The 144,179-nt window shown below is 33.1% G+C and overlaps 1 protein-coding gene and 1 pseudogene across 1 annotated transcript; both read right to left on the bottom strand.

Annotated features, from left to right (window-relative positions):
* Nucleotides 1-1,555: 1,555 nt before the first annotated feature.
* On the bottom strand, nucleotides 1,556-3,344 carry LOC101898135 (membrane-bound alkaline phosphatase-like; annotated as a pseudogene).
* A 24,997-nt stretch (nucleotides 3,345-28,341) lies between these two features.
* Nucleotides 28,342-120,365, bottom strand: LOC101898311 (protein sax-3). The gene is made up of 14 exons (XM_011293109.3): nucleotides 119,165-120,365; nucleotides 59,167-59,357; nucleotides 56,547-56,649; nucleotides 54,958-55,242; nucleotides 54,676-54,816; nucleotides 53,006-53,137; nucleotides 52,006-52,943; nucleotides 51,807-51,926; nucleotides 51,208-51,640; nucleotides 43,196-43,291; nucleotides 42,670-42,916; nucleotides 42,296-42,459; nucleotides 39,255-39,489; nucleotides 28,342-33,017 (listed from the first exon to the last, which is right to left on the bottom strand). The coding sequence occupies exons 1-14, from the start codon at nucleotides 119,520-119,522 to the stop codon at nucleotides 31,697-31,699; spliced, it is 4,764 nt and encodes a 1,587-aa protein (XP_011291411.1). The 5' UTR covers nucleotides 119,523-120,365; the 3' UTR covers nucleotides 28,342-31,696.
* Nucleotides 120,366-144,179: the final 23,814 nt, after the last annotated feature.

The following is a 144,179-nucleotide window of genomic DNA, read 5'->3' as shown; positions in this document are numbered from 1 at the left end:
AAAACATCATATTGGTGCTACAATTAAAGTTAGCTAATAAAGACTGATTGCTGGGCTTAACTTGTTTTTATTAAAGCAGGAACGTGTTAAATATTAATAGCATACATGTGAGTATCACGTTCTGCTGCAATGAGAATTGTTAGTATTTTTAGACAATCTTTTGTTTATTATATTTGTCATTATGAGCAGATATTTATTTGTTTAAAAACCTTAGTTATATCTTTGGCAAATACACACGTTTTTTAACAAATTGTAATATGGGAATATCATAAGATGGTGGAATATTCTTCTCTACATAATAGAAAGTGATTAAATCTAAAAAAAGCCACTGGAGTGGTTTCGACAATTCGCACCAAGTGAGTCTGAGTGGCAGAAAATAATAAAACCTCAAGAAAAATTAACTAATACAGTATTTTTCTAGGGTATTGTATGAACTGTTGAACGAGACGAAAGACTGAAATAGTTGAACATATCAACCTACTCAACAACGTTAGTATTTATTTACGCTTGCAAAAAATCGGTTAGTTTGCCGTTTTAAATAACCCCATCTTAACCTGAAAACAATTAACTAGAATTAAACTGAAGTTAGTAGTGGTTAAGTTACTCTGTCAAGATATTATTTCCAAGCTTCTAATCTCTTGCTATCAGGAATTTTGATAGTATAAAATACATTTTTCCATAAAAGTACCTAACCATCTTTCAAATATGTTCCTAGAAACTCGAATCTTGTGATAAGGCCGGGTTTTTCGAAATTCGTACTGAAAGGTTACGAAAAGTACTAAAATGTAATACTTTGTATTGGTCAAACGGAATGAGCTAGAATTCCGAAATTTAGAATGAGAGTCACTGCTGGAGTGCACGATGGATGAACTAAATGGATTTTGGAAATTCAAATTTTAGAGTTACGGAATGTTCTAAAATGCCATTAAGCTTCTAAAATGGTACTGTGGATGTTAAAGGATGGGATCCGATTTTATTATACATTTGTTTAACGAAACTACGAAGAGATATGTCTTATCCTAAACCTTAAATTTTATATTGAGGTCTCTTTTGAAATAGAGATATGAAGCTGGTTTTGAAAATGTTTACTTCAATTGTAAGAAAAGTACTAAATTTGGTATTGGGTAATGGAATAGAGCTGAAATCCTTAAGCTTTTAAGATAACTCTTGGTATCTGAGGTTGACATTTGGAGGAGGGTTAGAAGTAGAATTGAGAAATGGAACGGTTTTGAAAATGAGTACTAAAATTATAGGTATTTTCATATGCTTTCAAATGATATGTTATTTATAGAACCGGATAAAACCCGGATTTTTTATCCGGAACTTCGGGTTGAATAATTGGGTCACCAGGTATTACCCAAAATTAAAAATTACTTTGCCGTAATCAGCTTGAAAATCCCTATTAATTTGGGGATTATGTCCGCTACTTGCTTAGAATTATGGCCGATATTTTTGGGAATCCGTGGGGATTGTTGCACGGTACTCTCTCTCTTATATTTAGCCCTATTTTCTTTAGATATTGTGTTTCCAAGAATTAATTTTTTCCGCTCTATAATTTCAAAAATACTATATTTATTATAATTTCACGCTGTCCCGTTCTCATTACACATTGTTGGCCCATCTCCGATACAAGCTGCATAGGCCATCAGATGAGGGATTGTGTTCTGCTGCAATACACCGGTGAATAAATGATCAAAAGGACCCGAAGCAAAAATGCCAACATCTTCACCCGAATGATGACCCATACTGGATTTTATAAAACTGGGAAAAACGGTTTCTAAACATTAAAGAAAAAAAAAAATTTATCAATTTCCCAAATATACTCTCCAATAAATTTCTTACCAATATTACGAGGAATTTTTTCCAAGTCCACACGTTTACCATTGTCATCAACGTACTGCTGTGGTCCCAAGGGATACATAAGTGTGGAATACTTTAAACCATCAGATGCAACACCATTTGGATTCAAACCCACAATGTTTGATCCACGTCCTGGATAACCATTAATAGTTAGACCATGGCCATGATCGGAGGTAACTACAATTAGAGTATCTTGAGGGTCAGTCATGTCACGAGCCAACTATATGGCCTTTTCAAATTCCAAAGTCTCATCCAAAGAGATTTCTGCTTTATTTTCATGATGAGCAGTATCGATGTTGCCACCTTCGATGAATATGAAGTAGCCTTGTTCGTTGCGCTGCAACAACTTCAAAGCCGTTTCCGTCATTTCTGAGAGAGATGGTTGCTGAGTTTTATCAGCCATTGCATTATAGTTCATGTAGCTGGTACCAAATATGCCCATAATATGTGAAACCTTAGTTGTGTTGACACTCAAGAGCTGTGCTCGATTCGAGACAAACACTCCGCCAGGATGCAGGCCCTGCCATTTGGAAAGAAGATTTTTACCATCTTCACGTATTCCATAATTGCCGAAACAATCTTTTTGAGTTTTTGGTAGGAACTTTGCCATACCACCGCCCATCATAATGTTGAAATTACGACCAGGCTCATCATTAACAAGTTGTTGAGCCATATCCACACACGTTTTCGGATCTTGGCCATAGGATTTTACGTCTGTATCACTTTCGTATAAGCGATTGGCAACATGAGCAAAAGTACCAGCTGGACTGGCATGAGTCAATGTGGTTGTGGTAATGAAGCCAGTTGATTTGCCCGCATTTTGAGCCCAGGCAGCTATGGATGAGACATGATTAGCTGGATCCATACTGGCACTGCAGTTGTTATACTCCACATTGGCAGATACACCAATGGTCACAATATTGGCCTTGATACCACACAAATATGCAGTAGCGGTACAGGCTGAATCGGGAACTTGGGCATTGGCACAATATGTCTGGTTGGAAAAATATGAGAAAATGTATTATCCTGTCATAAACTCTCTTAAAAAATATACTTACTCTACTCAATGCCATGTGGGGAAATTTCTCAAAACTTAAGGCATCTTCTTCGCCGGTGTGATTTTGCCTCTGACCCTTAAGGATACGGGCAGCTGCAACCGTAGACAGTGACATGCCGTCACCAAGGAACATAATAATATTCTTAGCTTTGTTGACATTCAGTTTTTGCTTTTCCACAGTCCTCAAAAGTTCTTCCCGTGCCAGTTTACGCCAAAATTCTGGGTCCCTTTCTTCATCCAGAGTAGCCTTGTTCGCACCTAAAACATCCATTGTTGGTAGTTTTCGTGTTTCAGCAGTTTGGTCTGCTAAGAGTTGTGGGTCATGGAAACTGATGTCATCCACTATGCGACCCAAGGCCACTGTTAGGCTCAGACTTATAAAAATTAAACTTAAAGCGTATTTCTGCGACATATTTCCGCTTGATGTTGTGCCGCTTTCAGATTTAACTGATTTGTAAACTGCCAAAAGCTGGTATTTAAATGTACATTTTTGAACCAGTTGTGTGCGTTTGTGTGGTCATAAAAGATGAAGATAAATAGTTATCCACTTGGCCGATAAGAATTTGGCAGCGTTTCTGATAAAAAAAGAAATTTGAAAGAGTTTGAAGGTTTTTTTAATTTATAATGGTACCATAAATTTCATTGTTTATCGTGGACAAACAGGGTATGGGATAAAATCAGTTTTAGATTATAATCCCTGAAGGAAAATACAACACCATAATAAAATTTAAATACCCTACCTTCGATGTACTTTTAGAATCAAAATGGTGTAAGACATACTCTACTTATTTTGGGAATACTTAATGAAATACCACTGCCGCTCACCTGAATAGTATGGAATTTTGTTAAAAAATATAAGTTAGTTCCTTGTACTCTAACTGATAGTTTGAATGCAGCATAACTTACATTTTTTTAAGTAGATCATACTAGCTATCAAAATTTGGCTTTAGAGCAGTTATAATTTGCTTTAAAAAATAAGGCATATCCAATTCTAAATAAATTTCACTAAATTTGACGGCGACTTTTAATCTTTTATACCAAATAACATTGCAATAGAGTGCGTGATATCACTTCGAGAAGGATTATATTACAACAAATAGATATAGGAGCTGAGTTCCACAAAAGGGGAATGCACACCCCGATATTCACTCCATTTGGGCTGATTTTATCCATTATTTGCACAATAAACCTGAAATCGGATTAAGGATATATATGGGAGCTATATCCAAATCTTAGTCGTTCTCGATAAAATTTGGCTAAATTATTTCCAAGCTCTATAAGATAAGTAGTACCAAATATCATTGTTGTCGAATGCATATTACGAATTTGAAGGACTTAAACACCAAATCGGATGAAACATATATATGGGAGCTATAGCTTTATCTGAACCGATTTTCTCCAAATTTCTTCTAGACTGAATTCGGTCGGATGTACCAAAATTCAGGACTTTTTGACAGATATTGGCCATTTGGTGCACAATTAACCCGAAATAGGTTGAAGATATATATTAGAGCTATATGTAACTTTGAACCGATTGTCACTAATTTCAATAGGGTTTGTCCTTGAACAAAACAAATATTGTCCAGCTCGTCCTTCCGTCCATGTATTCTTGTGAACAAAATACAGGTCGCATTAAGTATCCGATTGAGATAAAATTTTGCAAACAATATTTGGTTGGCCCAAGGTCGAAGTTGGTGATAATTGGATTAGATTTAGATATAGCTCCCATATATCTTCCACCGATTTCGGGTCAATTGTACATCAAATGGCCAATACAGTGTAGAAGTAAGGACATGAAATTTATGTCCATATATACGTCTCATCCGATTTGGGATTTTAAGTCCCTCACGTGCGTAAAATGCACTCCAGTATTGATATTTGGTACCGGATATCAGATACTGCTCGAAAATACCTCTGCCAAATTTAATCAAGATCGGTTCAGAGTTAGTTATAGCTCCCATACATATCTCCAACCGATTTCGGGTTAATTGTGCACCAAATGGCCAATATCAGTCAAAAAGTACAGAATTTTCGTACAACCGACCGAATTCAGTCTAGACGCAGGTACATCACATTTGGAGAAAATCAGTTCAGATATAGCTATAGCTTCAGATAGAAACATATATATCATTCGCTTTGAATTTAAGTCCCTCACATTCGTAAAATGCACTCGACAACAATGATATATGGTACCAGATATTTTATAAAGCTCGGAAATAAATTTGCCAAATTTTATCGAGAACGGCTAAGATTTGGATGTAGCTCCCATATATATCCTTAATCCGATTTCATGTTTATTGTGCAAGTAATGGCTAATATCAGTCCAAATGGAGTGAGTATTTGTACGACATTTCCATTTTGTGGAGCTCGGCTCCGATGTAAATTTTTATACCCTCCCCCATTGGATGGAGGGTATATTTAGGTTGTCATTCCGTTTGTAACACCTCGAAATATAAATTTTAGACCCCATGAAGTATATATTATTGATCAGCATAATAACCATTTCAAATTTGGTACTTAAAGTTTGTAATGGATACTACAGCCAGTAAAAGAAAATTGTCTGTGCAGGTCCACATTTTGGTACCCCCATATAATGATACCACCTATATTCGGTATTTTGATGATTATAGCTACATTTTCCAACGGAATTGTCTGAAAATTCTCACAAGAGGTTCCTTGTGAGTACCTCATCCCTTAGAGAGACTTGTCTATAAGGTCTACGATATCGTATAGCCCCCTTATAAAGCTACACCCCAATATTTGGTATTTTGATGATTTTAGTCACATTTTCAATGGAATTATTTGAAATTGTATACAAGGAGTTCTTTATGAGCACTTTACTCCTTGGCAGAGAATTGTCTAAATAGGCCCATCGTATCATATCCCCCATATAACGGCACCTCCAGATATTCGGTATTTTGATGATTTTAGTAACACTTTTCAACGGAATTGTCAGAAAATTCACACAAGGAGTTCCTTGGGAGTACTTTATAACCTGAAGGGAGAATTATCCATATAGGCACTAAAGGAGTTCCTTGTGAGTGCGTAACCCTCTGAAAGAATATTGTCTATATATGTCCAGATATCGTATATCCCCCATATAACGGCACCTCCGGAATTGTTTCAAATCTCGTATATAAAGTTCGAAACAGTTACTACAGCCTATGACACAAACTACTTATTCAGGACCACGTCATCGTATAGCCCCCGTATAACGGTTTTCATTTGGGCGGTATTTTCGGACGGATTTTTTTTTAAAAATTTTCAAGTTTCTTCCAAATGGTGGAGGGTATAAAAAGTTTGGCCCGGCATTCGCAAAAATTATCAATAAAGAATCAGATCTTTGAATTTTCGCACTATTTTTTTAATATTAAAAGTAAATTCCAAATTTCAGGCTTTTTTCCTTTCTTCCCATCTAATGGTCAGATGTTATGCCTTTTGAAGGTGTTTGTTAGATTTTTCAACCAAACATAGTTCGACTGATATTTTCTCACGGGAACGGGTACATTAATTCCGGTCCCACCATGCCGGTATACCAAAACGAATATAAAGCCCAAACGAATATAACAGTTCTTACTATGTATTCAAGATTTATGTTTATAACTATGTATATATAAAAACTAAAGCATTCCAAAGGAATTGTCTTTCCTAATTTCACATTATATCTTTATCTTTTGAAAAGTTAACATATTTTATGTTAACCAAAGAAAGTAACGTTTATAAATTCCGCACATGTTGTTAAGTAAGTTTAAATAACTAAAATGTTTGCTTGCGTCTCTAATAAAATATTGGATTTAATTATTATACAACCACCTGCCAAATATGAGACACTTATAATTTAAAGTATTATATGCAATAAATTCATAAACAAGTTTCATTATTTGCACAAGAATTACAAGTAGGTAATTGATAACCCCAAAAATGGTAGATATAGAGATAATATTATTTTGGTCTCTGTAGAAGAGATTGCCTGCTTCCCAGTGAATAGTTTGATGACAATAAATGAAAAATGAAAAATCGTTTAATTACCGAATATCAGCAGGCACCGTTATATGGGATTCATACTACAATTTGGACCATTATGGATAGGGATACAAGGATTTTCTCTGTCAGCTGGGAGCGATATACAGTCAATTCAACCAAAAACCCCAACAACACCCTAATTCGTGTTAAATGAGGGTTATAAAAAATCGTGCACTTATATAAACAAATTCCGATCGACAGCTAGACTAAAATTCTATTGAATTATATTTATACCCTACAACTATGTGTTGGGGGTATTATAAGTTTGATTGGGCCAAAAATTATGTAACACCTCGAAATATTGATTTCCCACATAGGAAAGTATATATGGATCTTCCTATCTCGCTGAGCTGAGCCGATCTAGCTATGTATGTCCGTCCGTCTGTCTGTCTGTCCATTTGTAATCATTCTACAGGTCGCAATTATGGCCCGATCTTAACGAAATTTAGGCTAGGGTCAGAATAGAACCCTACTTCTTTCGGAGATGATCGCATGATGTTTAGGGGTTGAAATGGAACAAAAACTGAAAAATCCTGATTTTGCAGTTGCTCTACAGGTCGCAATTATAGACCAATCAAGTTATAGACCGAAAGTTAGCATGGGGCTAGGGCTTAGGGCTGAACAGAGGCTTTCCAATTTTGATGGTCATCGGGTAATATTTAGTGGGTTAAATAGGTCACAACATTTGTGTTAAATAAAAGTAAAATTTTCTATTAAACCGCGAATATTTTTAATCCCGGCGAAATCACAAATAGGCGAACAGGTCAAATCTGACCGCTACGTAGATGCCGATAGTAAATATATCGGTTATATATAGCGCAATATATACAATGTATATATACAAAGGAAGGGGATGTTAGCTAGAATGCTTATATCTCAAAAATGGCTGAACCGATTTTAACAAATTTTGACAATTCAGAATGCCCTCTTGGCATAAAAGTATAAATTATTATTTTTTCATTTTTTTATCGCATGCGATTTTTTCAATTTGACTTATAATATTTTGTAATATTTTTTTACTTTACAACACAGGTTGGGGATATTAAATGCATATTGCAATTATCGTCCGATCCTCACAAAAAGGGTAGGGTTAGGCTCAGAAGGGCTAGGCCTATTGTTTTCAAAGATGTCCGCAATATATTTAGGGGTTCAAATGGACCAACAACACAAAAGGCGAACTTCTAGTTTTTTATGCCGATTTCGTTGACGAATATAGCCAAATATCGTAGACAAGAAAATCATATCGATGAGTCTAAATTTGGAGATACAGATTGGCCTCCTGCTTTTGGAGATGATCGCAGAATATTAGGGGTTCACATGAACCAAAAACAGAGAAAAATGTCTGATCACACAATTGAAGCCATTCGACACGCCTGAGAAGAGCGTTAAGGAAGAAGAATTCTAGCATTTTGGATGACCATTGAATTATATTTAGCTGTAAAATGGACCACAACAACTAACAGCACGACGGAGTGCGTAAATATTGGGCAAATATCCCTGGTCAGAATGCTGAGGGTAATATCTGGGCTGTGCACCGCGAAATCTTCCAAAATGGATTTGGACATAAGGGGCTTCTAACATATTGTAGTGTTGTAGGGTATCACATGGTCGGCCCCGCAAACTGTAGCCTTTGCTTACTTGTTAAATATAAGACAGAAATTATTAAATATCAGGAAGTGTCGTTATGTAAAGAATATACGAACATGTGTACAGATATGACTACAACCACTAAGAAATGTAAGGGAGAATCTAATACCGATGCCTTTATATGGGCACTATACCGAAAATTGGCGTATATGACCGTCATTGTCAAGTTGAAGCCGTTTTTCAGAAACCATGATCAAAAACATCGGAAAAATCCATTGACCGTAATAGTTTTTGTCTTGTATTTCCCACATATTCACGTAATATATTTGTGAATATTTGGATAATTTTCAGGTGAATATTAAAAAATTAAATGATGTTTTTTATCCATATTTAAACACAACAACAATTTAATACTGAGCTATTATAAGTTATGACGAACTTACATAAACATTTTAACCGCATTTCTCTTATGAAGGCAGCTTCTTTTGTGATTCGCCCCGACTGTATGCCTACACTTGATGGATTATTTTCAATCAACTGGCCTTTTATATGTGACGATTTATCATTTATATTATTATTTGCCATGAGGCAAAAATCCAATTTCCAGAATTGATAGCAAGGTTATAGCAACAATAGGCCTTATTAAATGATGGTTATTTATAAAATAATGTTGTTGGTTGATACACATTACAAAGGATAACGTTTTTAATCATGCAATTATTTATCTAAATATAGAGAATATCAAGATTAACAATCAAAACAATGAAAGCGCTTTAATATTAAAGACGTGAAACATAAATCAACAGTGGTAGTGGGGACTAAGGGACATTTATTTATAAAAACAGCTCAAAATTAGAAAATGTTAAGAAAAACCCAAATAATTTACATTTTATTTTACAGTTTCCCTAAAGGGGACAAAGTTTAACAATTTGACGGCGAAAATTCTTCGTCATTGTTTCCTACAGCTATGGTCTAAAATATTACCTAATAAAGCTAATAAAATCATATGCATTTTATTCTGAGCTTTATTCTGGCGCTGATGAGCCCATGTAATTTTGTTAAAAATAACAAAATATTTGTAAACAAGTCCCCCTTACTCCATCGCGGATAAAAGGACGAACGATGGCAGAATCGAGACAGTCAGTGCAAGACAGATAAACAGTGAACATCGATCGACGGCAGGTGACTAAAGTAAAATTAATCTTCAACATCCTTCCTTTGAGTACTTATTCAGGTCTCTAAGTCCTGAATCCCCTTAGCATCCTTGCATATCTTTGGAGATCCTGCTTTAATACTTATTAAGGTCTCTCGCAGACGTAGCCTTATCCTTGTAGCTTAAACCTGAGAACTTACTAAAGTCACTTCCAATAATTGTAGATCTTGATTGAGTTCTTGTCGAAGTCTTTCACTACCTTAGATATTCATATCCTTGTATATTTGCAAGAGTACTTTTTAAGGTATAATGCAGCCGTAATCTCGCATATCCTTGTAGGTCAAGCTGGAGAGCTTATTAAGGTCCCTTACAGCAGTAGTTTAGTTTATACATGTATATGTTGCTTGATTTAGGTATTATAAAGGTCTCTCGCAAACATAGCTATGTTTATCCTTCTAGAATTGCAAGAGTACTTATAATGTTTTATAGGAGCCGCTGTTTTTCATATCCCTGTAGTATTAGGAATTGGATATCCTGTAGGAATTGGATAGCCTTGAACTTTCCCATAGATTCTGGTTAAGTATTTGTCAAAATCTCTCGCATAAATTGCATCAGGTCTTCTTGAATGAACCATCCCGAATACTGAGGACCAACCCCTGCTTCTCTGTTCCTTGTCACAAGTATTTATCTAGATCTCGAGTCGAAGAACCATTGCTAACTCCGGACCGAAGACTTGTGGGATAAGTTAAACTTAGTATAGAATGAGTACAATGTACAGGGTTGCCCATATTCGACGGACCCATGACTCTTTGGGCCCATTCCAATCGACGAGGCTTGTCCGCAGGCAACATTCTTTGCGTCAATTGAATTTTGTACGGGAACAAATGCAAATCAATGCGAATACTCCATTGTAAAGTGGACCGAGCCATGCCCAACTGCTGAGAACGGCGTTTTTGGGATGTTCTTGGGGACCTCTCAACACTGGCTCGTATGGCAGCGATATTCTCGGCCGATCGCCTTGGTCTACTTTTATATGGCCTGTTCGGATTAGAAAGAGCCTTACCAGTCGAAAATTGTTCGTATAAACGCTTAATGATGTTCTTAAAAGGCGCACTTCTCACATCTTTTGATGTTTTAGAAGCACGTTAAGTTTTCACAATTGACTTCTTCTGTTGAATGTAAATTTCAACTATTCCAGAGCGCTCGAGTGGCGGGTATTGGTTCATGGTAAAAATCTGTTTGGACTGACGCTTCAAACGCGGTATGTCATTAAGCGATGCGACATCTCTGTCAAAAGTTATGGTGTTGCCAGATGGGTCCGTCGAATGTGGGCAACCCTGTAAAACATATATTTATTGGAGCAATAGATATACCGGACCGAGTTTCACCAAATGGTGAAATTCGGTTTAATTTGATATAGTATAATAATATATAGTGAGCAATAACCGTAAAATCGGATGAAGATGTATATCGAAGCTATATAAAAATCTGAACAGATCTGAACAGATCCTCTGAAATTTGGCAGAGGTATTTTCGAGCGGTATCTATTGGCCGGTATCAAATATCATTGTTGTGGAATACATATATATTGGAGCTATATCTGAACTAATTTTCACCAAATTTGAAGTACTTCTTTCTAGGATGAATTTTGCCGGCATTGCCATAATTTCCTCCATTTGGGCTGACATTAGCCATTTGGTGACCCACAAAACTGATAAAGATATGTGTGGGAGCTATATCCAAAGCTCAACCGATCTTGGAAAAATGTTAGGCATTTATTTCTGTGGTATCTGATATCTGGTACCAAATACATTCTTGTGGAATGCATATTAGCATGTGAGGGACTTAAAGCCCCAAATCGGATGAAACATATGTATGGGAGCTATATCTAAATTTGAACCAATTTTCATCAATTTCAATAGGGTTCGTCCTTGGGCCAAAACAATTTTTTTTGGAAAATTTTATCTCAATCGGATAATAAATCCAACCTGCATTTTGTTCACAAAAATAACGGGACAGACGGATGGACGGACAAACGGACCGATGTACAGACCCACTGACATGTGTAAATCGACTCCGAAAGTGATTCTATGAAGATCCTCAAAAGTAAATATAGGTTTATCTCCCTTCCTTCCCATGTTAGAAACAAATGCACAAAGACATAATACCCTTAGCACTATGTGGTGTGGGGTATAAATACAATTGCTTAACTATTTTTCTTTAAGAAACTGAATGGAATAAAGACGAAAAATGCCAAAGAATGTTTTTTTAAAGGAAATACTTTTTATTACATTTCTTCATAGAAGAAAAAGCCAGCTTCAGATTAAAAGCCAGATTTGGAAGATTTACGTGGTTTCAATAATTCGTCATCCGAAACCCTAAAACTGTTAAATTTCTCTGGAGACCAGATACACTATCAAAATACATTCAACAACACAAGTTAACGGCACTGAGGCTTTTGCAGCCTCAGAGTACGTATATCTGAAAATCCAGTATTATTACTCAACGCTTTTTCTAATTCCTGCAATTGTATAGATCACATGTGGTTCCCAATATTAACGCATAAAATATTCTACATTACCTGAAACAAACAAGAGCCTCAATAATCGGGTCTATTCAAGGACCCTTTTCAAGAATTTTAAAGTCCCCATAAACACAAACCAATAATATTTTACTTATTTCTCAATGAAGAAAAGGTTTATTTATTTACATTACAAACTCATTAAGGAAGTCAGGAGAAAAAATCGTATTTATCAGTTACAAAGAATACTAGTTATGAAATCAAATTCACCGCAAATGAAAAATCACAACAAATCCGGTAAACATTTTTCTTTATGCCCTTTAGACTGCGACGGGCAAATGCCTAAGTCATCCTAGAATAGCATTCTATGACAATGTTCATTTCAATGAAATCATTGTAGTGAAGGCAAACACAATGATGACGATGACTTTTAAAGAGGGTGTTTATGGTTGAATTGTGTATAATTTTCATTTGATTCATATCCTTTGTAAACGAATTTTTTCTTTTCATTTCTTGATTCAATTCACTTCAAGTAGACGTAACAAAAGGAAACGGAAATATACCCCAAAAGAACACACCAGTTTTCGTGTTCGCGTGTGAGCGCTTGCCACCAAAAAGCTCCAGCACAAGTACATGTGCTTCTTGCTTTTTAAGAAGTCTCTCATTCTCCTAAAATAACTACAAAATTGTCTTTATACATTTCTTAAGGAAAGCTGAATGTATATGAGGGTGTGAACATTATCAGCACGTTAAGGAAATGAATGATTTCCTTCAAAGGGAAATAAGATGTAATAATGAATTACAAACAGTGTTAGCGTACAATGCACAGAGGGGGGGAATACGAGTATATTAATCAAAACCATCAAAGAGGGGAATCTGGTGATACGTTTTCCATCTCATCAGGGTGATCATAAATCTAAAAATATATCTATGATATATGTTGAATAATCATTTAAAACCCTAAATAGAAAGATTGATGTTTCTTCTACAAATATGATAACAGTTTGCTGCTGAACCACATACACAGGGTAAGGTAGACACGAAAATAATATAATATATGTTGTTTAGAGGTTGAATTGTTTTAAAAATCCGAATTTAAGGATTTATAAAAATCTTTATATGTTTCATTCCGAGGAAATTGAGAAGATCACTACTAAAAACAATTCGTATTATAGTTTTAATTGTTCACCCCTGCAGCATAAATTTTAATATATCTTCGATTAGATCGGCCGTAAAAATATTTTACTTGCAATTGTTTGGATAAAGGGACTAACAACTCTAATTTTACATAGAAGCCAACAAAACAATCATAAAACAAGTAAGCACAGGCTATAGTCGTGCGGGGCCGACCATGTGATACCCTACAACACTACAATATATTAGAAGACCCCTTATGTACAAATCCATTTTGGTAGATTTCGCTTTTGAAATTATATCACGGAGCACTGCTAACATATTACCCTTAGCATTTTGACCAGGAATATTTGCCCAATATTTACGCACTTCATCGTGCTGTTAGTCGTTGTGGTCCATTTTACAGCTAAATATAATCCAATGGTCAACCAAAAATGCTAGAATTCTTCCCTGTCCTTAACTCTCTTCTCAGGCGTGTTTATTGGCTTCAATTGTTTGATCAGAAAATTTGTCTATTTTTGGTTCATTTGAACCCCTAAATATTTAACGACCATCTCCAAAAGTAAGAGTCCTCTCTGTATTTCAAATTTAGACTCACCTATATGATTTGCTTGTCTAGGATATTTGGCTATATTCGTCAACGAAATCAGCATGAAAAAAAAAAAACAGAAGTTCGCATTATGGATATCGCCTGTAAGTAATGTTGGTATTTTGTTCACACAAAAATAGTGGTTCATTCCACCCGGCGTCCTAAATTCTAACTTCATGCAAGATTTCGTGTCCTTTGCTTTACATTTGTGATATAACGGATTATAACGGATGCAAAATCAGGAACATTTTTAGTTGTTGGTTCATTTCAACCTCTAAATATATTGCGAGCATCTTTGAAAACAATAGGCCTAGCCCTTCTGAGCCTTACCCTACCCTTGTGAAAATTTTCGTGAGGATCGGACGATATTTGCAATCCTTTTATAATAACCCCAACCTGTGTTGTAAGGTGAAAAAATATTAAAAAATATTATAAGTCAAATTGAAAAAATCGCATGCGATAAAAAATATGAAAAAAATAAAAAATGTCACAAAATACCACAAAATCTAAATTACCATCATTATTGGCATATTTTTCTGCGATTTTTTTAGATTTTATACTTTTATGTCAAGAGCGCATTCTGAATTGACAAAATTTGTCAAAATCGGTCCAGCCATTCTTGAGATATAAGTATTCTAACTAACATCCCCTTCCTTTGTACATACACATTGTATATATTTCGCTATATATAACCGATATATTTACTATCGGCATCTACGTAACGGTCAGAATTGACCTGTTCGTCTATTTGTGATTTCGCCGGGACTAAAAATATTCGTGGTTTAATGGAAAATTTGACTTTTCTATAACACAAATGTTATAGTCTATTTCACCCACTAAATATTACCCGATGACCATCAAAATTGGAAGGCTTCTGCCCATACCTAAGTTCTAGCCCCATGCTAATTTCCGCGTCGATTGGTCCATAATTGCGACTTGTAGAGTGATTACAAATTAACATGGACAGACGGACGGACGGACATACAAAGCTAGATCGACTCAGCTCAGCGAGATAGGAAGATCCATATATACTTTCCTATGTGGGAAACCAATATTTCGAGGTGTTACATAATTTTTGGCCCAATCAAACTTATAATACCCCCAAAACATAGTGTTGTAGGGTATAATCATTCCATATTTAAGTCTTACTGAACTTACCAGACTAATATTTTTCGTTTCCTTTTAAAGGCAAGAAAACAAAAAATATTTGCCTTGAAGTAAAAGAAAAATTCTGTCTAGCTGTCCATAAATTTGACAATAAAGGGACATAAAACCGATTTTCACCAAAATTTGAAGTACTTGTTTTTAGGATGAATTCAGTCGGAATTGCCAAGATTCAGTTCATTTGGGCACAATTAACCAAATATCGGTTAAAGATATATATTGGAGTTATATCCAAATCTCGATAAAATTTTGCAGAGATATTTTTGGGCTATATCTGATATTTGATACCAAATACCATTCTTATGGAGTTCATATTACGAATGTGAGGAACCAAAGCACCAAACCGGATCAAAAATATATATATTGGAGCTTTAGCTTTATCTGAAACGATTTTCAAATTTGATGTACTTGCTTTTAGACTGAATTCGTTCGGATGTGCCATAATTCAGGTCATTTGGACTGATATTGGCCATTGGCCGAAATCGGTTGAAGATATATATGGGAGCTATATCTAAATTTGAACCGATTCTCAGGGTTCATCCTTGGGCCAAACAAGTATTGTTTGGAAAAATTTATTTCTTCACAAGAATACATGGACAGACGGACGGACTGACATTCATAAATCGATTCAGAAAGTGATTCTATGAAAATCCTCAAAAGTAACAATGGGTCTATCTCGCTTCCTTATTCATGTTACAAACAAATGCACAAAGACATAATGCCCTTACCACTATGCCCTGTAGGTTATAAAAATATGAACATTTTGCGAAAAGAAGCCCAAAATGTTGAGGTCCTTATAGGTATGTTTAGGGCTATGTAAAGGGCATAAAGTTAGTTAGTCTTAAAAATCGGACCGTAATAATAAATACAGCCAATTTTCATATTAAATAAATTTACAGAATCGGTTACAGGAGGATTTGGTTTACCGAAGCTTGTATTCACAAACATTCATGGTTGCACTATGTAAGAATTTTCCAACTTGCCGCCTCTATAACTTTTGTTTTGCCAAAATAACACAATTTAATTAAGCTGCCCTAATTGATGGCGCATGTCGACTATTGCATACATAAACATCGCCAATGAACAGTCTACAGATTACTCCCGCCTCATTTTGATTTTTCGACAAATTTTATTCTCAGCGGACATTAAAATACGGTAAGAGTGCAAAAACGAAAAAAAATTATTTTCAAAATGTGTTAATTGTCGTTTATGTATCGGCGAGTACGAGGGAGGTTTAGGAAGCTGTTAATTATAGCGAATATTAACTTATTTTCTAATAATTTGCAACTACGCTCGTTTAAGTTATATATACAGAGTGAGATAAAAAAAAAAAAAAAAAAAAAACTGCAACAAAGTCCAACGCCATCATATTTACATTTCTTTTTAAATGTTATTGAATGAAAGAAAAAAAAAAATATCGGAAATAGCATCAACTTTTAGAATAAGTTTAGATTTGTTCGAATTGGACACCTTTGGCACGAATTATGGCCTTCAAACGGACAATGAAACCGTCATACGCTGCCCTAATGTTGCTCTGCGGTATTTTTGGTCCATTTCCGGCGAAGCGCTTGCTTGAGGTGGTCGAAACTTTGGTAGTTTTTAGTGCCAACCTTGCTTCCCAAAATACTCCACACACAATAGTCCAACGGATTGGTATCCGGAGATTTTGGTTGCCATTGTGCGCTGGAAATGAAGCGAGGAACCTCATTTTGTAACCATTATTGTGTGGCGCCTGTAAAGTTCGATGGTGCTGAGTCCTGTTGGAATGCCCAAAGTCTGCGGCCAAAATGTATGCGTGCCCAATGCTCATTTATTCTGATGCTACGCTCGATTAATACGAGCGGAGAGAGACCATCGGCTGGTATGGCGGCCCACACCATCACCATGGCCGGCGCTTGAATTCTGGTGGCCAACCGAAAGTGCACATTCGGGGAGAACCAAATTCGGTATTATAGATTTTAGATAAAAACATGAGGATTATTTTGGTTGAATATCAAACCCTTAAGCCCCTTTAAACGGGATTGTAGTAAATCAAAATATTCTACAAAATTATTTGTCATGAAATCCATTTTAAGTCCTTGAAGACATCAGAAGTCTAAGTCCTGCAAATCTTGTTCTATGAATACTCAATTTGGTGCTGACACAATTTCCGAGTGAACTGCCGTAGTTTCGGCCCACTTTATTTATTATTGAATAGTACAGGGTTGCCCATATTCGACGGACCCATCTGGCAACGCCATAACTTTTGACAGAGATGTCACATCGCTTAATGACATACCGCGTTTGAAGCGTCAGTCCAAGCAGATTTTTACCATGAACCAATACACGCCACCCGAGCGCTCTGAAATTTACATTCGACAGAAGAAGTCAATTGTGAAAACTCAACGTGTTTTTAAAACATTAAAAAATGTGAGAAGTGCGCCTTCTAAGAACACCATTAAGCGTTTATACGAAAAATTTTCGACTGGTAAGGCTCTTTCTAATCCGAAGAGGCCATATAAAAGTCGACCAAGGCGATCGGCCGAGAATATCGCTGCCGTACGAGCCAGTGTTGAGAGGTCCCAAAATCGCATTGATTTGCATTTGCATTGATTTGCATTTGTTCCCGTACAAAATTCAATTGACGCAAAGAATGTTGTCTGCGGACAAGCCTCGTCGATTGGAATGGGCCCAAAGAGTCATGGGTCCGTCGAATATGGGCAACCCTGTACTGTCGCGGTAATCCTTTTTTGCATATCAGTTGATTCAAGTTTACAAAAATCCCCTGGAGGGACTTCGAATAACCTTAGCCTTTTCCAATTAAAGTACGAAATATAACCAAAAATGGCTGCTTTAATTTTCAAAAATTGTTTACTTTATTTCCATACTGCACACTCGTTAGCCCTAATGCAGTGCAATACGTTACTTATACGCCACGTTGAAAAAAAATATTCGTACGTATAGCTATAACAAGAGAACAGTTAAATATTCATTTGTAAAACATTTCGTGTTCAAACAACCCTTTTCGCTGTACATTGCAATGTTCATGTCATGCCAGCCTTCGCCCCAAAACGGATAAACCACAATTTTCGCAAAAACAAATTTAAATTGTCCAACGAAGTACTTGGAACTCCACCACTACAAAAATATATTTCACATGTCAGTTGACATTGAGTAAAAAGAGCGGTAAGTTTGATTCAATATAAGATATTGGCTATTTATAGCTATTATGGCTATTATGCCAAATTATGATATTAAATTCAAAACACATGTAGCTGATATATTTATCTTTTACCTATAAATGGTCACAGTCGCATGGAAGTCAATACCTGGATTATATCTTGTCTCCATTTATATTTTCGATTTTATAATTTTGTTTTTCCATTTTTCGTTTGAAAATTATCTATAACAATGATTGCTTCAACGTTTACCCCATGTAGGGTACACACCATTTGTAGGCTCCATAGCATTTTGCTTTCACTTTGTTTTCGTAATATTCCTTTTTTCAATTTTCACATTAAGTCTCATTGTCCGTTGCAACTGGCCACAATTTGTACCAAAAGAAAAGTTATAATACTGCATTTTTTTTGGTATATAAAAAAATCGAGTTCAATTTTTATATTCACTCGTGCATACATGGTGCTCACGTATGTATGTATGTATGGGTATATGTGTAGATTTTCCGCAGCACTGAGTTAACGGAAATAGCGCATTCAAATTATATGTGCATTTATGTTTGAAAATGCGTAAGTGCTTGTGAACATAAGCTTCATTGTATTGCGATTTGTGAGTAGATATTCAAGTGGTGTTGATATAACCATATGTGAAAGGCAACCGGATCTGTGTTGGGTATTTTACGCACATGTTGTCCATGTGAGGAGGCAGTGGCGGTTGAAGAGCAATGTGATACCCTTGGGGTGAGTAATTTCAATTTAGTAAAATATCATAATCAAATAATGAATATATTACGTAAATTTGCAAAGCAGCATCCTTCCAGCCTACCAAACAGAAGTTCGTAATTTTAATTTGTCGCAATTATGTTCCGATCCTCTTTAAATTATGCATGTCGCAAAAAATGTAGGGGATAAATTCAAGCGTTTCCTTTAAAAAAAAGACGGGCGGGGCCGACTTTATGATACCCTACACCACTTTGCTAATTTAGTAGAGCTCCGCATAAAAATTAAAAGTTTTTATGGGAGAATTCAATCATACACGCTATGATTATAATTATAGTTTAAAGTTCAAAGGACTAAATATGCCGAAGCATTTGTATTGTCCACTTGGTGCAAAATTAATTTGAAATCCGATAAAGATATATATGGAAGCTATATCCAAATCTGAACCGATCTCGATAAAATTTGGCAAAGGTATTTCTGAGCTGTTTTTGATATATTTCCCCAAATATTGTTGTTACGGAGGGCATATTACGGCTGTGGGTAACAAATACAACACATCGGATGAACAGTATATATGGGAGCTATAGCAATATCTGAACCGATCTTCACCAAATTTGACATACTACCTTCTAGACTAAACTCGATCCTAGGTACCAAATTCCATCCCATTTGGGCAAATATTAGAAGTTTGGTGTACAATCAAAGGTAAATCGGACGAAGTAATATATGGGAGCTATATCCAAATCTGAACCGATTTCGATAAAATTTAGCAAAGGTATTTCTGAGCTGCATTTGATATATTTCCTCAAATATTGTTGTAACAGAGGGCATATTACGGCTGCGAAGGACAAAAATAACAAATCGGATGAACAATATATATGGGAGCTATAGCTATATCTCAACCGATTTCGATCGAATTTGGCATACTTATTTTCAGGCCTAATTTGGTTGTATGTGCAAAATTTCATACTATTCGGGCTAATATTACACGTTTGGTGCACAATAAAATGCAAATCGGACGAAGATATATATGGGAGGTATACCTAAATTTTGACCGATTATCTCCAATTTCAATAGGGTTCGTCCTTGGGCCAAACAAATGATTTGTGCAAAATTTTATCTGGATAGGGCAATAAATGCGAACTGTACTTTGTTTACAAGAATACATGGACAGACGGACGGACAGACGGACGGACGGACATGCATAAATCGACTCAGAATGTGATTCTATGCAGATTAAATAAAAGGTACTATGGGTCTATCTCGTTTCCTTTTGCCTGTTACAAACAAATGCACAAAGACATAATACCCTGACCACCATGTGGTATAGGGTATAATAATTCATCATAATAAAAATGTATCTGACAGTTACCGCAGTACCAAATTTCAGGATTTAAGTTATATTCATTCACTCAACGGCGAATTCTGAATCATTTCGTACTTTTCAAACAATCATAGTACTCATTCAGAAATCCACCTCCTCCTCTCAAAACTATGTACCAACAATGGCCTTCATATCAAATTTTAGAATTCCATCTCTCTATCCTAAGACCCAATCCCAAATTTATTACCATATTTTTCGTAGTGTTATACTAGGCATCTCGAAAACCACCTTCAGGGCACGCATATCCAAAACACCTCCTTCTCTCATTTACAGACAGACAGTGACATCCAAATTCCAAATTGTGTACTCTTCGATCAACTTTAATACACATTTTCAAAGCAATCTCCATATTTGAGCTCTTTAATTTCCCCCAGTATCAAATATAGTACTCATATCCAACTCCTTTTCTCAACCCCAGACACCAACAGTGGCATCCATATTAAATCTCAAGATTTTTGCTCTATTTCCACAAACAAAACCAAATTTAGTACTATTAGGTACTCTTCCTACAATCATAGTACACGTTTCCAAAATCACCTCCACATCTTAATTCAAGATACAAATAGAGACCTCAATATCAAATTTGCGGATTCAAGAACTATCCCTTCATCCAATACCACATTTAGTACCATTTAGTACTTTTCGTACAAATATAGGACCCATTTACAAACCACCGCCAAATCCCAAACACAGATACCATCAGTAATCTATAAAATCAGATTTCAAAGTTGTATTGCTATCTCTTCACTCAATAGAAAATATAATACAATTCAGTACTTTTCGTACAATTGTAGTACACATTTTCGAAACCAGCTCCTATTGTCCAGGTTGCACATAAACAGCGACCCTTATACCAAATTTCGGATTTCAAACACGTTCTGTCCACCGAGTACTCAATGGTACCAAATATAGTACAATTAAGTACTTTTCGAGCTTTTGCAGTACATATTTCCCAAAACCACATATTTATCAAAACCTACTACCAATACAAAATTTTCAAATTCTTGCATCATACGTTCCCTTTAAACCAACCTGTTTCAAATTGAGTACCACATAGTACAGTACACATTTCCAAAATCACCTTCATATATCAAATTTATTTTCCAACAATAATTCTTATTTTTCAAGTTTTAAGCTTTATCTGTTCGCAATACCAAATGGTACCATTTTAGAACGAATTCTCAATAACCCTTTAGTACATCTATTTCGCACTTCATCTGTGAATCCTATTCCAAATTTCAGCTACAGCGGTTCATCACAATTCCAATTTGTACCAAATTTAGTACCATTTAGTACAGATCGAATTATACGTTTGATTGGGCCAAAAATTATGTGACACCTCGAAGTAGTGGTTTCCCATATAGGAAATTATATATGGATTTTCCTATCTTGCCGAACTGAGTCGATCTAGCTATGTATGTCTGTCCGTCCGTCCATGTTAATTTGTAATCACTCTACAGGTCGCAATTATAGCCCGATCCTCACGAAATTGAAAATGGAGGTTGGGTTAAGACCAGAATAGAACCCTATTTCTTTTGGAGATGATCGGATAATATTTATTTCAACTAAAAATATACCTGATTTTGCAGCCGTTATAAAGGTCGTAAATAAAAACCAAAGGACACGAAATCTCTCTTGATGTTAGAGTTAGGACAGCGGATGGAATTGACCACTACTTTTTTGTGAAAAAATACAAACATTACTTACAGGTGATATCCGAAATACACAAAAGGCGAACTTCTGGTTTTTATACCCTACAACACTATGTGTTGGGGGTATTATAAGCTTGATTGGCCAAAAATTATGTAACACCTCGAAATATTGGTTTCCCACATAGGAAAGTATATATGGATTTTCCTATCTCGCCGAGATGAGTCGATCTAGCTATGTATGTCCGTCCGTCCGTCTGTCCATGTTAATTTGTAATCACTCTACAGGCCGCAATTATGGCCCGATCTTCAGAATAGAACCCTATTTCTTTTCGCAATTATAGACCAACCAAAGTGGAAGTTACCATGGGGCTAGAGCTTAGGGCTAGGCAGAAGTCTTCCAATTTTGATGGCCAACATTTGTGTTAAATAAAAGTCAAATTTTCCATTAAACCGCGAATATTTTTAATCCAGGCGAAATCACAAATAGACGAACAGGTCAATTCTGACCGTCACTTAGATGTCGATAGTAAATATATCGGTTATATATAGCGAAATATATACAATGTGTATATACAAAGGAAGAGGATGTTAGTTAGAATACTTATATCTCAAGAATGGCTGTACCGATTTTGACAAATTTTGTCATTCAGAATGCCCTCTTGAAATAAAAGTATAAAAAAAAAAAATACCAGCATTACTTACAGGCGATAACAGAAATACACAAAAGGCGAACTTTTGGCTTTTCTATGCTGATTTCGTTGATGAAAATAGCCAAATATCGTAGACAAGTAAATCATATAGATGAGTCTAAATTTATATATACAGAGGGACTTCTTGCTTTTGAAGATGATTGCAAAATATTTATGGGTTCAAGTTAATCAAAAACAGAAATGTTTTTCCGATCACACAATTGAAGCCAATTGACACGCCTGCGAAGAGAGTTGTGGACAGTGAAGAATTCTAGCATTTTGGATGACCATTGGATTATATTTAGCTGCAAAATGGACTACAACAACTAACAGCCCGATGGAGTGCATAAATGTTGGGCAAATGTCCCTAGTCAAAATCCTAATTTAAAAAGCGAAATCTTCCAATATGGATTTGGACATAAGGGGGCTTCTAACATATTGTAGCGTTGTAGGGTATAACATAGTCGGCCCCGCACGACTATAGCCCTAGCTTACTTGTTATTTATTCCATTTACTTCAAAAAATGTTTATAATTATTATAAAGAAATAACTAAACAAAAAATTAAGAAAAAACATAACAAAAATTAAATTCAGTTACATATGTATTTACATATAAGGAACTCCCCTTATTTCACGCATTTTGAAAATTTATACAGGTGACGATCTGTGCTGCCAGAAGTTGTAAAAATGGTAAACGACAGAAAAGATACTAAATCAGGCACTGCAAATGCCAAACAAAATAGTAGTCCACAATGTAGCTCGGACCGACGCAACTTGAAATTGCAAGGACGTAAATCGAATTTTCTGCTTTTTGAAAAGCGACGCAACTCGAAACGACGCAATTACAAATTTCCAAAACTGCCTACATATTCCAATTCTACACTCCGACAATAATATTATTTCCAATTTCAGGATACCAGCTCTTTTGGTTCACCCAAATCCAAATTTACCATATTTAGTCCATTTACATCACTTACATCATACAGACCAATAGAACACTTATTTTCAAACTCCCGAAATTTAAATTCAACCAAATTTAGTACCAGTTAGTACACATGATCATGAAATTAAGTAGCGTTTAGTACTATTCGTATACATACACTTCCAAAACTACCATCTTGAGATTAAAATATACAATTTTTATACCATCCACCATACTATAGAGAGTATATTAACTTTGTCATTCCGTTTGTAACTAATCAAAATACTCATGTCAGACCCAACAAAGTATATATATTCTTGATCAGCGTAAAATTCTAAGTCGAGTTAGCGATGTCTGTCTGTCTGTTGTAATCACGCTATCTTTCGAACGAATTGAGATAGAAGGCTAGAAATTTGCACACATGTTTATTTTTTCAGTAGGCAGGTTAAGTTCGTAAATGGGCCATGTAGGTCCACGTTTTCATATAGCCCCTATATAACGGTACCTCCCGATGTTCGGTATTTTTATGATTTTAGCGACATTATTTATCGGAATTGTTTCAAATTTGGTATTTGAAGTTCGTAGTGCATACTACAGCCTATGACAGAAAATTGTCTTTGCAGGTCCACGTCTTCGTATAGCCCCCCCTATAACAGTACCTCTCTATAATCGTAATGGGAACTGCAGTCAGTGACAGTAAATTGTCTATACAGGTCTAGGTCTTCGTATAGGCCCCGTACATCAGTACCACCCTATATTCGGTATTTTGACGATTTTAAGTACAATACCCACCGAAATTGTTTGAGTTGTCGTATTTGAAGTTCGTATTGGATGCTACAGCCTGTGACAGAGAATTGTCTATGCTGGTCCAGGTCTTCGCACAGCTCCGATATAACGGTGCCTCCCTATATACCATATTTTGATTATTTCAGCTTCTTCAAGTTTTGAATTTAAATATGGTAATGGCTCATGACAAAGAATGCCTATGTATGTCCACGTCGTATAGACCCTAAGACGACTATATTCGGTATTTTAAAAATTTTAACAGAATTTTTAAGGATTTTATTTTTTAAAAATTTCCAAATTTGTTCCAAATGGTGGATGGTTTTTAAAGTTCGGCCCGGCCAAACTTACTGCTTTTTAACTTGTTATATTTTCATTTCATTCCCTCTTTCCAAACTACGCCCATATTTCCACACATTGTGATTTATAACACGAGGTCATAACACATTGTGGCAGCCATGATTGGATTTTGCGTTTTGGGAATCATTTACTTTAATTCTTTGCTGAATTTAACATATTTGGCAATTGCATTATTACATTATTTGATTTTTATTTAACAAGTCGAAGAATTTGTTGACATAACAAATGTGAAATGGCTGCCACAACAGCAGCGGCAGCTTCAGCTGCTTCAGTTCAATGACAATTCAAGCAATTATCTCGTTACAATAAATAATGATGCACGTTTGTTGTCGGTCTGCTATAATGACATTTGATAAAGTATTGTTGTGATATATGCACTGGTTCGGTCATTCTTTATTGTTGAAATATTCGTAGTTTTTCGTGGAATTTAAAATGGACAATCAATGTCGAGGAGTGGACAATTAAAGTATGACTGCTACATACATATAAAACAATGAAATGACTGGCGAGAAGACTGAATAATGACTGAATTTTGAATTTAAAAAATACATTCACATTGTCCACATCACCTAAAAATACAAAATGAAGTAGTGTTCTTCTTTTTTAAGAAGAGAAAGAAATTAAATTATTAAGTTATGATTTGGTTTTGTGAACTATTAGCATTTTCTATGTCATATTTTCGGACAATGCATTTGGATCTAAGTTGTTAAAAGCGGAAAGTTTTTAAATCTATGTATATAAACATGGTGTAAAAAATATATAGTAACGCATCAATTGAGAACAATTGGTTTGATTTAGTTTAAATTCTCCATATGATCTTTGGGATTGCAGTGGGAGATTTTTACGAAAACCCTTTCAAAAAAGTCTCGAAATTGGAAAAGTTAAAGTAGTTTTCTTAATGACATTTTGTGTGGATTGCTCCAGAATGTCTAAATATCCGGTTCTCTTCTAATCTCGCACAACCCATTTTTTCAACAAAAACAAAAAGCTGTATATCGGCGCACTTCTTCTGGTATCTCCTGCACTAAGGGTTTTAAATAGAGAAAAAACAGAACGCTTATAAAACGCGAAATAAGCAACTCTCCTTAAAAAAAAAAAAAAAAAAAAAAAAAAAAAAATATATATATGTATATATATATATATATATATATATATATATATTTATATATATATATATATATATATATATATATATATATATATATATATATATATATATATATATATATATATATATATATATATATATATATATATATATATATATATATATATGCGGACAATAACCATAAAATCATATGAAGATAAAATTTGGCAGAGGTATTTTCGAGCTGTAGTTGATGTCCGGTATCAAATATCCTTGTTGTGGAGTGCATATTACGAATGTGAGGTACTTTAACTCCACATCGGATAAAAAATATATATGGAAGCTATAGCTATATCTGAACCGATTATCCCAAATTTGAAGTACTTGTTTCTAGGATAAATTTAGTCGGATGAGCCAAAATTCAGGTTATTATGACTGAAATTAACCATTTGGTGCACAACTAACCTGAAATCGGTTGAAGATATATATGTGGAGCTATATCAAAATTTGAACCGATCTTTAAAACGTTTTAGGAACTTATTTCCGACCTGTAACTGATATCTGGTACCATAGACCATAGTTGTGTAGTGCATAATACGCTTCGAGGCACAATTTCAAGTATGCGGTCTGTTGAATAATTTTGAATTTTGAACGGTTGTTAGATAATATTCACGATACGTCGGTGATTATTTCAGTACGTCTTATTATTTTAATGTGAAATGTTGTGAGCACTGTGACAGAAATTATTATTATAGCCTATATATTTTTTTATACCCTACATCACAAGGTGGTCAGGGTATTATGTCTTTGTGCATTTGTTTGTAACAGGCAAAAGGAAACGAGATAGACACATAGTTCCTTTTGATGATCTGCATAGAATCACTTTCTTAGTTGATTTATGCATGTCAGTCCGTCTGTCCGTCCATCCGTCGGTCTGTCCATGTATTCTTATGAACAAACTGCAGGTCGCATTTATTATCCGATTGAGATGAAATTTTCCAAACTACATTTGTTTATCCCAAGGACGAACCCTATTGAAATTGGAGATAATCGGTAAAAATTTAGATATAGCTCCCATATATATCTCCATCCGATTTGCCTCTTATTGTGCACCAAACGTGTAATATCAGCCTGAATAATATGGAATTTTGCACTTACAACCAAATTAGGTCTGAAAATAAGTATGCCAAATATGATCGAAATCGGTTCATATATAGCTATAGCTCCCATATATATTGTTCATCCAATTTTTTATTTTTGACCTCCGCAATAATTGGGGAAATATATCAAATGCAGCTTAGAAATACCTTTGCTAAATTTTATCGAGATCGGTTCAGATTTGGATATATCTTCATATATAACTTCGTCCGATTTACCTTTTATTGTGCACAAATAATATCTAATATTTGCCCAAATGGGATGGAATTTGGCACATACGACCGAATTGAGTCTAGAAGGTAGTATGCCAAATTTGGTGAAGATCGGTTCAAATATAGCTATAGCTCCCATATATACTGTTCATCCGATTTGTCATATTTGTTACCCACAGCCGTAATATGCACTCCGCAACAACGATATTCAGAGATATATATTAAATACAGCTCAGAAATACCTTTGCTAAATTTTATCGAGATCGGTTCAGATTTGGATATAGCTCCCAAATATAACTTCGTGCGATTTACATTTTATTGTGCACCAAACGTCTTATATTTTCCCAAATGGGATGGAATTTGGCACATACGGCCGAATTGAGTCTAGAAGGTAGTATGCCAAATTTGGTGAAGATCGGTTCAGATATAGCTCCCATATATATTGTTCAACCGATTTGTTGTATTTGCTACCCAAAGTCGTAATATGCACTCCGTAACAACGATATTCAGGGAAATATATCAAACACAGCTCAGAAATATCTTTGCCAAATTTTATCGAGATCGGTTCAGATTTGGATATAGCTCCCATATATATCTTTATCTGATTTCAAATTAATTTTGCACCAAATGGGCAATACAAGTCCGAATTTAAAAGATTCAAATGCTTCGGCATATTTAGTCCTTGAATTTTAAATTATAATTATAATCATAGGGTGTATGATTGAATTCTCCCATAAAAACTTTGATTTGTTATATGGAGCTCAACTAAATTAGCAAAGTGGTGGCAACTAAATTAGCAAAGTTGGCTCAGCCCGACTTTAAGACTTTCTTTACTGGTTTTGTTTTTTTTTTTTTGCAAAAGTCATGATTTGTGGTATTTTTAATGCGGGGAATTTATAGATTTCACCTCGAACCCGCAAAGAAAGTACTGGAAGAAAAGGAATCAAGAAACCTAACTTATAACAAATTGAGATTGTAAAACCGTACAATCACGTTTTGAATTTGTACATACATGGTAATCCTAAACAGTTTATCCGCCATTGCCCAGCTATTGGTTGCCTCAGAGCAGATTCAAGGACATACAACTTCTAAATAAAAACCCAAGTCCTAGGGAAATAAAAACACATTGCATTTTAATTTTTCATAAATATGGCATTTATTTTTTGTTCTCATATACTGTTGTTGTTGTTGTTCTGTTTATGTTTCTTTTTCACTAATGCTTCTTATCGTTAATCGATAATCACTTAAAAAAAGTCAGCTGCATTTGCTAAATGCCTGCAATTTAAGCAATTTATTTGCTAAACGCAAACAAATAGCATTAATAATTACAGCTTAAATAAACAACAATTCTATAAATTACGTTATGTTTGTTTATCAAATTCATGGTTTTTGTTTGTTGGTTTATTAAATTATAAGTAGTAATAATAATAAAAAAAAAAACTTAAATATAGGTTGTTTTTTTTTTTAATTTCAAACTATACGTTGGTATTTTAGATTCTAGTTTTTTATGATATATGATAATTTTGGGGAGAATTTGTTATTAATTTTATGTATGTATAAAATATTTTACAAAAGGTTTTGGAGCAATAAAAAATAAAAATTAATAATTAGTTTACAGGAAATGCTACAATACAAATTATTGTAAAATAAAGAACTGAAAAAATAAGGTGTGGTTTTTTTTTTGAGAGAGAGGGAGTTAAGTATATTTTATTTTTTTTTCTATTTTGTTATTGATTATTTTTTATGTTTATTGTTGCATTTTTTTGTCATATGTCATATATAATTTAATTATTTTTAAGATATTTTATTTTTCTTTTCTAAACTACTATTTACAAGGTTTGTTAGTTTTATATTTTATTGTTTGTTTAATGATAAAAATAAACCTATTAAGACATCACATTACTTAGATATATATTTGTGTTTCATTATTTATTTTTTTTAATTTAAGATATTCGTATTTCTTTAATTTGTAACTATTTTTTTGAGAGGTTGTGTTTTAAGTTTATTTTATTGTTGTATTATTATTTTTTTTTTGCATTACTTATATTAAGAACAAGAGAGTGTGTGCTTCTGTTTCAGGAACAATTAGTTGTATCTATAAATATTTTGTTTTAGTTAAATTACAAAAAACAAAAACATGGCAACTTTACTATTGTAGAAAATTGTTCTAAAAAATATTTGTGAAAAAAAATTAAATAAAAATATTAGAAAAAAGAGAACACATTAAATATAAGGCGAGTTGTTTGTTTCAAAGAATAGAAAAAAAGCATCGGTGGTATTTTTTATATGTGTGTTATTGATAATTTGGCAGTTGGAGCTTTGTTTTTTGTTAATTTTTTGCTTGGTTTTAAGGGAATATAATTAAAAAAAAATATTTTTTCATTTTTTTTATAAAAATATATGCATTTAGTCTTCCATGGAAGTATTTTGAGTTTGGTTTTAAGGTATTGAAGGAATATGCCTTATTTGGAAGAAAAAAAATAAATTGCCACAAATTGTATGAAGATTTCCAATAGCCCCCTAAGATTTTTTATTTCAATATTTCAATGTTGATTGTTAGGAAAATTCAAAAAGAAAAATATTTATTTTCATTTCCGGATAACATTTCATAATATGTCTCAGGGCCGAAAACTTTTTGGAAAGAAGAACAAATTTTACTTGAAAATTTTTAATATAAAAATAATTTTTGTCTCAGGTTCTATAGATTATAATTCTATACAAAAAAAAAAAAATATTAACAGTTTCTACGGTAATAATATAGACCGGTTCTGGGTATTTTTTCTATGGCAAAAATATTCATAGGGTTATTTTATCCAATAAAAAAATGTAACCAGAATTTGAAAAATTATAAATTTATCCTCAGGATTTTGAAAATTTGTTCCCTAGAAAAATTCATGAAGGAATCCAAGAATTTTTTCTAAAAAATCATTAGAGAATATTTATTCCCAGGGACTGCGAATTGTGTCTCTAGAAAAATTCACAAAACAATCCTCAGGTCCGTAGAATATGGGAATTGGGTCCCTAAAAAATTCATAAAGAAATCTAAAAATTTTTTCCTAAAAAAAATGTACCTCAGATCCGGAGGATACTATCCACAGAAGAACAAATAGTCATCGGAGATATTTTCTTAGAGAAAAAATTGACCTGAGATTCGGAGGATATTTTCTGAGAAGAAAAAATTGAAATTTTTTAAATTTATCGCCAGATTTTTGGAATTTGGTCCCTAAAAAAATTCATAGTAGACTCAGAAAATTTTTTCCAGAAAAAATTTACCTCACACACGTAAGAACAAATTGTCATCAGGTTCGGAATATTTATCTTTACAGGAAAAGTTATCGTCAGGATCTGGGGACAACTTTTTTTTAGGAAAAAGTTATAGTGTTATTTTTGAAGAAATAAAAAAATGAAACCGCATCACCTGAGGATTTCTTCAATGGAAAATAATTCTTCCTTAGGGTTTACGAATTTGGTGTCTATAGAAAAAGTCCTCAGAGTCCTCAAAGCATGAGGATTTCTTTTCTTGTTTTATAATCCCCAAAAAATGTTCTTCGTCTAAAAAGTGGTAACGCTCCGATTCTGAAACTACTTGTGATATGTACCGGCCCATTTTTTGCATTATTTCAAGTTTTGAACTTAAAAGGCTAAAACAAAATCTTTTAACAATTTTCTGGCAATTTACAATATATTACTAAAAATTACCAAGATCTTAAAGATATCTGGTCACTCATCTATTCAGGGATTCAAAGTCTAAACCAACAATTTTGTTGAAGTATCAACAACAATAATTGATCTATGAAATATCATAAAAAATACAAAAATAAAAAAAATGAGTTTGAATAACGTTTTGTTGGCCGAACTCACTGTGTGGCCAGGTAACATTAGGGTTTCCTGTCACCCACAAAATCTACCCAAATTCACTCAATTTTTTACCCAAAATATAAAAGGAAATTGGGAATTTGCAAGTTTTGGCTAAGTTAATATGACGTGTGCCCAGACATCTTTAGAAACCCGGTAAAAAAATAAATTTTTAAAATATTAAAAAAAAAACCAAAAAAAGTGTAACTCCAATTTTTTTAAATAAAAAAAATAATAATCAGTCTTTAAAATAAGAAAATTAAAAATTAAAATGCTCTTATGATTAGGTCCTTCCATAATCTGTCACGTCTTCTGCGTCACCATCATCATCTGTTCGTTTTCATTCAAAATTATCCAATGAACCCTTGTTGAAACGTTCACACCATTCCAATAACTCTTTCACTTCTCGAGCATAATAGTCTTCTTGATGTCTAGATGCTGCACCCGCACCACCACTAGCACTAGCACTGCCATTCAATGTCATTGGTTTGGAGTTAATGTTTGATGTTGCTGTTGCCCCAGCTGAAGGACCTAATAGTGGCAAAGTTGTAGTGGCCAAAGATGATGATGATGATGTCGTTGTTCTAATATTGTTTGTCGTTTGATCTTTGTGCTGTTGTCTTTCCAAAGGTCACACATTGTGCGCCTGACCACTACCGCTGCCCGATGCTGCACCACCACATGTGGAACTACCCGAATTGCTTAATAGACTACGTTCGCTGGCCATACTACTGCTGGGAGCATAAATCATTTCGGAATCACTACTTGGCTGTTGCTGATGTAAAGGATGCAAATGATGCATTTGTTGGCTGGCAGCATTTTGGGAGTCGCCAACGGTCATTTGGGCACCACGTTGATACTGGGAACCATTTGAACGTGTTGAGGAATTATGGGAACGCCAATTGTTGTATGGCCCATGATTGGCAGCGTCTCGTTCCTGACTTGCCGAGTGCAGGTGTTGTTGGTGCTGCTGCTGTTGTGTGGCGGGATGATGACTTGGTGTCAAAGATATTAGCTGTTGTTGTTGTTGCTGTTGCTTCTGTTGTTGTGGTGGATCATCTACCTTAACATACAAACGTTCCATATCGCTTTCATTATCCCCATCAGCTGTGTGATACAATGCCTGCTCTTCACCAGCTTCATCATCGTGTGACATTAGCATGGCCATGGGCGAGGGTGAGCCACCACAACCAGAATCAGCCATACCATTGTAGCAGAATGAGCCGGCATCCAAATCCATAAGATTTTTGGTTATCATATCCTGGGTATTGTAGTCAGGGTTGCCACCAACAATACAATTCTGATTGTTGTTCAGGGAATTCATTTTTATTTGTTGCTGCTTTTGGTGTTGAGTGGTGTCGGATAAATGCAGTTGATAGTTTTGTGGCTGGGTATTGATGACCTTGAATCTTTGGCTATGCTGTTGATTGGCGCTACGTCTTAGGGTACCCATATTGGAAAAGGCGACTGTGGTTTGTTGTGGCTGTTGGTGCTGTTGATTATTGGCCGTATCATAGGTATGGCAATTGCTTAGCTTGTTTTCGGTAATATGGATTTTCTCTTTGGGATAATAGTATTGGTCGGAATAGGCTGATCTATTGCTGGCCATTTGTGTGGGATATATTTCACTGGTTGTGGACATTTGTTGGTAGATATTGTTGGTGGTGGTGGGTTGTTGTTGCTGCTGCTGCTGTTGTTGATAGAGGGGATGCATGGGCCTTTGCTGGGAGCCGGTCATTTGTTGCTGTTGCATATTAAAAACTGGGCCTCCTGGTCGGGTTTGATAACGTGGTTGCTGCTGCTGTTGTTGCTGTTGCTGTACAATGGACGATGTGGCATATGGCGCTGGTGAAGAAGCATTTTTGCGTCCCACACTGTATTCACTGCCTGTTTTGCCAAAACTTGTTACCTCAGCATAATCAGTGGGTATATTGGAATACTCACCTACATATCTGCAATGTGAAAAACGGGAAAAAATATATATATGAAAATCGTAAAAACCATGAAATATTTATGTGAAGATATTTACAAAAAAATATTATTTTTTTGGGAAAATATATTTATTGGCAATTTGTGTGTGTGTGTTTTTTCTTTGGCTTTGCTGTGACAATTTATGACCGTTATGCTCGTTTATAAGCCGCTTATAGTTTTAGTTATTTGGGGCGAACAATTGTTGTGTGTGATTTTTTTTTTGTACTTTTGCCACAAAGAAGGGATTACTTTCTAAATAAAGGGGGGAGAGATGCTTTAGTTTGAGTTATTTCCATAAAAAAATTTAATTTGATTTTGTCTTAATTAAAGCTTTTATTATAATTGAGGATTATTCCAAAATTGAATTCTAAATAACGGTGAACAAAATAATCCTAATCTGATTAGAGGAGTTTTTTTTTTGGTTTTTTCGCAAAAGGGTTATGGTTGATTGGATGTGCGAAAACTGTGTTTAATGAAAAACAAGCCAAAAAGGACGTGTATGTAATTTAATTTTAAACGAAAGAGGAATACCAGGATAAAAATTTTAATATTTTACAACAAACCAAGTGAAAGAAGCAAATCGAAAATTTTGAAAATTTAATACAAATTCACAAAATTAAAGGGAAATAATTCTAATCTGATTAGCAAAGTCTTTTTCCAAAAGTGTTATGCTTGATAACACTGTACAACACAAAAAATAAGTTAAGTAAAATACAGCTCATTATGAAAGTAGAGCTAAAAATAAACAAGTAAGAAAGCTGTAAGTCCGACGGGACCGAACTTTTAATACCCAGACCATATGGAACGAATATGGTAACTAAAATAAAAAAATAAAATCAATTAAAAATTCCATAGGCTGTAGTATCCATTACGAAGTTTAAATGCTAAATTAGAAAAAATTCCGTCAATAATGTCGTTACATTTATCAAAATACTGAATATCGGAAGGTGCCGTTATATGGGAGCTATACGAAGGCGTTGACCTGCACAGACAATTTTCTGTCACAGGCTGTACTATATACCAACTTTGAAACATTTCCGGTGAATAATGTCACTGAAATCATCAAAATACCGAATATCGGAAGGTGCCGTTATATGGGAGCTATACGAAGGTGTTGACCTGCACAGACAATTTTCTGTCATAGGCTGCAGCATCCATTACGAAAATCACCAAAATACCGAAAAAAAAGAAGTACCATTGTATGAGGCTATACCAAAACGTGGACCTATATGGCCCATTTTCAATACAAAAAGTCCTGCAGACATAATATATATTTGAGAAAAATTTTATCAACCTACTTCGTTTCGTTCGGAAGCTAGAAGTGATTTCCACAGACGGATAGACGGACTGACATTGCTAAATCGACATAGAATTTTGTGCTGATCAAGAATATATATGCCTTGTGGGGTCTGAAATGTATATTTCGAGGTGTTACAAAGGGAATGACAAACCTTATATACCCTCCATACCATGGTGGAGGCTATAATAAATAATTTTCCCTAATTTTTGTTTTTGAAAAATTAAACATTTTTCTCAATATGATGCAAAAGCCAATTTGAGATCAAACCCCTTAAGGAGTTTCTGGTGCTTTGGTCAAACGTTTCCATGGGCTTTATATAGGTTTGAGTCTTTACAAACGGAAATTTGCAAATTAGATATTTTTAGTGATATTATTTTATAACACGGTGGGCGTATGATCACAATAAAAATAATCAATGCTCATACAAAATAATAGTATTTTTAAATGTCTTTAAATTTAAAATTAAATATTTTTAATATTTTATGTTAAGTTTTTCACAGCCTACCATAAACGCCATAGTTCACACTTCCATTCCATAAAGTGTATATTTTAATACAATTATTACACATCCCATTTTTTTTTTTGGTCATTCTCAAATAAGCTAGAAAAAACTCCCATTTTACAAATTTCCATTGTTGTATTTATGATATTTGTTACACTTTTAAATATTGTTATAACAATTTATTGTTGCCATTGTTGTTTTTCACATTGTTAGCATGAAATTTATGACTTAGGGGATTTAAAGTCCATTAGGTCTTCAATATACCAAAAAAAAAAAAAATCTATATATATATAAAATGTTACAAAACAATAGAGTTTTAAATAAACACAATTAAATGTGATTTCTTTTTTTTTTTTTTGTTTTTTGTCTTCCCTGGCATATGGAAAAAATTGTGCTGAAATCGTTTTAAATGACCAAAAAAAAAAAAATCCTACAACAAAATAACATTGATTTAATATTCAATAAGCTTTAAATGAAATTTATAACTGAATTTGTATTAATCAGTTAAATTGAAAGAGAGCAAAAAATAAATAATATTATTTTTTTTCATTGTTGTTGTGTTGTGTTGTTTAATAATCGTTCGTTTTTATGTGCAATTAAGTCCATCCAATATGTGCGCGGTGGTTTTTAATATAATTGTATATTCTCTATACAGGAAATCATTTAAAGCTGATGGTGCCGGCGTGAAAAACATTTTTTTTTTCGAACTTTTTCTCTTCCCTTTCTCCTGTCTATGGTATGTAGCCGGATATTATTTAAATATTTATGTTATTTTAATTAGTTATGAAGCCAGTATCAATGTATAAAAGGTATGTTTGTTGGGGTGTGTGTGCCAGGTATACAACAAATGTTTGTGGACAGGGATTTACTCATCCAGTGTCATTACAATAATCTTTGTGGAAAATAATTACTGAATTAAATGTAATATTTAGTAATTTAAAAACCAAAAAACGTTTAATGTCGGTTGGAGAAAGGGTGGAAATGCAGTAATGAAAAGTGATTCCGAATTTTAATTATTTTTCTAAAATTTAAAAATTATTTAAAACATATGAAATTGATAGGAGGCGTATGACAAATATTAATTAATAATTAATTAATTAAAAAATAAATAATTAATTAATAATAGCTGTTGCGTATAAGAAATTTGCCGGATGGCGATATATATTGAAGCTATATCCAAATCCAAACTTACTCTATAAAATTTCTCTCTCGATTCCTTCTCCATGTTACAAAATTGCACAAAGACATAATACCCTTACCACTATGTACGGTATGGTACAAAAATGTCTTCCAATTTTCCTCATTTTTAAATATATCTGCAATTTTCTATCCCTATTTACAACCTACTTTACATTCCCTCCCTCATTTGGTTATTTAATAACTTTTACACGTATTTCACTATTTACTTAAGTCAATAGGGAAAAATAGCACAAATTATACAGTAATTATTGCCATAAATGAATTGTACATAATAATAATCATAATTTCATTGCATTAATTAAAAACGTACATAATTATGATTGAAGTTTACCAGCAATAAATTCAATACATTTGCAAATAAAACGTTGCGCAAATAAAACTATGAAAATGTAAACCCGTAGACTAGATTTCGTTGTTGCAATAAAAATCCATTTTATGCCAATAAAAATAATACTAAAAATTGTAAATAAATTGAAAGTGAAAGGTTATTAGTGTATTAAGTGATGAAGTTTATGAAATGCAAATGATTGGAAAAATAAATAAAAATATTAAATTATAGATTGTGATGCATATTGAAATGGTTATAAAAAGAATCATACGCCGTGTGGGCCTTTAGATAATATTCATCATACGCAGTCGGGTCGGTAATAATAATAATAATAATAATAATAATAATAATAATAATAATAATAATAATAATAATAATAATAATAATAATAATAATAATATAATAATAATAATAATAATAATAATAATAATAATAATAATAATAATAATAATAATAATAATAATAATAATAATAATAATAATAATAATAATAATAATAATAATAATAATAATAATAATAATAATAATATAATAATAATAATAATAATAATAATAATAATAATAATAATAATAATAATAATAATAATAATAATAATAATAATAATAATAATATAATAATAATAATAATAATAATAATAATAATAATAATATAATAATAATAATAATAATAATAATAATAATAATAATAATAATAATAATAATAATAATAATAATAATAATAATAATAATAATAATAATAATAATAATAATAATAATAATAATAATAATAATAATAATAATAATAATAATAATAATAATAATAATAATAATAATAATAATAATAATATAATAATAATAATAATAATAATAATAATAATAATAATAATAATAATAATAATAATAATAATAATAATAATAATAATATAATAATAATAATAATAATAATAATAATAATAATAATAATAATAATAATAATAATAATAATAATATAATAATAATATAATAATAATAATAATAATAATAATAATAATAATAATAATAATAATAATAATAATAATAATAATAATAATAATAATAATAATAATAATAATAATAATAATAATAATATAATAATAATAATAATATAATAATAATAATAATAATAATAATAATAATAATAATAATAATAATAATAATAATAATAATAATAATAATAATAATAATAATAATAATAATAATAATAATAATAATAATAATAATAATAATAATAATAATAATAATAATAATAATAATAATAATAATAATAATAATAATAATAATAATAATAATAATAATAATAATAATAATAATAATAATAATAATAATAATAATAATAATAATAATAATAATAATAATAATAATAATAATAATAATAATAATAATAATAATAATAATAATAATAATAATAATAATAATAATAATAATAATAATAATAATAATAATATAATAATAATAATAATAATATAATAATAATAATAATAATAATAATAATAATATAATAATAATAATAATAATAATAATAATAATAATAATAATAATAATAATAATAATAATAATAATAATAATAATAATAATAATAATAATAATAATAATAATAATAATAATAATAATAATAATAATAATAATAATAATAATAATAATAATAATAATAATAATAATAATAATAATAATAATAATAATAATAATAATAATAATAATAATAATAATAATAATAATAATAATAATAATAATAATAATAATAATAATAATAATGATAATAATAATGATAATAATAATAATAGTTCCGTGAGCATTTCATTTCACATCTGGGACCGGTTTATCAAGGCGGGCAGATCGACCGACTTAATGGCTTTAGACTATTTCTGGTGAGGCATGTCTATACAGTGAGCCATCTTCAATTTACACATTGAAAGACAACATTGAAGCATTTCTTGGTGAAATATCCACGAAATGTAAGAAAGAGTGTGCCAAAAATTGGACTTAGCAGATAGACCATTTCGGGTGCAGCCGCGGTCAAACTTCGCATTAAGTTATCAAACATTTAATTATATGGACCATACTATCAATTCACATTAGGAGTTCATGTATGCATCTGGGTCGTATTTTTTTTCAACTTTCCTGCACCTCTTAAAAAATCACCTTTTACCACTAGAAATGTCTGCTATACATTTATATATAAATATTTACATTTATATATGTCCACAAGCTAATCAAAATAAATCCCTAATCAAATATTCTAAGCAAATTGAATTCGCCTTAAATCAACATAGAAACCAAAACATATATGTATCCAATATCATTTTGGTTTGGAAATTTCACAAACAAGCAAATCCTCCATTTGTTTGATTTTACAACAAACAAAATATTTTTATTTATTTCAATTTAATAAAAATGTTATCAATTCAATAATTTCCTAGGCAAAACTACAATAAAGCCGATATTGTAAAATATACAAAGTTTTATTGCTCTATTAGTTTTTTTTAAAGCAAATATGTCGGTTTTGTTTTTCTTCTTCATCAAGGACTCTGGCCGGGGAACATAAAAACAAATGTTTGTTTCTAATTAAACATTTAACGATTTTTAGCACTCTTTTGACAAAGAGTTAGAGAGAGAAAAAGAGATTAAATAAAACGTGAAGCAAGCTCACGAAAAAAAAAACTTTTCAAATGAAAACACTAAATGGAAATAAAAGCGAAAACTAACAAAATGCTTTGAATTTTTTAAAACTCTAATACAAACACAATTTGCCATATAAAAATACACAGCAGAATCACACAATTCTCAAACACACACACAGATATGTTGTATGTATATATTTTCCCCAAAAAAAAAAAAACATTAAACCTTTTGATGACTTTAACAAAATGCATAAAGCTCTATGGCCATACATACCGTTGCTGTCCACTGCCACTGCCGGCACCACGTTCATTGGTATTATTTGCTCCATTGGCTGCATTGTTGGTCAGACATACCGGTGCATAGTCATCAATTTGATCCTTTTGCATATCGAGTGTATCACCACTTGGCTGGGTGCGCCACACCATACCACCCGTGGAAGCATCCAACCAATAACCATTGCCATTACGTGATAAACTTGGCATTTTTAAAACATCATTGGCATGGGTACCTATAAAAATAAAAATGAGAGTCGAAAAAGAGAGAAGACAAAAACAATGGGGGTTATTTCAAAATCCACTAACAGATTGACAAAATTAAAAAGTTTTTTCCCTCCAAAAAAGAGGGGGAAAAAACAAACAAAAATAAATGTCTCATTTGGGGATTAAAGCCATATTGTCGAAATTTGTTGTTTTGTTTTAAAGCATTCAATGCGTTAGTTAACAAAAAATATCTCTACTAGTTTTCATTAAGCTTGTCTACTAAATGTCCTCTATGTTATGGTCATGTTAACTATTTAGTTAATTAACATGTCATGACAGCAAAACTGAAAAAAATGGGGGAAAACAGAAGCGCCAGCATCCAACCTACATTTGATAATAAAATTTCATTGCACTTGGAGACAAAAAACTATGTTTGAAAATTAAAACTTCAATTTATGTTCATTTAGGAGAGAGACAGAGATTAATTCACACAAAAAACCATGATGATGCTGAACGAAAATGAATGTAAAACAAGATGCAGGAAAATTGAAAATCAAATGGATAGGCATATTGTTTTAATGCCAGCAACTGGAAATTGTTGGTCTCCCAGAAAAAAAAATACCGGTGATTGGTTTGCCAGACAATATTAGTTGACATATAATAGCAAAGAGGAAAAAAAAATCCTGATTTGTTCCAGCAATTAAAACAGTGATTAAGAGAAATGACTTGAAAAAAAAAAAAACAAATGGAATGCAAAGAAAAAACGATGAAAACTTTTATAAATCATACGCCCAATGGGATACGATATTATCAATAAGTATACGCCTCGGTGTTTATGTTAAGTTTGAACTTAGATAATTTATAGTTTAACAAAAATAAGCCTATAATGAGAAAGGATGGCTACTTAAAACAGTATTGTGAATCAAACAAGTTTACCAAGCCTAAGGTAGAAAAAAAATCTGATGAAAATAATTTCAATACGACAAGTAATCAAATGCTACAGAAGGACGCGGCCGCCCTTGGGATACCCTACAACACAATAATTGAAATTAAGTTTTTGTAGATCAGAAACCCTATGGACTGGAATGAACAAACCCCTCAAGATATTGTGATACATAATTGAGCTTCTTAAATATTATTCTGAAAACAATAGGCTTTTATTTGCTATTCCTTAAGCTATTTTCCCCTTTAAACATTATCCGATGACATTCCAGACTGGTAGGGATTAGTCCTATCTTATACACTTACACCATGAAAATCTCAGGAAATTTTTATATTTTTCCATTTCAAAACTGACCCAAACTCCATGCAAAATTTCTTGAGGATCAAGCCATAATTATACCAAGACTCAATTTCATAAGGAACTCGAGCAGCTTTCCATAGAAAAATCGAGATGTATTGTATTCAGATCTATAAAAAAAATAATTCCAAGATAGTTCAAAATGCCTAACTGCAACAATTCCCCTTCTATAACTTGGCAGAATTGTGGAAAATAAAGAATGCTTCTATATAGGCTGGCAGACCAAATTTTGGGACTATATTCGACATTTTCTGCAGGAATTGGATTTGCAAATACCAAATGCGAATATAAATTTTATCGGTAGAAAAATGTGGCTTGAAACGTGACCAATGTTGGCAGATTGGCTACTATCTGAAAAATACGTTAGGGCTTGAAGGAGGGATTTAACCCTGCAATAACACAACTCAGCCAATTCTCTTAAGAATGCGGGATAAATACGTATTGATTGATATTTGACTCATAGAAGGGCCGAAAAGGGTAGAGCCCGTTTACAGGAGCTATACAAAAATTTTGACTCATTTAAGAGCGATTTTGATTTTGGTTGAGCGACATTCGAACCCTCCCCTTAAGTGGGAATTGCCGCATGAAAGCTATAATAATAACCAGAAGATGGGGGAAAACAGTATTAAATAAATGGAATTATTTTTTATGTTTTATTTAAATAAATCATACGCAGCATTGTCACATTGCAATATATAATTCATAAAATTTGCGGACAATGCTGCGAATGATTTATTTAAATAAAAAAGGGAGACAAATTTAATTTCCAATAATTGAATAAAGAAAGTTCATATTTTCTGGCAATCAATATGACCTCCACTATAAGACGGTTTATATGAGTTTTTTATTTTGTCCAGAATTCCTCAAAATAACAATAGACCACCAAGAACATACATAGTGGTTGGAGGAAACATATAACGTTTGACTTCAGTTCGTAAAACTTGAAAATGAGCAAATCTGATCTAAAATATTATCGGATATATTCTGAAACCGTGTACTTTAGGGAATTTCAAAACCCCATTTAAAAATAGCTAGTTATCTATGCTTTATTTAATTTCCAGGAAGCCTTAAATTAACATAGCTGAAATCTCCGGTCTCCCTCGTTTAAAAACATTTAAAGCAACTACATAAAAAGTTACAATAAATGCAACTGAGTATTTAAAATTTCCAGAAAAGTTTTATTTTACACCTGACTGTCTGCTTAACAATTGCATTCAAGTGGTTTGGTTAAGTCCTTTTTTTTGCCTTCATTTCACCAGCTTTTAAACACCACGAAAAGTCAGTCAGCATTTAATGGCAACAAAAACGACAACAATGAAATCCACTTCTTAACTCATCTACCCAACGGTAAGGCTTGTGAAAAATTGTAAAATAATGCTGAGTTAACACAACATCATACTTCAATACAAAACTGGCCGAAAATGACTTTCAGACACTCATCCCCAAAGAGAAAATAATTGTTTTTTTTTTTTTTCATAAAAAAATTTTTATGAAACTTTAAAAGGGTTTTAAAACGTAGTCTATTTTTCACTTACCTCGTATGGTATTTAAGGCAGATTGTTTCATCATCATGTGTTTACGCTTGACAAAGACCATGGCGCCAAAGGATAACATCATTATGGCCAATATGGCACCCAATAATATAATAAACCATGGTTGAGTTAATACATCATCGACATGATCTTGATTTATGGGATATCTAAAAAATGGAGGAAAGAGAGAAAAAGCACACACATTTACATAGGATACAAAATTATGCAAGGAGAATAGAAGAAAGGTCATACATCATATTTATGAATTTTTGCATAAATAATGGCTCCATACACCATTTTTTGTGGAATCTATTTAAATACTTTACCCAACAAAAAAACATATATTAGATGATGATATAAAAACTTTGCCAACTTACCGTTGATTTATGAAAGGATCTAATCTCTTGGTAATGGGATCCAATCTCAATGTTGCCGGCGAACAATAGGGACCAATGCCAGCATTATTCCCAGCTGCCACACTTACGGTATACATGACACCTTCGGTTAAATTGGCCAACACCAGTGTGGGTGAGGCAGCATCAATTGTGACATTTGTTAGAATACGTGAGAAATTATGGGCCGTATCAATGCCACGCACAACAATGTGATAGTACAACAATACGCCTAATGAGGTGCCAACAAGAAAATTATATATGTGTGAAAAGAAAAAGAGAGATGAAAAAAAAAAAACGGAAAATATATTAAATAACAATGGCATTTAAAAAGAGATTAGCTATGGAAGGGATCTCTGGAAAAAAAGGACCAACAGCAAATGCTTTGTTGCCGTTCAAGCAAAACATGGTAGCATCAGGTTTGTGTTGGGTCCTTTTATTCTCACCCGTCATTGTTAACACACACACACACACACATGTATTACTATGTGTTGGGCGTAGTGTTACTTACCATGTTGAGCCTTAAGATTTGGTTGTTTCCATTTCAAGAATACAGCCGATGAATTCAACAATATGGCTTCCATGCCAAATGGTGCTTCATTGGGTACTGTGAGAAGAAAAAAAAAAAACAGAATAGGAATGAAAAAAATGCATAATGAGAAGAAAATTATTTTGAAGGCAAATGAGAAATATGTTAGGGGAAAATTCTGGCATGGAATTATTATTATGAAATTATGGTAATTGAATTAAAATTATATTAGAATGGGAATACAAAGAAAAGGAAAATGAAACTATTCCCTAAAATAAGTATACTTTAGCCATTAAAGGAAATCCAAGAGCCGGGCGCGGCGAAGTATATGATACCATATCCCGTTATGCATATTTGGCAGAGGAAACTAAAATATGGGAGGTATTTCCAACTGTAATCGATATCTGCCAAATTTGATCGATTTCTGCCAAATATCTCACGTACCCCTGGATCTGAGTTTCACCAAATAAAAAATTGGTTGAATGTGCAAAAATCCATCCAATTTGGGTTGATATTACATATTTTATGCATGATAAACGTGAAATTCGATAAAGATATATAGGAGCTATAGCTAAATCTGAACCAATCTCGATAAAATTTGGAAGATGCATTTCTGAAGCATCTGGAACCAAATATCATTATTGTAGACTTTATATTACGAAAATGAGAGACTTAAACATCAAATCAAATTAAATATACGTATGGGGGCTATAGCTATATCAGAACCGATTTTCACCAAATTTGTCGTACATGCTTCTAGGCTCAATTTGGTCACATGTGCCTAATTCCATCCTATTTAAGCAAATATAATACATTTGGTGCACAATAAAAAACTTAATATTGGCCGACCAATTTCAAAGAGGTTCGTCTTTGATTTTTATTTCATTTTTAAACTGAAAAACGAATCTTCTAAACAAAAACGCCTTTAAGAGAACTATTAACTAATTTCATGGCGCAATTACATGTTTTGTTGCATACTTTTAGGCTAGAACTGTAATTGAATGCCTAGCGTTTAGGTTTTTATGAATATCTTTATTCCTAGTGATCCATTGTATATATTTCCATATATCCCAGAATAAACACAGACATCTCTGTCGATCCTATCCAATATCCTTTGACAAAATCAATAAAAATTATTGAAGGACCAGTGAAATTCGTACAAACTCAAGGGAATTTTTCCCATCCTTATGATACTACGGCTCACGCAGCCCGGAACATATTTCTTAAGCCTTTAAGATCCTTGCAAGTAATACGCCAAACTGTCTTAATGAGAGAGATTCTTCTAGATTCAATTCAAATTCCACCCTAGTGAAACATAAAAAAATTCATAATTCTCCTAATTTTTTTAAATATCTGGATACTTTGAAAGTTTAATTAAATTTTTAAAATAAAATACGACTATTCCAAAAAATCACCTTTTGCAGAACAATTAACAAAGTCCATGTCACAAAGTCAAGGTAATCCGAAATGCAAGCAAAATTCACATTTTCGTTGCATACTTTTAGGCTACAACTTCAATTTAATGCCTAGCGTTTAGGTATTCCATGAATATCTTTATTCCAAATGATCCATTGTATATTTTGCACCGTATCCCTGCATAAAAAAATAAATCTCTGCCAAGGATATTTCTTGTTTTTGTTGTTGCAAAAACCATACAAATATAAACAACAATTATTATTGTAGGCACAATTGTCACCTGTCTGTCTGTCTGTCTGTCCGTCTGTCTTTTGGAGCATTTCAAATGAGTTGCCTTCATCCATGAAATGTTTTTATTATTCCAGAGATGTGTTGTTGAACAATATGAAGACAACATCAACAACATCATCATCCCGAGTGAAACCAAACTGAAGCCTAAGGGTAATGACAAACGGAAATGCAACCACAAAAATTGTTTACATTTGCAAAAATCACATATCAGAAGCCGGAGAATTTTAAGTGTGTGCCTGTATGTGTGGGGAAAGGGCCCACTTTAACTGCAGGCATGCAATTGCAATGTTTGTTTTCTTAGGAATGTTGGATGGAAAATCCGACCCTTTCCCTTACCTTCATTATGTATTATCCCATGCAGTCATGTAGGAATGGGATTTTCCCCTCTTCCATTACCATTTTATTGTGTTTTCTTTTTCTTTAGGTCTTAGATTTCCCCCATTTTTTCCTGTTTACACGTAACATTTACTGTCAACTGTTGTTACGTGCTGCAATTTGTATGCAATTTAAATAGAAACAAAAACCAGCAAATCCTTTTCTTAGTCCATTTTTCTGCATCATGGCCTAGGCGTGTGTGTTTTGCTGGCTTTTTGTTGAAATGAGTTTTTTTGTGTTGCACGTAAGAATAAATGTCCTTCTGTGATTGTGTCTCTCTCTTGTTGTGACAATGGTGCTTTAGCACGTTGCAGCTTAATGCAAAAGTGAGACAAGGTAATTGCAAATCAACTTAAGCAAAAGAGTCCGTGCATGTTGAGGAATTACAAAACGAAAAAAATGCATGAATGAAGGATTGGAATGTGTGGTTTTTATAGGAGTTTAAAGGGAATGAAATTTTGTTGAGGATGGATTTTCTTTTAATAAATGGAGGCATGATCTTTAAATTGATTGTTGATTTAAAGTTAGAAGTATCTAAATTAAAAACAAATCTATTAGAGAAATCTTCATGATCGAAAAATTTCAAAAAACCTTGTGTATATTGACGATTGTAGTAAAGAATTTTTTATAAAAATGTCCTTGGAAATTTTGGATGGGACTCAATTAACCCAGGGTTATATTTTAGCGTTTATATGAGAAAATCATTTATATGACGATATTTATAAAAAAATCATTAGAAAAAATTCATGATCGAGAATTTTTTAAGGGCCCTAATGTGGTTATAAATTTCTCATAAAGATTTCTTTGGAAATTTCGAATGGGTCTCTTTTAAACCAGTCCAAATTATGGCTTTTAAAACTTAAAATAACAAAATACTTTAAAATTTCAATCAAATATCAAATAGTTATGAAATACAAAGATTTGTTATGCTGGGGGTCCATACAAATACAAATTTTCGAAAAATTTAACAAATTCTCAGTCCCAAAAACCCCTTATTTTCACCTGATTTACCATATCTTCCTTTACAATTCTCAAAATTATACCAGAGCTCTACAAATGCTCAAGAATAAGTTATGAAGAAAACAACCCACAGCTAACAAAGCAATCAAAATAAAACGTCGCAGCCAAAGAATGACAACAAACACAACAATCAAAACATCACAATATACTCGAGTAGCAGGATAGAAAAACAAGTGCAAACGGAGCTCACTCGGAAAACACAACACCAATAACACCAAGGTACAAGTATTATTTTCAAACGACTCCTTCTACACTCATGTGGGTGCTCGCCGTTGAATGTGTGTATTTTACATATGTATTTATGTGTGTGTGTGTGCATCATCCTTACAAATCCAAGCCATTTTCCACTTGCCTTGCAAAAATAAACCTAAATGGAAATGTAAAGAGTAATGTAAAGAGCATTTTCACAAATGCAGCCACCTTTAAATAAAAAAGTATCGCACGCACACCCAAACATAAAGGCAGTCGTGGAAGAAAAGGGAAAACTCCTTCCCTTTATTGTACCCAGTAAACAATTTTTTCCGACTGCTCTGATTTTAGATTTTTTTCCGAAATTTCTGACGTTTTTTTCAGAAATTTCTGATAGAAATTGGTCCGATTTTCTAAACGTTTTTTTTTAGAATTTCTGCACATTTTCCTGTGTTTTTAAGCGAAAAAAACTCGAAAAATGTACAAACGGAGAGAGTAGATTGTCTATTGCTCTGGCATATTCTCTCCCACATGTAAACGGATGGTGGTGGTTTGACACATTCTCTCCCATAGTAGTTGTTGTTGTGATCATTCATTTCAAGATCTCAACAACAACAAAGCGCAAAGCAAAAATGCTATTTGTTATTGTGAACTGTTAGATTTTCCGTTGTAAAAATGTGCGTTTTGTTGTTGTTGTGAATCAGCCTCTTTCTCTTTCATTCCCAAAAAAATATGATGGAAAATTTTATTCCGAATTTTTTTTCGAATTCTGACTGATTTCTTTTAGAAAATCTGAATATTCCGCCGAATTTCCAGACGAATTCTGCCCGATTTCTTTCAGAAATTCGGAGTTGTCCTCCGAATCTTTTCCGAAAATCTAATTTTTTCTCCTATTTTTTCAAGAATTTTCACCGAATTCGTCCAGAAAATCTAATATTTCTTCAGATTTTTTTCAGAAAATCTTTCCGAATTCGGTGACCACGTCCATACAACTTTCGTACCGAAATCGGAAGGAATTCGGAATCAGAATCGGACATTTTTTCAGAGATTCTGACAGAAATCGGACCGAATTCGGCAAAAATTGTTTACTGGGTAGTTAGACAAAAATTACACACACACATACACAACCACTGGCTTCAGCCGAAGCAAAACCGTAATCAGGGATGGAAAGTTGTTATAGAAGACTTGAAACAAATTATTTAAGTGTCATCTATTGGCTAGTGTGAACATTTCATCCAGGCATTTGGAAAGTGGTACGTGTCTTTGCTAGAGTGAGAATTGCCAATTTCATTGATCGCATTTTTAATTGACCTTGCTGAATGGTCGCATACCGCGTTGCCAAACAAACAAAACATTTTTATGGCTAGGGTTGGCATTACGTTGGATGCGATTGCGGCAATATACATTAGGCAACGCAACGCTTAAGGAACTTATTTTAAACGAATAATATGAAATGTCATCTATGACATTGGCAGCACTGAATAAAGCAAGGACATTCTGTTTGCTATGTTCGTATCTTAGATTGGTGTGCAATGACAGTTTCGAATGGATTTTTATATGAAGATCAAATAGTAACTGAAATGCTTTATTGCTAATAGTTGGCGCCCTATATATCGCAGAAAAAGTCTCTAAATGGGGCATAACTCTACACATATTTTCCTTGGTCTAGAACGAAAATATTTAGTCTATATTCTTGCTTAACTAAGTTAAATCAATAAATATTTTCGAATTGTTAAATTTGGCGCTAAATCAAAATGTTTAACGAATAGCATTAACCAGCATCAACACTGATTTTATATTTAGTTGCCAACCTATAATTTTTACAAGGGCTTGTCTATGTAGGACTCCTGTTTTTATGTTACAATCGACAGAATAAGACTTGAATCTACTTGAAACTTGAGATCTATAACATGGAGACTTGTACTGATTTTTTTGGTATAGACAAGGAAATAAAAGGACTCGAACCAAAATTACTTAATGTTAAAGTATTAAAATTTTATTTAAATTTATTTAAATTTGAACAAATATAGGAGTTTTTCAAAGCCAAAACTTTTTTGAGTTTTTACTCTTTCCCAAAATTATTATTTTAACTTGTTGGCGCCCAACTGCTCAGGCTTCCATTGAAAATACAACTCAAATGTGTAGTGAATTTTAAAGTGCAAATATTAAGACCTTATTTTTAAAACCTTTAAGACCTCTTTTATAACTCTAAACTATCCATCTCTGCCTCTGAACGTCTATTGGGCGCCACACATTAAAACCCAACCCTGCATTACATTTATAAAGTTTTCCATCACAACAGTTAAAGTGTTATTGTAAAGTAGAAAAAGAAGAAAAAACAACAGCAAGTGCATGGTGGCCTTATTGTCAACTTTGGTACTCATCAGCTCATTAATGATGTTCTCTGATGCTAAGCCAGTGAAGTGGAGAGAGAGAGAACAAATTCTGATGTTGATGATGAGTTTTGCCATCATAAAACTTGGCATACATCAGCATTTTCTTGTTGTAACATCAACATAGTTGATGGAAGAAAAGCTTATAAATAAACAAATGAAAATGATGTTGTTGTTGTCGCTGTTGTCTACCCAGCAAATTTTTCCCCCATTAGAAGCAAAGACTTGTGGAAATTATAACAGAGAAAGAGGTAAATGAAATTTGTATCTTTTTCAACAATTCTGTTGGCCTGATATTTTTCCATACAGACACACACACACATGTATGTAAATGTGCAAAGAAAAGCTTACACATACATACATGCGTGTGGTGTACATGTAATATATGCAGACAGACACACCATCTATTTGAGTAGGTCTTTTTATGTTTTATTTCTTTGTTTTGTTTCTGCTGCTATCTTTGGCGGCTGTGCTTAAGTGCGTATTTGTTTATGCTTTATTTATTCTGTAAATGCATGGGGATGGTCGCCCCAAATGTTGTTCACATGTGTGCGAGTGTGTGCGTTCGTGTTTTGGCTGCCTGTCAAAAGGAGTTCAAGTGAGTCTGGGAAACGGAAACCATGCGGATGCAACTTTTTTCTTTTTCTCTCCCCATAAATAAAAGCGGAAGTTTTTGTGGTTATTTAAAGTAATCAGTCTATGATTGTTTAAATAAAAAAACAAACGGCAAAAGTTCAACTCATCATTGGATTTGCTTGCGTTTCTTGAGATAGGCAAATAGAAAAAAAGTTTTTTTCTTTTTTCCTGTCTTGCAACTTCATCGCCCTTTTCTATTTCTTTGTTTGTGTAAAAGTTGCTGTTTTCTTTTTTATCAGAAACGCATTAAAAAGTTTTTCTGTCATTTTTTTATCTAAATGTCAAAGAGGGGTGTTTTTTCAATGAATGTCTTTGGCTAAATAAGGGTTAATTAAGTGGGTGCTTTGGAAAATTCTTGAGATTTCCTAATAAGGTATTTTGAGTGGAGGGAAATGGATTTAAATAAACTCTAAACAATGAAAATGTCATGAGAGATTTTGAAATAAATAATTCCCCTTTAATTTGATTACGAATTGTATTTTACGTTGGGCGCCACTGGTTTAAATAAATCAGTTTTTTTGAAGAAATTTAAATATATGTAAAAAATTTTGTGCAAATGTCATTCAAGGACGAAAAACAATGACTTTCACGCTGGGCGCCATTATTTATATTCAAAATTATTTTCTGTAAAAAGTTTTTTTTTTTTATTTTTGAAGTGCTTTCAATCAAATATTGCAATGCTTTTATTTACTTCAAAAAATTTATTTTTGAATGGTGGGCCCATAACAAATATTACCAATTATTTTCAGCTACATATCTCTTAGATATCGATTTAAATCTCATTGTTTATTTTTTTCATTATATTGTGATTACTAACTCCACTTCGGAATTCCTTAAAATTTTTCCCCTCCAGCTAAATGAAGGGTTTGTAGAGTTCATCAAATATTTACTTTTTGTTAAACTAGCAACAACAGCATCAGCTGTTTTCCCTTCTAAAAGTATTGTATAATTTTCCGATTAAATATTTATTGATGCGGAAAAAGGGCAAAGGATTCTGCCACATATCATGCGTAAGAAAAACTTTGCAAAGTTTTTTTTTTCTGTTTTCATTCATATTGAATTAGTTAGAAGGGCAGTCAGCCATCTGCCAAAAAAGGGTTAATTTTCTATTTCAAGGGTAGGGGAGAGGTAAGGGCTAATAATGGTTTCAGACATTATCTAAAGTTTGGCAAATTATTAACACAAAACTTGTAAAGTGTGTTTCATAATTTTTTAGGGAAAGTTTTCTTAAAGACTTAAGAAAGTGAGGAAATATAAAAAAATTAAGTGGGAACATGCTTAATAATAAGCCTTGGTGTTTTTGTTTAAAAACATCGATTGGGGCTGATTTTGGTTGGTCAGTTAAAATAGCTTCAGTCGACTCATGAAACACAGACATTATATAAATAATTTTCCTCCACCTTCACCATAAATTAGATCTGTTCCAACTCCCCCACAGTGTGGGCAATATTAAATTTTTGGTTTAAAAATTCTTGGCACAAAAATTCTTTTTTTTTTGGTACCTTCCCTCTGACAAAATATAAATTTGATTTATTCCTTTCTCCCACCCCCTCTCCGCCAAAAAATAATTCCACAATAAATGTAAAATTGCACAGCAAAAATAAAAAAGAAAACATGCCAGTTTTTCCAACATACATACACACATGTAAAAATAATAATCATCATTCGACTTACCATCTTCCAAAGTTCGGGCGACACGTGAATTCGATGGTTTACCCTCGACCGACTTATAAAAGGGTACAATGAAAAATTCATATAACGTATATTGCAATAGACCGGTCATGGTACATGAGGAGGCGCCACCACCATTCAATATGGTCAACATGCGATATGTTGTACTGCCAACATAGGCTGCAGCCGATTGGATGACGCTCGATGGTGTTGTGGAGGCCACCACATAAGCTGTACCGTCACGTCTGGCAATATTTGGTTTTGATGCCGAAATCAATGCCGATGAAGAGGCTGATGTTGAATGGGAACGACTGCTGCTACTGCTACTACGTGCGGCAGCTACTAATGGATTTGTGTTGGCTGTGGAACCGGCTGAAGTATCCAAAAGTTGACGTGCGTAAATATAGAAACCTTCAACATATTTGCCATTGATGATCTGTGAGGAAAACAGAGAGAGAAAACAATAAGGAAATGAAGTTTTTAGCATTAAGATATTACTTTTACAACAACAAAAACACAAAACAACAAAACTTTGTTTAATTTCCGCTGGAAATAAACAAAAGAAGAGAGAAAATCTTTACAAGTTTTTCCAAATCACTAACCTGCCAAGATAATTTCATGCTGGTCGAATCCACAACACTGGCATTGATAAGTTCTATAACATCACCGGATAAGAGACTGGCACGAGCTTCACTCAAATCCAAACCGCTATTGAAGTATTTCTAAAACACACACACACGAAGAAACAAAAGAAATTAATAAAGAAATCTTATTTCTTGTTATTGACAAAATCAAACTTACCGTTCCCACCACAATTGCCTCCGACATGGGTGAGGGCAATGATAGGCCATGCGAATTTTCCGCTCTTATCAAAAAGAAATAATTAATGCCTGGCAGCAAACCCACTTGGGTATAGGTTGTATTCTGTACACGACTGGCCACTTGTGTCCAGCCATCCGTTTCATTTTTGGCAAACATTTCCACAACATAACCGACCAGGCTGGAGGCACCCACTTTATTGCTACGTGTCCATGACAAACTAATTGAGTCTTCAGTTTTGTCTACCACTTGAGGTTTGCCAGGTGGTCCAGGATGAGCCGACAGCTCAGGTGCCCGAAAGAATTTGATATTGGGATTTGTGGGTGAATCCAAACGCAGATAACCACTCCACGATGATTTGCCATTACGATTGCTGGCCACACAAGTGTAGAGGCCTTCATCCTCATTCTTCATTAGGTCAACAATGGTTAGAGAACCGGAATCGGACATATTGCGTCTCTCATGATCCATAACATCAATGGGTATACCATTCAAATACCATTGAACTTGAGGTATGGGTGAGCCCAAAGTGCGACAAGGTAGGGTAACAATTGATTTGACGGGTAGTGTCTGATTCACAGGACCCTGTTCAATGACGGGTGGTGGTAAATCGAATTGGGTGTCGACAGTGACAACGGTACGGCTGCTAACACTACCCACAGCATTCAGAGCATTGCACACGACCACTTTGCCACTATCCTCACGGGCAAAACGAAAGATCGACAAAACCGAACGACCCTCGGGTGTCACCGTAACTTCCAAACGGGTATCCTTGTAGCCGGGGAATAGCAGAGAACTATTACCTTCAATGGACCAATAGACAGTGGGTTTGGGATAACCCGTGGCCTGACATTCGAAGATAACCTCATCGCCGACTTCGACCAATTGATTTTTGGGTCTAATCGAGAATTTAGGGGGAGCTGTAAAAAAATTAAAAATATTAATAATTTGTTGGAAATTATTATTTTTTAAGTTAACTTACCGTGCACAATAAGGGTACCAGTGGCTGTTATCGAACCTACAGCATTATCGGCCTCACAGGTATATTCACCCATATCTTCCAATGTAATGTCGTCCAATTTCAAGCTTCGATCTTCCAAGACCGTGACACGACCTAGATATTAAAAAAGGAAAAATGAAAAAAAAATTATAAATTTTTCCATAGCGAAAGTGAGTGTGGGAAAACTACAGAGATTCATGATGGGCGCCATCTGAAGCTTAAAGAGGATTTCAATGCCAAAACAAATTTAAATTAAATAAACACGTCCCGAGTGTTTTTAAAAATTAAAAATAGTGTCTTAAGAATGATATTAGGCGCCATTTTATGTCAATTTTCATATGATGTAGAGTTTAAATATAAAACTGTCATTGAAAGCATTTTATCTTTGGTTTGAGTGCTAAAGCAAATAGACTCTAGTAGGTGTTTTAAAACTCTAAATTTCATATTTGCCCCACATCGGGCGCCATTTAATGTTGGTGTTTATATGTTATGTTATTAGTAAAACTGCCATTCGTTATTCAATTTACATTGGTAATTCAACTCAGCTGCCCAATGTTGGGCGCCATATTTATGTTACATTAACTTGAAGAAAGCCCACATTGAATAAATGAATGTGAACAACCTACAACTTTGCCAAAACAAACTTAAATGCATATTTGTCTAAATTCTTCTACATATTGTCATAATTTCTACCTCCTCAAAACCACAGCACAATTAGCCTAGCTTAATTAATTTGATTACCATTAACCTAAGCGCAACCAATATTGCAATGAGAAGGAAAACCACATTCTAAATATTATTCGTCATATGTCTAACGAAACATACTCCCGGGTAAACATTTCAAATGAAAAATACCAAAGGAAAACCACATATTTTGGCAAATGCCAAAACATTCACCCACATAGACACACAACATAACACACATACATTTTATATGGCATTTTATGGTCCACATACTCATTAACTCCCCACCACTGTATTGTAGCATGCTTTCTCTTGCAATGGGTTGGACCAAATTCAGTTTTGCAACAAAACCCCAAAAAGTAATTTTCATTTAGAAAATCAAACTAAACTAACAAACTTCTCAAATTGAAGCGAAAAACACATAAACTGAAGAGCTAAAATAACATGACATCTGAATTTTTTGGAAAACTAAGAACTCCCCCACCCTCCCACACACTAATGAAAACAGAAACAAGCTTCCCAGTTTGGGGCTGAATTGCAGGTATCATAGATGACCGCTTACTGTGTTATGTGGTTTCCGGCTAATTGACAATCAGAGAAGGGTTAAACAAACAAAGAGCGACCACAATCGTTTAGTAACAAATGAGTGGGGGTGAAGTGAGTGTGTTGGATGGGGAAGGGGAACATAAAAATTATTGTAGCGGTAGAAATGTCAACAAACAAACAGACAAACAAGGAAACCTCTGTGAACAAAATAAAAATCAACATAAAACCAAATGCTGGCGTTTTAAAAGGACAAACGACAATTTATCCTGTACAACTGAGATAAACAGCTTTTACCCCAATGCGAACATACACACGACTGCATTACATTCACAACGCACACACACACAGGTAGCAAAAGGAAATCCGTTGTTTGCTCTAGAGTAGTTTATCCACAAACACAGGTTTTCATATCACAAACTTACGTAAAGGCATATTTCCACCCGAGGCTGTGCGACGCCACAGGACATCCGGCAATGGATCACCACCAATGCGGCACTGGAATATAACCGATGTACCCACAACAGCTGTTTGGTTTTGGGGGCCGCGTATTAAAAATGGTCGAGCTAAATGGCGGAGAGAGAGAGAAAGAAAGAAAAATAAATGAAACAATTGTAATGAATTAAATTTGAAAAATTATCGTGTTTACAACAGGTGCTAAAACTTGAAGAAGCACACAAAAGGAAATGAAATGAACAACAACTTACTGTGTACTTTAAGAAAAGCTGTACTTGACTCCCTGGTACCCACAACATTTTTCACAACACACTGATAACGACCATCATCGGACTGCCGTACATCTTGTATGGCCAGATTGCCACCATCAACAATGCGTATACGTTTATTGCCACTTAGATTGAGAGTTTGTCCATTTTTACGCCAGGATACTTGGGGTTCGGGCGAACCACGCGGTGGGCCACATTCCATGAGGGCAACTTCACCCTGAGCCACACGGGTGTTTTGAGGTTCCAAGCGGAATTCGTCACGTAAGACTGAAAGGAAAGAAAGAGAAAATTTGGGGAAGTTAATTTCAGAGTAAATGTGAAAAATATATAATAATGTCTTAGGATTTACGTTGGGCGCCATTTTGTAATGTATGGAAAAACTAATATTTCTTTATCTATATTTAAATTCTACATTAGTTGAGGCATATTTAGAAACTAGGCCAATTTTTAGCTTGGAGGCCAAATTTTAGCTGGTCGTTCAAAACCAGTTTGGGTAAAATTATCAGTATTCCATAAAAGAGATATATAGTGGCTTAGTGTCAACTATTTTTAATGATTTTGAAAGAAGGCTTCTAAGAATTCATAAAAATCAAATATTTTTAAAAAAAATAGTGGCATTTTCATCTAAATTTAAAAATTGATTTGTGACTTTAACAATCGTTATCTGAATGTTAAATTGCTTAGTTTTTACGCTGGGCGCCTCATACTTCAGATAATTTTTTTCGAGTTAATAACCTTCTCTGTTAATTCATTCCTCTAGATATTAAAGCGCAGAGCACACATTTTTGATTATACTTTGGGCGCCACTCATGTCTTAAAACGTATATTTGTTAAGGATTAACTTCTTTCAATTTTACGTTGGGCGCCAGGTTCTTAAGAGATTTTTTGGTTTTTATACATCTCCGGAAAAATGGATAATTGTTATCAAACCTATAGATAAATTGTAACTTGTTAACAATTATGTATTCGAGCTCCTTCGTCGGGCGCCACCGACGGGGTTTAAAGGTTTATAAAATGACACATCTGTGTCATAACGTTTTGTCATCAAAAAGTATATTGATGACTCAATGATTACATTCGATTTAAGCTTTAGCCCCACTTTGGGCGCCAATTGAAATTTTTCTGGAAATATACGCAACTTACAAGCCTTGTTGCTAAATTTAGTAATATATTATATTTCGAGAAGTTAAAACGGCTTCATTATTAGAATATTTATTATTCGCCATTTTGGGCGCCAATGTAATTACGCAATTATGAATTCTACAAAAATTAATATATGAGTATTTTTCTCGTCGGTTTTCATTGCCCAATTTTAATGAAATGTTAAATGTTTTACAAATGAAAACATAATAAATCAATAGTGCCACGTTGGGCGCCAGTTACTATTTCTGTTTTTTTTTTTTTTTTATCAATTTAAATTACAAATTTGGTTTTGGAGATTCAATATTAATATTATATTTCATAGAGAAGAAACGGTTTTCCAATTTAAAATGTATCAACATCCCCCCCTTGGGCGCCATTTCTTTTTAATTAAATAATATTATTCAATAAATCTTTTCAATAATACTTACATGCAACCTGTAGCGTAGCATTACGTGATCTCGCCACACCAAATTCATTTTTGGCCTGACACCAATATGTCCCAGCATCACTTTCACGTCTCGAGTGTATAACCTAAAATAAAATAAGAAAAAAAAAACAAATTTTATTGTGAATTTTGGAGTGGTAAAATTTGATTAATATCTATGCAATAAGGAAAATTATTTCAGGAATTTCGTTTCAAAATAAAAATTACAATTTCGTTAACAATAAAACCCCTTTGATGTGCTACGCAGATAGATGGGCACGTGTTGATGTTTAAAATCTTATCACAAAATACAAATCTTTTTGAAATGTTGTTACAAATTGGCCAGAACAGCAGAAAGCTAGCCAACCGGACTACAATGGAGAGAATTTTTAATTAAATTTTATAATGAAATGAAAAGGAAGTAAGGTGGGAGGCAGGACAAATTTCAATATAATGGAAAGAAGAAAGATGATGGGTAAGGAGAAACAGATATGTGGGAATATTGTCCAAGTTAATTTAATTATTTAAATTTTGAATTGATTTTAATAGAAAAATTTGGAATGAAACATTAGAGTGTAAAAAAATGGTGAGAGAGTTTCAAATATATTAAAAATTGAGATCTATAAAAATAAATATGGAAGTGTTGCAATATTTTGGCCCTCATTGAAAGGAAACTGTATTTTATAATAATTCAAATGTTTTATTAATTTCAAAGGAAATTTACAATGAAACATTAGGGTGCATTATTCTCGTAAAAGAGTCCCAAATATATCCAAAATTAAGGTATGTGAAAACATGTTAGCAATTTTGTGACATTTTGAATCTGATTCAACAAAATACAAAATAATTGATCTACATCATCGTGACTTTTAAATACTAAAAAAACTCGATTTTATATTTTTAATTTTGCACATGTGTTACGGAAACGGAAATTCAAATTCATTGCAAATCATTCAAAGGACATTATTGACAAAAAACAAACGACTTCAAAACCCTGTCTTTTTTCATATACAAAAAAACCTATTCAAAATATGTATGAATGTTCATATCCGCATGTTTGTCTGTTTGTAAAAAAAAGTTCATCAGTCATGTGTTAATAATTTGTGGCCAACATACTTTGCGTTTGTCCGTTTGTATTCAGATGTTTGTGTGCCCTGATGTCTCTCGCCACGTTGTTTTATTATTGAAAAATATGTTTATAAATATAAACGCCATATAATTGCAATTTACATATTTTATATGAAATGTGTGCAATGTTTTTTGTGTTGTCGTTGGCGGCCCTAATGAAACAGCATGGCAAAAACATCTGTTAAATATGAGTATTTACGAAATGTTCTTTTCATTTCATTTGAATGCTAGTTTGTTGAGAGCAGCCGCGCCATTTGTTGTGTGGCCGTAATGGTTTTTTTTCTCGCACCGACCATACCCCTTTTGAAATGCGCGGCTTTATTGAAATTCATTCATTTCTTTGAAATTGTAAAACAATGATGAACAAATAGTTTGCTAATTGATATTTAATTTAATGGACATTTAGTGCAAATTGCCAGTGTGGTAAACTTGGGGGGCGAGGGGAACAAGTTTGCCTGAATGTGAATATTTATAAAGTTTGTGGCACGCGACAATTATTAAAAAATATTTAACAAATACAAAACATTACATAGAATAGTTTGTGGCTATATTTTTCGGGGGAGGTGTGTTGTACCTTTCAGCCCAAGGAAGAAATTTGGTTTGAAACATAAAAAATTTTCAGTGTGATTTCACGAACGGCCTAGTTTAATTAAACTATTCAGTGAATCGAAAATGTGTAAAATTAGGATTACAAGAACTATATATTAAAAGATTATTACAGGTTCGATTATACATGATGTTAGAACCATATGTAAAGTACATTTTTCACACTCCCCAGAATTTTTTAATCTTAAGGAAGTTTCTTATAGGACGCTATGCAAGTATCGCTATGAATAAATAAAATACAACTGTAAGATATGGCGTTAGTTTAAGTTTGAAAATTGTTAAATGCTCCCCAAAGTATGCAATGAAAATATAAAATATGAAAATTTCACTTAACATATGACTTTTACATAATGTACAGGGTGAGATAAGAAAACTGCAACCAACTTTAGACTGCTGTCATTTCTTAGCTACTCATCCGACAGCTGTTAAAATTATTCCAGCAACAGCTCATTATATTGTTTACAAGGTACAGAAGCATTTTGGTGAGAATTTTCCAGAAAATAAGTTATTTGTGATTTGGCTAGAAAACCATAAGTGACTATCGTTAGAGCACTCCAGCATTTAAATGTGAATAAATCATTTGTGTCTCGTACCATCGTTCGTCGCAACATAAGCAGAATTGGTTCGAAAAGTAAAGAAGCGACTTGATCGAAATCCGCGTAGCAGTGGCCTAAAAATGGCTCGTAAGCTGAACATATCGCAATATTCCATTCGGCAAATATTGAAAAACGAGCTCGGGGTAAAGCCATTGAAATTCCAAAAAGTGCAAGAACTTACACCGCACAAGAACAAAAATAGACCCAAAAGAGCTAAAGAGTTGCTTTGCTGCGCCGAAAGTGGTGAATAATATTCTTAGTCTAAAATCAAATTCCTTTTTCTACAAATCTTACCTTTAGAAAAAACAAATCCCCCGCTGGCATAACAATGCGATGAGAGCCGGAGTCCGTTTTCAATTCATTGCCATCCTTGAACCATTGTATCGATGGTGTTGGGGTGCCCTCGGCTTTGCAATTAAATGTAAATGGATCATTTTTTGGTACCACCATATCCTTGGGATGTTCAATAATGCGGGGATTTTGAGCTAAAAATAGAAAAAAATGAAGAAAAATTAATTATAATTTAAATATGGAAGAAGTAGGACAAAGAATTTGCTATGGTTTTTGGTAAGGAAACAATTTTTCAATTTTTTTCTCATGAGATATGATTCTGCTTTTGTTAAACATTAAAGTCACCCGCCCTCGGTAATCAAAGAATACCGCCATGGGATTTACAAAGATCATACAAGACAGCAGCATGGGAAGGTAGCTAAACAATGCTTGGAGAGAGAAAAAGAGAGTATGGCAAGGAAACAATGAAAATTGTAACAATGTTATTGTCATTATAAACATTTCACGCTATGACCGTATTGTGTCATAGCCTAGCAGCACAACCTGGTCATCATGATAATAGGAAAATAATATTGTATTGGAAGAGGCAAAACCATCATCACAGGAATTTTTCCCCGTATTCTGGTCTATTGTCTTGCCATGGCATGTCCTTTGCCTTATGGCTTCTTTTAAATCAGAGGTGGAGCAAAAAGCATATGCCTCGATTTTTCTCCTCTCAATATTGTGAACCTATCTATTCATTGTTATGGGTTCCTTCTTTCTTTTTTTCTATTAAATGAATGAAAATTATTGGATTACTTTTTGATATTTATGATAATTTGTTTTTATTTTATAGCAGGCCACAGGTTGGTTGCTTGACGACTAAAAAAAAGTTAGCAGACTATGCTAAACACAGTATCCATGCTCTGCCTCCTTGACTTGTTTCGACTGTTTTTTTGTACATCACTTATCGCTAACTACGTTTGGAAAAAATGAAGGTTCAATTGTGTTTAATCACCGTAAAAGTGATGTTAATGAATCTGTACAAAAAGATAAATTCTCATTGGAGGGATTTTGTTCAGATGCTGAGGTTCCTACCTTTTGGTCTGAGATTAAGGTTGGGGTGGGGGAAACAATTGGTGGTTTTCTGATATGTAGCATTTTCAACGTAATGATAGTGGGGGGGGGGGGAAATAAACACCTGGCTTTTACCATAATCTCCAATCAATTGGCGATTCTTTTTCGCCTTAAAATTAAGTTTAAAATTTATTTTTTTTTCACCTCAGGACATTATTTTCCTTTGGCTTAAAAATTGTAATTACAGCAGGATATTTATTTATTTTGAACATTTTCTCTACATTCGTTCTCGTGTTGTAGAAGCTAACCATTAAGGGACATTTTGTTCATTTAGCTTGGCATTGTCCTTTCTCAAGTCGTTAACGCCATTATTACCTCTTTCGCCTCCATGGCTGCAAAATGGTGTTTGCTTTTGCATTAGTTCTTTTTTAGCGGAAATTAAATTTCTGTTGAAGAGCAAAATTTATTGAAAACGGATAAATGAAGCCATCAATTGCACTGGCATTGGGCAAAAATAAAGGAGAGATAGAGATTCTCTGTTTAATTTATGGGTCGAAAAACCAAAAGTATAAAAGGAGGAAGATGTATAGATTCTCTTCTCTGTGGGTTGAGAATAGGAAAAATTTAATTAAGGAAGGAGGGAGTGAAAAAAACTATTGTAGCAATTTACTAAGTTTCTTGGTAGGACTCGATTTAAACCCCAGCAAAGAAAGGTCAAATTTTGGACCGGGGCCAACTGTATGATAGACCTATACCACTATAAGAGCTACAGATAACAAAAAAAAAAACGTTTTACTGGGAATTTATGTGAAGTAGATCTACCAACTATGAACCTATTTTGAATGCGTGTTATGGCTTTAGAGCAGCTATAATTTGGAATCCGAAAGAATTAATATCCAACTCTGAAGCGATTTCCACCCAATTTGACGGAGGCATTTGTACTTCTCGTACCAAATAACATTTCCGTAGAGTAAAGCCATATTTGACACTAGGCTGAATTGGATCGCATGTGAAAAAATCTACTCAATTTCGACAGTTATTTATCATTTCGTGCATAATATACCTGAAATCGGATAAAGATATTTTTAAAAGCTATATTCAAATATGAACCCATATCGATAAAATTTTTATGAGATTTATCGGATATCTTGTACCAATTATCATTATTGTAGAGGGCACATTGTGGAGTGTGGCGAATGTGAGGGATTTGAAAACAAATCGGTGTGCATCTGAACCGATTTTCACCAAATTTGAAATACTTGTTTTTAGGCCAAATTCTGTCATATGCATCAAAATCAACTCCATTTGGGGCCGATGCAATTTGACAGAGGTACTTATGAGCTTTGTCAGATATCTGGTATCAAATAGCATTGTTGTGGAGTGACTACTAGGAATGTGAGGGATCTAGATAAAATATCAGATATAGGGAATATAGTTTTATCTGAACCGATTTTCCCTTAATCTTACACACTTCTAGGCTTGATTCGATCGTATGTGCCAAAATCCACTCCTTTTGGACTAATATTAAAACTGTGGAGCACAATAAACGTGATTTTGGATAAGGATGTATATGGGAGTTAGATCTAAATCTGAATCGATCTCGATAAAATTTGGCAAATTGAAATATTTTGCCGAATATCCTTTCTATGCTGGAGCGATATTCAAATTTAAAACCCTTGGTTCTGAATTCGGTCGGATTTGCGAAATTGATCCCATTTAGAGGAATATTACACATATGGCGCCCAATCAAATTTAAATGGAATATGGGATTTTAATGGAATATGAATATATATTTGGTAGTCATATCTTTCACCAATTTCAATAGGATTCGTCGTTGTATCAATCGAGAGATTTGTGGGAAATTTCATCTCAGTTGGACCTGTAGATTGCTTTCAATAATACATGGATAGACAGATAGGTGGACATTCATAAATCTACTCAGAATGAGATTCTATGAAAATCGTCAAAAATGTGGCTTAGGGTATATAGGGGTGCACAATTATTAAGGACGAAATAGTAATTTCAATTTTTTATAAAAAACATACGGTTACTATTCAGGTGTTGGTGTTCTTTAATTGGTTTCAAGTTTAAGAACAACAAACCATGATACTGTTACCCTGAAATAAAAAACAATTGCCTTTCATAATTTTTTTTAATTTTTATTAGAAGTAATAATTGAAAATGATTTAGCGATTTACATCAATTTTTAATTTTTTTAATCTAAATAATCTCCATAACTTATTATCCCCTCAATTTAGGTCACCGAAAACCGTTTCCAATATTTCTCAATTCCCCTAAAAACTCTCTTGACAATCAAGGTCAAAATAATAAAAATTTCAATCACTTAAACCACAAAGAGAACAAGAATAACTTCTCGCTTTGCATTTTTCTAGCAAGCCGTTCCATAAAACCTCTCAACGGCTTTAAGATGATTTTGCTGCCCCACAACAACAAAAAACACTTCAACCATTAAAGGGAAACCAGAACAAGAACAACACATTTAAGTACATTTCATTTTTCGTTTTAAATATTTTAACAATCCCATAAATTTCACATTAGAATTATGTGCAAAAGTTTTGTTCGTGCCAAGAGAAACAAGCCATAACTACAATGCCAGGCCATTTGTTACAATAGAAACAACTTTGCATATTGGCCCTATGGCTGATTAGAAATTTACGTACACACACACACAGACTAAGAAAAAAGAAGACCAGGTCAGCAATTGGCCATAAGCGGAAAACTAAATAGTTTTCTACAATTCTAGTTCACAGCACAAGAACAAAAAAAAAGAGACAGGCAGGAAATAAAAACACAAAGATAAAACAAAAAAGAAAATAAGGTAACAAAAACAACAACAACAAATCGTATACTAAATAATCAACACAAAAACTAGAACAGAAAGATGCAAGGTAATGGAGGTCCATACATGAACGAGATCTGCGGAAAAAATTCAAAACTTCCCAAAATTTATTTTCCCTTAAATAAAGCTCTTAAAAATAATACAAATCACCATATATATATATATAAATGTATGTTAACAAGACATTGACTAGATGTATACAAAATATTGAAAAACACATAGAAAAGAATTGGGAAATTTAAGAAAACCACTTTATATTTCTGCCTTCAAGCATTGTGTAATTAACAAATAAATGCGATGAAAAGTGTTGTTAAATTTTCCAATGTTGTTGCTTAAAGAGTCTCAAGTGTTAAACAAATTGACATACAATTGACAGGCGGAAGTGTTTCGCAGAGTTGCGAGGGTGTGGGAAAAAGTGGGGAATTAAAAAAAAAAACAGAATGTGTTTGTGGGTGGTAATTGGGATGGGAAAAACTGAGTAAATTTATAATTAAAAAAAAAAACAAACATTAAATGAAAGCAAAAAAATAAAATATAAATTAATAAAAATAATTTAATTTTATAAAAAATTAATATAGAAAATTTGCAATTTACTTTTAATGACTGCCTAGGTCTGGGGTATCCCCCATTGGCCTACTCATATTATCCTACATTACAGAGAGTAATGTTTCTCAAAACGAAAGTCACAGCTTGGCAATTTTAAATTTCTTTTGACCACCACAAACAAACCGCCTCCTTCAAACCCATCCCATTGTCCCAAAACTCTTTTACCAAAGCAAACAAACTGCAATGTTTTACAGGTCTCATCTAGGGATATTGATCTTTTCTAAATGTCAACCGTACTAGGTAGTAGTGTTGTGTCAAAACACAAAACATTTCATTGTTTCACATCATTATGCCGAACATAAATCATCATCTACATACCTAACAACAACACCAACAACAGCATCAACATTTCATCGTGTATGCCAGCCTAACAATGTTTGAAAATCAACTCCCACAAATCTTAGCGCATTGTATGCATGACCAGAAGTAACATGGAAATACCTCTTTTTTCTTTGTCTGTTTGTTGTCCTTCTTTAGAATGTAGTTTTCATCGACATGTTCATCTTTCTCTCATTTTGTGACAACAACAGCAAAAAGTGTAGAAAAACCTGACACAACATTCATTTCAGAGTTAATATCTCTTGCTGCCGTCATTGTCGTCATCACCATCATCATCATCGTCGTCGGCATACAATGTTGCACATGCAAAAACGATTTCCTTTTGATGCTTAGGTATTGGCGGCATTCGATACCTTACTCTCTCTCTCGCTTCCCCCACCATAACAATGGGAAAACAATGAATTTGCACTTGTGTAGGCAATTCAGTTCTTTGGCATTGTTTGTTTTGTTTGCTTTCTTTGGCGAGTCAAGACAACAACCTCAATAGCCACCTCATGTATTCACCAACAGCATCAGTATTTTTGCTTAGTTGCCGTCAACAACATTATTGCATGCAACAAACAAACTGTCAACAAAGCCAGCAAGCAACCTCAACAGAGGAACTACCAAAAACACACCATCAGTCAGCCACTAGTCTTGTAAGTTGTCTGTCTATGCTATGCCATAATAGTGTTCTATGCAAAAATTGTAATGATATATCATCAGCGTTGTCATCATAGTTTTGTTAAAGATGCGCACACACACACACACACGAAATGTCAATTTAATTTAAAGTGAAGAGTACCAAAATGATGAAGGAGTTTGAGGCTATAATTGTATTAAAGGAAAGGAATTTGGATTAGATTAATAATTGCCTACGCTCAAGTGCACATATTTTGGTATAGAGGAAAATAAGGTAGTCGGAATAGATTTAAAACAAATAGAATATAAATAAAAATAACTATATTATAAAATAAAAATAGACAAAAACAATTCCATACTTTGGGTATGAGTTATTCATATTTTATATAAACAATAATTTAGATTTAAACAATAACTCTTTTATAAAGTAAAAAAGACAAAAACAGTTGCATACTTTAAGGATAAGTTCAGAAGTTTGCGGAATTCGTTTAATACAAGAAATAATCAAATTGCAGTAGAGTTAAGCTTTCACAAAGTTCCATTTCGAAACTATATAAGATGGATTGCACACTTTTAGGAGTGAGTTTTGGTATATTTAAAAATTGTATAGTCCTAGGTTTCTCAAATAAAAGGACTGAGTTTTATAACAAAATGAGGCGGAATTTGATGTAAATACAAAATAACGAAATCACAATAGGTTTATATTTTTACAAAAACCCCATTTTGGTACTAGAAAAAATTAATGGCATACCTTTAGGAGTTAATTTTGATATGTGTAAAAACGCTTTTCCGTTTCCCAAAAACAGGAATATTACAATAAATTACTTAATAATTGAAATTTTAATATAATTTAATATTTTTTCAATTTTTTATTATTTTTCATATTTATTTATATATTTTTTGTTATTTGTTATATTAATTTTAGGGCTTCTCTCGAAAATAAGATATTTTATGCTTCCATCTTATTGCTTCGGTAGTTATTAAATTTCATTAAGTTTTTCCATAAAATAATAACATCACAAAAAAAGCTTCACACAATCCTATTACACAACCAAAAGTCTTATTATAAGTCATGTTGCAAGTTAGTTGCTCTTCCCAACCAACTAATGTGATATAGGTTGCACAAAAATTGTTAAATAAATATTTAATGGTACATGAACTGAGAGAAATTATTTTGAGAGAAAATTGAAAAGATAGAACTGAACTCATTTTGAGAGAGAGAGAGAGCTGAAAAGTTGAAAATCTATTCAAAATGTTCGTGGAAAATAAATTCAAAAAATAATTATCAACACTTTCAAATACAATTTATCTGCCATGAAGATGTTATAACATTAGAGCATATCTTTAGGGATTTTAAATTTTGTGGATTTTAAATGTTTGAATGTCAATACTTAAAAGTTGAAAATGTAATAAAAATTTTTCATAAATTTTTGACCAGTGTATTAGTATTATTAGTAAATTTAGTCGTAGTTCAAAATTATGAAGAATATTAAAAGTTTTTCCTTCATTTAGAGAAGTTGTCTTAAAAAATCAGAACACACTTTTACAAAATAAAAATTGGATAAAAATTTTTTTCCACACATTTTCGGCCAGTGTATTAGTCTTTTTAGTGAATTTAGTTGTATTTCAATATTATTAAGAGAGTTAAAAGGCTTTATTATTTACAGAGATTGTCTTAAAAAAATAGAGAATACTTTTAGGCAACGTTTAAATCATAGTTTGTGAAATGTTCTTTTTCCAAAAAAAGACTAAAGCTTGAATTTACCTAAATTCAATTGGCCCTGATATTTTATTTGAATTATAAGTTTATTTTCTAAAGACCAAAGATTTAAAACTTCAAAGCATACATTTGGAATGGTATTATTATTAAAATTAAGTTTTAATCGACCAAAGGGTTGGACCTTAAACGGTTTCCAAAATATGATAGTGTTGCAGGGTAGCACGTGGTCGGCCCAGCACGACTATAGCATTTGCATGCTTGTTGATTTTATGTTTTTAGGCTAAAGTCCTTTGATTCTTTTAAAATTTTTCAACAAATTAAACTTCCCGAGCCATAAAATTCTACATTTTTCGATCCCAAAATGTTTCTTTCCAGTGTATAACTATTCTTGGTAATTTCTCTCCATTTTTCGAAAGTAAAACCACAAAACTGTAAAGTACAGAAAATACAATCACGCACCGAATTTCGTTGTTCTGTTTTTTTTTTTTTTTTCTTCAGCTGCTAAAGATTTTCCTTCTTCTTTGCGTTTGCCTTCTTGGTTTCGAGTGCATTACAAGAGTTCCTTTCATTTTGCTGCTACACACTACTAATTTGGAACTCGCAAAAATTACACCAACATGGTATTCAACAATGAAGATAATTAGACAGACATTATAACTAGTAGTCAGTCGTATATTTGTGAACGTAAACTACTTTATTTTTGCGGTTTCGTGGTGTGTCTGTAGATATTTGGGGCTTGTTGTTGCTGGTTGCAACAATGTATTCTAAGATGCCAAGCCGCATAGAAAATGGCAAAGCCGACAACTTAATGAACTTTTTGAGGTAGTGAAAGAAAGACTTAATGCTGGTAGCGGTAAGTGAAGGAGTATTATGAAGTTTGAAAAGGTTTCGAATTTAATTTTAATAAGTATATTTTATTAGAATTTTTTTATTTTATCTATTTGATAACACTTTCATATTTTAAAATATATGTAACCTAAAAGTATGCTTTAGATTTTATAAGACACAATTTCGTCGTAAAATTTATTTAAAACAGACATTTAAAAAATTACTATCAAGTATTTGGTATTAATAAATATATCCCTGACAGTAATAAAGAATTTCATTTCATTTATTTTTTTAAAAAAAAATTGAAGTTTGTAAAAAATTAATTTCCATGAAAAATTATAGTACACTTCTAGTAAAGTAAAATATAATTACATGAATGTTCAGACGAAATTCAAATCTAACAAAGGTATTTATGTCTTAAGCATTATAATCCTAATTGTATATCGTTGGGATTTATTTTTATTTTACAGGCATACTTTAAGGAAAATTTTCGAAAAATTTAAGTTAATAAAGAATAAATAATTTCCAAAAAATATGGCATACTTTTAAGAAAGTAAAGTCCTAATTAAATTTATATTTGTACCTTATGTGCAATTTTTCTAATTTTATATTTCATGGATTTAATTTACACCTAAATGTATGCTTTAAAATTTAATTCGATTAGTGTACAGTTTAAAATAAACTATTCCCCAATCACTTAAATGGCTTTAAATCTATTTTTCAAATATTTTGCTTTAAATACTTTCAATTTATTTACATTTCAATCTCAATTCAATGGAGTTGTGCGCTTTCAATTTTCTCTATCATGATTTTTTCCCAGCCATAGAAGTCTTCACCAGTGTTTGTTTGCTAAATACTTGTCATGAATTTTAATCAAGTTTATCACTGAAAAATCGTTTCGTTTTTTACACAGTTTACCACTATACATTTTGCAAATGAATTACTAAGCTCTGACAAAGTAAAATCGAGACAAGAGATAAAACAGCCAAAGCCAAAACGAAATAAATGTATGCATGGTGGTTTTGTCATATTCAATAATCCAGAAAGAAACAAAAAAATACGAAACGAAAAACAAAGGTAGAATTATCATTAAATCTAAGAAAACAGATACGGTGGCATAAGATGTCATAGAACACCCGGCTTTATGCAAAGCAAAAAAAATCAGTGATTGTAAAAAATGATAAACTATTAAAAAAAAGAGTCCGAATGAATGTTTTGCCGGTCTGTACATAACAGCTGTGACTAGAGTATTGATGGTTTTTTAGAGATATTGAATTCGTATATGTATTTTATTTGAGTAAGTTTAAAATGTGAACATCAAAAGCATGAGCAGTTTTTTACTTTCTCAATAATAAATTCAAAGGAACCAACACAACTCCCTCAATTTGTTTTTTTTTTTTTTCTTTTTCAAAGATAAACCTGTAGTCAAAGGATACGAGAAAACAACCATCATCCTTTAGGAAAAACAAAAACTATAATAATCTATCATCTCTTTCCCTTTTTTCCTTCATTTATCCCTATCAATGTGAACGATTTAGTTGTAAGACATTCAACTATTTTCCATTCGTAATTGTCATTATATATTCGAAGCCCCCAGCTATTTGTCTCATTAGCAGCCATTTGTGGTTTCCCTGTGTGCCTTTTTATGTCCAGTCGCGACACAGCAACCACAGAGCTAAAGGAAACAAACAGACGTGCCAAGCCAACAAAACAATAGAAATGAATTGTTATTTTTGTGATAATCTTCTTCGTTGGATACTGTTGCATACCTTAAGGGCTGACATTGGCCATAAACGTGAATTTGAAGTGAAACCCAAAACAAGAGAATCTAGAAACCATGAATTAATTTTCTTACAATTGTATTTCCCCCTGCTCAGGAATTATGAGGCAAAAGAACAAAAGGATATAAACAACAGAGGGAATAACAAAACCATTTAGCCCCTCAAGGCATTTGGCACATTATTAGTTTGGGTGCAGTACCGCAAGAGGAGTGAGGGTGACAAGAAACATAAGTTGATATTTTTTAGGGGGGAAATAAGAAAATGGATAACCTTTTCCTGGCATTAGAAGACTATTTTGACAAAACTAATCAGGTTTAAGAGGGAAAAAAGGCATATCCTTAATTTCTTGTTTAATATTCAAAAAACATATGTTTTCAACTCTCTTTACCCTTACCTTGTAAAGAACATTTTATGAAATTTCCCTGTGTTTTTTTTTTTTTGTTTGTTGTAGTTGTTGTTTAATTTAATAAGTCAAAACAATGCCCCGAAGGCAGATTACAATTAGTGTGTGTTTGTGTGGAAAAAGGTGCCCGAAAGTAGGCACTGGCCAGTGGCAATAAATATTAAATATGCCTGGCATGTTTCATAGACAGGTTGATTAAATCATTATGTCTTGTCTTAATTTTCAGCAAGGAATTATAATGAGCAAAATGCCAATAGAGAATAAAACTCCAAAACTTTAACAATAAAAAAAGCTTTAATATTTTCTATTTGGGCAGAAATATTGAAGTAGATTTCCCAATTGAAATATAACAAATTAAATAAAAAAAGTTATCTCCAAGTTAGCCAAAGAAGTTGAAATTTAAACAAATTAATTTTCTGTGGACTTTTTTAAAAGTTTTTGTTTTTATTGTTGTGTCTGAAAAACACTTTTTTGGTTAATGGCTTGTTTACATTTCATGGAATATTAAATAATTATCATATTAATGACTCCCAAAAGTATGCTTTATTTGTGGGGCCAGACAAAATGGTCATGGGAATATGAACTCGGCAGGAGTTAAAGATTATGGCAAGTATTTAAAGAAAGGAAAAAAAAACACAATAGAAAGGAAATACTTTTGGAGAATTAAATTAAGTAACTCGTAAATCTAGAAGTTTGAGCGTCAAACATAAAGAAATTGAAGGCGACTTCTGATTCGAATGTAAGAAAAAGGCATTACATTTGAACTTTTGGAAAATATGAAGATTTTTTAAAATAATAACTACAAAAATGTTACTTTGGGTTTTGACAGAGGCCCTATATCTACTTCCTTAGTTGTGCTGACAGGTATTCAAAAAAAAAAAATAACTACACACAAAAGTTGTTCATTTTACCCGCAAAATATTGTCACATGGCCATCCAAAATACTAGGCTTCTGTCCTGTCCTAAACTCTAACTCGTGGGAAAATTCGAGCCGATTGGCCTTTAATTGTGACCTGTAGAGCAACTGGAAAATCAGAAATTTTTTCTATTATTGGTCCTTTTATATTTCGAAAATTTTCAAAAATAATAGGCTTATACTCTAGCCCTTACCCAACGCACAAGAAAAATTCCATGCGATTTTATTCATTTCTACAAAAAGGCCATTATTAATTGGTGAGAATTTTCGAAATCAGTCTAGCCGCTCTTGCGTTAAAAGAGTAGAGATTAATATTATTTTCCTTAATTTTTGATCGTATAAAAAAACTAAAAGAGCGCTCGACAAGAGTAGAATCTGCCACTTTTTGAACGACTTTTGCTCCCACTCTAAAATGAACAAGGCATACTCATCCTATTTCAAGCAAAACCAAAAAATATTTTTTTTTACAATCTGAGGATTGCTCCCGCTCGACTCCCGTGGTCTGTTCCTGAGATATAAAAAATCACCCTAAATGGATATTTTAATACAAATTATCATAAAGTCTTATAAACGAAATTATTATAGGCATAATTACCAATTTATTATTCAAAAATAATGAGATCTAAAATTTTTATTGGTGGCTTAAAAATATGCCACAAAAATTTGATTTCATGAAAATTTTGTATTTTTTCAAGTTTTTTTTTTTTTTTTTAAATTTTGTATGCAACCCTAATGATCCAATAACGTTGCATAAAATGAACATCACATATACATATATTTATTTTTTTATTTATTTATTTTTTTTTTTTTTTTGGTCATTGCCATTATCAAGGGAATCCATGAATTATGAATGTCCAACGAGTTTGAGAGGAATACAATATGACTTCGTTACACAAAAGCCTCAAACAGATTATTATCAAAAATATACAGAAGAAAGACCAGAACATCAACCATAAAGTAGTGAATAGCAGCAGTTTTGATGATGGGTCAGAAAGAAAAAAATATGAAAATACCAAAAAACAAAACTCAAAATAGAAAAAAGTCAAAATATTCATGGGCAAAAATGTGCACAGATGCCATCTATTGATTTCGATTTATGGTCACATATACAGACACACATATTCACACAACATATTTTGTATAATGGAAACAGGGAAAATGAGCCCTTTTCTGGTTTATTTTTTTTATTTTTTTTCATTTTTTTCCATAACAATAAAGAGGGTAGCTAAAACATTAGGTATTTGAATGTGAAATAAATTCAATTAACAAAGAACATTCAATGAAATCCCTTACACAAAATTCTTATGAATTTCAAATAAGTTATTTTGCAACAAAATATACGAAATTATTTTTTTTAGGACAACAGTTTTACTTGGTTCCAGCATTCGGCGGCATTTTAAGGCTCCTGCACAAAAGGCGGCAGCTGTATTGTGTGTATTGAATTTTCAATGTCATATACTTGGCCATTAATGCCCATTTATGGTGGGGGTCAAAATTGTACCCTTAAGGCTATGTGTGCATGTGTAATGTATGCGATAATGTCTTGGTTTTCTGTTGAGCAAAGCAAATGCTTTATTACGCTGCTTACAATCCAAAGGGGACAGTTTAGATCCTCAAGTAAAGATTATTTTTGCTGCTTCTCCAGACATTCAATGAATGATGATTGATTTCATGGCATTTGTAAGAGATTTCAATCAACTCCATAACACAAAACAATAGCTGGCTGGCGTTGGTTTTGGGTATGAGTATGGGTTTCAGTATGGGTTTCAGGATATGAGATAACATTGAAACCAGGGTTGCTAACCGTTTAACTTAAGTCATAAAACAGCATACTGTGTGACATGTTCTATGCTGTGTCCAGTCCAGCCACTGCCAGTTAGTGCCGGGGGTTTTTGTTGTGAGTATTTTAACATAACTTTTGCCACATTTGACATATTGAAGAGTTATGAGTTTGTAGTCAAGAATTAACGATTAACATCAAAACACACAGACGCACAAGCACACATGATATGAAAAAGGAAATATCAAAATGCAAGAAGGGAAATCAAGCGGAATATATGCGAATAAATAATAACAGGGTTGTCTCTTAATTGCTTGAAAAATGTTCATAAACATTTTTTGTTCTCACATTTTTGTGAAAGGGGGAGAGAGGGGATACTGAAATTGATTAAAACCCCAAAAATAAAATCCTTTTTACTTTTGAAATTTACTTGTGCCCTCGAGGGCCTTAAATTGTTTTGGGCCAAAGAATTTCATTTTAGCAACATGTAATTAAGTTATTAAACTTGAATGAACATCAGCATATAATATTCACTTAATAACTGTTAGACATGCGGACCAAACAGCAAGGCCGACAGACAAACATTGATGAGACGAAGAAACGAAATGCACTGAGGAAAGGGAAACAATGTGTAAAGGAAGAAAACAAATTACAATCAAAACATGTTAATTGGTTTAGAAGGGATTTTTGAGATTTCACAAGAAAGCAATTATAAATTCTAATAATAATAATTAAAAAAAAGGGAATTAAGTTGATCTTAGATGTTATTAAGTTTATTGAAAAATTCAAAAAAATATGTCTTGGGAATCTAAAATATTTAACAATTAAAATAAGATATGAAAATTGCGCCAAAACAATTTTAATTAAATAGATAATGTGTTGTTCAGTGTAAATACTCGCAAAAGTATGCTAAAGTCTTAAAATAATAAATACTTAATAAACAGTTTATACATTTTGTCATAGTGTTAGTTATTTAGATATCTTACTTAATTAAGAAAACTACTCAAATTATACTATGAATAATATGCAATATAACTTGAATACTCCCCAAAGTATGCTAATTTTTTAAATAATGAGCAATTTCACAGAATAATGAGGAATTCCAATATTGATTGTCTTTTTATTGAAGTATTAAAATTATTTCTGTGTGAGTAACAACTCCTGTTGTACAAATCCTTAAAAGCCTACTTTAAAATTGATACATTAAGGAATAATATTTAATTTAAATTATATAATCCAAAATGTATGCTATGAACTGAAAACAAACTATTTCAAGGAGCAAATAGGGTAAAAGGTAAAATTCTATAAAACACTAAAGCTCAAATCGCTGTGAGCCACAAATCAAGTCCTTAAAGACCCAAAAATTGAAAAGAAAATGTTTCTAAAAAATAAGATATTTTAATATTTTGAAATGAATTTATTATCTTTAAAACAACTAAATTGAAGGCTTTCAGTGATCATGCCATTTTATTCACTGAAAATTTTGTTTGTTTGTTTCGTGAACCTTAAAGGTATGCAATATTTTTCCCCTACTCTTCATTTTATGCAAGACCTAAAAATATACTATTTTATGTCTCTTTGTATTGTAAAGCATAAATTCCAGGCTGAACCTTCTCAAAACGAATCGTCTCAATATCAAAACAATACCAAAAATCATAAAGAAATTTTGCTAAATACGCATTTCCCATCATCGTTATCGTCAAAATCCCATAGATACAAAATTTTTTTTCCCATTTCGTTATTTATGACTCATAGTTTTTGGTGGTCAGAAAATCCCCAGAAAAACGCCACCAAATCTATGTCATAAAAAATAGATACTGGCGGTAGATGAGGCGAACAAACAAAAAAGGCCCAGAAACTAACAAAGTCTGAAAGATGCCACATTTAATAACATTTTACCCCAAACATTGATTAAATTGAGCATATAAAAAATGCATTAAGACCATATGAGAAAAAAAGCGAGCACACAACAACGACAACAACAAAATCACATTGAAGATGAGAACGGCGACGAATTGACTTTGCAACACCACATTATGTATGAACGACTGTCATACAGAATGTATTAGCGTATGTTGAGTTCATTTTTTGTTCAGCTCTATGTGACTGATGTGCTTTAACAAAACCTAGTGAATATCTTGCCAGAATTCTTTAATAAAAAAATAATAAAAAACAGGAACAACAACAACACAAAAACAATGAAACTACAAATAAACTAATACAAAGATCCCCTCTACACCGTGTAGTATGTCTCTAATGATGATTGTAATACATGAAGCATGATGCCCAACATCAAAAGCTGGAGGAGGAGGCGCCGCCTGAAGAGAGGGAAAAATGAAAGAAACACATGTAGCAGATCTTTGACTGCTATTTGTTAGTTTGATTTAGTGGCCGCAATAATTTCATTTTGTTCTTCTTGTTTTTTTGTTGTTGTTTTCTATTCTATAACTGCTTCTGCTGGTGATTTTCCTGTTCTATGGCAAAGGTTCGCTTGCCATATCGGAAATATGAAATGTTATTACGTTCTGTTCTTATGGAGCATGAGAGGAATACTTGTAGGCCATACGCTTGCAAGTGTGCCTGCTTGCCTGCCAGTGAGTGTGAGTATTTGCCTTTTGTAATTCAATTTAATGATACTTCAATTTGTTCTTTAAGTTGTTGATTGTTTGTAGCAGATTCTTGTGGTTGGTTTTTGTGTTTTTTTTTTTTCATTTTTTGTTTGCGGTGCCTTGGTTTTTGTTTCGTATGTTTTTTTTTTATGGAATGAATTATATTTGAAGGAATATGACTTTTATTGGATCACTGAAGTGGATATGAAATATTATGCGGGCTGTTAGATGAAACAAACCATTGAAATTTATATTGAGGTTTTGCGATTAAGAGCAATTAAAGGTTGAATTAAACCTTGAAACACAGTATGTGCTTTACTCCCATTAATATGCAACAAAAAATAAAACGAAAAAACTAAAAGGACACGATGCAGGCGAGGGAAGTTATGAACAAATATCAATTATAATCTCCCAGAAATCTGCATTATTTCTCACAGTTGGCGGAAATTATATTAAGTTATTGAGTATTTTCAAGCATAGAAATTCAGAACACAGAATTCTATTTCAAAAAAAAAAAAAAAAGAAAAAAAAACACTACAAATACTTCCAATTCCGGAAAACTGATCCTAAAAGTATGCAACAATTATAGTTTGAAAACAGTTCTGCTAAAAACTCAAATATCCATACCTAAAAATATGCAACAATTTTAAAATATATGCTACGAAAGTATGGTTCATGAAACCTCATTCAATCACAAATATTTATTTATAATCCTAAAAGTATACACTGCATTAATAACAATAGTATATATAAACTAATAATGTGTTTCTATTTCATATAATGATTTATCCAATCACTCAACAGTGATTTCCATCTCCAATCATTCACTAATTACAATACTTAATATATTATATAATAAAATGCTTGTCCTAGTTACTCACTTTTTTCCTTAAAAGTATGCAATAATTACTTTTTGCCACTAATTGGAGAGCAGAGTAAACATTTTTAAAATTGAAAATTTTCTAATGTGAAAAACAGTGCACTTCAAAGGACATAAAAGCTCATCAATTTTCACTTCCTAAAAGTAGGCACTAGTTGTTTCTATTTATGAAAAAGAAATCGGTTTCATATGACATATTGAAGACAGATGTGAATAAATGTAGGCTAGGTTTCCGTAAATGAGCTATTGAACCCAGAAAAAAGGAGAGCATGCACAAACGTATACCAATCAATAATCTGGTAATCCTGCTACTATACTTTTCTCTGGAAAATTTTCGAAACCCAAACAAATCAAGCTTCAAAGTAAAAATTAAACAATAACACATTTTTTCCTGAAAATATGCACCACTTTTTAATTCTTAATAATTGAAGCCAGACCGGCCCTTTAATAATGTCACAAATATGGCTAAAACACTAAATTCAGGCAGATTTTGAACAGAGACTAAAGCATTAATCTAAAGAAAATCGAATTCAATACAAATAAAATGAAACAATTATGCATTTCCCCTAAAATAATGCACTCGCAGGGGTTCTTGTTAAGTTATAACAAAAACTCCTGCTTTTTCCTTCCCTTAGAGGCTGCTCTGTGAAAAAACAACAATTTATTAAATATTGCATCTTAAAGTATGCCACAAAATATTATTACATGATATCCCTAAAAGTATACCACATATAGAACTTAAATCAATCATCCATCATTGTATATTGGTTTATAAGGATTTTGCTGCCAGTCCCCATCATGTCATGACATTGTAGCCTACTTTCGGGCTGACAAGGATCTATAAAAAAAAAACTAATACCAACAAAATCAATTACGTCTCCACATTTTTCTGTCTTATTGTTTGTCTTTGCCATTTTAGTTCCCCACAATGGCATGCATGCATCCTTTCATCTCGGTATTTGTTTCAAAAGTCAAATAAACCATATAACATTTGACTTGATTTAAGGCAAAAGCAAACAATAGTTACAACAACAACGTGAAGATTTTCAGCTGCACTAGCAAGTACAATAATAACAAAACTTAGCGACAAAGCTGTTGCCTTTCAAAAGCCGCTAGCAAAAATCAATGCAAAATTATTTACAATGAGAAGTAAAGCAAAAAAAAAACTAAATTGCATTCGAAAACAATGCGAATATTGGGGAAATAACATGCCAAGATACCATAAAGCATCATGTGTTGCCTACCCCTACCTCCTCTCCTCCTCTACCATTCTCCGGCATTTGTAATGCACAAAAATGCCTAAACATATTTCAAAAACATACATATTTCAGGCATTTGTTGGCGTTCGACGGCCGAACAACAGTTTTAACTTAAACAACAAACAAAAGAGGCATAAGTTTTCGTATGATTTCTCATTGTTGTTGTTCTTTCTTCTGGCAAGGCTTATTGTTTTTTCGACATGGAGGTTGTTTGAAAAGACATGAAATTCTGCATGCATTCTGCATTGCACACCACAATAACTCGATGGTGGTGCATGCTGAGGTTTTGGGGGGTGCCGATACCGATGCTGCTGCTGTTCTTGTTAAGTTGATAATCATGTAAAAATAAATCACATTTTCGCTTCCTTTTTTCCCGAGATACAAAAGTACAAAGGCATGGCGGCACAAAGTTTTGGGCCATATACCATACATTTGTTGTATGCCTTTGAGTTTGTCTATGGAGGATCTTTTAAGGCAAATATTTGCCATCATCTTGAAAGATGGAAAAAGGGTTCTTTAAAACAATATCTAAGGCTAAATAGTTGGCTTTTAAGCACTTATTGGCATCATTTATGTATTACCGCACGGAAATAATCCAGCATTAGCAGGGCTCATGTGGTTGGATGAACCCGAAAAAAAACTCCATTAGTTTTGAAAGCAAAAATTGTTTGTAAATATGCATTAATTTTGTTGTTGGGTTATTTTTCATTTTTTTTGTTTCGCTAAGTTCTTTTGCCCACATAGCTAGCTAACTCTTCGCAAGCTAGGATGCAACAAAAAAATTGAACCACACACGTGTAGATTTAAAAATCATGTATTATGGACTCATGCATACATTCAATTAGTGTTATTTGCTTTGTTGGCCCGTAAGAGTCGTCGTCCACATCACAACTATTATGGACTACGACGACGCAGCACCACCACCTACAGGCACCAATTTGGTTTGCGTTTTTTTTTTTTTTTGCTTTATTTTTTTTTTCTCCATCATAGTTGTATGTTATATTCACTACAAAAGCTGCCGGGCAATGTTGCCTGCTGCAACAATCAAAAGCAGCAAACGGAAAAAAAAATTCGACTCCTTATATGGCTCCCGGTCTGAGCATGAGTGAATGTTTCCGACTCCATGCCAAAAGGCAGTATACCGCCTAAAAAAAGCCCACCGCCGAAAGAGAGGGAGATACACATGGCTCAATAACAGTTTTTAAGTCAATTGTAATGTGCGTAGTAGTTAGTTATACATTGATGCTATTAGCGTGGTTGTATTGCGTTGGTTTCTTAGGCGGATTGGCAAGACACTTGTGGGGTAATGCCAACAATGTCGTACAAAAATTACTTATTTAAGGCAAAAAAATGCATAATGTAAAGAGTAATTAAAATTGCAACCTTACGTTGGGCGCCAATTCTTAATAACAATAAAAATATGTTGAAAACATTTATAAAAAAAATTGGAAAAAAATAGATTTGTGCCAATTTAAAAGATTTGAAAGGAGCCTTGGTAAAATGTTGTGGGCTCTCCTATGGAAAACTATTAAAAATTATGCAAAGAAATTTTGGATCAAGACTCGCATATCTCAAGGTAACTCCTATTCTCGGGTTTGGTACAGAATTTTTGAGTTAGATTTTCTTAAAAGAAAATGAGTAATACGAACATTACGAGAGAGGTATTTAGGCTGTAAGAGGATTTTTTTATTAAACCAAAAGGGCTGTGAGTGCCCTTATCTTGGTGAGATAAGACATTTAATGAAAGAGAATTGCTCTCATGATGTTAATGTCCCTAAACCAGACCCAGAGTGACCAAAGAGTGTATGGATGTACGTTTAAATGAGTTTTAAAATTGAGAAAGTTTTAACTGAGCCAAATTTTCTTAAATTAATGTGAATGTGAGTATTATTTTTATTTATTTAGGCTGTGAGAGAAAACATTCTTTATTAAATCAGCGCCCGTGGGCACTTGAAGAGAGAAGATATATAATATCAGTTATGTGTGTGTTTATGCGACGCATTACAACACTCAATAATAATCGACAATCATTACGTTATTGTCCCTGAATCAGGTCCAAAGTGACCAAAAACAGTATGGATGGTTTGAATGCAAAAAGAGGGAGATTTTCTCTCACAATGTTCATATCTCTGAATTTTAATTTTTTTTCAGGCTTGAGAGAGCTTTTCTTGATCACCAATTTTTAAACTTTAAAATTAATGCGAACATTATTTAGACTTACTTAGGCTGTGATAGAAAACATTATTTATTAATCAGCGCACTTGGTGAAAGAAAATATAAAATAACAGTTCTGTGCGTGTTTTCGCCACCAAAACCTTTTCTAATGTTTACAGTTTTAGCTACGAATTAATTGCAACATTTGATATTATTTAAAAGAGAGAGAGGGAAAATTACTCTGTTTATGTTAGTGTCTCTGAATCAGACACAGAGTGACCAAGAGGAGTGTGGATGGAAGTTTGAATACAGAGAAAAGGAGATTTTCTCACAAGTAATCATTTCACTGAGTTTAAAAGTTACTAAGGGTTCATAATATTTCTTTCGAAATGCTTTTAAGAGATCTATTTAGGAAGAAAGGAAGATTCATTGTTTGTTATTAAATCAGCGAATACAAAAATGGTGCCCGTGGTCTCTTGGTGAGAGAAAGCATAAAATATAAGTTCTGCGCCAGCTTTTGTACCTAATTTTTTTATAATTTTCTAGGATGTTTAAAACACCTAGGATGTTTAAAAACACTAAAACTTTGGAAACAGTCCCCTCGTACACAATTGGACACTTGTAAAACACTGGGATTTGAAAAAAAAAAAATAAAAAACAGAAGCGAAGATTTAGAGAGGCACGAAAAGAGAATCTTGAAAGAGACAATTCATGGAAAATGTATTTCCAATAGGAAAAGGTTATAGTACAAGAATTCATTTGAGACAGACAGAACGTAGTTTAATATTCTCCTCCTATTTTTATTGGGGAACATTCGGAAATTCTTCAAAACATACTCTTATATCATTCACAAAGGCAAAATAATCTAAATTTTAAGAAGTCATAAAAATTTGATTTAGTAACAATTATTGCGCCCAAGGCATTTTTAAAGGAACTTTTTGTATTACAGGCATTTGTATCTTTGCACAGCGATAAGGAAATCCCATAATCAACTTTTTTTAAGCAAGTCAAAAACACGTTTGCTCCTATTGTAAATATGGTGCTTAATATATTTTGGTCCAGTACTCGGAGGTACTAACCATACCAGCAAAAGATAATGCCAAAAATCGCTACACCTTACAACACATTCATTTGGCTCGGGATCATATAAGCCCATATTTTTCCCCATTTCCCCCAATTTCTATACCTCTTCTGTTCAAACAACAAGAGACTTGTATGAGACATACAGTATTTGCTCTCATTTTTTTTGTACATATCTGTCTGCTGTTAGGCCATGGCTACTTTGCTGTGGATTTTGTGAACCTTTTTACATGAGTTTTTTTGCAGTTCTCTTTTCATTGGTGTAGTTCACCGCATCGCATCATATAGGCAGTGTACAGGTAGTGATTTTCATTCATTTGGCATAATTTCAACTGCAATTTTGTGTGCATATTTGCCTAGTGGCTAATAAATTACATATATACAGACGTTTTTTTTTTTCAATGTATGATAGTGGACGGTATGGGGTAGCAGTTTTTTTCTGTGCGATTGTTTGTGTTTGTTTGCTTTGTATGTTATTTTTTCATTTAATTATTAATTATGTGTTAACCTAAATAAACAGAAATATATATGTGCAGAGTATTGCACTCTTGGCTATGAAAAGATGTATGGATGTGGGCATTTGTGTTTTTTTTTTTTGTTGGCGACACATATTATTATGGTCTGCCTACCAGCCAGCCTGTCAACCGGACTTCATGGGTGTCATTACAATGTAAAGATCCATAAATTCATTAAAAGCATTGTAAACAAAGGTGTAATTTTTTCATTTTTCAATACAGATTTTCTTTTGTCTTAAAGGTATACCATATATTTTTTATATGTACAAAGGCCACAAAAAGTAATCTTTTGTGTTATTGATTTTCGTAATAGACTACCAAATTGTGTATGTTTTCCCATTTATAATATATAAGAAAGTAAGTCAGTCAGCCAACCAGCTCCTTAAGAGCTCTTTTGTTTGTTTAGCCAAGATTGATGTTCGAAATTTTTTAAAGACATTGAGTTTTGTTGTTTTTGTTCCCCCGAAAAGAAAAAAAAAAACAATCACTCTTGTATAGGACAATGAATAAATTGGTATGTGTGTGACACTGTGTCTTTTTGAATTAATAGAAATCCACTTATTCACTGTGTGTTAAATTTATAACGATGAAAAAATGGAGAGGGCGTCACATAGGGAACTACATATGTATTCCATCATTTTGTCGTTGTTTCCATGCCCATTCCTTTGAATTTTTATGTAAATGATTGGTGGCTTGATTAAGTGTTACTAATTTGTAATAGCCAATATTCCGTTGGTTTGTTTGTTTGACTTCTGCTGTGAACTCTTGTGGTTGTATTTAAGAAACAACACTTGAGGCTACCTTTGGCTGCCGTTGTAGGTTGTAGCGTGACATATTGTTATTCCATAAAGTTAAGAAACTAAGTCGTATAGGAGAGAAAAAATTGCTTTATAATGAATTGATTTTTATTTCAATTCATTCAAACGGAATCACGTTTTGTCAATGTTTTGAAGTTGTGTGTTTTTTTTTTTTTTGTTTTATCTTCTATAAATAGTTTGATAGATTGCTAAATTAAATGTATTTGTCATAACCCAATTCCCAGAAATTTAATGTTGTCTAACATGATTAGGTGATATTTCAGAGAATTTTCGAGAAAAAATACTATTTCAGAATCTTGCTAAACTATGGCAGCTGCTAAACTATGCAGAAATGTATAGCCAATAATTAAAAATTGGGCAATTTTTAAAATAATATTTAAATTATTTGTCATGCAATGGCGCCTAAAATTGGGCTATAGATTCTATGTTATATCATAAGCTCTTAATTTTAAATGCTAATGATGACCCCCGAATTGGGGTCTACATATCTCACATTAGATGCTGTGTTGTAAAGTAAACACCAGAAGAGATTTCAATGTCGAAACCCTTTAACAATATTTCAATTTTAAAATTTATAAGAATTTTAACATTTTAATTTTAAAATTTTGGCGCCCAAACAGGAGTAACGACTCCTATATCAACTGTTTTAGTCTAAAGTTCATTATTGGAAGAGAATTTTATATTCAAGATTACAAATAAGACTTGAAAGGCTTTATAGGCAGATTTTATGATAAGAAATGGCGCCCAACGTGGGAATTCGCAAATATTTAAATAACATCAATTTAAAGAATTAGAAATCAGAAGATTTTATAATATCAGAAGAGGTTGAATATTGAAAATCGTAAAAAAAACTTATTTTATTACAAAATGGCGCCCAATGCATAGCTACATTCAAACATTTCAAAAGTTTGGGGTCTCAAAAGAAATCAGATTTTTTTTTTAATTTTAAATCTTGGCGCCCAAACTGGGATGACTATTTCCACTCTAAAGCTCATTAGTGAAAGAAAATTTAATAATCAATATTAAAAATAAGACTTTAAATGTATCATTGGCAGATTTTATTATAACAAATGGCGCCAAACGTAAGAATTCACAATTTTTTTTAATTTGTTAAATTTAAAGAATTCGAAGTGAAAAAGTTATGTAGTGCCTAGCCTGGAAGTAAAATTAATATTAGAAGTGTTTTCAATGTAGAAAATTTTAAAAAATATATATTATTACAAAATGGCGCCCAATGCGAAACTACATTCAAATATTTCACATATTTGGAGTCTGAAAAGAAATCGTTCTCAATAGTATTATAATATTTATGACATTTTATTTTCATATATATAATTTCAATAAATATTCAATATTTTGTCACTTTAAAAAGCTATATTTTTTGATTTTGCAATCTAGGCGCCCAAATTGGGGTCACGAATTTCATGTCAATTGCGTTACAGAAAAGTTCAGTACTGGAGGATAGTTTAATAACCGAAATTACAAGCAATACATTAAATACTGCATCACTAGTTTTAATTGAATTCATTTTTTAATTAATGGCGCCCAACGTGGGGATTTAGAAAAAAAAAATTTTACCTCAATTCAAAGGAATGTGAATGACAACATTGTATATTGATTGTTGTTTCTTAGAAAATGATAATTACATACAATTTAAAATTTATAGCGCCCAATGTAATCAATTTCCATAGGTTGTACATTTGTAGCGTAATATTATAAAAAGGTTGTATTTTCTTTACAATTGCATTCAAAATTCTTTTAGCACCATTCATCAGTGAGTCTTAGATTTTCAAAAATTATCAAAAAATACGGAAACATTTGAAAAGTTCATTAACACTTTATGGCCAAATATTTAAGGCGTGTTTCCTAAAATACCATCAACAACAAACATCGATGAAATTTTACAGGCTAACCCCAAAAATATACAATATTTTTATCCCTAAGCTATGAAATAATCAAAACCAACCAATAAACCCCCCAAAAACATATTTACAGATTTTGAAAATAAAATAAAGACGCTTAACCTCCTCCCAGATCAGCTAACACTTCAACGGTACATGGTCATCATTATGATGACCGCCCCCCTTCACAAACTAAAATAACAAACAAAAAAAACTTTAAATAAAACTTAAACTTCACACTTTTAGGGCCGCTGGCCAGTAAACTATTTGGCCATAACCAAGAGAAAAAAGTGACTGAAACTGAAATAAAATGCAAATGGGTGGTGGATAGATGCTGGGGTTAGCCATAACTAAAGGCAACGATTAAATGGTGAGTTGCATTGTTTGTTGGCGGCAATGCATTCAGACAACAACAAATAAAATGTTTTTTTTTCCTTCAGATATTGGTGGCCGGGCAGGCGGCTAAGCAAACATGCCAAACAAAAGGGCCATTGTTATTGATTTTAACAATATTCAGGTGAGAGGTAAGCAAACAGTTTATGTTTATTTTTTATGGTTGTTGTTAGTTTTATTTTCTTTTTCATTTTTTTGTGAAATAAATTTTAGCCTAAAAGAACAACAAAAAAGAAGAAAAACACCTCATCACTGATATATGACTTAACGAAAACAACAAAAAAAAAAACGAAGCGGAACAAAACGAAACGAAAGCAACGAAGAAAAAAGAAAATTGTTTACCAGAAATAACAATTGCTCAAAGGTGGTCTCATAATTTTAAATTTCAGTTGGAAAAGCAATAACAACAACAAAAACAACAGGAAGAACACACTCTACAAGAACCTTACAGCATCTTAACAAACAATCAAACCAAGAACCAACCAAAAGTAACTTCAATACTTTACAGCGGCCCACAAGAGAAAAAAATCAAAATCCCCACAACATGTTCTAACTGAAATACAAACAAACAGATGGACAGACAGACAAAAACACAGACCAAACGAAAAAACGACAGCAACAAATCCTACCGCCACCAGATCAACCAACAACTTAGTCATCTTCTGTTAGATTGTGTTGTTTGGCTGCCACTGCTGTCTGTTGCATATATACATAGCATGTTGTTGGGCTTCTGCTGCTGTAGCCATCGACATCAACACCAGATGTTGGTTTCCTTGGTGGTCAACATACTGACTTTTGGCCAAACTTAAGACAAATACCCATTGCAAAACCTTAAAGAAAAATCATGGTCTCACTATTATTCCATTCGATTTGCCATTGAAAATGGACAAGCAAATGAAAACAGAATTTAGAAATTCTATTCAATAACAACAACCTGGGGTATTGGTTGTGAAGAATTGAACAATAATATATGGCCATAATGGGGGTTATTTTGGGGAGTTGTGGCAAACAAAAGTAATATCGCCAAAATAGAGAGTAATTTAGGAAATTGAAGGGTGGCGAAATTACAATATCCAACATTTTAAAGTGACTGTGAAATTTTTAAACCTTTTCTAAAGCTGTTAAATTTACTTTCTGTTACTTACCCACCATTAAGGTGAACATCGAGGATGTATCATGAAACTTACCTGGAAAGAAAAGAAAAAAAAATAATTATTAATACAAAATTCACAATTTTCAAGAATTATTTCTTCGAATTTAGATATTGAAACTAAATAAAATAGTATTTGAGAAGGGCCCAAAGCAGCAGCTTGATTTTGAACCTAATTTAGATATAGATAGATATAATAATGGCGCCCAATCTGGGGAAAAGTTATTTTAAACCTTCACAGTTGATTTTTTTTTGCTTTTCATTGATATTATGTTCGATTATATATAGACTACATAAATGGCGCCCAACGAGGGAATGTTGCCCATACATATTTTTGTTGACGACCAATATAGGCTTCAGATAAACATGTTTTTTTTTATTTTACTAAAATCTCGCTAATTAATTAAAAACTTAATTCACATGCTTTAGAAATAGAAGCAAAAAAACTTACTAGAGTGGCGCACAACGTGGACTTTTAAAGAAATGTAAATCGACAATTAAACCAGTCCCTAGATTATCTTTTTGAATTTAAGAGGTTCCTCCACCAACATAACCAGGGGCCACGTAGGAAAACACACATTTTTGAATATTTTGTTTGGAAATCTTTATTTTTAGTCCGTTTATCCCAAAAAGGTCCGTAAAGGCATTTATTAGTATAACGAAGGGTTTGCAATGAAAGCTAATAGAGATATCTCTTTAGCGTATATGTGGTGTGGATGGTTTAAATTATTTTATAAATTATAATTGAAATCGCGCCCAACGTGAAATTATTATTTTTTAGTAAATTTTTTTTAATTCTGTTTTAACTGTAACTTATTCTGTTTTAAGTGTAACAAAATCATCCAAATTATTTATATGGCGCCCAACGTGAATTTACATTTCAACACATATGTCATTTTCAAGACCTCAACCATTAAGAATACAACCAAACTCAATTCCCCACTCCCCATTTTAAAATCTAGCATTCAAACTAACAATGGCAGCATGTTCTTGTATTACACATATCTGTCTCAAAACTCAGAAGCTTGAAAAGAAGCTTACAAACCGAAAACGGACTCCAAGGAAGACAATCTGAAATAAGACCAAAAACACATGGTCATCGCAAGATGATTGTGTGTCTGTCCGTACGAACTCTTATGATTTTTTTTTTGCCTCCAAAGGATTTTCAACTACTAGCACAAACAATGGAGCAAGTGAACCACCATGGGCCTGGCAGTAGTGCTGGTGGTGCTAGTGGTGGTGGTGGTGGCTAACAAATGTCCAAACGTAACTCAATAGTCCAAAGTTAAATTCTAGGCTTTTGTTTGCTGCACTCTTTAATAAATAATGGGTTGTATGCTTTTAAGGTCAGTGTTTAGTTAAGAAATTGCATTGATTTGTATAATACATTCAACAATGAGGATCACAATGTGAGGATGATGATGATGATGGCGATGACTATAGAATCCGCCGAGAAATGCCAGCTAGCCATGAAGGTAGGATGTTAGTTAGATATGCATTACTGGCGGCTAGTTGGAATTTTTTATGGCATTTGATTCTACCAAAAGGCCAGCGGCCGACATTAATAGAAGCAAAAGAGCTGGAGTTATGTGGACCAGTGTAGTAGCCTTAAAGGCTTTTTTGTGTAAATCTTCAAAAAGGTAGTTGCCAATAGTTGCTGTTGTCGTTTTTGTAGTTCAATACCATGTTGTTGCATGGATTTCCCTCTAAAGAAAATCATAACATAAATATGCTTTTTGACTTACAGACCAAAGTGCCTGTCTCTATGCAAAAATACAACAAAAAATATTGTTGTTTTAGTTTTTGTTTTGCTATTGATTTAAATAATAGATAAACTGCATAAATTTCTATGCTTGTTTGTTTGTCTGTCTGTCTGTCTCTCTGTTTGTATTTCTTTTATTATTGTTGTTATTAGTATTGAAAGAAAAACCTTTTGTGTACACAGAAAAAAGAGAGTCCTCAGATTTCAATAAACCCCCAATAAACGAAAAAAAGCAAACAAATATTTATACAAAAAAGGGAAGCAAGCTATTAGCATTATTCATAAAGCTGCTGCTCCTGCCATTGCTGCCAAATCAATGGCAGCATGAATTGCAAAAAAAAAAAAATATGGAATTGTTAATACCCCCATATCATGAAATGTAAACCAAGAAAAAAAACTTCAACTCATGAAAAGAAGTCTGCCGAATAATGATTTTTTTCTTCCTTCAAATAGCCATTGAAAAGAAAAAAACAGGAAAATTTCTCTCTATCTCTGACAAGATAGCTGTATAGAAATTAAAGTAGTTCACAAAGTGATGTATTTACCTGTTATTTGAAAGGAAATCATAAATTAATCATTTCGAAATGTTGAGCAGAATTGTGTGGACCACAAGAAGACAGGAAATTATGGAGATAAAGTTTTGATAAAAAGTAGAGTTTATTTTTTTCGTTTAAATTGAGAAGGATTTCTTGTCAGCAATTTAAATAAGGGAACTTAAGGTTTTTTTTAAAGGAATTTAAAGAAGAAGTTGAGAAGTCTTTTAGAGGATAGCAATCTTAAAGTAAGAAAAATTGTGTTATAAAAATGGCGGCCAAAATACTGTTTGGTTATTTTTTTCGAATCAATTCCTATTGTTGAGTAGAATTAGTTGTTTGAAGCTTCCCGTAAGAATATGAATATCAAAAAATCGGTATCATGAAAAATTAAAAAAATTGCATATCAGAAAAAGTCTCAGATTTTTAAAGAACTGGCGCCCAACGTGAGATTCGATCAAAATATGTATTTATTCATGCAAATTCAATAGCATAGTTTGAGTGGCATTTATAGTCTCGACTTCATATCATATTTCAGAAGCTCTCAGTCAGAAAAAATAACATTACAAAAATGGCGCCCAAATTGAAGTTTTGGTGGAAATAGTTACTAGTTGTTAGGAGTTTCCTATATGAATTTGAATATCAAAAAAGCGTTATAATGTAAATATGGCGCCCAACGTGGGGTCTGATGACAAATTTCAGAAGCTTTAAGCTAGAAAACTGATTAACATCATAGGAATGGCGCCCAAATTGAGGTTTTGATAGAAATAGTTACTAGTTAGAATCAAGTGTTTGGAGTTTCCTATAAAAACTTGAATATCCAAAAATCGGCATAATGTAGAAATGGCGCCCAATATGGGGTCTGATGACAACCAGAGAGCTGGTAGAAAAAATATATGATTTTTTAACAAGGATTGCAATTTGCAATAAAATACAGTTATAGCAATTTCAAGCTTTTGTACTCCCTCCAGCCTTGATATTCTGTATTTAAATTAAAGTCAACGAAATTAATTTTCTCAGAAAAGAACTCATTAGGCTCCAAAAATAAATATTAGGCAAACATTGTATCTTCGAAGATCATTCAATTGATTAAAAAATATCCGCTTTTTCCTTTTTTCCTTGAGCCATTTCCAAATAAAGCCTTAATAGATGCCAACGGTTTTTCATACATTTTCTCCATTTAATAAACAACCAGAAAAGTCCAAACAACCTTAACCCATAACATTATTATGTAAAATAGCTCATTAGTGTAACAATTTATCTTCGAAAAAAATTGTGTTTTCTTTTTGCATCTGCAGGCAAAAAACCATGCCAACATAACGCACCGAAAAAAAAACCAAACCAGAGGGAGTTGCAGTGGGCAAACAGAAAAAAAACCGCCAACAATGGCCAAATATTTTATATCGAAGACAAACGAAGGAGACACAGAAAAAATTCAATATTATGCAAACCTTATACAATGACGACGACGTCGAGCAACTACCAATCTTAAAAGATAGCAAATACTCCCTTTTATGCAATTTTTTGGCTCCTTGGCAAAAAAAAAATTGTAGGCAGCAGGCTGTTTGGTAGCCTGCCATACAAACAATGCCAGGCAATGAATGCATCTTTGGCAAAAGATATTTTAAAATCAATCGTGCGTACCAAGACAATGTATCACAAAAAGTAAAAAAAAAAAAACTAAATACACATTGAGATAGGAAGGCGGTATGTTAGGGAGTAAGTTTAAATGTGGCTGATTATCGAGGCGGTATCTTGCTCGTTTGGGGGCTGTAACTTGTTTTTTTTTTCTGTTTCTCTCCCTCCATTGACTTTGTAAGTGAATTGACAAACATAAAAGTATGCTAAACAAGCCTTATTATGCAGACAATGACAATAATACATGGAAAGGAAAAAAAAACGAAAAAAATCTGTTAAACTTCATAAGGATGCATTACAGGAAATCCATGTTATGTTTAACCTCCACCAAAAAGCTACCGAAAAATGTATAATGTATGGATATTGCACAAAAAAAGCGAAAGACAACGCTTAACAAGAATGTGATCGATATAAAAGATGCATATGTAATATAAGCAAACATGGTCAAGAGCAAGTAGATTATGGCTATTGGGGCTGGTTAAACTCCAGGCAGACGTAAAAAGAGTTGACAAAAAAGGAACAAAAAAAAAACACCTGAATTTAATTTTGCTTAAAAGCAAGGAAGTTAAATATTGTACAAATTAAGTAAGGATCGAATGAGAGATACCCTTCGCCATGATAAAAAAAATATTGATTTTTAGGAAACAGAGAGTCAGGAAGCTACATGAAAAAGATTCGGTTTCTGGCTAAGTTTTGGTTGGCAGTTATTTTGTAGTGGAGAGAGCAAAGAAATTAAAAAAAATACAAAAATATCAAAACAACTTTAAATAACTTTTTCTGTAACCTACAATCAGGTTATTTTACCTGAAAAATATGATCCATTTATAGGAACTCATTTCATTTGCAAAGGGTTATTCTCTGGTGTGTTTGGGAACGTACATGAAATGCATGAACTTATTCATAAATTTAATGACAATCCATTTTAATTCATTGAGTATTCATTTAATTACATTTTTAAATCAATATTTCGCTCAGTTGAATTCGTTTGATTGTTAATATGTTTGAAGTTTTGTTCATGTGGGTTTAGGGCCGTACATACAATGCATGAACTTTGTTCATAAAATTAATGAATACTAAACGAATACATTGAGTCATTCACAAAATATCTTTGATGACGCTTTTCAAAGATAAATTCTACCTCTTCCGAATACTTTATTGCAAGCGAGTCAGTTTTTATTTTTGGTATGCTTAGGAACGTACCTTCAATATATGAACTTTGTTCATAAATTTAATGAACATCAAACGAATACATTGGGTAATTCATAAAACATCTTTGATGACATTTTTGAAAGATTAATTTCACCTCGTGCGAAAGTTTTGTTGCAAGTGAGTATTTTTTTAATTTTTGTGTGTTTAGGAATATATGAATGTATGAATTTTGTTCATAAATTTAATGAATATCAAAACGAAAACCTTGAATAATTCATAATATTTTTGAGAGACAAATTTTAACTATTTTAACGATCAACTGCTAGTAAGAAAGTAATTTCCTTAATTTTTTAAACGTGCATGAAAGTCATGAACTTGTTCATAAAGTTAATGTACATCGAAGAGAGAAGTTAATGTACATCGAGAGAGAATAAATCCTAATACCTTTTGTATGACATGACATATGAAAAATAAGCTCCATTTAGAGAATTTCCATTAATTTCAAACCGTTTAGAAGTACATTATGCGTGTGTTGGTTAAGTTCATAAAAATTAGTCCATCGACTAAATCACAAGGCATATTTTAATTATTTTTTTACAAATATGTAAAATATTTCCAAGTGAGTTAATAAATATTGTTCGTGTTTTATGAATGTACTTCTTAATCAAATTATGGAAAATTAAGGAATAAATCCTAAAAAGTTGTGGAATCAAATTTAGAAAAATTATCTCCACGTAGCTATTTTTTATAACAAACGGAATAACAAACCAATAATAACATCGCAAGTGTACGTAAAATATGATGTCTGCGATAAACCCCTACCATTGGCGCCCATTCTGGCTACCTCTTGAAATTTTTCATAATTAGCTAACGAATTTGTTTTGCTGCTTGCTAACCAACACTATCTTCATACGTTCCCCAAAAAAAAAACATTTTTGCATTTTTCGGCAGAGGTTAGCCAAGAGAAAAAAACCAAATTTATTCTCTTAAATAAAATAAAAATTTGTTATGCATTTATCTGCTCGTTGTTCTTGTTTTTTTTTTCAGATATTAAGCGGCAAAATAGAGTCATATGTTATAAGCGACATAATGTTTGGCTTTAAGCATAGTTAAGTGACTATGGAAGCAGGCATGATGCCAGCAAGCCAAGCAACGTGGCAGCATATGATGTATCATCAACTGCAAGCAGCCACTATTGCACGATACCACACCAGAGTCTTTCCTCACCAGTTGGAGATGTGGCTTGAAGATGAAAAAGAAGAAGTAGTTTATACTTGATATAAGCTAGAAGACTAAAGTTTGCTCATAAATTATCTGGCATCTAAAAAAAAAGAACAAGATGGTCTGCTAGCTTAATGGCAAATGCAAGTAGACGAAGAGCAACATTTGAAACAAAACTCGTACATAGATGGACACATGAACGGATATATATGCAACGATATGTGCATCGTCCAAGTAATATTACGCACACACACTTTGTTATAAAATATTGTACGTTTTTTTCCTTATACAATTATTTGTTAAAAGTACGACAACTAATATTCTTTTACTCTGTCTCTGCGCTGCAAGTACAAATCGTTTTTAGCCGTCTTCCGTTCGATGAGTGGCATACTTTAAGAAGAAGGAAAAAAGAGCGCTAAGAAGCCAAACGAATATTATTTAGTGCCAAACTTGACTAACAAACACATGAGAAATAACCAAGTTTTCTTTGGTTCTCTGTTTCGATGTTGTTTTTTTTTTTTTTTTCTTAAGTTAGTTTTAGTGTTTTGCCATTCATATTTTCGTTTATGAAAGATATACTTGCTCAGCTTGCATGGAGTGGTAGTAGTCGTAGTCTGCGTCAAAAGAGAGTGCAGCAATATTTTAAATTGAATTTTTTAAAAATGCAGTTTTTTGTGGTTGGGAATAAGAAGTGCCACAAAACACATGTGTTCGCCGGCATGAGGAGTGGTTGGAAAATAGATGGGAAATTTCATTTAAAAAATCTCCTATAAGGTTTTCATTATAAAAATGGGAATAATTTTCACATTCTTAAAAAATAACCATATTCCTGAAATTTAGGAACAAGAATGCAAGCGGTTTTAAGAATTCCATCAGACCTACAAACACACTGAACTTATTCTTTAATGTTAGTACTACTTTCATAATTGTAAAATTTGTTTAAATAAATTTTGTACAGCTTATGAGCATATAAAGAATAATTGCTCCAAAATTGCAAACATCTAGGATAAAATCTATAATATATTGTTTGAGTTTTAGTAAAGTTCATGAAATATAGGAATTTGTTCATAGCTTTTATGAAAATTATTATTTTTTTTTTTTTTGTTTATCACAAAAACAATAAAGTAAATTTTTGATTCAATATGTTCTAACAATCATTAATTATTTGTAATCATTGATTATTGAAAGATTTCGGAGAGTTCATAATTGTTAAGAATTTGTTTAAATATTTTATGAAAATAGTTTTATATATGTAATATATCAACAACAAGAACCATTTTATCAATGCAGCAGAAATAGTCTAAATCACTTGCCATCTCTAAAATTCATTGACAGTTTGTAATTACTGATTATTTGGAGATTTGGGAGAGTTAATAATTTTTAAGAATTTGTTCATATATTTCATGAAAATAGTTTAAAATATGTATTATATATCAAAGAAAAATAAATTCATCTCATAAATTTAATGAAAATAAAACTTTAAATTATTTTGGTTTTTTTTGTCAAGAAATAAAATTGATTGTAGGCTAATGCAATATTTTTCAAAAATTATGGAATGCACACTGAATATAATTTGGTTTTAGAAACATACATAAAAAGTAAAAATACGTTCATACACTTTATGAAATGATTTTTAAAAAATTAGAACGTATAACAATAAAGTGTTCTTTTTTTTTCCAAATATAAAGCAAATCATGACATTGCTCCGTTTAAATCATGACATTGCCCCAGTTCAGTTCATATTTGTTCATGTTTTGAGAACATGCATAAAATGTATGTATTTGTTCATAAATTTAATGAAACTGAAAACAAGTGGCCGATTTTTTCACATTGTTACTCGAATTGTTAACTTTTTCTTAGCTATATCTTCAGTTCCTTTTTATATTTTTAAAACATACATACAATTTATGAACTCAAACCGTAATAACACACATTTTCAATATTATTTCTGGAATTGTAATATTTTTTCCCATCGTTAATAAATATGGGCACTTTTCTCCAAGATTCCAAACCCTACCTCGTTGAAAAGTTCATTCATCCAACCTAGCCATAGCTTTACGCAAATGCAACTATTTCTCCAAAGAAAAATTATTATAAATTGCATTGCAAGAGTTTTGAATACATGAGCGGAAAAAGGACTAAGAAAAAATGTAACGCCTCTACCCTGTAGCAAAAACTTAAAGTTCTACGACAATTTACGCTTAAGAAATGCCACAGAGCCGGGCTTATAAAATGAGAGGAGATAAAAATAAACCCACAGATGTATGCAGTCACTCTGGTCTAAAAGAAATATCATTCGAATGACGATACCCAAGTAAAGCATGACCGTATGGAGCTATACAATTGAATGTCCGCCTATTTATGCAGTGTCTGCCTGTCCGTCCAACCAGCCATTGAGTTTTTTTTTTTTTTTTTAATTTATATGTTGAGAGAGTTGTTTTTTTCTTTTTTGTGCATTTTTTTTTGCGTTAAGGTCTTAATCGTTTTAAGCCTCATGTATCATTTGTATATGACTTTTTGTTCCCATCCCTCATTTTAATTTTGCATACATCAACAGCTGAATATGTCCGTACGTTTGTCTGCAACTGAATGTGCAACAAATTATTGCAGATAAAGGCAAACAAACAACGGCATCTACATCATTGTCAAAGGCAGAGAAGAGGAAAAAACAACTGCAAAACTCAACAGAGAAAAAGGAAAAATATTAATTACTGCAGATATACAAACATTTATATAAATCTGTCTGTCTGTCCAGGCATTTGTAAAGTTTTCATTTAAGAGTGTATTAATACACTATGGAATTAGAGTGAGCTATAAGAGATTTTGTGTTACAATGAAGAGATTTGAGATTTGAAGTAAGGGCACCTATATCTCAAGAAAAATTCGATTTTGTTTATAGAAAAGTAGGGAAATGTCTTAAAAAGTCAAAGGAAATTGGGTACTGTTGATATCCTCTGTTTAGAGTCCAGTATTAAAACCCTTTGGTGATATGGAAAGTAAAGTAAGCTTTATGAGATTTTTGTTACAATAAAATATTGAGAGGGAAGGGCGATTTGAAGGAAATTAGATATTTTCAATATCTTCTGTTTAGGGTCCAGTATTAAAGCCCTATGTTGATATGGGAAGTTATATGAGATTTTTATTACCAAGAAATATTGAGATCAGAATCGATGATCTGAAGTAAGAACATCTATCTCTCAAGGCAAGTTCGATTTTTTTTTCAAAAGTCCTGGGGATAGGTACTCTCGATATCTTCTGTTTAGGGTTTAAAGCCCTATGGTGATGTGAGAAGCTATATGTGATTTTTATTACAAAGAAATATTGAGAGCAGAATTTATGATTAAGGAGATGTGAAGTATAGACAACCATATCTAAAGGAAAATGGAAATTTTTTTTTAAAAAAACTAGGGAAAAAGCTTAACAAGTACCTAAGCTTAACAGCTTAGGTACACTTAAAATCTTCTGTTTGGCATCCATTTTTAAGATCCTATGATTAAGATTTATGATATTTTCGTTGCAACAAAATATTTAGAGAAAAGCCGATGATAAGTTAAAGTCGATTTGAAGAAAAGGCACCCACCTCTCTCAAGCCAACATCAATAATTAAAAAAAACTGGGGATAGCCTCAAAAGTCAAAGGAAATTATGTGTCCTCAACATCCTATATTCGGTATCTATACAATCTCGCAGTTTCCAGTTTGCTCAAGGTTCCTAGCTTTAATATTATTAAATTTGTTGAATTAAATATCAAGGCGCTTCTTGATTATTAAGCCAAAAACGTCTACATTTTTCGATATTGTTAGGATCTCCATTTTGAAATTAAATATTTTCGGCATGTTTTAGATTTTATAACTTTATTTAATTTTTGTTCCCATACCTAGAGTAAACCCTTCATTTTTATTTTTTGTAGCACATCCGCTCTTTTGACTGCTTCATGCTTCATTATAATCCAAAAAACGCAAAGAACATCAGTCGGTAACATCAATAATTAACTAATTTGTTAAACCAACACACAAAAAATTTCATTGAAAATAACAAAAAATCTCGCGGAACTTTTCTTAGTAAAAACAACTACATTGTTTTAAAACGGATTTCATGCCACTCCAGCTTACCCCCCAAACACAATATACGCGTGTGTGTATGTATGCCTGCGTGCGTGAAGAGGAAGTGGTACCCCATTACAAATTCCCTCAATGCATTCATCGAAAACCAGCTGAAAAATGCAAATAAAGTCGCTTGAGCATAACACCAATTTTCCATAGAATTTTTTGATGTTGTTAACGCCTCTCACAACAAATTTACAACAACATCAATGTTAACAAATGTTTAAACATATTTGTGAAACGGAAATTTGCATTGAAAATTAAACGAATGAGGGATATAAAAAAGAAACAAAAAAAAAAAACGAGTGGAGAAGAAGAAAAAGGCAGCCGGGCGTCATTTTTAAGTGACGAATAACTTGGCGACGATCATCAAGTGACCGACCATAACAAAAATGGACAGACCGGCAACCAAATAATCATGTGGACATTATAACCCTCCCAACTTTCATATAAAACATGATATACATCTCATGTTTTAGTTTTTTTTCTCTCTTTTCAATTTAAATTAAATTTTGTATTTCTTTTTTTTTTCTACACATTCCAACTCAAGTGAGTGATCTTCTGGGGTTGCGGTTGCTTGGTTGGTTGGGTTTCCAGCTTGGCGCTTGGAGTATATTACAATCATTTATAACTCACAGTGAGCTGTCAATACAATTTAAATTTTCGTTTATTCTTCCTCCGTTCATAACTAAGGCGAACACTCAAAATTTCCCCCTCGAAACAAATGTTGTATATTTTGTTTTTGTCCATCCATAATCAAGTAAACACTTGTTGTAACGCTCACATAAAATAATAAAATGGAGAGTTTTCTGTAGAAAATCATTAAACCAAAAAATTATTTTTATGTTCTTTGGAAGAAGAGGAAAATACCAATAATTTCAATAGGGCTTATTTTTGGGTGTAAGACCGCCAGTGGAGTTATTTTATGTTCTCTGTATTTTGAATTGGCTACATAATATTGTGGTACATAAGTAAGTTTATGTTAATTAGAAAACTGTAAATTTTATGATATCTTATCCGCCAACACAACAGGGTCCTACCGCTGACCGGGAGAGGGAGCGGGAGAGAGGGAGCGTGGGGTGATTTGAAAATATAAGTTTTAATTAAAACAAATTGTTTGATAAGCTCAATAAAACACCCCAAGGTGTTGGTGAGTGTGTGTGTATAAGAAGGAGGAGGAGGAAAGAGAGATACAAGATCGCAGTACAGATCATAAACGATGTTCTTGTTTTAAGTGACAAATAAATTAATAGATTTCTGGAAGATATTGATAGGTCAAAATATATATATATTTTTTTTTTCAAAAATTTAATTTAAAAACCTTTTGGTTAAAATACCTTACAAAAATTGAATAAAAATTAATATCAGAAAAATGTTAAAAATGACATAAAGTGTAAGAATATTTGACAAAGAAGACGAACCTGATACAAACATTACAACTTGCCAAATTTAGACTATATCGACTACTTTTAATGTGAAATATGTGGTAATTTTTGGAAAATTTTCGCGAGCTAAGTGACAAATAAATTCAATGGGAGATATTGATGGATCAAAATATATTTTTTTTTTCTTCAAAAATACAATTTAAAAAGTTCTTGTTTAAAATACCTTTGAAAATTTGAATAAAAATATATATCAGAAAAAAGGTTTCAAATGACCTAAAATGTAAGAATATTTGACAAAGAAGCAGAAGATGATATAAACATTACAACCTGCAAAATTTAGACTATATCGACTAGTACTTATATGAAATATGTGGTACTTTTTTGAAAAATGATTGTGAGGTAGTGGACCGAAAACATCAATTTTCATCTAATACTGATAAAAATGTTGAAAATTGCAAATGAAAGCTATATTTAGTTGTACTAAGTTTCGCAAAATTGTGGCCTTTTGTGGGGAAGGTGGGTCTATATCTATCATCTTCACACCAGATCTTGAGGTGGACAAAATATTGGGATACGTGAAATTTGAAGAGAATCGGATGCTTATTTCTCATTTTATGAAATTTATGATTAATCAAGAATTTTGACCCGTTGTGGGGGAGGTACTAGAAGGAGTGGACAGATATCTACCATTTTTACACCAGATCTCGTGTTACTAGAAATAATGGGATCTGTGAAGTTTAAAGAGAATCTGATGCTCATTTTATGAGAGTGATTCGTGATACTAGAAGAAGTGGACCGACACATTCCATTTTCATACCGGATCTTGTATTTATAGAAATATTTAGTAGTGCCGTGTTTGAAAGTAATCGGATGCTCACTTTGGGTTTTATGAGCTTCATGATTATTCAAAATTTTGACCCGTTGTAGGATAGGTATAAGAAGGCATGGTCCGTTCTATCCGTTCTTTATACCACATTTTGTGTGGGTAAAAATATTGAGATGTGCGAAATTTAAAGGCAATCAAATTTTTATTTCAGAATGTATAAGAGTTGCAATAGTTCAAAAAGCTGACCCTTTGTTGGCCCGATATTGTCCATTTTCGCACCTGACCTAGCGCTGATAAATATATTAGGACTTGCAAAGTTCGCACAAAATTGGATGATCTCTGAAAATTGTGAATTTTTGTGGGGGAGGTACCAAAAGAAGTGGGTCGATATTGCCACTCGATCACCTAATTAGATACAGCCTTCGAGAGCTATCGTGAGCACTAGCCAGCCAGACAGACAGGAGGTCGTACCGATAACAATAAATTCCAAATGTCCAGAAATATATTTCCTCCAATAAGATGTAGGGTCCCAACCCATTATTTCGATGAAGCACATATTAGCCATATCAAATGATATATACCCTCTGTAGCCATATTGCTTAGGGTATAATGAAAACATTCCCTTGAAAAATCAATTTTCATTTCAAACTAAAAATCTCCCATATTTATCCAATTTCTGCAAATAAACTGCATTCAAAGCTTCGAAAAAAAACTAACTTCATCATCCAGTTTATCCAAATAAAATTTAATTTGTTTGTCGATATATATTTTTTTTCATATTCCTCTCCAAATCTGATTAATAACCATAAAATAAATTTTGCAAATATATTTCATTAAACCAACAAATATAAACCTTGCAATGAAAAAAAATTGAAAATCAAACCATAATTGAATATCAACAAAAGACAAACAATAAATAACAACAACAACAAAAAATCGATGGCGACGACAAAAAATCGATGGCCTACTATTTAAACCGGTGGGGAGATAGAGATGCCCACTCTTCCGCTCGGCCGCAAAACCATAGCCAGTCAGTCAGCCAGTGAGAACAGAACCAAACCGAACCCCGAACAACAATAAAAACCAATCATAAAAAATATGTTTTTGTTTGCACAAAACCAAAAGATAAAAAAAAACAACAAAACGGAGAATGGCATAAATAAACATAAACTTTGGTTTCCAAGGCAAATAAGAACAAGCTCACAAAAAATCATAAAAATGACATACTGCAACCACGATATACAGCCAGCCAACCAGCCAGGCAAAAGGCCACAAGGATTGATGGATGGATGGTTGGTTGGTTGGTTGGATGTTGGGGATACTTGCATGATAATGCGTATACTTTTGCAAGGCTTATTAAAAGTTCTTCTGAGTGCTGAATGCAGTGAACGCATAATGATGTCTTGGGGTGGAAAGAAATATCATCATCATTATCAGTGGCATGATTATTGGCTCTAAGCTGAATCCGCAAACGTACAAAACGTCGAAGATGATGATGGTGCATTTTGTCTCTGGCCTCAATGTTGACAATTCTTTTGTTTTTGTTATTCCGCTTATAATTTCATTTGCAAAATTTTAATTATGACTTTTGTTATGTTATTTACCAAAGAATGTGATTTTTCCAGCCGTTGGTCTTTTATTAAATAAATATTCTCTGTCGATTAAAGAAAGGAGGTCCTCACACATAAAAAACTCATATTTAAGAGTGGCGGCAATTTGTTTGTCTTTTTCTCCATTTCTGGGTTGCAGGTAAATATTTAAAGGTATATTTTTGTGTCATCCTACCATCCGCCCAACGGAACCCCAGCCAGCAGCCAAGAATTATAAAAACGAGTAAAGAATTGATATTTCATGGAAAACCGGTAGAACCTTCAGTAGCAAAAGAAGAAGGGCGACGTAAGAAAAAAAGTCGATGTTCAACCGAGACCTTTTAAGTGCTGGTCTTAAAAGACCGACAAGCATACAAAAATACCTTAAAAATGACAATTCATTAAAATGACAAATAACAGGTTTTTCATAATTTTTCGCCGCCTGCGTGTCAGTTGTCGATGTTGATTTGGTTTCAATTTTTTGTTGTTGTTTTTTGATGTTTTTGTTGTTGTTGTTTTTTTTTTCGTTTGACTTACAAAAGACCAGTAAACGACATGGGGCAAGACAAGAAGCCAATAAATGGAGGGACTGCTTCACAAATTAATATGTTTTGAATGGTCTGTCAGAGGAGTGGTTTATGTATTTATTAAGACTAAATTAAGGATATAAAGCTTTTAAAGATGTCTGGAACAATTAAGTGACGTTTCACCAATAAACGGGTGGTTTTGTATTAAAACCGTTTTTTATAGTAAATAATTTATAAAAATATAATATATAAAAAATAAAAATAGGCCCTGAAAGAAGTTAAAAAATTAAATGGAAAACATGGCCAAAACGCAACCGATATGACGTATTATCTACATACCTATGGATGTAATCTAAAGATATATATCAAATTTCAGAACTCTATCTGAATATTTTGGAATACATATCCCAAACTATGGGGTTCTTTTTGTAAATGGTCCAAACTATAAAAGGGCCTTGAGAACATTTGCCCAGAGAACCTAAAACTCTTTTAGCGTTTTGATCTAAAACCGAGTACCATCAGGCCCACTTGACGTTTTCCACAGCCCAGACAATTATAAAACAATTTGCTGCCAATTTGGAAAAACTGTCATTTTCAGAAATAGAAAATTTTTCCGATATCAAAATTCCACTGCTTTTTTTGGTGATTTTCAGCTAGTATTGCCTACCCAATTAGGGACCATATTATCTTGAAACAACTCCAGAAGGATCCCTTCCACATGACTAAGTACCATTGTCTGAACCCTAAAATCCACTTTTAATTTTGGTTGTATCCCTTTTTTTCAAATTTTCGAATCCATCCAAATCACAAATATCCTTAAACTACCCTTCATTTCTGTTGTTTTTAAGCCTGAAATTATATATCCTTAATTAGCCACCATATTGTCTTTGAAACATTCTTCAAGCCGTTTGTTTTTCAGAAACCATCTGTTGCCAATAAAACCAAACCTTAAGGTAATTATAACATTTCTCGCTCTTCATGATTAACAATGATATCTTTCCTTTTCTTTGGGAAGGATGATATTTTTGTTCCAAAACATGACATGCACTTTTGAAATATTTTGTCTGCAATATCATACCAATCTCAATGCTGGGCTGGCTACCATATTGATGCTCTGATGTGATATTTTATTAAGTTCATCAGCCTCATTGAGTAACATACACCAACCAAAAGTCCAACCACCTACCCCAGAGCCAAAAATTTAATGATCTGCTATTTAGTATTTTTCTTCTTAAAAATCCAGCCATCCATAGATTGGTGGCTACATTATGTCGAATCCATACCAAGAACAGCAGCTGTTTCGAAAACGATCAAGCGAAAAAGAAATATTGAAAATAAAAACCTTAAAGGCATTAAAAGGTAATACGGCAAGAGTAAGAGAGAACAACAACAAGAATAACAGCGGCAAAATTGTCCTTCACAAAAAAAGGAGTCAAAGAGCCAGCCAGCCAGTCAGCCATGCAGGCTAAAGCCATAAAAGGGATTGTTGTTTTCTTCTTTTGTTTTACTTTTTTTGGAACTAGGCTGTAACCCGACTTTAGGTTCCCTTTAAAATGAAAATTTGGTTTGCAAGTATTCCAACTAATCCTTCATTCCCCATTGACGACATTGGCCCTCATACAATGTTACAATTCTTTTAATACTCACTATTCATTTGGCTTTCATTGTTATATTTTGTTTTTTTAGTTTTCATCACCTATTGTAAACCAGATTTATCATCGGCAGACAATGTGTAGGTGCAGCTAAGCGTGACAAAATAGATTTGCCGCCTAAAGAAATACCTGAATTGCTGGGCCTGTCAGTTTTTTGCTTTGGAGTCTGTGTGGCATTGATTGTGTAGGTAGCTGGAGGAACCAAAAAAAAAAAAGATTTATTTTATTTTTCAATAATCTGATGTTCCAGTTTTTCACTTTTTTTGTTTGTGAAATGTCACCTTTGGGAATTGTAGGGTATTGTGTGTGTGAGCATAAAATGAAGGTCACTTTATGATGGCATGCATTGAAATGAAACTGAAAGCTGTGTGGTATTTTAGCGAAGGTATTGTTATGGAGGAAATTTAAGAAATGTTGGAATTATTTGTAATCTTCTTGGGGAAATTAGGAAGACTTTACACCTTTATAAAACACTTTTCTTAATGTCTAAGCTCATGGTAAAGGGGGCGACATGGGGTGTAGTTTAACGGACATACTTCTTAAAATTAACTTTAAGTGGATACAACGTCCAATTCTATACCTTAAAAGGACATATTTTTGAGGTTAGGACATGTCGTATGTGTATACACGCCCTATTCTCTGTTACACAGACTTCAGAAAAAATCTCCCGAATTCGAGTAAAAAGTAAAACTTGCTCGAAATGGAGTGGGGCACTCCCGAAAGTAGAAAAGGCAAAACGAACAAAACTTAGAGCAAATTCTCACTCTAATTCGCGCGATTCGGCTTCCACTGTAATTGTTGAAACAGTAACTCGGAAGGACTCCCACAAAAAAGAGAGGAAATATAAAACTCCCACTTTTCGAGCAATCCCGCTCGCGAGCATGTTTCACTCCTGTGTAATATCCAGCAATTCTGTGCTCTAATTTTTGCCCCATGACCGTCGTCTTGATGGACGTAAAATGTTTGTTTTCTAATTGCTCCCAATCAAAAAAATATATATTTTATGGAAGTATCTCATATTTTAGGAATTCTAAAGAGAACCTCTAGAAATATTTATTTTCTCTCACTCGGTCCTTTTATATCGAAAATGTTTCCAGTTATGAGATAAAGTTCCATTATTCTGTTTCAGTGGCTATCTCTCTCGCTCTCTTTTGGAAATGTAAGGCTCATCTCAGTTTCTGTGATCCTTTCCAAAAATTTTTCCAGACTGATTCTGTTGAAAAATGTCAAAGCCCAAATTCAGTTGAAGTGCTGGTTGTTGTTTTTAAGAGCCTTTCTTGTTATTATGTCACTCAAAAATGTGTTCTCTCTCCAAATATGCTAGTATCCTTGAATTCCTAGCACAAACACAATTTGTTGGCCCTACCTTTACTTCATACCGGACATTCCAGGTTTTTCCTTTAAAATTTAGATTCTCAAGCTCCGTCGAGTCAATGACCCTTGTCGAGACGTTCAAATATATGCCCAATCTCATCAAGTCAATATGTTTTATGTATTCATTAATAAACCCCAGCAAGAATAATATATCTTAGCTGGTGTATTTTGTTATTCTTGTTGTTGTTGTATAATTTATAGCAAATCATGTTCTAACAATTAGTAATCAAGACCACCACCTTTTTTTTCCTTTTGGGTAATTCATCTTTCACAACTCATCAGATTTTCTTTCTTGTTTGAGCGGAATTCTCTTCTTTATTCGCTCCCTTATTTCTTGGGTATTGGGAAGAATCTTCAAGATTATGGTCATCCGGCAAGCCGGTATAAAAATCCCATAAACCCAGCATGATTTTACAGAAAAAAAAAACACTCACACACACAGTTGGGATTCGAACAACAACCACATTATGAGTGCTGTGATTTTCCAAATGGAAAAACTATCAAAACTATTAAGCCAAAGATTTTTGGACATGAAAAGCATTTTTGATTGTCTATTATACCCCGCTTTATTTTCCCTCCGTCGTGCCTCTTCAAAAAATAAAATAAAGAAAAATCTTCGACATTATTGTATAATCAATATGTGTGTGTGTTTTTGTGTGGGGGAGGGGGAAATAGTAGGTGGAGTCTAAGGTAAGGGTTCAATGACCAACTAACCCAACAAAAAAAAAAAAAACGCCATCAAAATGTTGAAAAAAAAAAAATCAAAACGTCATCGTCATAGCCCATCATCAGTATTGGCTTTTCATGACGTCTGTCTCTTGTGTTTATTTTGTCTATTCAAATAAGCCTGAAAACAGAAGATGACACTGATGAGATTTTTCCCCACCGCTCATTACAACAACAAATAAATAATGCACACATACATACATACCTACATGTTTGTCGGTCCACTATTTGGCCAGCAAGCAAACGAATCAACAACCTACCATTCATCTAATGACAACCAAAGTTTCTGTTGAAAATTTTCTCCTTCCTGAATGACGACTGACTGACGGACTGTGTGACGAACTTTTTGTCATGAACAGCCACAATTTGTGTGACATGACAAACTGCATAGAATTCTTTGGCTAAACATGACTTGAATTTGTCACTTTTGTCCGCATGGAGTTTTCCGCCTCCTCTTCCTTTTTTCTTTTGTCTTTGCACAAGGAAATGTTTATTAATAGTTTTTTTTTTTTTTTGTTTTTATTTAGGTTTTCCTCAACATAAAATGTCTATTAGTATTCCGCATTAGGTTCGAGGGTTTCTCCTCGTCATGTAAACCAAAAGAGATTTATATCGAAAATATTAAAATATCATACATGCCTTGGTTGGGTATATTTTTGGCTCCAGGTTATAAGGCAAATTACGTGAAGAGAATAACAAATTTTTTGTGAGTGGGGAGAAAATTAAAAAAATATATATGGTTTTTTTGAAATCGAAAAAATCTGGGTAATTAAAAATTGGGAAATTTTCAGTTAGAAAAAAATCGAAATTGTCTGGGTTTTTATTGGTTCTTGGCTATTGGTTTGGAATTTTAAAATTAAAACAATGGAAAAAGACAATTTTAAAATAATAAAATTAAGTAATTAAATTTACTAAATGAAACCATTCTTGATATTTGCAAGAGCAAGATAGAGAGCCCGAGGTATAAAAGATCTACAGGAGATGTTTGTTTTTTTTTTTTTTTTGAAATCTGGGCATTTAAAAAAAAATAAAACGAACTTTTGTGTAGATTAATTAAATTTTATTTTGCCAATAAAATTAATATTTTGGAAATATAGCCTCAAGAATTAGAGGTTGAAATGTGAAGAGAGAAAAATATTAAAGAATTTTTTGGTCATAAGTTTGTTAAGAGAGGAAGACTAACTTTGGATGAAAATGAATTTTGCTTGGACTAGAAGAAAAGGGTAGAAATTAAATTTCTGCATTTTAAAAAATCAACTTTAAAAATGAACCAAAAATACAAAATATTCGGAATCCAAAAAAAGTACCAGTTTATGACATTGGTAATTTTTAACCCTCTCCTTCCCCCTTGACTTCCCAAATTTTTCACTTTTTCCCATCATACAATCAGTTTTATCTCAAGATTTGTTTTCAAAATCTCTCTTTCCATCCGGTCATGCGGGATGCCCACATATTAAAAATTGAATGAAAAGAAAAAAAAATAATTTTGCCAATTGTTCTTACAAACTGTGTGAAAATTCCCAAGAAGTTTTCCTTTTGCAAAAACAAAGGACAAAGGAAGTCCGCCATTGTTCTTACAATTTACAAGGGCTGTAAATTTTTCTTTCTTCTGCGAAGTTATTTCCCTTAGTTTATGGGCCCTCAAAAACACATGTTCCCTGGGTTGAAAAAAAAACCATTGAAGTCGGCCTCAGCATCCCATCCTAAATACAGTCCAAAACATATCTCTAACAGTTTGTCTTGCTAAAATGACAACCATTGTGTTTTTTTGTAGTTCTGAAACTGTTCATTTCAAGATTTCAAGTACACCATTGCTAGTTTTTATTGTAATTGTTATGGATATTTGTGTGAGTGTGTGTGAGTCCAGTATCTTTTTTTTCATTTTTTCTTTGTTACAATTATTGTTAAACAGTTTTCTATTGTTTCAGATGCAGGCGTAACGAAATCTCTATTGACCTTGTTGTCTGTGGCAGGGTTCGTTTGTATCTTCTTGGAATATTTAGCAATTGCCCTTGTCGCATACACGCACACACACACATAAGCCCACTCATACGCAGGCAAGCGGCCACAGACAGATGCGAGGTCCCATAATTAGAATTGAGATTTGGAAAAAAACACACGGTTTTTATCTCATGAAATGGAATTCTGGGCGGTCTTTTAGTTGTAAGGGAGTTTTGAAGAAAATGAAAAAAAAGTGAATGGATGTATTAAAATATAAAGAGAGATTGAAATTTAGCTGGACTACATAATTTTCATACAGAAATAAGTAACAAAGAAAATAAGATAATATTGTTAGGTTTTACGAAATGTTCGATAAAAGTTGGATTAACCCTAAATTTTTAAAATTTTAAATAAATTCCACGTTTAAGGTTCACATAACAGATGAGTGTATGGGATATTTTTAAGAAAGTAGTGCCTGGACTACACAATTTTCATACAGTAATAATTAACAAAGAATATAAAATCATATTTTTAGGTTTTACGAAATGTTAGATAAAAGTTTGATTAACCCTAAATTTTTAAAATTTAAAATAAATTCCACGTTTAAGGTTCACATAACAGATAAGTGTATGGGATATCTTTCAGAAAGTAGTGCCTACTTTTAGTATTCCACACAACAAAAGTCTCCTGCGAATTATAAAAACCTAGCAAGTCACTGAATTGAATTGCCCATATAGATTCCCATAACTGACGAATGTATGCGATATATAAAAAGAAAGTAGTGCCTACGCTAAGGATTCAACAAAAAGTCTCCTAAGAAATATATTTCTTCAATTATAAAACCAAGCAACTCAATGAATTTAATTTCCAATTATGTTTTAAAATGGAAAATACTCAATAAATTTGAATTGAATTATATGTAATATCGGCTGAAGTATGCCAGAAGAATTATATATTAAGTTTAGGAATTAAAGCCTACTTTTAGACAATTAAAAGATGAAAATCATATGTTTCATAATGGGAAAAAAGATACTGACAAACCGAATATTTTCATAATTTGTCATGGTTTCTGAGAAACATGACTTCAGACTTAAACAATGTCTTAATTCGAAATTAGTTTGGAATCTTTTATATGTCGGCAAGACATCATACTGGGACTATTTGCGAAAAAATACGGAAACAGCCTTAAAAATCAGCGAAAATGTTTGATTAGAATAGGAGTTTTTTCAAATTATATAATTATGTAAAAATGAAGCCTACTTTTAAGCAAATATTTTAAAAATCATATGGAGAATATAGAAAAGTGGCTAATTTTAAATTTGTTTTTAATTGTATTTGATAAAAAAAAAAAATAAAAAAAAAACTTAAAATATTAAAAAATCGGAATCTTGGGCTAGAATAAAAACGGAGAACATCTGTAAGGAAAAAACAAAATTAAGCTTATCTTAAAAGAACTGAATTCTTATATTAAAAGCTTTTGATATGAAATAGTTTTCAAGATGCCACACTAAATTTTCTCTTAATTACCCTATCAGCTGCTTAATGACTCTAAGATATTAACATAATTTCCACATATCACAGTCATAAACAATACTCAATAAAATGAAATCTTTTTCTCAAATTAAAGATTTAAAATCAAATTTAAATTTGAGAACACTTTTCAATATCAATTTAAAGTTTATGGCTTATGGAACTCCCCAAGCCAAAGAATGCTGCTCTACAGAGAAAAATAAAAGAAATACCACTTAAAATGCGTTAAGATTTCAGATAAGAAAGTCAAGCAAAAGTGGTGGAGTAAGAGAAACTGAAAATCATAAAGTATCAAAGATCATGCTGATGATGAAACTAAGAAGCTGTAACAAATAAGACTACAGCAGCTGCTTCAACTGCAACACTTGCTGCTGCAAAATTTTATCCATGCAAGAAAAAAAACATATTGGAATTATTTAAATATCAGAAAAAGGTTAAATTACGACCTGAACTAACTACGACTACCACTAAATTACCAAACAAGGAGTTGGGGAGCAAAATGCAAAGCCTAATGTCATGATACTCACAAAGCCAGAGATAAAGATTTTTTTTTAAGGCTGGTACCCTCATCAGACTGAAAACACCACGAGCAGCAGCAGGCCTCTGAACTAACAAACCATGCTGTAGCAACAGGAAAAAATCTAAATAACACTTTATTGAAATGACAAAACCCTGGGCATCCAACAAATTGGTAATTCAATGCTTTTTAAGCTTATCACCTTAAAAGTCAGTGGTATAAAACGTTAACGTAGCTCATTCACTCCCTAACTGGATGAAATGTTTTTTTTTTCTTTTTCTTTCTTTCAGTTACGGTTCAGGTATTTAGGTAAGGTGAGTAGAGGAGAGAAGTCCAGGAGTGAAAAACCCCCAGCCATGACAAACAAGCGCTTGATCTGAAAAAAAGCAAGCATTACACATTGTTGGCCATAAACATTTCAGGCAATGTGGCAGAAATATACAATCCCATGACTCCAAGATGAAGCAGGCAGAAGACAGGGAATATGTTGAAAACAAGCAGCAATTGCTATATGCTACAGGTTGACATTTATTTAGATTTATAGTTTAACTATTTTACAACATGTTCGGCAACAACAACAGCAGCAACAACTACGCAATGTAATGGCAATGGCAACATCAACAACGAAAGCAATAAAAAAGCGACAAATATCAAGACAAGAAGTTGAGTTGAGTAGTGAGTGCTAGATGAAGCAAAAAAAAAAGCAAGAAGAGTAATAACAGAACGCGCACGTCGCAAAATGATGCTCCGGGTAAAATGTGAATTTTTCAAGGTCCATTTAGATGGTGGGGAAATTCCATAGTTTTCTCTTTTATGAATTTATATAACAGATATGAAAAAGTTTAATTGTAAACATTTTATGAACGAAATATTGCTATTTTGGAATTTTCTAAATTTGCTACTCATAAACTTTTCTATGCTACGAAAACCTGCTTTTCAGCAACTTGTCTCTAAGAAAACCTGCTATTCAGCAACTTTTTTCTGCGAAAACTAGGTTTTTAGCAACTTTTTTATGCTACGAAAAGCTGCTGCTATTCAGCAAAATTTCTATGCTACGAAAAGCTCTGCAATTCAGCAACTTTTCTATGCTACGAAAAGCTGCTGTTATTCAGCAACTTTTCTATGCTACGAAAAGCGGCTGCTATTCAGCAAATTTTTTATGCTACGAAAAGCTGCTGCTATTCAGCAAATTTTCTATGCTACGAAAAGCTGCTGCTATTATTTAGCAACTTTTCTATGCTACGAAAAGCTGCTGCTATTCAGCAACTTTTCTATGCTACGAAAAGCTGCTGCTATTCAGCAAATTTTCTATTCTACAAAAAGCCACTGATATTCAGCAACTTTTCTGTGCTACGAAAAGCTGCTGCTATTCAGAAACTATTCTATGCTACGAAAATCAGCTATAACATCATTCCTATATGAAAAGTTGCCATTCAGCAACTTTCAGATACAAAATTGCGCTATTCAGCAACATTGTAATAATGACCTAATTTTCGGTGCGACATTTTGAAAAATCGTACTCTTCAGCAACTTTTCTATTGTTTACTACGAAACTCAGCCTTTTAACGAGACTTACAAAAAAAAAAAAACAATTCAGCTACACTTTCACACTTTAAGTGAGGATTTTTTTTTATAAAAAATGTTTTCCGCTTTTCCAAAATTCCCATTTGCATTCGTCGAGATAGTGTAAACCTGCCTCGTCTTGGACACATTTGCGTTACATGGAAATACACTTGCCTACCCCAAAACCGTCTAAATGACAATAACCTGTCCGATGACAACGTAAACGCAACGCAACATAAACGTTGAAACGATGACTTTGGCTGGTTGGCTGGGAATGGTGGCAGCTTGTAACAGCGAGAGTGAGTGGCAATGTGTTGGCTTAGCTAGTTATGGCCTCAAATGATGGCCCCAAAGCACAGAGCATACGCTGAGGCAAAGAGCTGGGGCTTGTTAAGGCCGTAAAGTTGTTGGTTGGCGGCTGGTGCTGCATGGCTGCGCCAAAGCCTCAACTGCTGTTAGACAATACTGTTGATTTTCTTTTCAGCATTTTTGCCACTTTTGTTGCGATTTTTGTCGTTTTGTTTTCTTTTGGTGTTTCTTCGGATGTTTGTTGTCGTCTAGTTGTTTTCTTTTTTAGGCCCGTTTGGCTGTCTCTGCTGCTGCTGCTGCTGCTGCTGCTGCTGTTCTTGTTGTCATTGTAAGTGTGTCTATTATTTTTATTACAATTGCTAAGGCAGACAAACACACAGGTGCTCTTAAAAGCGCTCAACGGCCAGCCGGCTTCCCCTTAAAAGGTTGTGTTGAATGGGAACACACGATGACGACGACTATGTGATGGTTAGCAAACAACATTTGGTAGCAGGATCTAGCTTCATGGCCAATAGTGGTGTGCTCGGTGTTGTTGTTCTTGTTGCTTTGATATTGCCATATTTAAATTTAATTCTTAAAGCGTGATATTAGATGTCAAACAATGATAACAGCACTACGCACACATTTGCTTTAGATTTAGCTTTAGTAATGCCATAGGAAAAAGGCCACGGCAGAACAGAAGAGAACAACGACACCATAAAACACACACATTTCCCGTATTTTCCAAAACGGGGTGAGGTTTCTATATTATTTACACCTTTTTTTCCTAGCAACCAACCAGTCCGCCGCTGAACGATCAGATCATGTGAAATAATACGCCGTTAACTAGCCTTAGAAAAGGAGCAGAGAATTTGTGTTCCAATGCCAGGGTAAATTTTTTTGCAAAATTGCGTGGCAAATTTTTGCAGACTTTTTCTTCTGTTCCCTGCCAAAGCTTAGGCAAATATTTCATTTTCTCGTTTTTGTCTTCTTTTTTTCAATTCCCGATTAATGCCAGTTTTTTTCGGATGCGTAGGCTAAAATTATACTTTGTTTGTTTTGCAAATTTTTTATTGGAATTTATTTGCCAGCTAACTGCAATAATTTGCTTTACAGTGTTTGCCGTTTAGCTTTGAACGCTAATCTGCCTTCATCCAAGTTTTTTTTTTTTGTTGCTTTCCAGTATTTTCTGGCTGTGAGAAGAAAAAATTTGCATGTCTTTGCTGTCGTCATTGTCGTCATGGCTGTTGTTGGCCAGCAAACGTTTTAACATCATGTTTATGTGTTGTTGTTGTTGTTGTTATTGCAGAAAATGCCAAGAAAAACGTTGGCCTTAAAACATGCGTAGGTTTTAATAACATGACAAAAAAGACAAATTTCCTGATTGAATAAAAAATGCAAACTGTCTTTGCCTCAAATGCTTTGAAGACGGAAAACCATAGAAATTTTATGGAAAAGTTGGAAAAGCGAGAAATGTTAGTTTTATCCAAAGTATGACTGACAGCGGCGATTAAATGGCCATAGAAGGAGGACAATAAATCTTGCAAGAATTAATAATAATTCAATTCAAAAATTGATCCAAGGTATCATAACAATGTTGGGACGAAACAAGAAAATAGAAAAAACGATTAGGAGAAAGGTTGTTCAAATGCATTTTTATGGGAAAGCCAGCAGTTTCTATTTTAAAATTCAGAATAATTTTTTATGGTATTCAACTCCGCTGTTTTAAAAAATGCATTTTTGGCTAAGTTTAATACGAAAAAAATTAATGCTAAGTTTTAATACGAAACTTAGATATTTTTAGTATGAAAAAAAATTATACCTTATAAATTTCTACATCAATACCCAATATTTAACTGGTTTTCAAAAAGCCTAATATATATTTAGTCAGCTTTCTATACGGAAACTGGATATTCTGTCTCATTTATTATCAAAAATATGATTCTGCCAAAAAATTAATTCTAAGTTTTAATACGAAACTTAGATATTTTTAATATGAAAAAAAAAAATTTTCTTATAAATTTCTACATTAATACCCGATATTTAGCTGGTTTACGAAAAGCCTTATATATATTTATTCAGCTTTCTATACGGAAACTGGATATTCTGCCTCATTTATTATCAAAAATATGATTCTGCAAACTTTCAATTCAAACTTGCAAAAGCCTAGAATGTTTGCCTTAAGTAATCCAGCTAATTAGCTACATGGAGTTCGAAAGCCAGCTCCAGTTCAATCCACTTTTCAGCTATTTTTCTCTCTTCAGCTATTGTCTATACGAAAATTCACTCTTTAGCTATTTTTCTCTATTTAGCTATTTCCTATAGGAAGCTATTATCTATTAAGCTATTTCCTACAGGAAACCCCGCTCTTCATGCACTTTTCTATACGAAATTCGACTTTTTAGCTATTTTTCTATACAAAATATAGTTTTTCCGCTTTTTATATATGAATGTCCATTATTCAGATATTTAACCCTCTTTAGATATTTCCTATATGGGAATCTACTCTTCAGTTATTTTATACACGAAAACCCGCTGTTTAATCAATTTTCTTTACGAAATCTGGCTTTTAAGCTACTTTTCCATAAAAATACAGTTTCCAGTTATTTTTCTCCATAAAACATGCCATTCAAATACTTCTAAATGCAACAGCAACTCCACTAAGTATTCAGCTACTCGTCTATACAAAGATTACATACTCGACATATTTTCAATATTCTTTGAGAAAATTTCTAAAATTCGAAACAATTACCCATTGTTTAGCAATTTTTCTATAGGAAAGCTTACAACTTAGCTGGCAGTTTATACAAAAAATAAAAATAGAGGTACTCTTCTTCACTAAAATCCATTCAGCTACATTACTATTTTAAGACCCACAATTCAGCAACCTTTCTTTATAGACACTGGATTTTTAGATACATTTATATAAAAAAAAACTGGCATTTAGCAACGTTTTGTCTAGCAAAACAACCCATTCAGTTTCTTTACCTTACGAAAATCCCTTTTTGGCTTATTTTCCTTATAGATTTTTTTTCCGTACATTTCCAAATCTCATCTTTGATTCCCATAACTAATACTCTCCATGTAAATGCAAAACTCAATATTTTTAATTCTTATGAAAAATAATTTTTCTCTTTATTTTCCATACCGGTCTAATTCTTTTTCAAAATCTCACCTCTGTTTCCCATGACTAAATAATACTCGCTGTGTAATTGCAGAACTCAATAATTTTAATTCGCTTATCGTGAAATAAACAAATGATATATGCCGCTCTATCATATCTGGCATTTGGTCACATAAATATGTCGTGTGACTCCCAACCCACACTCACACTCATACACACACACAATCACATCCTTAAACCTTCCATCCATCCATTGCGAATAAATTTTATGGAAACTTGTGTGCTCGATAAGAGATCTCTTTTAAAAGCTAACATAAAAGACCTGTAACTAACATGCCGCCAAAGTTATTGCACGTGATAGCATTTAAAATGGCCAAAAGCATAACAAACTTGCAACATGATGCCGCCGCCGCTGCTGCATGCAATGCAAATACAAGAGTGCAAAGCAATAAGAAATTAGCAGCAAACAAATACAAAAGAATCGTCAATGAAAGAAATATTAACAAAAGAAATCAAGAAAATTAGGGTTTGTCTAAATGGTAAGAGAAGAGGAGAGATTGAGGGGGAAGGGGCACATGGGGATGAGAAGTCAGGGAGTCACATGGGTATGTGGGTTGCATACGCGGGTTACAAAGGGTCGTCGTCGTCGTCATTAAAAACAAAAGCCAAAATTCAATATAAGGGTTGCTGCCAGGAGACCACCACCGCAACCCCTGGCGTTATATTTCCCAGCAAGGGGGTTGTCTGTATTGAGAATGCATTGTCATCATCACCATCCAGCCTCATCCTCATCAACATCATTAGAAAAGTTAAACTTTTTAACAAATGTTACACTTTAGATTCAATTGCAAACACACATATTGAAGGGGGAGGGGTAGGAGGTAGAGGGGGATTTGGCGACACTGTTGGCCCTTGAAATGTCACCCTGGGGAACATTTATATAAATGGTTGGATAACATCCCTTTTTATGTCAGATTTTTTTTCTTTGTGTGTTGCTGGAAATGAACTTTATGATGACATTTTGCAACAGATTTGTAAAACAGGTTGCTGGCCGACCAGGCCATAAAGCAAAACAAAAACTCAAAAATTGTAATTAGGTTTCGTTTTTTTGGATTTGAATTTTAATGAAATCAACGGCACAAAATATGAAAATACATTTTAAATAGTTTAATTGGTAAGATTTTCTAACCACATGTCTTGATTCACAAAAGCCGAAAATAAGAGAAATGAAGTGGTTGAATAGAATGTCTTCAAGGTGTCAAATTTCCGTATAAAAATTGCTAGATTTTGAATTTGAAAAGAGAAAAATGAAGATGAAAAGCAAATATTAAAAATTGAAAATCCAATTAATTATCGAATATAAGCTAAATTCTGGCATACCCATTGAAAAAAAATCTCTTCATTTCTGTTTTAACGTCTTCAAATTGAATTGAGCGTATCAATGCAACTTTTTTATCTCTCTCTCTCTCTCTCTCTCCCTCTCTTCGATAGAGTTCAGATTTTAACATTTCTTTAAGGTCTTCCAATCCTCAGTTTCTTAAGCTAGCCTTCTGCTTCACACTAGCCGTAGCAATATGTAAAGCAAATCTTACATTGTTGCCATTTATCTGCCACCCTTTTTTTCCTCCTACCCCAACTTATTTCAGCAACACCATGGAATGTATGCCAAATTTTAGGTCACTACACAGCCTTTAGTCTTTTGTTTCATATCATTTGTATGATGGAAATTTGACTCCTATGCTATATGCTTCCGTTACTTATGCTATGCTATCTAGTGCTGTGCAGAATAAGAACAGTAACAATAACTACTCGGCTGTTAGTTATGCTCCAGTTAGGTGCTGTTGCTTGGATAGCCCAAGACAACAGCTATAGATCTTAGCGAACGAAACAAACAAAAGAAATTTAAGACAAGAAAATGAAACAAAACTTAAAATAACAACCCATTCCTTGCAATGCAATACTATTTTTTCTGCTGCAAGAGAGCGCGTTAGACTTTAAGCGTTCTGCTGCTATCTGGCGAGATACAAAGAAACAAAAATGCCCAAACAACTATGTATGGCAAGTGTTGGAGGAATTTGGTTCCCGCTTCCTTTAAATCTCTTTAATAATACTTTATGCCCGGTTTTTGCTTCTGGTGCTGTAATTTCTTAGCTAAGACATACAAAAAAAAATGGTACTTGAGAAATAGTATATGGGCCATTTTAATGCCTGTATTGTCTACTGGCATGGAGATTGTTCTTTTCATGCATTGCTAACAAGAACAAAATATGCCTCCTAACTTGGTTAGCAAAAAAAAACAAAGTGGGAGAACTGAAAAAAAAAAACTGAAATGTATTTTTAACTAGATAGCTTAGAGTTATGCTTTCATCCAAATAGTTTTCCACTTTATGTTTGCTGCTGCACAAAATATATGAATGCATGCATACATATATGGCTGATGCATACATATCTACATACCTACATACATTGTATTAAAAGTTTGCTTGACTAAAAAAATAAGGTCAATAGATAATATGCCAGAGATATGAGAGTTAGTTTGTAGATACAAATGTGAATGCTAGTTTCAAGGAAGGTGCAACTTTGGGTGCCGAGACAATGGTGTCAATGAAGAGCTGGCGTCATCGGGGTAATCAGACAGACAGTAAATAAGAAAAAAGGCGAAAATTATGGAAATTCTGAAACTGAGATAATTAGTATTTTGTAGCGAGTTTAGAAATTCTGCTGATTTTACAGTACATGGAAATGAAAGAAATTGGAATAATTTCAGAGCAATTACAAATATATGCCTTTTTTATGAACATCCCTAATAAAAATGTGGAGATATCGCTTTATTTATATAATAACAGAGAATAATGAAATCCAAAGGCCAGGCCAGATATTGAAATGTATTCCTCCAAAATGCATTAAATTATTCGAAATTCTTAGACATTTCTTAACATAGCCCAAGCAGAAAGTAAAGAAATCTCCCTGCCCTTCAATTGAAACTACAATTCAAACATTACTTTTAGGCAAATATCTAGTTTTTCATATTATTTTAGTAATTTCATATTTTTTTTTTCTTAGAAAAAATATGGCCTTATTTAATCTCTCATATTTGTGATCCTCCCTTCCACTACCACCTACCTCTCACAATAATTCATATTTATATACCACCATATGTTCATATCCTTCTTTTCTTTTTAAAATCTATAACAAAAGTAAGCAACAACATTTCCCGGGTTTTTCTTTTCTACAAAAAGCAGGTAGTTTTGGCTTCCAACTATTTAAGAAAGGAATTGAAAAACATCTGCATGGCATATCCCGCAGTTTACTAAACACTTGGCATTATTTGTATGTACATATACATAAGTCGGGATGTGCGTGTGTGTGTGCTGATCTCTTTCCAACAAGTCCTTCCATTTTTGTTTTTGGAACCTTTTCCATTTTTCTTCACTTTAACTAGGCTTCCTATGGCGTTTTTCTTGGGTGAAGATCATATTACAATGCCATTGTAAAGTATGGTCCTAAGTAGCCTTGAACCTCAATGAATTACAGGGAAAAACAAAAGGATTTATTATTTCTTTCTATTGAAAAGATGGAAAAACTAAAGGGAAATATTTTGAGATCTTTTGAAGAAGAAAGAGAAAAAATTATTTTAGGAGATTTTAAAAATGGAAGAAAAAGGGGAAATTGCTAATAAAAAAAATTAAAAAAAAAATATAATTTTGAAATAAATCAAAAATACAGCGAACTATTTTTCGTTCCTAATTATAAAAGTTTTACAAAATTTTTAAACTTTCAAGCGATATTTCGATTTAATATTTATGATTTAAATGTGTAAATTTTGTTATTACTAAGAACTATTTTTTTTTTTTGTGATTTTTAATCAGGGTATATCTAAATAAGGTTTCCCATATTTTATAGATGTTCCTAAAACCTTGGAAACATTTGGAATAAATGCTAATTTTAACGCTATAACACCCTATATACGAAGAAAAACAAATGTATCGACGTTATGAAAGTTTACATCGCAAAGTCACTTAAATAAAGGAGATCCACTATTCCTCGGCCTTTTTTGGAGTTGAGACTTGAATGTAACATAAAATTTGGTTTTAGACAGAATGTGTCAAAAGAAAGAATATTCTTGACGAAATTCCACTATAAATCTCAGAGTAAACTATATATCCGGATTTTACAGTTTTCAAGAAATCTGACATTCGACACTCGTTTGTCACAACTTAAAATTATGTATTTTAGTTTTTTTAGTGCAAATTTAACACGTTTTCATTGAAAGTCAAAATATCCCTTAATACATCATTTTTTTGGGGAAATTGTCGAAGAAAAATATATTCTAGATCAAATTTCATTGTGAGTCTCTGAACAAAAGAAACTTGTATACTACATAGCACTCAAACTTAAAAAGGGAATAATATTCCATTCCGAGACATTGGGAGAAAATGTGGAATATTTTTTTTCAATTGTTCAAACCTTTGGTACAATATATGCTTTTTATAAAATGTCTACCCGAAAAGTGTAAAATTCCTGCATACAACTTTTCCGAAAGCACAGAATATTTCAAAATTCGAAACCTAACTTAAGACTTCAGGGGCTGAATTCATGTTCTATGAAAAAATGAAACGTAAATATGTTCTTTATAATTTCTTTTATTTGACATTTTTTTCCTCTATAAAATTTTTCATTTCGCATTGTAATAGAAAGATAATCGAGGCCCAAGTCTCAGAATATTCTAAGTTCGAAACTTAACGTAAAACATCAAAAAGATGTATATTCCAAAATATATTTTAGGGTTAACATTGAACTTTTTTGGAATAAGTGGTGAATAGTCCCTTGGAATTTCATTTTAGAGAGAAATTATTTGATGAGAAACGAGAGAAATGAGATATTCTACGACAATTTCTGCTAAAGTCACAGAGAACGCACATATATTAATAAAATATTGAATAGAATATTTCATAGAAAAAAATTGGGTAAAAGTCCAGAAAAAGACATTTTTGGATTAACATGTCACTTTTGGTGAATCTGTTAGATTAACACCTCCGAAGCTTATTTAAAGATATATTGTTAGATAAATGTATCAAATTTCACAAATAGTCTCAGAAGTCGTAAGTATATTTATAAAATATTGGGTTCAAATTTCACATTTTGTCACTGAAAATACAAATTCGCACACATTAGCAAATTTAGGAAAATTATTAGGGAGAGTCTCATTTATTCTATTTGGTATGGTGTCAAAATGGTATCCCAATCTTCCTTAACACTTCATTGTACAGGGATATTTAGAGAACAAATATTCCATTTCAAATTTTACTATTAACTCCTGCACAAAAATATAATGTATCATTTTAAAATCGGCACTAATTTTAAGTAAATCTAATATGGCTCGCACATATAAAAAACTCGATTTTCTGATACACTTTTCATATAATTTTATCACTATTTTCATTCACGAAATCACTCACAAAATAACACATAATTTTAGTATTCATTTTTTGATTATTTTTTGTAAAATTTGAAATTCTGGAATTTAATAAAAATGAGACATTCAAGAAATTTTCAGTGGCATGAGTATCTCATTTTTATTTAAAAACATGTAGTTAATCTTCGAAATTTGTAATGTTTGAATACGGAATTTAATCTCACGGGGAATGCATTTTATTCCTAGATATCTTTTTTTAATGAAATAATTTTTTTTCGTAGGCTTGTCATATTTCATGACCCTTCTTAACTGAGAATTGGGGTTTACAGTTAAATTTTTGAACTACAAAAAATATATACTTCCAGTACATAATTTTGGCTAATCGCCAGGAGTCTATGAAGGCTGGTATTTTCTTGCGTTTTTTTTTTTCAATTATCCGAAACTAATTTTTTGTTTCAAGATAAATGTTACAAAAAAATTACAAAACCTATTTATTGTCAATAATTTTGTTCTCAATCTTGCTAAAGGAGCCGTTGAAGACTGGAATCTTCTTGTAAGGTTTTTCCAGTTACCAGTCGTATAATTTTTAAAGAATAAGTATGCGTTCCTTGCGTTAAGTGACACTTATTTGTCATAATTTTTAGAGTCGAATACAAAATGTCTAAATAGTGATCTGTGGCATTAAACGAATGAATTCATATAAATTCAATACTGAATCTTTTATGTTCCAAATAGGAGATATACATATATCTTAACCATACATTTTTGTTCCATGGATGGGGAAATATTTTCATATTTGAATATATTGGGAATGCGAATATATTCTCCTTTATAGATCAAATATGTTTTGATCTATTTTATTAGTTTACAACCGAGTTCTACCAAAAACTTCTTAAAATTGTGACAAATATCTTCTGCTTCAAAAGCAGACATAAGTTGCATATACCATTTTAATTTCCCCATTATTCAAAATTCGGTTTCCTCTATTCTCTGTTTAAAAACTTGTCTGGCTATACAATTTCCTGCACAATTTTAAAATATATGACCCCTATTAATAAATTGTCTAGTTTCAATATATCTTATTTTCCTACTCCCTAATAGCTTACTTATTTCATGGATTTATATAGTTCCGTTTTATTTCGGCCTCCAGAAAAAAATAATGTTTTTTTTTAATCCCCAAAACTTTGTGGAAAACCCCAAAGAAAACATATGATACAAATTCTAGCTAAAAAAATGATATATTAGGTAGTTTAGAAAAAACACCGAGAAAAGCTAGACAAACATGTGTACCATATTTCCAAATGTAAAAGGAGGTAGGTAGGTAGGTGATCGATCCCTCCCTACTTTGGCTTTCTTATGAAATATATATTGTATTTTTGTCTAGTCTCTTGTATAAGCCTACACATCTTTTCATGTTCCTGCCTGGTATTTATATTGTAAAATATTTATGTGCGTGTGTTGTAACTTACCCTTAAGGGCTGTAACTAAGCGTAATCCATTTAATCCACTATCGGCTAATAAAAATACCAACAATACAACGGCCAAATGCATTGACATTAAGCCCAAATGTTTATTGGCCGTTGTTGTTGTTCTGGCTGATGCTGTTGGTGTCGCCATCCTCTTTGCTGCAACTGATACTGAGGAGTTTGAAGACAAAGATGCTGTTACTGCATTTGTTTTCTTTAAATGTTGGTGTTGTTGTTGTTTTTGTAATCCATATGTTCTTGTTCTATTTGTTATTGTCATGATGCCGTCGTTCTCGTCGTCTTTTGAATTGTCGGCGACATAAAGATTATTTCTAAATTTAAATCCACCAACCAAATGCATTTTTATTTGAATTTGGTATGGCTAGGGCCAGACGTGCGTCTTATGGTTTTTTGTTTTAGTTTTCAACTTCTCTAGAGGCAGAGAGATCTTGTAGATTTTTATTGTTGTTATTTTTCTTGTTTTCTTTTTCGACAATCCCCACTAATTTTCTTTATTTTCGACAATATTTCACTCACTCACTCACTGATTGCCGCTACCGATCATTCACTTGATATTTAAATGTCAATTTCTATAGACTTTTGTAGAGATTTAAAGACATTTTGATGGATATAAACGGGGCAAAAGAAATGATTGCCTTTCTTTTATAATTAGAATTAAATTTCAAATTGTTTTGAAAATTTTAGACAGGGAAGAGTTGTGCTTTGACTTTTCAAATTTATTTCATTTTTAAATATTTTTGTTTTACATTTCTAATTTTTCAAATCACATTTCTTTGAGTATTCATTCACATTAATCCAAATTTAAAATGATTTGCACTGTATCCAATATTTTTTGTAGATTTTAGTTTCACTTTAGTTATATTCCAATATTTTATTTTGGAATTTTATTTCAGTTAAATTTTTGTAAATTTTTTACTACATTTCTCCAGGTAGTATTTTTAATCCCACATAAAATCACAATTTTTGCTTGCACTTGATTTCAATAATCCGTATCGGGCCGAAAAATAATTCTTTATTCCCACTACGTGTTCATCGTCGTCATCATCTGCTGATATTGTTTTGATAAACCAACAAATTTTATTTGGTATTTTGGTGGATGGACGAACGCGCGACGCTTTGCGTTCCCGTATTCTGTAAGTCAACCAAACCGCCCGGCAATCGTATTACAACTAAATTCATCCACGATTGCACAGCGTTCGGTAAACAACACCAAGTACGTACGCACACAAAATACACTGTCGCGCAAACACACACTCACTCTCACACACACACACAACAACAACAGCACGACAGTAATGCTCTCATGCCACGATGTTGCTCGCCAGCACGAAGTGTTCTTGGGTTGTGGGTTGCGCTTGCTACCTACATAAATGCATACGGACGGCATGCTAGCATCATTCTACGAAGTGTATTGTTTGTTCGTTTCATTTCGATTCCGTTACGTTCGTTTGCCTCTTTGAGTGTGTGTGGAACATATCTTTGGTTCGTTCATGTTCGTGTTTGCTTTGGCAGCAAACCTGCTGTTGCATATCCGTTGTTTGGTCATGTGGTGGATTGTATCTGAATTGTTTACATTCTTTGTATTTGTATCAATGAGAGAAATAATCTCTCAATTATTTTGAATTTTATTCTCTTTGTTTGTTTTCTGCTCAGAGTATTCTCTGGGTACGAAATGGTATGTTGACAAAGAATCTAAGGAATCTATGTTTGGATGTTGAAATGTTGTTGGTTTGGTAGAAGTATGGACAAACAATTGGTGGGATATTTCAACACCAATGAAGACTCAATCAGCATTATGGGTAAGACAGGTTATACATAATACCTTTACCAATAGGCTGGAAAGTCTCAAACATTCGAAACAATAATTAGGTACTGAATCGATATTACCACCTGTGCTTGTCCGATCTTTCATTTGTCGACTTGAAAATAAAGCCATTGACCAAAATATTGAATCAGAACAATTTTTTACATCTATATGTGTCGATCTGATAAAAATACAAATGAGCTCGTAATTTTTTAATATTTAGTTTCACAATGGCCAAAATGTGGGCATATAGGTTCACGTTTTCTTATGGCGCCCATTTATCGGCAACTCCTGATATTCATGTTCTGATGATTTCAGCCTAATTTTCAAACGGAATTCTGAAATATGATATTTTTTGGGCAATGAATACCATCAACTCTAATAGAAATTTGTCTATATTGGTCTATGTTTTCTTAAAGGCCCACATATAACAATACCACACCATTTCGGAATTCGTGATTTTAGCCCAATTTTCTAAGACACAACAGTCCAACGGATTGGTATCCGGAAATTTTGGTGGCCATTGTGCGCTGGAAATGAAGCGAGGAACCTCATTTTATAACCATTCTTTGGTGGCGCTTGCTGAGTAACACCATCGGTGACGTCCTGTTGGAATGTCCAAGGTTTGCGGCCAAAATGTTGCATGCCCAAGTCTTTAATATACCCTCCAGAATATTTTCGCGATAATATTCCGTATTTATTCTGATGCCACGTCCATTAATACGAGCGGAGAGCGAAGGTGCACATTTCTACTTACCATTTTGGCAAGTAAACACGATCATTTTATTTGTTTACCAACTGCTGGACAACGAATGTTTTCTCGTCGGAGAAAACTAAATTCAGCAGTTCACCAATTTCGGCCAAGCGAAGCAACTCTTTAGCTCTTTTGAGTCTATTTTCTTTCTATTGCGGTATAAGTTCTTGCACTTTTTAGAATTTCAATGGCTTTACACCGAGATCATTTTTCAATATTTGCCGAATGGAATATTGCGATAGGTTCAGCTCACGAGCCATTTTTCGGCCACTGCGACGCGGGCTTCGACCAAGTCGCTTCATTCCTTTTCGAACCATTTGGGCTGAAGTTGCTGTCTTCTTCCGTCCACTTCCTTGACGTCGGGCTACGCTACTAGTATCACAGTAACGATCGATGGTACGAGACACAAAAAATTTATTCACATTTCAATGCTGGAGTGCTCTAAAATAGTCATGCGTGGTTTTCCAATCAAATATAAAGAAATCACGCTATCACGCTTGAATTCCATCAAGACTAATTTTTTTTTCTGAAAAATTCTCACAATGATTTTGTACGCTTGTAATTTTAACAGCTGTTGGACGAGTGGGTTAGAAATGACAGCAGTCTGAAGTTGGTTACAGTTTTTTCATCTCACCCTGTATAACATTACCTTCCCATATTCGGTATGTTGATGGTTTAAGCTATGTTTCCCCGGGAAATTGTTTCAAATTTGTTATTGAAACTCGCAATGGATATGTAGTATATAGGACCTCGTTTTGGTGTAATACGCATAGGACGGTACGGTCTACTTTAAAGAATTTTTAAGACATTAACTGTTTTCTCCAACGAATTGCACTGAAATATCTAGTTTAAAATTGAACTCTTTCAAACATTGAATCCAGACATTTTTTAAGGTTTTTATAACTTTTTTTTTATGGAGGGCATTTAATGTTCGTGATGAGCGAAATTATCATTACTTACATGATTTTTTTTGTGGGTCAGCTTGGGTATATTTTGTTGAGTTGAGATACATGTTTAAAATGAAGTATTCATTGTATATTTATACCTCATAATGTTTAGATACATATTTCAGAACAATTATATCTGCAACATATTCATAGTGTAGAATGTTTAGATACAATTTTTGAGATACGTTACTTTTGTTGAGATAGTTTCTCGAATTGTTGCAATAATTATAAAATATTTTAAACGATTCGTGCTAAAATTATATTTATCTACATTCGGTACAATTTGGATACATTTTCGTAATGTTGATAGATAATTGTGTTGAGATATTTTTTGACATGTTGCACTCATGTTGAAACCTTAATAGCAATTTGTGCCACAGCATTTTTGAAATAGTTGTAATCATGTTGTATCATACATGTTGCACGTCCCACGCAAAAGAGTCAAGATTAGTAATACATTTTAATAAAATAGGAAGCATAGATACTTTTGTATATATTCATAAATATTGTTGAGATACTTATTAAATAAGTTGCAACTGTTCAGAAACATTTAATGACGTTCGTACGGCAAATAGTGAAATAATGTACTCATTTGGAATTTCAGACGTTGTATACCCTGAAGAGTATAATTTGAAGTGGTAGATACATTTCCGTTAGGTCTAATCTCTAGATGTCCATGTTGGTATAAAGGAATATTGTTGAGATTTTTTGAAAGGTTTACAAATCGGCTCATTCGCAACATGCAACCAAAACATGAATATTGAATCACGTGTTGTAACATAGATGTTGTATAGTGTAATGCATGTTGATGGAATAGTCATTTATTTTAATAGCTTCAACTGTTCTGCAACATATAATATCACTCATGCAACAAAATGTTGAACATTGTACTCATGTTGAATTCCATAGGTTGCAAATTATTTATGCATAACTTGAAGTAATATATAACATCAAAGTATATATGTTGAGATACATAAATATTGCTAAATTATTTTTTGAAATACCTGCAAATTTACCCAAACAGTTTATGCAACCAAAAGTAGAATATTGGAATATTGAGATTAGGATGTTGCATACTGTAAATACTAGAATTACGATTTGTTAAATTATTTTGCTAATGTGGAATGTTTAGATACTTGTGTTGAGACACATTGATATTGTTGAGATAGATTTATCAAGAAAATTTAAACACAAATACTGTATGCAAGAATTTGTGGTAATTGATACAAAGAATGTTTAATGAAGTATGTGTTGAGATATTTCCTGAAATATTTCAGAAGCGTTGCAACTTGTAACACAATTAGCAAAGCTGAGGCCCAATTGTTTCATGCCGTAAAAGTCAACATAAACCATAAATTTAAAATCACTATGTATATTTAGTAGATCTCCCGTAATTTCAAGAATATCATACCACCTATCAACATTAGGCATTAGAGCAATCATAATTTGGTTGTAGGGGGAACGAGTACATGAGTGGCATATCCAATTATGAATCGATTTTCACTAAATTTGATGAAGACATTTTAATCTTTTATACCAAATAACATTGCTATAGATTGCGTGATATCACTTCGATACAGGGTGAGATGAAAAAACTGTAACCAGCTTCAGAGGCAGTCATTTCTAAGCCACTCGTCCGACAGCTGTTAAGATTATTTCAGTGACAGCTCATTATATTGTTTACAAGCGTACAAAAGCATTTTGGTGAGAATTTTCCAGACAAAAAAGTTGTTCGTGATGCAATTCAAGCGTGATAGTGTGATTTCTTTATATTTGGCTGAAAACCACAAGTGGCTACCGTTAGAGCACTTCAACATTGAAATGTGAATAAATCTTTTGTGTCCCGTACCATCGTTCGTCACCGTAATACTGGTAGCGTAGCCCGACGTCTAGGAAGTGGATGGAAGAAAACAGCAACATCAGCAGAAATGGTTCGAAAAGTAAAGAAGCGACTTGATCGAAACCCCGTTAGCTGTGCCCGAAAAATGGCTCGTGAGCTGAACGTATCTCAATATTCCATTCGGCAAATATTGAAAAATGAGCTCTGGGTAAAGCCATTCAAATTCCAAAAAGTGCAAGAACTTACATCGCAACAGAAAGAAATTAGACTCAAAAGAGCTAAAGAGTTGGCCGAAAGTTGTGAAATTCCGAATGTGGTTTCTCCGATGAGAAAACATTCGTTGTCCAGCAGTTTGCAAACAAACAAATTGATCGTGTTTACTTGCCAAAGAGGTCAGCTGAAAAAGTGCACCTTCAGTTGGCCACCAGAACTCATGCGCCGGCCATGGTTATGGTGTGGGCCGCCATAACAGCCGATGGTCGCTCTCCGCTCGAATTAATCGACCGTGGCATCAGAATAAATGCCGAATATTATAGTGAAAATATTCTGGAGGGTGTAATAAAGTCTTGGGCGCGCAAACATTTTGGACGCAGACCTTGGACTTTCCAACAGGACTCAGCACCATCGCAATCAGCAGCTGCGCCACCCAAGAATGGTTGCAAAATGAGGAAAGCAATGTTGGCACTAAAAAATACCAAAGTGTCGGTAACCTTAAGCAAGCGCTCTGACGGGAATGGGCCAAAATACCGCATATCAACATTCGGGCAGCGTGCGACGGTGTTTGGCAGTTTGAAGGCCATTATTCGTGCCAAAGGTGACCAATTCGAACAAATCTAAACTTATTCTAAAATTTGATGCTATTTCCGACATTTTTAGCTTTCATTCAATAAAATTAAAAAATATATATATTCTAAAATTTGATGCTATTTTCAACATATTTTGCTTTCATTAAATAAAATTTACAAATATGTAAAAATTATGTCGTTTGACTTTGTTGAAGTTTTTATGCCCTCCAACTTGGAAAGGCGTTTGTAACATCCTTAAATATTCGTCGTAGACCCCATAAAATGTATATATATATACATAATCAGCTTTAAATCTAAGTTCAACGATGTCCGTCTGTCTGTCCGTTTGTCTGTCCGTTTGTCTGTCCGCCTGTCTGTCTGTCTCTTGAAATCACGATATAGCGCACATTATTTGACGTAGGGTGTCAACATTTAGCAGAGCTATTTGTATTGTGTCTAGGATGGTTGGTATTGAAAATGAGATATATCGGTTCACGTTTTGGTATAGTCCCCATACAACGGTACCTCCCGATATTCGGTATTTTGATGATTTATGCCACATTTTTTCACGGATTTATCTGAAAATTGGTATTTGTAAGTCATAACCATTTCGTGTGGCGAGACATTGTATGTATAGGTCCACGCTTTGGAAAAGCCCCCATATAAATTTACCTCCCGATATTCGGTATTTTGATTATTTTTGCCACATTTTTTTCACGGATTTGTCTAAAAATTGGAATTTGATGGTCAAAATGGGTTTCCATCTCCGGTGGCGAAACATTGCATGTATGGGTCCACGTTTTGGTATAGCCCCCATATAACCATACCTCCCGATATTCGATATTTTGAAGGTTTTTGACACATTTTTTCACTGATTTGTCTAAAAATTGGTATTTATAGGTCATAATAGGTCCCAGTTCGTGTTGCGAAACATTGCATGTATAGGTCCACGATTTGGTATAGCCCCCATATAACGGTACCTCCCGATATTCGGCATTTTAATGGTTTTTGCCATATTTCTTCGCGGATTTGTCTAGAAATTGGTGTTTGTTGGTCTTAATGGGTTCTAGCTCTTTTGGTGAAACACTGTATGTATAGGTTTACGTTTTTGTATAGCCCCATATAGCCGTATTTTCCGATATTCGGTATATTGATGATTTTTGGCACATTTTCCCATGAGTATGTCTAAAAATCGGTATATGTGAGTCATAATTAGCTCTAATGTTTTCTTTACCCTAAGGTGGAGGGTATTAAAAGTTTGGCCTGGCCGAACTTAATGTTTTTTTACTTGTTTTATCTCACCCTGTATTGTTCACTCGATTTGATATTTTTTTCCTCAGCAGCACTATGTAACAACGATATTTGGGTAAATATATTAAATACAGCACAGAAATACATTTCACAAATATTATCGCAATCGGTTAAGTTTTTATAATGCTCCCATATATATTCATCCGATTTGTCTTTTATTGTGGACCAAACGTGTAATGTTAATGGGGTGGAATTTGACAATTATGACCAAATTGAGCCTAGAAACAAGTATGTGACATTTGGTGAAAATCGGTTCAGATATAGCAATAGTTCCTATATATATTGGTCATCCGATTTTATATATTTTTTAATTGTTATATGAAGCTCGGCCCACCCGACTTTTAGACTTTCTTTACTGGTTTTTATTAAAATTCGTATATTTTTACCCTTAAAAAGCAATCACCCATGTATAATACATTTATGTTAAGTCGAATAACGAAAGATCATTTTCTGATAGCCAGATGTAAAATTTAACTTAAATTCAGAATAAAATATTGTTAGCATTGATCGCAAAAATTCACGGAATTTTTCGAGCACAACTCGTACAAGTAAACTTCTCATGTGTGGATAATTATAATTAGAAACCTGTTCGGATATCATTTAAGGTGTTACTCGAACACTTGGAAATTATAATTAAAAACTAAACCAGTAAAGAAAGTCCTAAAGTCGGGCGGGGCCGATTTTATGATACCCTACACCACTTTGCTAATTTAGTTGAGCTCCACTTAATAATTAAAAGTTTTTATGGGAGAATTCAATCATACAAGCTATGATTATAATTATAATTTAAACTTCAAAGGACTAAATATGCCAAAGCATTTGTATCTTTTAAATTCGGACTTGTATTGCCCATTTGGTGCAAAATTAATTTGAAATCAGATAAAGATATATATGGGAACTATATCCAAATCTGAACCGATTTCGATAAAATTTGGCAAAGATATTTTTGAGCTGTATTTGATATATTTCCCTGAATATCATTATTACGGAGTACATATTACGGCTGTAGGTAACAAATACAACAAATCGGATGAACAATATATATGGGAGCTATAGCTATATCTGAACCGATCTTCACCAAATTTGGCATACTACCTTCTAGACTAAATTCGGTCGTATGTGCCAAATTCCATCCCATTTTGGCAAATATTAGACGTTTGGTGCACAATAAACGGTAAATCGGACGAAATTATATATGGGAGCTATATCCAAATCTGAACCGATTTCGATAAAATTTACCAAAGGTATTTCAGAGCTGCATTTGATATATTTCCCCAAATATTGTTGTTACAGAGTGCATATTACGGCTGTGAAGGACAAAAATAACAAATCGGCAAATTTGGCATACTTATTTTCAGGCCTAATTTGGTTGTATGTGCAAAATTTCATATTATTCGGGCTGATATTACACGTTTGGTGCACAATAAAAGGCAAATCGGACGAAGATATATATAGGAGCTACATCTAAATTTTTACCGATTATCTCCAATTTCAATAGGGTTTGTCCTTGGGCCAAACAAATGTTGTTTGCAAAATTTCATCTCAATCGGATAATAAATGCGACCTGCATTTTGTTCACAAGAATACATGGACAGACGGACTGACATGCATAAATCAACTCAGAAAGTGATTCTATTTCATCAAAAGGAACTATGGGTCTATCTCGTTTCCTTTTGCCTGTTACAAACAAATGCACAAAGACATAATACCCTGATCACCTTGTGGTGTAGGGTATAAAAATGTGACCTTTGGGCACATTTTTCTTATTTCTTAGATGACATTAGGAAACGGATGCCGAAATGTTTCCACATTTCGGTCTCATACCTTACCCAACACACCTTATGCAGCATCCACAATTAAAATAACAAAGCAATACTTTAATTTCATTCGACATACGCTAATAGCTACTGTCACTCAGGCTCATCACCAATGTAAATTTCGACCAATTAAAATGTTAAATTGATTTTAAATTAAACTAATTATACAGTTCATAGTCATATCTCAAAGACTGAGCAGACGAGCAGCCAAATTCACATGCCAATGTATTTAATCTCCAAACTTGAATGCGTAAAAAATTTTCACACACCATAAATAAGACAAAGGCATGAATTTTTTATTGCTAATTTGCATTTCTTTGTACAAATTTTTAAATTATGAAAATTGCCTAATAATTTTATGACACTCACCAGCAGACGACTCACATAAACTTCTTTGATCAAATATTTAATTTTTTCGGATATTTAATTTTATGCAAATTTGTTTGTGGTATTCTTTGTCTCGCATTTTTTAAAGTGATTATTAAGGCATATATCATCGTCATCTTGAAATCAGTTGACAGTAAGCCTAGGCCTCTATCATGGAATTTTTGATAATCTTTGTCATAGTTTCTGTTTTTTTGTTGTGGATTTTTTGTGGATTTTATAAAAATCATTTGAAAGTGTTGAAGTTAATGCCACCCCATTAATAATTCGTTTAAAAAGAGTTTTTGTTTTCGCTCTTCGTTAATGGCAAACCATGTCATCGATTTGTAGTTCCATTTAAAATCCATATCGCTTTTCATCTTTCCCAAACCAGACCCACCCGACTCACACACACGCACAAAAAGATGCATCTGCATAATAAACCAATTTAATAACTTCTCTCCAATGCGTTTCGCTTTCAGTTTGCTTTAACTTTTAAATGTTCATGTAATTATTACTTAATACTAGTTAGTAAAGCCAATCTTTTTTCCACCTGCCGTTTGTATGCGTCTTTGTTTTTCTTTCGAGTTTGCTTTCGTAATCAACGCCGTTATTTAAATTTCCCCACTTTGATCCTCTTCAGTGAGCTGTTCAAAAAAGATTAAGAACAGTAAAAAGCAGAAAAAACTTCCCTTTTTCTAATTTGTTTAAATACTCATTTTCGGCTTAATTTTTTTTTTTGCCTGACTGCTTGGCTTTTAGACAGAATTTTGCTCTGGATTATTTAAAAGGATTTAGTTGTGAAGGCAAACAGCAACTTTTTAGGTGAAGGACAGGCTCGATGATAAAATACGAGGGAAGGTATCTTAGATACAATGAAAGATTTTGCTTACTCTACCAAAGATATAAATTGCAGATGGGCGAATCTTAAAGTCTCGCTAAAATAAAAAAGGAGTAAAGTGTTTTCAAAATCCAGAGCATTTGGGTCTTGTTTCATGTCAAAACCTGTAAAAATATTTACTATCAGTATGTAGTCAATTCAATTGAAAAATGTGGTTGGGAGTTTCAAATGCCTTAAAATGAGGCCCTTCGTCGAAGGTGTCTTGTCTTATCAAAACTTATTTACATGGTTTTGATATTTCGTTAAGGTAAACGAATGCATAACAGGTGGAGGGATATGGAAATGTTTATAAGTGCCGTTGTAAGATCTACAAGAAATACAAAAAGCATTTTAGTATAATGTAATTCTTTGGATCCTCTTCTCCTCGTCTATATGATTTATTTGTCTACAATATTTGGATATATTCGTCAACGAAGTCAGCATTAAGAAAAGTTCGCCTATTGTGTATTTTGGATTTCGCCTTTAAGTTATTGTCAGCGTTTCGGTAGAATGAAAATATTGGTATTTTTTTCAAACAAAAGTAGTGGCCCATTCTACTCGCTGTCCCAAACTCTAACTTCATGCGTGATTTCGGAAAAATTTTAGTTATTAGTCCATTTCAACCTCTACCCTTCTGAGCTAACCCTACCCTTATGAAAATTTTCGTGAGAATGGGACGATAATTATAATATGTATTAATAACACTAACCTGTGTTGTAAGGTGAAAAATATTACAAAATGTACAATTCACAATTTAGGCAAATTGAAAAAATCGTATGCAATAAAAAATATGAAATACTAAAAAATTCCACAAAATACTCCAAAATCTATATTAACATCATTATTGGCATCTTTTTAAGCAATTTTTTTTACATTTTATACTTTTATACCAAGAGGGCATTCTGAATTGACAAAATTTGTCAAAATCGGTCCAGCCATTCTTGAGATGTAAGCATTCTAACTAACATCCCCTTCCTTTGTATATATACATTGTATATATTTAGCTATATATAACCGATATATTTACAATCGGCATCTACGTAACGGTCAGAATTGACCTGTTCGTCTGTTTGGGATTAAAAATATTCGCGGTTTGATGGAAAATTTGACTTTTATTTAACACAAATGTTATGGTCTATTTTACCCACTAAAAATTACCCGATGACCATCAAAATTGGAAGGCTTCTGCCCAGCCCTAAGCTCTAGCCCCAGGCTAACTTCCGCTTCGATTGGTCTATAATTGCGACCTGTAGAGCAATTTTTCAGTTTTTGGTCCACTTCAACCCCTAAATATTATACGATCATCTCCAACAGAAATAGGATTCTATTCTGACCTTAACCCCACCGACATTCTAAATTTCGTGAAGATCGGGCCATAATTGCGATCTGTAGAGTGATTACAAATTAACATGGATAGACGGACGGACATACATAGCTAGATCGACTCAGCTCGGCGAGATAGGAAGATCCATATATACTTTCCTATGTGGGAAACCAATATTTCGAGGTGTTACATAATTTTCGGCCCAATCAAACCCAACACATAGTGTTGTAGGGTATAATTATATTATAGAAGAATTTGACTTTTTTCAGGATACTTTATGATATGGAGTTTAATCCCTCAAAATAAATCGATATACACTCCTCTGGGGAGAGTGTAAGTTTTATTGGATCAAAATGATTTTAATACTCTATCATTTGATACCCAACAACACTACAATTTGCGGTAACATTATACAATTTTTGACTAGAATTTAGAAGATTCTCTTATTACTCCCCCTAAAAAAAATAATTATCGTATATCTGGAGCTAATATTTTTCAAGCCGATGTTTCTACTACACCAAATACCTTATTCGCTCTTACGGAAGGAATAGAAATTTCAGATTCAAAAAATTTTTCCAAGCATATTGAACATTTTTATATCCTCCACCATAGTATGTAAGGTACATTAAGTTTTCCATTCCGTTTGTAACACGTCGAAATATACATTTTAGGCCCCACAAAGTATATATATTCTTGATCAGCATAAAACTCTATGTCGATTTAGCGATCCGTCTGTCTACCCGTCTGTGGAAATCACTCTACCTTCCGAACGAAATGAAGTAGGTTGATAAAATTTTACTCAAACGTATATTATGTCATGTTTTGGTATAGCCATATAATGGTACCTCCCTATTATCGGTATTTTGGTGATCTAAGCGACATTTTTTACCAAAAATGTTCCAAATTTGGTATTTGGAGTTCGTAATGGATATTACATATAGCCCCGTATAAAGGTATCTCCCGATATTGGGTATTTTGATAATTTTAGCGACATTATTCACCGGAATTGTTTCAAATTTGATATTTGAAGTTCATAATGGATACTACAACCTATGACAGAAAATTGTCGTGCAGGTCCAAGTTTTGGTATAGCCCCCATATAATAATAACTCATTATTCACAGATTTTTTTTTTCAAGTTTCGCATTTGAATATTGTAATGGTTTACGACAAAAGTTGCTTGTGCCCTAATATAAGATTTTAACAGAACTTTTAACGGATGTTTTTTTTTTTTTTGAAAATTGCTAAATTCGTTGCAAATGGTGGAGAGTATTAAGAGTTCGGCCCGGCTGAACTTACAGTTTTTTTCCTTTTTTTTTTTTTTTTTTGTTTATTTCTCACTTCATTTTCAGCGTATAATGGCCACCAAAATCTCCGGATACCAATCCGTTGGACTATTGTGTCTGGAGTATTTTGGAAAGCAAGGTTGGTATTTTCAAGCAAGCGCTTGAAAAATACATTCGGGCAGCGTGAGACGGTTTCATTGGCCGTTTGAACGCCATAATTCGTGCCAAAGGTGACCAATTCGAACAAAGCTTAACTTATTCTAAAATTTGATGTTATTTCCGACATTTTTTGCTTTCATTCAATAAAATTGAAAAAAAGTAAAAATTATGTCGTTTGACTTTGTTCAGTTTTTATGTCACCATATGGTCAGTATGATTTTCTTCAAATTTCCAATACTGGTAGAACATCTAAATATTTATAGTGGTGTATGCCATTATATCATTTTAATAAGTCTACAGGTTTCCGACTTTCCGTTCATGTTTTTATCATATTATCTACTGCAAGGTATTTACATTCCGTCTCCCCATGGGAAGTATAACAAATTACCCATTTACCAATTTTCCAATTTTTTTCCAAATTACATTTTTTCAAAATTAGGTTATGTTTCAATGTTTAAATTCTTAAAAAAATATTATAGATAATGTGAGAAAGAGTCACCTTTTCCGGCCTTCCCACGATATGTTAAGAAAATATTCCGTATTTTAACCTTTGACTATAGAAGGGTTAAAAAGTCGAAATATTTTTTATAATTTTAAAAATATTCAGTTTTTAAATACATTTTTAGTCCATTCATATATGAATTCCTGACAATTTATAACAATTTTAATAACCAAATTTAGCATTGCATTCCCTACATTCCGCATTAACCTACGTATTTGGTAGAACGGTTAACTTCTAAACGAACCTTAATGATGTTAAATTTAAGGGTAATTTTTATGAATTTGTTTTTTTTTTTTTTAAGTTTTAGTTTCCCTATTGGTGTATTTGACCCGTTGTCCATTCTTAGCATGCCTTCTTGTGCCAGATGAAAAAGTGTAAATCTTCGTGACACGCACACACACACACTGAAAATGGAAGCGTCAAAACTAGGAGGGAAAATTTTCGGCAGCAAAAGAAAAGAGAACCCTTACTTAAATCGGTCAGTTTTCCTTTTACGCTCTGTCATACCGTTCTGGCTTTTAACTTTTAGTTTTGTTTAGTTGCTGTCATCTTGGCCATGGTCTTTTGTCCCGAATTGTGCACTATACCTGACACTGAGTTCAGTGTTTCGGGTTTTCCACTTCTTTGCTCTTGTTGTATTTTCCATTACATTTTGGAAAATTCATGGTTTGCTGTAGCTAAAGGGCAGGTGTTAAAACGAGAAATTCCCTTGCAAAGATGCATCATTGTGAGTATGTGTGTGTGCATGAAATACTATTTTATCCATCTCAAATTGTGTGTCTGACATAGTGTGTGTGTTTGTTTGACTATCATTATTATTCTGTTCTTTGCTTTTGTTTTTTTTTTTTTCTTGTTTGACATTTGTTCTTTTCGTTCTTTACTTTTTAAACGGCCACAAAAAAGGTCAGAATTCCTTTTAGATTCTGTTCTTGTTGTTTTGTTTTTCTCTTTGTAATTCTTTCTGAACACTCCTGATAAGCCCCGAATGTCAGGTAGCTGAAAAACAAGAAGAATTATTTGCTCTCTTAATGAAACAGGTATAGAAAAATATATCGAAGTGTTTGTAAATAAGTAGTGGTGTATACCAACGTACCTGCGTTTACTTTAAGGAAAAGAGGGGATGTCGGCATATTAAATATTTAACTACATTAATTGGTCTATTTTCACATTTATGGGGTTGAAAAAATTTCCAAAAACAATTTTCGGAAAAATTGAAATATTATTTTTTTCGGGAAATAAGAAATACTTATTATGACAATATGATTTGACAGAATAGGTGCACTTTTTGTTAGCTAGCCAGTGCACTATGGGTTTTTTTTACGTTTATTTTGGCATAAACTCTAATTTCAAAGCTATTGAATTGAAATTTGGTTTGTATGCATTTTTTATGCTTCCAAGATGACCTACCAATTTTCATATGATTTGGGGCACTATTTCATATAGCTGCTATATAGCCGATCTGGCCGATTTGACCCAACTTTTTTGTTTATGAAGCTATTGAAGTGAAATTTGGTTTGTATTAATTTTGTATACCCCAAAGATGACTTACGAATTTTCATATGATTTTGGGCACTATTTCATATAGCTGCTATATAGCCGATTTGGCCGATTTGACCCAACTTTTTTGTTTATGAAGCTATTGAAGTGAAATTTGGTTTGTATTCATTTTTTATGCCCCCAAGATGACCTACGAATTTTCATATGATTTGGGGAACTATTTCATATAGCTGCTATATAGCCGATTTGACCCAACTTTTTTGTTTATGAAGCTATTGAAGTGAAATTTGGTTTGTATTCATTTTTTAAGCCCCCCCCAAGATGACTTACGAATTTTCATATGATTTGGGGCACTATTTTTTATATAGCTGCTATATAGCCGGTCTGGCCTATTTGACCCAACTTTTTTATTTATGAAGCTGTTGAAGTGAAATTTGATTTGTATTCATTTTTATGCCCCCAAGATGACCTACGAATTTTCATATGATTTGGGGCACAATTTCATGTAGCTGCTATATAGCCGATCTGGCCGATCGGCTATGATGATTTGGAGAAACATACTGCTCATTCATTACAATAATTATACTTTTGCTAAGCCATTTTGAATGTTTAGTTTTAAATCGCTCTAGTTTACGGATGCACTTTGGCAAATGTTTTTTTTTATCTAATTAACAAAATCTTTCACTTGTTTTGATATAAAACACATTTGGTCTTCATTTAAACTGATATTATTGATATTCTGTAACACATATTTCACAAGTGCATCTTCTGAGCGATTGTTGCTTCTCCAAATTTCAATGAGCGCTGCATGGACAAACACATGTTTATCTGCAAAACACGTGTTGGCACAAAATAGAACAAAAAAGGCTAGTTACTCATTAATTAACACACTTTTGTTAATAACTTGGCATTTATACCTTTTTGCAATGCTTTGCCATTCACAAGTTACACTCCACGGAACACAACTACAATTTATAGATTTTATATAAAGCTATACATAAAAGAAAGAATTCACAGTATTACAACAACAGACAATTATGACAAAAAGGGCACCTCGTCTTAATTTTACATACCTGCACTAACGTTTTCCATAATTACACATTTTATTTTTTTCAATTTTGTCAAATCAGAAGCACTTGAACTTAGCTGATCTTTACCGCCAGTTGTACCAAAACAAAGTGACTTTCAAACAGCTGACTTTAAAACCTCGCCAGTAAAAAAGGGTTGCCACCCGTATTGATATTAAACATTTTTTTTTCTAATATGGGTATCTACATTTAGGAAATCAGTTAAATTTCAAAATATGAAACCAAAAAAAAAATGACTTTATGCCAAAAAATCATGATTTTTACCCATAGTGCAGTGGTCAGGTGTGATAATTGTCATAAAATGTGACAAGCAGGTGATGTCCTCATTTTGTAATTGTCGGTGATTATTGTTTGTGACTTGTACACATCAGATCTTCTGTGATGTTTGTATGTCCGTTATTGAGGTATTGGACGATACTCAACATATACTATAACGATCGCTCAGTCACATTTATCCGCATAATTTTCACAAAATATCGACTAACTAAAATCGGACTATATTGCTCCACAGAAGGTGTTTGGGAAAGGCGATTTCATAAATTTTTTAAATATTTTATAATTTACCAGAGATGATTTGTATAGAAATTAAACCGCAACCTAAATTTGTAAACACATTTCTAATGAAATCTGTAACGCTTTTAATCAACAAATGAGCAAAGGCTATAGTCAAACGGGACCTACCATGATATACCCCACATCACTATAATTTGCGGAAATTTTTTGTAGATTCGAATTCGTTTTGACTAGAATAAACAAATACTGACATCATCATTATACCCTACAACACTATGTGTTGGGAGTATTATAAGTTGATTGGGCCAAAAATTATGTAACACCTCGAAATATTGATTTCCCACATAGGAAAGTATATATGAATCTTCCTATTTCGCCGAGCTGAGTCGATCTAGCTATGTATGTCCGTCTGCCCGTCTGTCCATGTTAATTTGTAATCACTCTACAGGTCGCAATTATGGCCCGATCTTCACGAAATTTAGAATGGAGGTGGGCCTAGGGTCAGAATAGAACCCTATTTCTTTTGGAGATGATCTCATAATATTTAGGGGTTGAAATGGACCAAACACTGAATAAATTCCTGATTATGCAGTTGCTCTACAGGTCGCAATTATAGACCAATCAAAGCGGAAGTTAGCATTGGGCTAGAGCTTAGGGCTGGGCAGAAGCCTTCCAATTTTGATGGTCATCTGGTAATATTTAGTGGGTGAAATAGGCTACAACATTTGTGTTAAGTAAAAGTAAAATTTGCTATTCAACCGCGAATATTTTAATCCCGGCGAAATAACAAATAGACGAACAGGTCAATTCTGACCGTTACGTAGATGCCGATAGTAAATACATCGGATATATATAGCGGAATATATACAATGTGTATATACAAAGGAAGGGGATGTTAGCTAGAATGCTTATATATCCAGAATGGCTGGAGTGATTTTGACAATTTTTTTAAAATTAGAATGCCCTTTTGGCATAAAAGTATAAAATCTAAAAAAATCGCATAAAAAGATACCAATAATGATGTTAACATAGATTTTGTAGTATTTTGTGACATTTTTTTATTTTTTCATATTTTTTATCGCATGCGATTTTTTCAATTTGACTTAAAATATTGAAGTGTATATCTTGTAATATTTTTTCACCTTACAACACAGGTTGGTGTTATTCTTTATATACAGATTGCAATTATCGACCGATCCTCACGAAATTTTTCACAAAGGTAGGGTTAGGCTCAGAAAGGTTAAGCTCATTGCTTTCAAAGATGTCCGCAATATATTTAGGGGTTGAAATGGATCAACAACCCAAAATGTTCCTGATTTTGCAGCCGTTATAAAGGTCACAAATAGAAACCAAAGGACACGAAATCTTGCACGAAGTTAGAATTTATGACAGCGGGTAGAATGGACCACTACTTTGATGTAGAAAAGCAAATTATATAGATGAGTCTAAATTTGGAGACACAGAGAAAAAAAATCCTGATCACACAATTGAAACCAATCGACACGCCTGAGAGGAGAGTTAAGAACGGGGAAGAATTCTAGCATTTTGGATGACCATTGGATTATATTTAGCCGTAAAATGGACCACAAAAACTAACAGCTCGACGGAGTACATAAATATTTGGAAAATGTCCCTGGTCAAAATTTTGGGCAGTGCTCCGTGACATAATTTCAAAAGCGAAATCTTCCAAAGTGGATTTGGACATGAGGAGGCTTCTAACATATTGTAGTGTTGTAGGGTATCACATGGTAGCCCCGCACGACTATAGCCTTTGCTTATTTGTTTTCTATATTAACTTGTTGGTACCTATGTAACGAAAATATTGTGACAGTGCGGCTAGGGAAAGGCTCTGAATGGGCTGTTTTGTTATTTTCTAACAACCATGGACGATTCCCTAATAAGGAACTGGAGGGCAATGACTGCCCATTTTCGGAACATAAGAAGATATATTTCCAAACCTCTTTTTGATGGGTTTAATCATAAACCCTATAGAAAACCAAGAACTTCGAAAGTTCGACATTCCGATTACCTCACCCTAAAAGGCAAGCAATATCAACAATCTTAAAAGCACCCTACTTGGCTGCTATACAACATCTTCTTAAAAATACGATGAAAAATACTGTTAAAATCATAAAAATATCGAAACCGCTATATCTGTACGAAGGCGTGGACCTGCATAGATAAGTTTTGTCATATGCCTCTCCAATATTCAAATACAAAAAAAAAAAAAAAAAAAAAACAATTAAAACAGCTGTAAGTTCGGCCGGGTCGAACTTTGTATACCCTCCACCATTTGGAACGAATTTGGCAATTAAAAATTCTGTTAAAATCTTAAAAATACCGAATGTAGCTGTTATATTAGGGTCTATACGACGACATGGACCTGCATACGTAAATTTTGTCATAAGCCATTACAATATTCAAATGCGAAACTTAAAAAAAGGTGAATAATGTACTTAAAATCATCAAAATACCGAATATCGGGAGGTACCGTTACATGGGGGCTATACGAAGACCTGGACCTGTACAGACAATCTTTGTCTTAGGTTGTAGTATACATTACAAACTTCAAATACCAAATTTGAAAAACTTCCGCTAAATAATGTCGCTAAAATCATCAAAATACCGAATTTCGCGAGGTCCCGTCATATGGGGCTATACGAAGACGTGGACCCGCACAGACAATTTTCTGTCTTAGGCTGTAGTATCCATTACGAACTTCAAATACCCAATTTGAAACAATTCCCGTGAATAGCGTCGCTAAAATCAACAAAGTACCGAATATCGGGAGGTACCGTTATATGGGGGATATACTAAAACGAGGACCTACATGGCCCATTTTAAATACCAAAAGTCCTGCAGGCATAGTATACATTTGAGTAACATTTTATCAATCTAGTTCATTTCGTTGGGAAGTTAGAGTGATTTCCACTGACGGACAGACGGACGGACATCGCTAAATCGATGAACTGAATGACAAACTTTATATACCCTCTATACTATGGTGGAGGGCATAAAAACTAAATGTGGCGAATAATTTAGCAAAAACATCAAAATACCGAATATAGGGAGGTACCTTTAAATAGGGGATATATATGAAGACGTGGACCTGCATATGCAGTTTTCTGTCACACAATGAAGTACCCATTACGAACTGCAAATACGAAAATTGAAAAAAAATCGGTGAATAATGTCGCTAAAATTAACAAAATTCTGCAGTAATATGGGGGCTTTACCAAAACGTGGACCTGTATACCAATACCAGAAATCCTGCAGACCTAACACACATCTGAGTAAAATTTTATTTACCTACTTCAATTCGTTCGGAAGCTAGAGTGATTTCAACTGACGGCCGGAGGGACAGAAGGATATATTTACTATGCTCGGTCTAAAATGTATATTTCGAGGTGTTACAAGCGGTATGACAAACTTAATATACCCTCCCTACTATGGTGGAGGTAAAAGATTAAAAGCGTCGAGAATAATTCATGGGGGAATTTATATAAGGTTTCGCAAGGTATGTCAAAATTGGCAGTATGAAGAAACAAAAAAGCATATCATCAGACTATAGTCTTACCTCTCTAGACCTCTTAGCGAGAACGCGTTTTCCAACTGTAAAGATATCAACAGATTGCTTTTGACCAACTCTATTCCAGTCAGATCAGAGGGTGATAAAATTCTCTTTGGTATGCTAATTAACAGAAACGAACTCAAAGATCATTGAAAGGCTAATAGACCTGGGTATAAGAACGGAACTAAACTAGACACTGGTAAGCATGTGGCAGCACTCCGCTAAAAAAGAAAAGTCTGTTGAAACAGCTCTTCATGAGGTGGGCGATTATATTGTAGAAAATTTGGAGTAGACAGGTGAGTTAAAGGGAGCCTTCATCGGAAATTAAATCCAAACATAATGCCTAAGTCAGTGTTCACTGTTCACATGTAAGCGCAAGCTAGATCAATTCATTCCACCAGTGCTGGTTGGAGTGATCTCAAATCTCTTTTCAGAAGCCAAATATCTAGGCACAATTTTGAACTGTCAACTAATATGGTATAAAGTATACTGCATGTAACAGGCTGAACGAAGTGCGATGAGGCTTTCTGAGCAGAACACGCTGCATACTGTACGAAGGCTCAAACGTCAATTTTTATAGAATTTTTTCTAAGGACCGTCTGACCATAAAAAGCGGATTTCTAAAGAAATTTTTCAAAGATTTCCAAAGGATTTCTTAGAGCTGAAGTAACAGCTAAGGAAACATACATGAGGTTTGACAAAATAGAGTTTAATGCTCTTGAATCTATCAAAATCAATTCCAATGCAATACTGAGGTGTAGAACAGCTCTGGGAAATATGTGCATTACTTTCCGGCTTTGGATGCTTTTCTGAAATGTTAAAGGATGGATTTGCAGTCAATAGATCTTGGAGTCGCCGAAATGTTGAAACCTTCTCTTTGTATTTTTAACAGAGATTTAGAAATACTCTTCAAAGGTATTTGGTGGTACAACGAACCAACATCCATCACATCCACAGGTCGTTGCAACATCCAAATTGTACAACTCTAACTTCGAATACTGCAGGCTGTGTGAGGATGTGAAAGAAAATTAAAGGATGGAATACCTTTGTGCATTCAGACACGGATCCCTATGTCACCTATAAACAAGTTAAAAAGCAGTAAGTTCGGCCGGGCCGAACTTTGAATACCCTCCACCATTTGGAACGAATTTGGAAATAAAATCCAGAAAAAAATTGGTAAAGTTTTAAAAATACAGAATATTGCCGTTATATTGGTGCCTATACGACGTGAACCCACACAGGCATTATTTGTCATGAGTCATTACCAAATTCAAATTCGGAACTTGAAATAAACGCGAATAATGTAGCTAAAATCATCAAAGTATAGAATATAGGGAGGTACCGCTATATCGGAGCTGTGCGAAGACTTGAACCTGCGTAGACAATTTTTTGTCATATTCTGTAGCATCCATTACGAACTTCAAGTACGACATTTCAAACAACTTCGGTGAGTATTGTACCTAAACTCGTCAAAATCCGAATATAGGGAGGTACTGGTATATAGGGCCTATAAGAAGACCTGGACCTGGATAGACAATTTTCTGTCACAGACTGGAGTTTCCATTACGAACTCTAAATGCGTAATTTGAAAACATTTTGGTGAATAAAGACGCCAAAATCACCAAAATACCGAATATAGGGAGGTACCGTTATATGGGGGCTATACGAAGACGTGGACCTGAACAGACAATTTTCTGTCTTAGGCTGTAGTATCCATTGCGAACTTCAAATATCAAATTTTGAACAATTCCGATTAATAATGTCGCTAACATCATCAAAATACCAAATATCGGGAGGTGCATTTATATGGGGGCTATACGAAGACGTGGACCTACATTGCCCATTTACGTACTTAACCTGCCTACTGTAAAAATAAACCTGTGTGCAAAATTTTAGCCTTGTATCTCAATTCGTTCGAAAGATAGCGTGATTACAACAGACGGACATCGACTTAGAATTTTACGCTGAACAAGAATATGTATACTTTGTTGTGTTTGACATGAGTATTTCGAGGTGTTACAAGCGGAATGACAAAGTTAATATATCCTCCATAGTTCATTCAACATTCTCAACATTCATTCCTCCTCTATCCTAACCTACATTAAGCAGTTGGGAATGCTGGTAAGGAAAATCATACAAGAGTAGTACATAGCCCATTTGTCTTCCAAATATCATACAAATACAAATTTGTTCAATTATATCATGACAATCATTAACAATTGGTCTGTATGCATACTTTGGACCAATTACGTCAAAACCATATCCACTTAGGTGGTCATTGAAATTCACATGCTATTAAATAATCAAAGTAGATGTTGAATCATGTTGTCATTCAAAATATTATTTCGTGTGTCTGGGTGTTCGTGTATTTTTAACAAATTTATTTAATTTTCATATTTCAACGTCGACGTCTAATTTCCATTTTCAACTTAAGCACGACAAACAAAGCACTTGTAATTTTTTGATATGGACGTATGTAAACGACAGTACTGGTTTTTGTTTTTGTTGTTGTCGCTTTCGTTTCAAGTTATGATTTTTTTTTTTTTTGTAATTGCCACTGCCATTGAAATTGTGAAATTTCCTAATTGAGACATTTTCAAACACTTAACTCTGTCATATGCCTACGCTCTTCATAAAAAAAGAGAATTTGTTAATTACCAATTTTAGTCACAGAGCTACATACATGATAACAAGCAATTTGTTGTGAAAAAGCAATGTCAACACATAAAAATATTAAAAATTGAGAATGTGCAGATACCCAGGGCTCTGTAGATAATCTCAATGACTCAATTTTGATTTCATACATGGGAAGTGCCCCGACTTTAAAATTCTTAATACGCACACCATAAGAATGATATTCGGAACACAATATATATCTGATTTCAGTCATAGCTGACTAACTGATCTATCAGCTATCAACGCCCAGACGAAATGGCTAAAGCTAGAATTTTGGAATTTGCACGAGAGCCAGTCTTGGTGTGCAGGTGTGTGATAAGGCTGGGTTTTTGGAAATACGTTATAAAAAAGTGCGAAAAGTACTGAAATGTGCACGAACGGAATGAGCTAAAATTCTGAAATTTGGAAGGGGAGTCACTAAAGGACTGCAGGATAGATGTTCCAAAGAATTTTTGGAAATTCGAACATTAAGCTTACGAAAAGTTCGAAAATGGTACTAAACTTCTAAAATGATACCATTTGGTATTATGTGAATGGATACAGCTAAAAACTTCACATTTGATATGGGCATCAAGGTTGGAAATTAACTTGTATATATGAAGGTGGTTGTGGAAAGGTGTACTAACTGTGCGAACTGTACTAAATGGTACTAAGTTTAGAAGAGTTTTGTTTAGGGTGAAAGGATGAAGTTGGAATTTTGAAATTTTTTATTGGGGTCCTTGTTTGTGGTAGGTTTGTGATAAAGAAGTGGTTTTAGAAATGTATACTACAAGTGCACAAAAAGTATTAAATAGTACTATATGTGGTAAAATTTGCTATTGGGTAAACAGATAGTGCTGGAAATCTAAAATTTAGTATTAGGGTCGCGTTTCATGTGTAACCTGGAGTTGGTTTCGGAAATGTGTAACATAATTGCACTAAAATTACAGAATGGTACTTTCTGTGGTATTGGTTGAATGAAAGGAGATACAATTCTGAAATTTGATATTTATATAGATAGATGGTACCTGGGTTTGCGATTTGACGATGGTTTGGAAATGTGTTCTATATTTATATCAAAAATCTAAATGGTACTAAATTTGAAATTATAGGGCTGGTATCCTCAAATTTGGTATTGAGGCCTCTGTTGGCATCTGGATTTAAGATTTGGATGTAGGTTTTGAAATGCTTACTATAATTTTATGGAAAGTGCTAAATTGTACTATTGGATTTCAGCTCTTTTCTTTCAGCCAATACCAAATGGGTTAAAGAAAAGAGCTGAAATCCTGACATTTAGTACAAATGCCACTCTTTGTGTCTGTGGTTAAGATATGGAGGTTGTTTTGAAAATGTGTACTATAATTGTTCGAAAAGTACTAAGTGGTACTAAATTGGGTTGGAAACCCAACATTTTATATTGAGGTCTCTGTTGGTTTCAGGGATTGAGATTTGGAGGTGCTTACTAACTATGCTTACTATAATTGTACGAAAAGTTCTATATAGTTCTAAATTTGGTATTGACTGAAGGAATAGAGCTTAAATCCTGAAATTTCATATAGATTTCATTCATTAAACAACCGAATATTTGCATCAGTGCTATGCTGGGTGCAAGGTATGGACAATATCATTCTACATGTCATGTGCCGTGTTTTTGAAGAAGTTGTTTGGTCACCTTGGATCTGCGATTTCACATTTTTTCACTATTTTTTGTGGGTTCCCCCAAAGATATGTGTTACGCAGATAATGCAGAGACAATTGACGCTTAAAAGAACAATATTCGTGAAGCCATTGGTGAAATACAGCTGCACAAATCGATAATGTGCCTTTGAACCTATGGTGTAGGTTACAGTATTGCCAAACGAGGCAGCAACTTGAATGTTTTTTATACCTCCACCATAGTAT

The sequence above is a fragment of the Musca domestica genome, unplaced genomic scaffold, assembly GCF_030504385.1.
Source record: "Musca domestica strain aabys unplaced genomic scaffold, Musca_domestica.polishedcontigs.V.1.1 3, whole genome shotgun sequence".
In the NCBI taxonomy this organism is placed as follows: Eukaryota; Metazoa; Arthropoda; class Insecta; order Diptera; family Muscidae; genus Musca; species Musca domestica.
The sequence above is the reverse complement of the archived record's forward strand: the minus strand, read 5'-3'. Positions and strand labels throughout refer to the sequence as shown.

Excerpts from the sequence above, each read along its gene's own strand:
- LOC101898311 (XM_011293109.3), bottom strand. The coding sequence starts at position 119,522 with ATGCATTTGGTTGGTGGATTTAAATTTAGAAATAATCTTTATGTCGCC. Across the intron at positions 42,460-42,669 it reads GATCCTTTCATAAATCAACG|ATATCCCATAAATCAAGATC; the intron begins GTAAGTTGGCAA and ends TCCATTTTTTAG. Across the intron at positions 39,490-42,295 it reads TGCCTTAAATACCATACGAG|GTACCCATGCCAATGATGTT; the intron begins GTAAGTGAAAAA and ends TTATTTTTATAG.